This window comes from Euleptes europaea, chromosome 4 (genome assembly GCF_029931775.1).
Source record: "Euleptes europaea isolate rEulEur1 chromosome 4, rEulEur1.hap1, whole genome shotgun sequence".
In the NCBI taxonomy this organism is placed as follows: domain Eukaryota; kingdom Metazoa; phylum Chordata; class Lepidosauria; order Squamata; family Sphaerodactylidae; genus Euleptes; species Euleptes europaea.
The window spans coordinates 45096339-45218234 of record NC_079315.1 but is presented as its reverse complement, the minus strand read 5'-3'; the positions used below and the strand labels follow the sequence as shown (position 1 = coordinate 45218234).

General features: G+C 43.4%; 1 protein-coding gene across 1 annotated transcript; it reads right to left on the bottom strand.

Moving 5' to 3' along the window:
- Positions 1–4941: 4941 nt before the first annotated feature.
- LOC130476971 (glycine dehydrogenase (decarboxylating), mitochondrial-like) lies at positions 4942–64052 on the bottom strand. The gene is made up of 26 exons (XM_056848972.1): positions 64012–64052; positions 53357–54083; positions 52830–52908; positions 40984–41119; positions 33778–33942; positions 29489–29566; positions 28334–28481; positions 27544–27740; positions 26052–26148; positions 22294–22399; positions 21766–21905; positions 20261–20341; positions 18040–18137; positions 17379–17463; positions 17242–17283; positions 16311–16453; positions 15728–15803; positions 12273–12398; positions 11578–11727; positions 9521–9633; positions 8765–8906; positions 7619–7730; positions 6749–6844; positions 6209–6381; positions 5636–5716; positions 4942–5100 (listed from the first exon to the last, which is right to left on the bottom strand). The coding sequence occupies exons 1-26, from the start codon at positions 64050–64052 to the stop codon at positions 4957–4959; spliced, it is 3576 nt and encodes a 1191-aa protein (XP_056704950.1). The 3' UTR covers positions 4942–4956.
- Positions 64053–121896: the final 57844 nt, after the last annotated feature.

The window sequence follows — 121896 nt, the reverse complement described above, 5'->3', positions numbered from 1 at the left end:
ACACACCAAATGTTTTTAGATGCAGAGCTCGATCTTCCAGTAAAAAGGCCCAAGCTACGGAATTTAAGGTAAAAAGGTAAAGGTCCCCTGTGCAAGCACCGGGTCATTCCTGACCCATGGGGTGATGTCACATCCTGACGTTTCCAAGGCAGACTTTGTTTGCGGGGTGGTTTGCCAGTGCCTTCCCCAGTCATCCTCCCTTTACCTCCAGCAAGCTTGGTACTCATTTCACCCACCTCGAAAGGATGGAAGGTTGAGTCAACCTTGAGCCGGCTACCTGAAACCGACTTCCGTCGGGATCGAACTCAGGTCGCGAGCAGAGCTTTTGACTGCAGTACTGCAGCTTAACACTCTGCGCCATGGGGCTCCTGAATTTAAGGAGGTACCAATAAAGGAAACTTTCTGCACTGGCTCCAGTTTTGATTTTTTCCAGTTGATCACAAGGCCTAAGCCCTGACAGGTAGCCATTGCTAGAGATAGGTGTTCACATAAAGCTTCCTCTGAGCAGGTGGTAAAGAGCTAGTCAGTCATCCAGGTATGGATATACAGAACATCCCTGGGACCTTAGAAGAGTTACTAGTACAGCCCTACACTTCATGAACACCCAGGGTGCGGTGGCCAACCCAGAAAAGAACTGTATATGGTAACCCCTGATATTTGAACCTCAAGTACCTCATGTGCTCAACATGGATAGGACTCATGAAAATACACATCTTGCAGATCTATAATGGCAAACCAATCATTTAATTTAAGAAACTGTAATACTGATAATAAGGAAACCATTCGGAACTTCTTAACAATCAGTCCCCTCAAGTCCAGGATCAGTCTACATCCACTATCCTTTTTGTCAACTAGAAAGAAGTTTGAATAATAACCATAACAACTGTCAGAAGATGGGACTCTCTCAACTGTACTTTTGTCCAACAGAGATTTGGACTGAACCCAAGTCAGGGCAAACATTGTCTGTTGCAGAAGAAACTGCCTGCAACGGAGGCAAATAAAATAACTTTAGACAATAGGCTTATTCAACTATTGATAACACCCATGTATCTGAAGTGATTAAACGCCACTTCGATAGAAACCCCAATAACCTATTTAGAAAACTAGAAGAGGAGGGTCCCAATGGTTGCGCTAATCAGAAGAGTTTCTGGGTCTGTGGGGTGTCTTTAGAAGAGTGATGTTGTGTGCTGATCTTAGACTGGGTTCCCATCTATGTCTACCGTGTTGAGGCAGCTGTGAAAGGATACTACTGATAGTGCTGTTGGTAAGAGCGCTGATAACGCTGGTATGATTGCTGGTACTGATACTTGGAGCAGTAGTGTGGCTTAAATGGAGGTGCAGTGCCCTGGATGATGTCAAAAACCTGCACCGCCTGCAGGTTCTTTTTAATTTGTGACAAAAATGTGTCAGTTTTGACAGAAAACAATGATGCACCCTCAAAGGGTAAGTCCTCCCCTCTGGATCTGATCTCAGATGGGAGTGCCATGGAGCAAAGCTATGCATGCCTTCTCAAAACAACTGCAGATGCCATAGCCCTTGCGGAAGAGTCAGCTGAGTGTCTGCCAGCATTGATTTTCTGCTTTGATAATCTCAGGGTCCTCAGTCTGAATCAGCTTTGCCAAAGATTTCTTATTGCCAGGCAATTGGTTGAGGTATATAAAGAACTTTTTCCAGAGGAAGTGTTGGTAGGCTCCTATGATAGGATAGCACATTATCACACTAAGGCTCAACACAGAGGAATAGAGCTTTCAGCTGAGGGCATCTATCTTTCTGCCCTCCTTATCAGGTGTAAAAGTGGGGATTCTGTCTGCTTTTCTTGCATCTCCTCAGCTATGAGTGAAGAGGGGCAGGGGACATAAACAAGAATGGAACACCTTCTTGCTGGACCCTGTACATGTATCTATTCTATGGGACATGGCAGTAAATGGATGAAGGTTTGTTCCAGTACACCCTCTAAAATGGGAAAAGCCTCCCAAGAATCATGTCCTGTGGTCTCAGATACATGGAGGTGACTTGAATGGTCCAAAGATTGAGCCATTTGAATCATCTATTCCAAATAAAGACATTGGTCCTCACTTGGAGAGACAGGATTGTGGTAATCTACAGTATCAATGGGAGATTGATCAAGCGGAAAACTGGATCTACTTCCAGAGCAAGAGTCTTCCTCGGATCTGGAGATTGACCCTTGTTTACTTACCGTGAAAGGTCCTTCTCTCTGAGGTAAGAAGGGTGTCCCGCGCCCGGGCCAGCCCCAGTCGCGGGACTGCCCGGTGGCGGCCTTACTGGGCGGGAAGACCGGGGTGAAGGGTAGGGCCGACTGCTCCGCGGCCCGCGAAGGCACCGGGGAAATCGCCGTCCCGGCTGGGAGGGCTGGGGCCGAGCAGCGCAGCAACGTGGCCCAATGGTGTTGGGGTCCGTGGGGCGCCGCCTCCAGGGGCCGCGCTGGCGGCCCTGACTCTGCCGCGGTCTCACCCGACTCGGAGGGAGCCGAGCGGGGAGGTGGCAGAGGGCCGGGCGGATGCGAGTGGGGGCAGCGGAGAAGGAACCGCCAATCAGCTGGGTTGGGGCCGCGGCCCACCTGAGAGGGAGGGCGGGCTGACGGAGCCGGCAGGGGCCGATTGGTGGAGCCCCTGCCCGGCAGGAAGGGAGATGGGGAAGGGGCGGGTCCGGGGGGGGCTGGCCTATATGATGAGGAGGGAGGTGGAGGCTGAGGAGGAAGCAGCGGCGACGGTCTACTGTGGAGCAGGTGGCTCGGTGGAGCAGAGACCGCCCGAGGAGCTGAAGAGGAGGGAAAGGCCTTCTCTCAGGAAGCCCATTCTGAGGCCAAGGAAGCCCCCTCCGGGTCGAGTTGGCCAGGCCGCAGGGCAGATAGACGGGGGCCTCGGGACGGATCCTCACAAAGGGCATCTTCTCATCTTGGGTGATTCTGATTGCTTGCCTGGGGAGGCAGGAAAAAATTCTTAACTTCCTGTTCCCCACGCGCAGGAAACCACTCCCTCAGTTTATATTCTCACCGAGCTGGATCATAGCATGAAAAAACAAGTATGAACAGGGAACAGGAGAAGAACTAGTACAAGGGAATAAGGTAAAGAACATGTGTTAACGAACCCAGTGGCAACAGCCTATGATTAGATTGACATATAAGAACTAAACAGGAAACTGTCAGAATACATGAAGAAATTATATGAAGGAACTATATTATTTTTATTATTAATTTTCTTTTCTTTTAGGTGCTACGTCTTCATAATCCTCTTCCGGGTGGGGAAGATGCCCTTCTTACCTCAGAGAGAAGGACCCTTCACGGTAAGTAAACAAGGGTCATTCTCCACTGAGGGAAGGGCATCTTCTGATCTTGGGACCTCCAGGATCTGTCCGTTGTCTGGGTGGGGATTATTCCATCGCCACCTGTTGGAGCACTCTTCTTCCAAAAGGCACTGAGGAAAAGGAGTTTATTCTGTAGTGACGTATGAAAGTAGATATTGAGGCCCATGTGGCCGCTTTACAAATATCTTCCACTGATGACTGCCTCTCAAACGTGGCCGACGTGGATGCGCTCCTGACCGAATGTGCGGTAATGCCCTCCGGAACTGGGATGCTACTAGTCTTGTAGGCTTGCACTATGCATTGTTTATTGACTTTGCTGATGCCTGACCGAGATAGCTTGGCACCTCTGGATGAAGGAGATAAGGATATGAACAGGGCCTCTGTTTTCCTGACCGGCCGTCTGCGAAATATAGACTTTAAAGGCGCGGCGAACATCCAGTGTATTCCACTCCTTTTCTTTTTGAGAAGATGGATGTGGACAAAAAGTTGGTAAGTGTAATTCACTGTGAAGTTACAAACTGGAAAGGGAGCTAGCATTAAACAAATGTGCCAAAACAACCTCCACTAAGAAGTAAAGATGTTGTCACTTTCTAACAGGAAAGTATTTTCTAAACCTGCTGAAATTAATGTTAGCTAATTTAGATTCTGAAATGCTGTTCAAACTTTGATTACTGAAGTTTGTGGTCACATATTTGCCTGAAGTGACTACCATATGACCACATGCAACTGGCAAGAGTTCATAACCACATTTTTGTTTCCAGTCACCAGAAACTAGACTATTGTGAAATAGAAGTACTGGCATAGGACAGAATCTCAGTTCAGACTAAGAGAACATAGGCCATTTATTTGGTTTCAGCACAACCAAGCACCCTGTGAATAGTTTAGGAGAATGTGTCTTTTAGTTTTTTTAAATCAAACTCCAAAAGCTATTAGTTAAGGTCAACTAGATTTTATTGGAATACTAATATTGGAAATTTACAAAAAGAAAAAAATATCCCTTCATTACATTATCAAAGTTAGAATCAATATATTTTAACAAAGTCTATGGCCACAATCCAGCACAGAGAGAGCTATGCTTAAATTCATTAATCTTACAGGATTTCAACATGTCTAGATCTATGATGGATTATAAGCCCATATCTCCAGTTTATACAAATGAATAATAGCCACATTTTAGACACTATGCAGCCTGAGTCTCAAAAGGAATCCAACAATATACAGATTCCATTCAAATAAATGGCTGCTCTGTATCAGAGAGCACTTTGATGAGGAGGGTCATAGGCCCTGTGATGACACAGTTAAAGCAGAATGATTCTAATTGACAGAGTAGTCCTGGTTCTGAATAGACAACAGAATACTAAATCAAGGCTATTTCAGTTTGGACTACCATGGAAACTGAGGCACTGAAGCAAGTCAGTTTGTTTCCAACTAAAGTAAGTATTTACATGTAGCTGCACAGGAATTAATAGTATGGAGATTACAAAAATATACACTATATATATATATATTTGCTCACTGGGCTAAAAAAATCCATTTTTGTGGACAAAAAAATGCAGCAGTGAGATCAGAACCCAGTTGCTTTTGGAAAAGGAACCTTCATACTTGTAAGTGGGAGGAGGAAGTGGCTTGGTCCTAAGATGATGCTCTCTTCTGTTCAGCAAAAGGTGATTCATAGACTTCCATTGGTGGGCAGGTACAAACTAGATGCTGATCTCCATAAATGTCATCAATTCGAGCAATTGTGGGCCAAAATTTATTATCAGGTTTCACAAACGGCTGAAGAACAGAAAGGAAACACATACTTAGAAAGGCAAAAAAAGTTATCACTTCATTTTTAAATGAGACAGGATGGATACCAGAATAGATGTAAGAGTGAAAAACAAAAGCCAAAATTCAAAGAACCTGACCAAACTAGTTCCATGCTCAGGCATGCCAAGGACCTTGTGCCAGTGAACTTTGAATAGCTGTGTCAAAAGCAGTTGGCCAAGAGGCATGGGGAGGGGAGGAAGAGGGGGTTGCTGTTGGATAAATTAACTGAAGCCCTGCTGGACTCTCAGAGCTACTTCTAGGGTTCTTTGGGTCCTGGCCACTGATAACAAAGTATACAAGCAAGTGATGTGTTCAGAGCACCGGTGCCCTACCACAAAATATTTCTTTGTTACAAACAGGGCTATTGTAGAATATATGGAAAGCATCCTAAGACCCAAGTCAGTTGACTGCAGTGTTTTGGATGCCACATGGGTTCAAAGTTCCATCACAAATGAACCTCATCTAGCTCACTTTGTTGCCTTTACATTCTATTAATACTTACTAGTGGAAAAGCTCCTACTTCTCTAGAGTATGGACGATCCCAGTTAGGAGTAGCAATGCAGGTCAAGGTGTGTGGTGACATCTAAGCCAACAAAATCAAGATACAAACAGAGTAAGCTCAGAGAAACTGCTCTCCTAGCCAGTCCTTTTCAGATTCCTAGGAGACATAATGTGCTGAAATGTAGTAGTTCAACTGCTCACAGAGTAACTATCCCCAATCCATAGAAGGTTCTGACCAGCAGAAGTTACACTGATTTCAATGAGACCTGAGTGAAACTAACTTTTTTGGGCAGGAGCCAGTGAATTTGAGATACTCTCTTGTAGATGCTTTAGAAATCAATTATGCTGCCATATCTTTGGAACAGAAGATTGTAGGACATAACAGGTGAAAGTAGTATCAGTTGTACATTTCTTTTTCAGTGCTAAAATTCAGAATACTGATGTTCACCATGCTCAGAGCAATGAAAATGGCAGATTCTCCCACTTTCTACAATGCATTGTTATCCTCAGACATAATAAAAGTTTACTTAGAAATGCGGAAACTACATTGACAGGGACAGCCCTCTTAGCTCACCTTCAAAGGATTAATTTGAGAATCCATTCTTCCTTCCTCAATATCAGCAATTTCTTGTCGAATACTAATCATGGCATCACAAAATCGGTCTAGTTCTGCCTTGTCTTCTGACTCTGTTGGTTCAATCATAAGAGTTCCTGCCACCGGCCACGACATTGTTGGAGCATGAAATCCTAGCAAACAAGGACTCTGTTAGACTTAAGAGCAAATGGAAAGTACATCAAAAGGCACCCTTACCCAGCCAGAAGTCTACATGCCTAGAACAGGCTCAAAGAAGCATTAGGAGCACATTTTTGTAAGTTCAGTAAATGCTCTGTGGCCTTATCTCTTCTTCCATACAGAAGACTGAGTGCAAAGCCTTATCACTGACCTATTCATTATATCACATTGCAGAAAAAACAGTTCTTCTTTCTCCCCACAACTAATGTCATCTCTCCTAATTATCAGATTTGTGGCTACCAAAACAGCAAAGCTTGAGCTAGGAGCAGGAAGGGGAGAGGGAACCCCAAAACTAGCCCATAGTACTTTCTGACTTCTTACCATAATCCTGGAGCCGTTTAGCAACATCCACAGCTTCAACGTTTGCTGTTTTCTTGAAAGGTCTGGTGTCCAAAATGAATTCATGAGCTACATAACCTGGGTATGAAAAGAATTGTATATGCTGAGCACATCTAGAGAAGAATGAAACACAAAGATCAGGCAACTTTATTTTGAAGCATTCACAATGCTGGGGCCTTTGTGGAGCATTCAAATGTACAGAACAATGCTCAGTCAAAATTTATAGCTACTCATACCATATATACCCTCATAACTGCTTTTACAGTTCTTCACAAAAACATCCACAGATGCCTTTCTGCTTGAATTACGTAGATAGTAATTGGCCCAACACTGTCTCTGAGGATGTTTTTTCAAGGCAACAGTGATAGGAAGTGGGTAGAATTCAATGGCTCAGCAACTGATGACACACTTCAGTGCAAAGGACTAGAAAAAGAAAATGCGAAGTCTTATAGTGCAGTGCCTATTCAAGCTATTACTTGAATAAGTTCGATGCTGGGCAGATCCTCCTCAATATGAACATGAGAAAAGTTATATGCTGCTGCAGTGCTGTACTTTACTATGAACTAGGCTGCATACTCATCAGGGCAAAAACTGCACCAGAAAGCTGATTGACACAGCTTACTTGTATAGACAGGGGGAAGACTTGCATTCACAATTTTGCTACCAATGCCTTGATTGCTGGCTAGCCAAAGTCTGCTCAATAGTCTTGAAGAAGGTGAAGATATGCCTGAAATATTACCTTTAAAAACCAAGGACAGCTTCTCTGTGGGGCAGTTTTTGATGCTTATCAATGTATGACAAAGCATGGACCACTTTACCTTGGGCAGAAAACAATGTAAGAGAGACACTTGCCTCTGGCTCCTCTAAAGAGGACTTTGTAGTGCTTCTCTAACCTCTTTGCCATATAATTAGCATTTAATATTGCAATCTCTGATGCATGCTTAAGGCCTTTTCCTCCCATCATCTGAAAAGAGAGCAACAATAAATAATAATGAAGAGCAGCATACCCCCCCTACAATCCTGGATTCTCCACCTTGTTTATCTGATCAAAAAGTACTGTGCCCTCCAAGTGGTCATTTCAAACTGCTTTACCTTACAAAAGTATATTAGAAAGTTGCAATGGGTAGCTAGTTCTACTGTGTGTGCATCTAGGGGACTGTTTATGGGTAAAGTGCTGTCAAGTCACAGCCAATTTATGGTGCTCCCATAGAGAGACTAACAAATGAGGCAAGAGACTAACAAATGAGGTTTGCCATTGCCTGCTTCTGCGTTGCAACCCTGGACTTCCTTGGTGGTTTCCCATCCAAATACTAACCTGGGCTGACTATGCTTAGTTTCTGAAATCTGACAAGATCAGGCTAGTCTGGGCCATCCAGGTTGGGGGGGGGGGTAGTATTCTGAAAGTAAATCATCAACAGGCTCTCTAAAAATATATCCTTCCTCAAAGATTTCATTCAAGGGAAACTTGAGTCTAAGGAACCACCATGAGAAATTTCTATCAATGTTGTGAGGATGTGGAAAGTATAACATGCATAGCCAAATTCAATACAAGGCAGAGAGTGAATGTCACAGGCTTCCAGAATAAAGGCAGAGTCTGCATTTATTCATAGAACTTGGCTTTAAAGCAATATAGAAACAAAGAACCCTTGCAAAATCCTATTTGTGCATGTCAAAAATGTTTATTGACAGATGACAATGGTAAGTTTGTTCATAGTTAATCATAAGATAAATGATGATCGATTCTGTACACTATCATGATGATTTTGAAGTGTTGGCATTGTGGGGATACTTCAGATTGAACGTATATGGGCAACTTTACACTTTTATCTGACAGATTGGTCAGATTGTGTGTATAGAAATGACTAATGGCCCACTCAATTCCCCCATCATATGTTCAGAAATTAGTGTATTGGGGAATTATGTTGGAATCTCTTATAGATGGCAAACGGTCTCCATATTCAAACTTAAAATCAAGATGCGGCAAATGAGAAATCAAACCTTGATATAAGCCCAAGAAATGGGCAATATAGCACTGGATCCCCAGGGGGCAGCACTGATTGTTCCCAATGGGCTTGAATCCTTGTCATGCTGTAATGCAATGACTGGGTGGCTAGGCAGGAAGGGAGCCAAATGCTTCTTCCTAAAAAAAGGAAACAAACAAAAAAGCCTCTAAATAAAACTCCTCCCACATTGCCACATACCACTCCTCCCATGTCCTCCTCATGCTAAAACTGCCATCAGAATTTCAGGAAAGTGGCTTAACCTGGTCCAATATCCCAGAATGAAACTCTACCTACATAAACTTTAAAATATTTACAGCATTTTACCCCCATGATACCACTGTTAATGCCTAAAAGCTTATAATGCTTCAACATGGCATAAAACACACACACAAATAAATTCTTTTTTTATAAATTATAATCCCTTTACTAAATCTCTCTCCACAAATTTCATTTTAAAAGATTCAACCGTTAGTTTAGCTCCCAGAATAAAAGCGTACAGCCATCCATCCTAGAGAAAGGTACTGTATTCATAAACATGAGGCAGAAAGAGTGCATGCAGAAATTGTGACCATCCCCACATCTGACTCTCTTGCCTGGATCTACGCAGTTTGCCTTCCATTTCCAAGGAAAAACTGCAAGCTCAGATCGTACTGCTGACTGCACATTAACACACTGGCTGCACTCTTTTCCACTCTCAACAGCACCAACTTCCTTGAAATATGCATTTAAATTAAACAAGCCAGATACTCACACTCCAATTGGTCCCATTCCAGGTCCTCCTCCTCCATGAGGAATGCAAAAAGTTTTGTGAAGGTTTAAATGAGAGACATCTGATCCATAGTCTCCAGGACGACACAGGCCAACCTAGCAGGAAGGACATCAGAACATTGCAAATTTAAGAAAGGAGGGTTTACTGACCCAAGTGTATCTCCTGCAATTTAAGATTCCAAAATCTGGCAAGCTTACATTTCCCCCCAGAAGATTAATCAACACTGATCAATATAATTCCCACCTATCCCCTTAATACATTAAAAGCTAATCTGCAAGTGGGCAATTCAGCTCAAATATAGTCTCTTATCCAAAGGATGACTTGAAAATTTAATTTCTAAATCTGTATATTACATTGGCAATTGTGGGAAATACTCCAAAATCAACAACACACACTAGGGATTTCTCCCACTGGGATAAGGTACATTGGCTCACTTCAGACATCACATGAAACCATAGTTTATTTGATCGATGGTTAGTTTATGAGGCTAGAATTTGACACTCAGATGATCAGTTAAACCCTGGTTTGCCTCAACAAATGCTGAATATTGCTTGTACTTATTCTGTATTCTTTATTTAGAAAATATGCATTTTCACTCAGAAAGAACTCTCCAGGTGGCTCACAAAATGATTGTTAAAAAAATTAAAAATGCAGCAGAAATAAGTGACCAAAGGATTCATGAAAACAGAAAGAAGTCATGTGATACAGTAATTGTGTGTGTGTGTGTGTGTGTGTAAAGTGCCGTCAAGTCGCAGCTGACTTATGGCGACCCCTTTTGGGGGTTTTCATGGCAAGAGACTAACAGAGGTGGTTTGCCAGTGCCTTCCTCTGCACAGCAACCCTGGTATTCCTTGGTACTCCCCCATCCAAATACTAACCAGGGCTGACCCTGCTTAGCTTCTGAGATCTTATGAGATCAGGCTAGCCTGGGCCATCCAGGTCAGGGCGATACAGTAATTACTATAGGTTTAAGAATAGATGCAGAAAGCCCTGCTGAGGCATGGGCCTTCATGCATCCAAACCCAGCATAAGATTCCTGCATCACATCAACAGTTTCTAATGTACTCATAGAGTTGGAAGGGGCTATACAGGCCATCTAGTCCAACCCTCTGCTTAATGCAGCATCAGCCTTGAGTATCCTTGAAAAGTGCTTGTCCAGCCTCTGCTTAAAGACTGCCAGTGAGGGGGAGCTCACCACCTCCCGAGGCAGCTGATTCCACTGTTGAACAACTCTTACTGTAAACATTTTTTTCCTAATATCCAGCTGGTACCTTTCTGCCGCAATGTAAACCCATTATTGCAAGTGCCAACAGGAACAGTTTCCTACCCCCCTCTAAGTGACAGCCCTTCAAGTACCTAAAGAGAGCAATCATGTCCCCCCTCAACCTCCTCTTCTCCAGACTAAACATTCCCAACTCCCTCAACCTTTCCTCATAAGGCTTGGTCTCCAGGCCCCTAATCATCCTCTTCGCTCTTCTCTGCACCCACTCGATTCTGTCCACATCCTTTTTGAAGTGAGGCCTCCACAACTGCACACAATACTCCAGCTGCAGCCTGACCAATGCAGTGTACAGCAGGACTATGACATCTTGCGATTTGGATGTTATGCCTCTGTTGATGCACCCCAAGATCGCATTAATGTATCCCCCATCCAGTATGCATGTCCCTCTTTTTTGTTACCCAGACGGAGAATTCAGCACTTATTCCTTGTTGAATTGTATTTTGTTCACATCCACCCACTTTTTCAGTGTGTTCAGATCTCATTGAATTCTATCTCTGTCTTCTGGTGTGTTTGCTGCTCCTACCAATTTGGTGTAATCTGCAAATTTAGTGAGTAGTCCCCTCCACACCCTCATCCAGATCATTTATGAAAATATTTAAAAGTTCCGGGCCCAGAACTGAACCCTGTGGAACACCACTGGACACCTCTCTCCATTCAGATGAAATACCATTGGACACACTTGTAAAATTAATTAATAGTGATGAGGTGCATATGCCTGTGCATTTAATGGAAGCAATCCATGTAATCCATTTTCTACCTGGGCATTCATATTTGCTCCATCTAAGTAAACCTGGCCTCCATGTTGGTGAATCAAGTCACACACATCACTGATCTCCTCTTCAAAGACACCATTAGTGGAGGGGTATGTGATCATGATAGCAGCAAGGTTCTCTTTGTGCTTATCCACCTTCAGATTGGGGAAAAACAAAAAGCACATGAAAGGTCAACAAAGGGCAACATTTTCACAGACTTTCCCCAGATGTCAAAGCAAAGAGAACAATCTCCCTGGCTAAAAAGAAACATGCATTCTTTCCTTATTGCTTGGTATACTAAACACTTAGTTGCAGCTGCTTACTGTTCGCTCTTTCAAATTGTTATCTCCCATTACTATTCATATATTATGTCAGTAAATGGGAAACAACCATGAACAGGTAGAACAGGCCAAATTAATGAGTGCCTCTTCAAGCACTTTTCAGCTCTAACTTGTATAGGAGAAAGACAAAAAAAAAAGGAAGGAAATACATTTGTATCAGTTTATTGGACAGATTATTGGCCATGCGGGAGGGTGGATTTACAACTGCATTTCAACCTTTACAAAATGCACATGTGACTTAGCTGTTTCAGCCACAAAAATTATTTTCAAAAGACACACATAATTTTTGCTAACAAGCATTAATGAAAGCTTCCAACAGATGCAAGGAGGAAGGAAAGCAACACCACAGAAAATCTTACCATTGCCTTAAGATGACCAACATCAATGCTTCCATTTTTATCTACTTCCACAGGCTGAATCTTCATTCCTGCCATCTGAGCACTTGCTGGGTTAGTACCATGTGCAGATTTTGGAATAAGACAAACCTTAAAAAAACATTAATGCTAAAGTTAACAAAAATGCACATCTTGTGCAAGTTAATTAAAGCATATTGCAACCTAGTTAAACCCTGGTCATTATACTATGGCTTGATTTCAAGAAGACACTAGCAGGCAAGAAGAACATATCCGTGCAATCTTGCACAGGCCTAGCATCGCATATAAACTGGGCTTGCAGCTGCTTCCCATAAATTTTTAACACGACAGAGATCCACAGCCTAGGTGGATATTGCACTGGTGTGCTAATGTTGCATACATAGTAAGAGTGCATGCATAGCAGCATAGTTTAAAAGATAATCTAGGAAAGAGAAAGATCTCATGGGCAAGTTTGTCTTGCTCTCTACATCAGTTATAAAGCTAGAGATTATTGTGAAATGATTGAACAGATTAAATCCCATTCCAAGAGATTTCCAGTGAGCAGTCTAACCAAGTCCAAGACTTGATCCATTTACTTATAGAACCATCTCACAGTGGCTGGACTGGAATTTTCCTCTAGTTTCCACAGTCTCTGCGCATAGTAAGAAAACAATGGATAAGAGGAAGGAAGGGAGGAACTGTTAGCTCTCTGTTTCTGGGATTCTACTGAATCAAAAATAGCCAACTTCAATGGAAGATCTTTGGCTCAAACGCCTAATAACAGAGAGGGATTGAACCCTAACAGGGCAGAAACGTATGCATCCCTATTTAATATAGACCTGAACTCTATATATCAAAGCCTTTGAACTGAATTGTGCTAAGAATTTGCAACTCCAGAAAGGATAAAATCAAGTAATAGAGTTCCAACACTTCACCATGGAAGTGTCTCATAAATACAGTAATGCCCAAAACCTCTTAAGCACACAATCTGCTTATTTACATTTCTCAGATTTTCAAATTGTAAAGTCTTTTTCCTTGGAGTAATAGGCACTTTGTTTGAAAAGAAACATATGCTAGTGAGACCTTTTCTAAGAAGTAGTAAGACAGCACACTAAAGTTAACCAAAATTGCAACAAAATGTAATAAATAACTGTTGTAATGTTACAACAAAGGTGTTTATATATTACATTTTTATCCCACCTTTTATCTCCCTTCCTCCATTTTATCCTTACTACAACCTTCTGAGGCAGCTTAGGCTGAGAGAGAGTTCGACTGGCCCAAGGGCAACACCAACACAGGCTTTGCATGGGTAAGTCCTCTTAATTTTGGCAAGTCATGCTAACTAATTTGCAGTTTGAGAATTCAGGCCTTTTTTAGAACAGTCATCTGAGGTGACAATGCCTTGAGAACTCTGTGCTGGGAGACCATAAATCCAAATAAATAAATAGAGGTAATCACAAAAGTCTCAAGAAGGTCCTTGATGTCTAGTGTTTAGGGGTAGAGGGACTACTCGTTAAATTTACAGATGACACCAAATTGGAAGGAGTAGCAAACACCTCAGGAGATATAGAATCCAATGAGATCTGAACACACTGGAATAGTGAGCAGATGTGAACAAGATTCAATTCAACAAGGATAAGTGGCGAGTTCTCCATCTGGGTAACAAAAATGAGGGGCATGCATACTGGATGGGGCATACACTCCTGGGTAGCAGTGTGTATAAACAAGATCTTGGGGTACAGATGGACTGTAGGCTAAATATGAACAGTCAGATGCAGCTGCAAAAAACGCTAATGCAGTCTTTGGGTGTATCAACAGAGACATAACATCCAAATCTCAAGATGTCATAGTCCCACTGAATACCACGTTGGCCCAGCTGCACCTGAGTACTGTGTACAGTTCTGGAGGCCTCACTTCAAAAAGGATGTGGACAGAATGGAATGGGTGCAGAGGAGAGCAATGAGGATGGTCAGGGGCCTGGAGAACAAGCCCTATGAGGAAAGGCTGAAGGACTTGGGAATGTTCAGTCTGGAAAACAGGCCCCTGTCAGAGCAATCTGGTATCTAGTGACCTTCATGAACAGCACAAGGGGAGCAGTCTGACATGCCTCTTCTCTTGGAGGTACATCCATCAGCATGGAAGCAAGTTATTTTTGTGAGTCTGATGAAAATTACATTTAAGTGTCAAAACTTTATCCTTTTCACTGTGCAGGGAAATGGGTGGGAGAAAGAACAAAAAGGGACTGGGGTTAATTATCCACTAGGGTCAGAGGCATGTAGAAGACAAGACAGAGCTCCTCATGACAATCCCTTGACCAAAAGAAGGCGGTGAACAGAAATCTCTCTGGACCTCCACCAGACACACACTTCACATTATTCTGTACAGCAGTAGAAGGTAGGGTGGGTTTTGGAAGGGCATATTCTTCAAAGGGATATATGGAATTTACACAACTCTGTTGGAAAGTGACCACCCCTATAAGGTAAAAGCATCTCTCACCAGGGATTTCTGGTGGTGAGCACATCTTTTCTACTGGCAGGTGCATTTATAGCACCAGTTCCATCCCAAAGAGAGAGACGAAGTGAGAGGCCTCGTCTCTGATCTGTGCAGTTTGAGCGGCTCTCAGAAACAGCAAGTAGTGGTGGTGCTTTCAAGCATCAGCAAAGCCCACATGATTAGCCACTGCCATTGTGCATACATGCAGGAGCTCATCTTTGGAGTTGCTTTACATTTCAGAGGCACCCTTCAGTCAGCAAGACCCTCTTACTCTCAAGTATCTCTGAAGTTTGTAATGACTGCAAATTTTGGCTCCCATTCAAAGCCAGCCAAAATTTGTGAGCTCTGTTGCTAAGCTCTTTTGTTTAGTATAGCAACTCAAAGAATAAAACATAGTGTGTGTAACACAGACTGATGCAAAGTGGCAGCTTGTTACTGCTTTGTTCTTCAGTAAATCTTGCTGTTCTCTAAAAGGTTCTTACTGGGGCCCTTTCTTGTAAAGGGAGAACAGCTTAGAGCACATGATGAAGTTCGCTGCTAAATCCTGGAACAAACTAATCAGCTAAATTAAACAAAGTTGAAATTAGAAAGAAATGCCTGCTGGGGCTGGCACCAGCTACTACAATTTTTTGAAAACCTCACTGGGGCATTCATGGATTCCCATGGAATCATTCACAGGCTTAGAGTGCATATAAAGGAAAAGCATCCAGAATGCACCAGTTCATCTCTTTAAAAATCTGACTACAAGTATGACCAAGATATTCTCATACACCTCCTTAAAACAGCAGTTGTACTTTCTGCTCATGGTAAGGAGTCACAGGCCCTGTTTCCTGTAAGTACACTGAAGTAATGTAGCCTCACTTTAAAAAGGCTGCATGGTTTGAAAAACAAGCCCCACTTCTGCAGACAGCTAATAGCCTGCAGGACTGTCAAGTCAATTTTAGGTAAAGCCCATCTTTTTCACTTACGCTTCGATGCCATTCTCCTTTGGCATTTAAATAAGCCTTGATTGCAGCCAACCCAGCATATTCACCTTGGGCCCCACTGCAAAACCACAAAATGTATCATAAATGTCAAAGTATGCAATTCAGTACCCAATTTTTAGAAATTTTTAAGCACGATCCATAAAAGACCAGCTTTCCTACTATGCTGCTATGTGTGATGCATTCCTATGATTGTTCATTACACTACTCATGGATAAATAGGCATGTAGGCATTAGTCACACATGATAGAGTACAGCCTTCTGATTAAAGTTAATAACCTCTTGTCGATGTTCATACTTGTTAACTTATCTCATAATAAGTTCCTTGAAATTGATTCAAGTGTCCTCTTCAGGTCCAGGAAAACTGTATATAGCTTAGAGTTGGTTTTCTTGGAATACTTATTAACTAGATGTGTGAGTACAATGCAGTGTACATGCAGTGTGCTTGTTTCTTCTTTCACTGAAAGGATACTTGCATAGGAAAAAATTCCGCAGCCCTTAAAATAAACCAAAATGTGTTTTTTAAAGCCCACCCCAGAAACTGTGACGGAAGCAAGATTGTTCCTACCTGTTTGGTTGAAAGGAAATTTTGTCATAGCCTGTGATCTCACACAGATCCTTTTCAAGCTCCTTGAAGAGCTGCTGGTATCCTTGAGCCTGATCTAGAGGTACGAAGGGGTGGATATTGGCAAACTCCTTCCATGTAACAGGCTACAGAGAAGGGAAGAAAGTAAGAAAGTAAAGACATTCTCCTGCTTACAAAATGTGATTAAGGACTCCTCAAATAGGTTTATCCACTGGACAGGTGGAACATTTTCTTTTTATCACTGGTCTTTTGAATTTGGAGATCAATTAGGAAAACAATTTTATTTAACCAAACAGAGTGCTACCAAATGTTCTTTGTATATTGCTATTACATTCTAACCATACTTTGTTTTCTGAATAGTTCAGAAAACAAAAATTACTACAGACAGCCTCACTTGTAGGCATCAGTTGGAATTACTTTTTTCATATGCGGGATGCTGATTAGAAATAATTCCCTAAAAGTACAAAATTGTAGGAACACATAAGCTCCATGTTTATGAAGAGAGTACGTTCGACTGAATTACCAAATGTGTCAACTTCCTTGTGAATGTAAGTAGGATTCTGAGCTGAAGTGTTCATAGGAGAAAGTTCATACAACTGCTTTTTCTCCCAACAGTCTCATGGAGAGATCCAGATGCTGAGTGGTCTGATGAACAGGTCAAACACCACATGACCAAAATGACTAAGTCCACTCACAACCACCTGGATCTCACAAAGAAGGTGATTCAAAGCATACCTTCATGAGAAGGAGAAAGACTGTGTAAGAAAATCTTCATTGTCCTGTTCTTCTTAATGCATACACTGAGTACGGAATCATTCACCGGCCACTTACACTATAAAGTAGGCAGTGTCCACCTGTTATTACTTGTTCGTTCTGATATCAGAAAAGGTATAAAGTTTCTAGAAAAGCTTACTGTAAGTTCTGATGAGCTATTCAGCTTCATTGTACAGGATCCCTGAGGGCAAAAAACAAACAAATACAAATGTGATCAGCGGATTTCATTCAAGAAGACTAGCAAATACCAATGTTACCTTTTAAATTAATACCTACCAAAGGAATCATGCTATGAACAAGGGATATATCTTTGTTTTCCAATCTTTTCATATACCGGACAATATTTGTTTCAGAATGATAGCTGAAGACGCAAAATATTACATTAGCAAGACAGTTAACTACACAATCCAGACAATTCAGTTAGCACCCCCAAAGTACTGTGTCATAAGATCAACTCTTTTAAAAGACCGATCAGTAACTACTGCAAACCACTAAACCTTTCCTTTTTCTCTTGCTTCTATTTTGTACTTACAAATATTTGCCCACAAATTGATTGTAATATACACTATCCAATTAATATGAAAATACAACAGCTGCACTAACTTGTCAGATCCTATAATGGTATGTGGCCTCCATATTTAAACACACATACGTATTATCAAAATAAATACCGGTCCACCAAGGGACAACGTTGCATGGTCTGGTTTAGGCAGTTTCCTCCACAAGTTTCTAGGCAGCTTTCTAGATATAAATGTGGGGGGAAATGAGCTAGGAAGTTCAACCCTTAACTTGCCCTGTAGCTCATATTGCAGCTGTAACACTTTGAAGTAGTAAAATCAATCCCCTGTACCACTATTATAATCCGTAATGCAACTTCATCAAACGTAAGAGGAAAGCAGAGCCAAAGTGGGCAGACAGTCCAAGGAACATCACAAACCTGTTGAATACTTGATGTGTTAGGAATTCTGAAGTTCTCTTAAATTCAGTGCCAAAAATGCCCCTTGCTTCTTCACCCATGCTCTCAGCAACCAGTTCCTTTAAAAAAAGCAAAGGCATATATGCTCATGGGTATAATTTCTTTGGACACAGAATGTATTCTGTCAAGAAACTAAAGGCTATTTATTTCCCATCTCAGGTCTTTAACTTGCTAGTAGTAATTTGTCAGTTAACCACTGAAAAACTCTGGTATGCACAATTCCCAAGTTACTTGCAAGAAATGCTGGTTGTGAGACACTTATCTGCAAAGATATACTCCAGGACAGTCATCTTTTGTTCTGAAGCATCCATGCAGCACAACAGTTAGAAATATCTGAAAGTGAACTTATCTTTCAAATTACATTTTGTCATACAAAACTCAAGGTGCAAAGGTCAATGTAAACTATTTTTAAAAACTCAGAGGTAAAGGGAGATTGTTTCCATCAAATTTAAGTAGTTGAATAAACTAAGATTCCTTCCCAGATCTTGTTTTGGGGTCAGTGAAGGTTCTTGAGCCATTACAGAACACGCTTCTGTAGCGAGATGGGAAACTAGAGTATTAACAGTTAAGGCAGCTGCCCATTTTAGGGCTTTGAATCATAGGATTTCAGGGAACAGATTATAGCCTCATGACACTTCTTTAATGGAGCAAATCCAGAAACAAGTATTGTTCAGTGTTACAGAAAACAGACCACTTATTAAGCCACAGATCATTTACAGTCCCCATTACCTTGAATACATAGTGTTTAGCATTCCTTCCCATTAATTTCAATGGTGGGGGCTGAACTCTGATAAGTAATGAAATCTTCAGTGCAAAACAGGGAGAAGCAAGACATGGGCCTTTTTACCTCAGCCAATGAGAGGTGGTTACTTGCACCTTGATCTTTCTTTTCATGGGTCATATAGGCCCCTATCTATTTCAGAGGAAATGGGCTTTTGGCAAACACACACACATGCACACACAGAGGAAGGGAAAAACCCATGTAACTGACACCCTTTATTATGTAAGTGGCTATTGCTGTGTTTTTATTTACATACAGACTGAGTGAAAAGACTGAGAAATAGTAACTATCATCAAGAGGGAAGCTGACTGAAACTATAACAGATACAGCCAGCTTACCTTCTCATCTTACAAGTTTCTGAATGTGAATATTGCTTGGACTAGAAATTTTCAGCCACAGTACAAATTAAGCCAGCAATTTCACATCCAACTTACTAATAAAGAATGTTAACCTTCTGCACCTGACTTAACACTGTTAACAACTGGATTTTGCCAGCAGAAAAATTTGGAGAACCTTAAGTCTGATCTCCCTTACAAAGAAACAGAAAATATCCTCAAGTTATTGGAACAATTCAGTTCCCCACCCCTGTAAAGCCACACAGATAAGATCCCTATAATTTCAACAGGCTCCTGTTCCCCCCCCTTCCCCTACATGCAAGCAGCAATAAGGTAAGACTATCTAGGTGAAAATAGGAAGAAAATAGATTCCTTTGAAATGTGGTGTTGGAGGAGAGTGTTACGGATTCCATGGACTGCCAAAAAAACAAATCAGTGGGTTATAGATCAAATCAAGCCTAAACTGACCCTAGAAGCTAAAATGACTAAACTGAGGCTGTCGTATTTTGGTCACGTCATGAGACGACAAGAGTCACTGGAAAAGACAGTCATGCTAGGAAAAGTTGAGGGCAGCAGGAAAAGAGGAAGGCCCAAGAAGAGATGGATTGACTCAATAAAGGAAGCCACAGCCTTCAATTTGCAAGATCTGAGCAAGGCTGTCAAAGATAGGACATTTTGGAGGAGTTTCATTCATAGGGTCGCCATGAGTCAGAAGTGACTTGACGGCACTTAACACACACATCTAAGTGAATGACAGCTGAATTGGTGTCTCACAGATCCCCACCCAGATCTCCTCTCCCATCCTCTCAGTGCTAGCTATTTAAGCTCCAGAGTACAAGTATCTTGTACTGAGGAAAAGCAGGATGGAAATACTTGAGGCCAACAAACCTTTATCCAAGCAGTCTGACTGCTGCTTGCACCCCCCCACACACATGTATGTGTTATGTTATTGCGTCTATAGGAATCCACAATGCTATGTCTGCAATGGATATGTTTGTGCCCTATCTAATATTCGCACACTGCTTCCTGATTGCATATGAAGTGCTATAACCAGAGCTCTACTTACAGCTGAAGATTCACAACCAAAGATCCATAATAGGTCATCCAGGTCTTTTTCAGTGACAGTTTCATCAAGAGACAGGCCAAGCTGCAACAGGCACAAAACAAAAGATACCATAGAAAAATGTCAATTCTGTTTATGTTCACAATACATTAATACTTCACCCACAACTTCTGAATTGCTAGAAGAGCAAAATGTTTAAAACAATATTCCACTGTGCTTAAAAGAAAGCAGAAATGTCCAAATTCAAAACTTAGACTAATACCTTTAAAGATTCTGTGGGTTCGATTTGTCGTTCTTGAAGCCTTCTTAGTTCTTAGAGAACAGCTCTTTATGTGATAAAAGATCTCAGCAAGTTCCTACTAAAATGTATTTACTACTAAATTACTAGATATTTTCAGTCAATAAAGCATGAAACTTTATAAATGCTGTAACACAGAGAGTCAAAGGCACCAGAGATACAGGCTCCCTTCAGAACAAACTGGTTTGCTAATGCTGAAAATGAATCTGGTTTATCCTTGAGTATTGTATACACCTTCCTAGTACAGAATCCTGGTTTGTAGGCAAGACGTAAACCACATTAAAAAAATGCTCCAATTTGGACATCACAACAAACTCAAGTTTACTTAAACAGAGAAGTCGTCAACCTGGGTTATATGCATGAGGGGAGGGGGGAGCATGTGAGCCCAAGGATAAACCAGGCCTGTCCTCATCACAAACACTGGTTTGTTTGCGTCTGACTACAGTCAGAGAAGCCAAAAGGACTCTGCATCTCTTTTGCTGAAAAGTTCCAAGAATTCCAGCTATGAATAACGTAACTAACAGGCTGCAAAGATTTCATTTGCACAGCAGTGTCACCTTTTCCAGACTTGCTACCTGCACTAGCTTGTCACAAGTAGCACAAGCAAGTGGTCTGAAGGTACAGAATGGATTTCTGTGCTTAAGGCTAAGTAGCTGTGGGCCTGGATGGGAGATTCCCCCAAGAACTGAATATAGGGAGCTCATGGAGAAAGTGCAAGATTCAAATATAATAAATACTTTAAGAAGTATGGGAAAAGATCAATAGCAAATGCACCAGGAAGAAAATACACAGCTTTTTGTCAGCTTCACCCTTGATGCTCCTTTCAGTTTCCCACTCATTGTAATTGGGGTAAACACAACCCCAGGAAGGCCAGATACTTACAGTGCAATTTACAGAAAAATTACAGGGGCAGGGAGGAGATACCACCATACAGGGAGGAGGCAACTGGCCTCATTCAGGCTGAGGAATACATGGAGTTCTCAAAGATCAACACAACTTTATTTTCTATTTTTTTCAACTTCTCTGATTTAATCTGACCCCACTACATTGGCAACCATATTTTAAAAAGCAGACGGTATGGGGTAAGGTAATTTTTTTACTATGTACCCCTTATGCTCATAAAATTACTACAATAATTCAATGCTTCTGGTAGACAATGTAGAATTAACAAAAACCACTGGAAGAGTCCCACCAATAAACTGTCACTTACTGTGCCATCACTGTAAATCCTCAGGTTTACTTGTCTCTGGGCTGCCCTGCACAAGACCTCTTGAACATCACAGCCACACTGGATTTTCAAGGTATCAAAAAATAGGTCATGTTGCAGTTTGTGACCTGCTCTCTTCAGACCTATCAGAAACAATACATGAAAACTCTCTGCACCACCAGCTGTTCGTGTTTCCTTACAGTTTCATAGGTTGTCCAGGTACTTATCTTTGGGTTGTTAATAATGTTATCAACAACTGAGGTTGGGACCAGAGCCAGAATGATGTAGGCATTACTGTAATGGCCTTATGTTTATACAGACTTTGTCAAGGCAACATGAAGAAACATGCTGGCCAATGTTATCTAATAGGATAAGTTGCTTCACTGGCAATTGTCCTAGTCTCTAACAGCCACAGTTCTTCTGACCAATAGTTCCCCAATCTATTTTATCAAAGTACAGGATTCTGCTTTTGACCAGAGGATGCCAATCTTTAAAGACTTGTCACTATGCAGCTATTAAATATTCACTCACCTTCAGCTAAAATCAGAGTGGCATTATGCACTCTCCTGGCAATGTGCTTTAATCCATTAGCACCATGATAGACTCCAAACATGGCAGCCATATTAGCCAGAAGTGCCTAAAATGAAACAAATTGGCAAACAAATCAGTTTGCTAGCATATTAGTATACGTTTAACATCCTGCAGTATATTAAGAAACACATTAACATTCATACACTTGATCATTATATACATTCTGAGCAAAAACGCAAAGAAAATTACAAATATTACAAATATGCCTGACACTATAAATACTACAGTAACTCTTCACACATTCATGAGTGTAAGATGTGCAAAAAAGGAGTATATTAGCTGTACATTAGCTGTACATTTGAATAGTTCTCTTCTGGGGCATAATATTGTCATTGCCAATGGTAGACATGGAAGCCCTTGGTGCATTTAAGCACAGGCACCAGAGCTCACAGTAAAAAAAGATGTTGTTGTAAATAAGACACCTTGAAGCTTGAAATTGTAAAATTATTTTTTTAAATCAACCATAGTAACATTTGCATTACACACAGAAAATTAAGATAATGAAGGATATTAAAATAAAAATCACGAATAACATATTGAAATAATAGTACTCTTTGCTTTGTATGTGCTCCATAATCCGTAAAGATCGAAGGTATTGAAGATGAATTAAATTTTTTAAATACTTATTGCACTTGTACTATTGTTAACTGCTTGTCACACAATTCAGAAACAACCTAAGTTAAATTTCATACATGTTGCCTATTTATAGTATCGCATTGTAAACAAGTCATTACATGTACATATTCCTGCTGATGCATGCTGGACTTCCCAACAATGCGCAACACGCTCACCTGCCAACACTTGCTTGTTAAGACCTGTTGGTGGACTTGACCACTGATCAGTGGCAGACCTACATTTCTGGGGCCCTAAAGCTTGAACTGTTATGGGGCTCCTTTACAACCAGCAACAATATTACAACATCCAACAAGGTCCAAGGGGCCTTGCGGCCCTTGCAAGGACCTTGAGGCCCAAACGGTGGAGAACAGGGTGGTGGAGTGGAGTCCTTGAAAATGAGCCATACAATGAGCCCCTTCCCACCAGCAATGAGGTCTGGGTAACTGCTGTTATCTTCTTCAGTAGGGTTGTTCTATGGCAGATCACCACAACTTTTTAAAAAAATTAACTACTACATCTCAGATTTTGATTAAAATTGCTGTACTGGGTTATCTCACATGTCAGTCACTGGTGTGAATAAAAAATGTTGTAGAAGCAAAACAATAGTTATATAAAAACTCAATAGATGGCATTGGGGAAGACTGAAGATGCCATGAGGAAGAAAGACTCGGGTCAACCATTGTAAAGGTATTACCCTCGACATGACCCACATGAATACTTATGTTGAACTGTCTACAAAACCAGTAAAGGCAGGCAATCAAACAAAAACCCTAACGCGTCTATCTTTACTGTCCCTAGCTATCTCCTGGCACTAGGCCTCAAGCTAACTCACCCCTTCCTGGATGAGGGATCCCTCTGTCTGCAGCAGCCTCTCCCCAGCCCTGCTCCCTAGGTGTGAACCCCCTCCCTTTTCAGGCAAGGCATTTTATTCCTTCTCCCCAGGCACCACTCCCTTACCCGTGATTGGCCCTAGCCTTCCCTCCAAATCTTCTTCCACCAATCACAAGGCCCAGAGGGTACCTGGAAGATGTAGGCCTAGTAACTACTTTAATATAGGCCTCCCTAGGTCCTGTATTAGGAGCCCTGTGGCGCAGAGTGGTAAGCTGCTGTACTGCAGTCCAATCTCTGCTCACGATCTGCGTTTGATCCTGATGGAAGTCGGTTTCAGGTAGCTGGCTGAAAGTTGATTCAGCCTTCCATCCTTCCGAGGTCGGTAAAATGAGTACCTAGCTTGCTGGGGGTAAAGGGAAGATGACTGGGGAAGGCACTGGCAAACCACCCCGTAAACAAAGTCTGCCTAGTAAACGTCGGGATGTGATGTCACCCCATGGGTCAGGAATGACCTGGTGCTTGCACAGGGGACCTTTACCTTTACCTAGGGCCTGTAGGCTGCACTTGAGGCCTAGGACCATGAAACCTGCCCTGAGCCCGGCTTTGACTGGGAATGAGGGTGGGCTATAAATGTAACTAATAAATAATAATAATAACAGAGAAGTTGAAGGTCATCAGAGGGGTATTGTTAGGATAAAGAGGTGAAGATCTGATTTTTGGTGTTAAAATGTACAAGCAAGATGAGTGCATTAAGAATTCAGATGTCTTTTTATGGTTCCGATTGGCTCGAAGCCTAAGGGCTGAGGTATAGAACTATTAAGCCAAGCACCAACAAAGGATTTGAGGATCCAGCTGCCCAAATGTAGGCTATGAATAGATTCTGGCAAGCTCAAATCTTGGAATACTGTGTACAGTTCTGGTCTCCACACCTGAAAAAGGATATTACAGAGCTTGAGAAGGTGCAGAAAAGAGCAACCAAAATGATTAGGGGACTAGAGCAACTGTCCTATGAAGAGCGGTTAAGACGCTTAGGGCTGTTTAGCTTGGAAAGAAGGCGGCTGAGGGTCTATAAAATTATGCATGGTTTGGAGAGAGTGGACAGGGAGAAGTTTTTCTCCTTCTCCCATAATACTAGAACACGGGGTCATCTGCTAAAGCTGGAGGGTGAGAGATTCAAAACAGATAAAAAGAAGTATTTTTTCACACAACGCATAGTTAAATTGTGGAACTCCCTGCCCCAGGATGTGGTGATGGCTGCCAGCTTGGAGAACTTTAAGAGGGGAGTGGACATATTCATGGAGGAGAGGGGTATTCATGGCTGTTAGTTAGAATGGATACTAGGCATGCTGCATACCTATTCTCTCTAGTATCAGAGGAGCATGCCTATTATTTTGGGTGCGGTGGAACACAGGCAGGATGGTGCTGCTGCACTCGTCTTGTTAGTGGCTTCCTAGAGGCACCTGGTTGGCCACTGTGTGAACAGACTGCTGGATTTGATGGGCCTTGGTCTGATCCAGCAGGGCCTTTCTTATGTTCTCAGTGAGGGGGTTCTGGGGGTTCGAGTGCTACAAGCCCCCAAGAAAATTTTGAAATTTGACCAATTACAGAGACATTTTGAGGCCATATGAAATGGGTATTAGAGCATATTCTAAAGTCAATATTAACTACTTCAATCCATTGGTTTATTATTTTATCACTAAAAAATTCCATTGATTTTGTTGAGAAATTCACTCATTAAAAAAAAGTTGCTTCAGGGGGCCCCTCCAGGATTAGGGGCCCTGAAGCTTAAGCTTCATTAGTTTCACAGTAGATTTGCCTCTACCACTGATTGTGTGTTTATGTAGAAAATAAAGTAATCACTGTGACTTTAACTCTGTTACACAACAGATGAAACAGGTACAAACAGTTTTTCAAAATTTTCTTCTCTTCTTCCTTTATGCTTTCACTGCCCCCTTATTTTTATTCAACGCCCCCCAATTGCAACCAAGGCTACTACCGCTCCCCTGGATCATTTCAGTGCCCCCCAGGGGGCATTATTGCCCACTTTGGTAAACACTGGACTAAAGTATCTTAATAAGACTACATTTTAAGAAAAGACTATTGTTTTAATTTAAAAGTGTGGCAGAACACATGTGAACCATTAATAAAAGATATAAAGTATTCGGACTGTTTGCTAATTGTTATGACTAGCAGTGCAATTTACTGCTGCTTCCAAATGGCCCTTGCCAACTGAAGCCCAGGGAAAAGCTCACCTGTGCAGTGCAGATGTTGCTTGTAGCCTTATCCCTCCTGATATGCTGCTCTCTGGTTTGCAGAGCAAGGCGATATACTTCTTTCCCATTTGCATCCCTTGAGCCACAGAGGGGGGAAAAAGAGATTACTCTCATTGCTTTAAAGTCTCTACTTTTGTTAACTGAGTGGGAACAAATCCACAGGAAGCTAATAAGCTTGAATAACGGAAAAACGGTTGCAAAAGTTATAAAATTATTCCTAAACAAATATTTGCATCCAGACCTCCTCTCTCCCTCATCAACTGAGGTCAAATGGGATGAGCTCACTGTGATAGCAGTCATACAAACTGCAGTCCTGTGAAACAAAAAAAACATGAGGGAAATGGCTACAGCAGGGAATGCACCATAAAACCAGTCCCCTTTCCCTTCTGGCAATGTTTCCCCTAGACAGGTCACTAAACAGTAAGAAACTTGAGATTATCAGCCTCATGATTCCCTTGAAAAGCAAATGTTTGGGTGGGGGGGGGGAACGACGATGACAACGTAACCTTTCACAAGATTGCCTGTTCTCCCTTGCCAGTGTCCCCCAGCCAATTTTACTACCTCTGTCCTGCAACAGGGCTCCAACACTGGAGGAGGCCTGCCTGTAGGACAAAAATGATCCAGAGGCAAAGTATTTGCAGGAGATAAATTATAGGTGCAGGAAGAAAGGGCTGTGCACTCATCCTGCCTCTGATCTTCCTCTACTTGTATTTAGGAAATATGCATTTTCCAGTAGACTGTAAAGTTCTGCCCCAAGTCCAATTTATCCATCATTAAAATGCAGGTGAATTCTAACCAACATTACCTTCACAACTGGGGAAGGAAGTAGCTGGATTCAGTATTTATAAACCAAGTAGCTTCAGTATGAACATCTTAGAATCTTTGCAATCCACAGTATAAATACTCTGCTGAAATTGCAATATTGGTTCAGCTAATTTCAGTTTATCAAACTGTCTTAGAGCTTTCAGCTGCCCAGTCTACATGCTTGTGAAAAGCATCAACAGTTCTTTGAAGGTCACTAAAAATTCCTTTTGGGAAGTGTCATAGTTTTGACTGTAAATTTACCATTTAACAGTTCCGCCTTGTTATCTTACTTCATTATTATTTGGAATTGTAATGGATGGGAACAGATTTAACAGGAGGTAAGACACAATTAAGGTTTTATAGTATCAACACAGCTAAATATGGTTTGATATAAGCATATTCTCTATTAAAGTTCAGTGAGTAAATCTATTTAAAGAAAGAGCTGAATTTCATGTAGTAGAGAAAATACAGCAAAATCTAACTTCTAGCAGAAGAGCGTTTAGACTGATATTTCTCCTTATGAGAAAAGAGAAAGTAACAGCATAAAGGAAATACTACCTCAGAAGACTGTGATTTTGAACCAATTCAGCACAATCCACCAAGAACATGATCTGCAAACTCCCATGAGAGGTCTGGGATTCTGATTTTAAACTAAAACATAGTTTACCTTGTAACTCCCACCATCCTTCCAGGCATCATTCTCACCAAGTTCTCCTTGACAGCAAAGAACGCCGCATGCGGTCCACCATAACCAAGTGGTACCCCAAACCTCTGGGAGCTTCCCAAAGCAACATCAATGCCAAATTCTCCTGGAGGTCTCAAGATACATAGAGCTAACAGGTCAGTAGCACAGCAGACAAGAGTCTGAAACAAGAGAAGGTCAACCTTGTTGTCAGTATCTTTTACGGAGAAAAACCTACATAGACATTTTTATAAAATATGATGTTATAAAATGCACACAAGTTTTTCTCAAAGCAGCAAAGAACAGCGATCATATAACTCTCTTTTCCTGGTGATCAGTTTTCTCCTATGAAGTAAGACCCCTTCACATAGCAGCAGCACCCTAGTATCCAACCCACTTAAAATAAACATTAGTATCTTCAAACTGTCTGTTGAATGCAACACGTTAGGGACTAATTATTTATTCCCAATTATTCATTTATGATAAAAATATAATGGACATCTCTAATGCATATACAACACTGTGCCTGCAGAAGCTCCAACATTCATCTGGACACAGGCTCACTTACACCAAACAACACACATGAAAATCTGTTTGTTGCCTCTGCTGAAACCATTGTGGGGCAGTCCATGAGGACACAGGCGCTCTGTGAGCACATTGGAGTAAGCATGCCTGTACAAACTGGCTCTACTGGGAGAATGGTCTTCAACAGCTGCAGTGCAGCAGCTAATTTACCAGACAAATTACTGTAGATATATATTACAGCTGCTTTTACCCCATTCTGGTGAGCTCGATCAACAAGTCCAGTGAAATCTTCTATTTTTCCCTCAGTATCTGGATACTGGAACAGCACTCCACTGATATCTTTCTCACTGAAGTCCATCTTATGAGGCAGCTTCAACTCCACGAGGATGCCAGTGTAACTGAAAAGCAAATAATATCCAGCAATACAGGAAACTATTTTCTAAGCATGAGCTATTTTAACAAGAGAAAGCACACAAACAGAAATCTCTATGTAGCAAAATTAAAGACTAACCCACCTTATGTTCAGTCTCCCCTTGACCCAGACATAACCAAGACTTTGGGTTGGATCCCAAGAATCACAAGCACAGAAAAAGGATTTCCTGATTTTTCTTCCCTACTTCAGCCCCTTCTGAAAACTCTTTCTAAGGACCGGGAACCCAACAGAATGTACTGGGCATGGGGGGTTGGTAGGTAGGAATCTGTGGGGACCCCTCTTTGCTCAAGCAGATATGCCATCTGTTTGCACAGGGGGCTCTCTGGATCTATCCCTTTATTTCCAAGTAGACAACAACATATGGATTAATAATAGCTACATGTGATATTTATTCAGTCTCTGTAAAAATTATACCCTAAAGAACATCACTTTAGATGCATGCTGACTTAGTCCCAGTTGATAAGTAGAAAGATTTAGCTAATCAGTAAATCAAAATTATAATCAAATTAGATTAAACACATTGATATAACTGTGTGTATGATTGCTAGCTTATTGCTTAGCCTGCAGAGGCCAGAAAAAAGGGGTCCTGGTGTCTCAGAGGTCAGACAAAATGATCAAGACAGAGAAACAGTTCAGACTAAGAGCATCTTGTCATTTTTTAACTTGGGAAGGGCATCTGGCTTCCAGAACAAGATGGTCTTGACAAACAGGTCTTGAACGGAATGACAGGAAGCAAAGACACAACTGGTGTTTGTTCCCATGACAGGATGTGTTGACTAGGCTATTTTAGCTGTACTGAAACCCACGTTTTGGATGAGCTCTTTCTTTAACAATCTGTCCCTCAAGGAAGGCCTGGTCACCCACTGGTCCTGGAACACTTTCAGAATTGATTTGCTAGAATTAATAAGCATTTTAATGATCCCCCTTTCAATGCCTATGTTGCTTTTTAAGAGAATATGAAACAAATATTACTTTGCTCTAGTCTGCACCACAGCTATCGTCTGAGGATGGCATCGGATGTCAACATAAAACTTCCTCCTCTTATTGTGCCTGTAGGGGGAAAATGCACTTTATATAAGTATTTTAAATATGCTTCAAAGGAAAGAATACAGCTCTTTATTTCAATTTAAAATGATAGCATAAACAAATATACTGTCTTCAAGATTACTAAACTATGCTTCTCTCAGGAAAAAGTAGTTTCTGGCATACAAGGCTTACAGCCCATTCCTGAGAATCGGGCCGGAAGTACTTAGGAGGCTGGAGGGGCCTGGCGCTGGCGTAAACAGCACTTACGCAGGCGCAAATGGCGTGGGCGCCAGCATGCGGCCAGTTACAGCGGCGGCAGTAGTCAGCAGAAGGGAGCGGTGCACCTGCGCAAGGGCCGCACCAGCGGCTGAGTGGCGCTGTGGCGACCGGTGGCAGCTGTGGGGGCACAGTCGGCCTCCTAAGCCCCATTCGGCCCGGGAACGCCCTTTTTTGCCAGCAAAAAGTTATGCCAGGTCTTGACCTGGTGCAGCCCACTGACCGCCATGCAAATGCTCCAGACCCTCCTTTCACCGCTGCGCCCAAGCTCCGCCCCTCTCTGCCTGGAGCCAACTCCAGGCCGGCCAATGAGGCCAGGACAGGAAGTGGCGGCACCCCACCGGAGGAGGGGCCTCAGGGCCGCGAACTCCCCTCAAAAGCCACACTTTGCGGCTGGCGCTCACTTGACAGTGGAGGCGTAGAGCCAGCCCTTGAACTTGAATATCTGCTGTTGACTGACGTGGCACGATCAAGCTCAGCAGCCAGGCAGGGGGCGGCAGCCTTCCTCCCCAGCTGCCCCTACCCACCGCTCCACCACCATCCACGCCCACCACCACCAATGCTCCGATCAGCCCTCCTCACAGGGAGGGAGCCCCCTGTTTGGTTAACAATAGAGAATATGCTGCCCTCTTTGCAGGGGGGTGGGTACATGCGGCTGCACCCGCCACAGCCTCTCTCATGTCTCCAGGCGTGCTGCTCTCATGGAGACTCACCAACTGTGACTCGGGGAGACCCTCCAAGGCATGCTCAGGAAATCCTATCTCGGCCCATTGTGTGATAGTTGTCGGTGTCTGTTTGCCCTGTTAGTCATGGCCCCTCACTCTTCTTCCACATCTGCCCTTTGGAGACCGCCAGGGCCAGCCCTCATGGGGCCGACGGCATGGCGGGGAATGGAGGGAGAGAGGGGAGAGCTATGTCTTGGGACAAGGCGGCTGGCCAACGCACAGGCACCCGGCTGCATTGGAGTCCCGGCGAGAGATTGCGGCCGACATCTGCTCTCCCTCACCATCTGGCCCTGCTCCGTCCCTTCCCATCCTCCCAGAACCAGTGAGCGGCCTCTATTTCCCCCACCTGCAACCCAGCCCATGCCAGCAGTGAGGCGACGCACCACTGGTGGCCTCCCGAAGAGGACCTTACAGACAGCGCCCTTCTGGCCAGGGTGAGGTCCTCGGCATCCTGCGCAGGGAGCAGCCCCTGAGGACATGGAGGCTGGATGCTCCCCCACCTTGCCTGTCCCCTCCCTGTATGGGTTCTGATCCCCCAGGGAGACGCGCCCTCCACAGACCGCGGCATCCCTGACAACCAGTAGGTCGGGAGCCGTATCTCGCATCCAGTGGAGCGGCAGGGGGGTGTATTCCCCCAAGCCTCCCTGGCCACTAGCACCCGGCCCATGACTGTGGCCCTCGCTGTCTCATGCCCTCGATAGTCACCCTGCTGAGGCTGTACAGCAGCAAGGAGCACGACTCCTGGGAGAGAGGATTTCAGCACCCGGTCAGCTCCCATGGTAGCCGCTTAGCGTGAAGATAGGTGGAAAGGGCATGGCCTGGCGTCTCTGTGGTGGCAACTCCCTGGCAATTTGCATGGAGCCACCGGTGACCTCACAAGCAGGGGGCGCTGCCAGGGAAGGGCTCCCAGTGCAGGAGGCAGCCATGGACGGAGGCCCTGTGGCCCCAGCCCTGGCCCCCCACCCTCGCAATCTCCAGCAGCGAGCCCACCATGACATGTCGGTCTGGCATCTCCACATAGATGGAAGGAGCCGCACGCTTGTGGTGTCTGGCTGTCTTCCAAGCTTGGACGTCCCATGCCAAAGCAGACTGTGCTGCGTGGGGCCTCGCGCAGCAGCGGGAACAGCCATCTGTACAGATGTGTCATTCCCAAGGCTCGCCCCGTTGGCGGAATGCCTTTATATGCTGAGCAGCCCTTTCACCGGGGCCGATGGAGCTGCTGTCGGCCCCCGCCCCACCCACCGGAGGTGTGCTCGCTCTTGCATGGCACCTCCAAGCTTGGACGGCGACTGACCCTCCCCACCTCTCCATTGGTGCAAAGACAGACCTCGCTACCACCCTCACCCACACCATTCCTCGCTCCCTCTCCATCCTGCGGATGGCATGCCCCAGCCTCCCCCGCCACCTCCCTTCTGATGGCCCTGCCGTCTGAGGGGGCTGTGGCCGCCGGCCCTGGACTGCCCCATCCAGCACCATGGCCAGATCACCGAGTCGCCCCACTGTCTTCACCATCCTCCTCTTGTGTGTGTGCACCCTCCCCATGGCCAGCTGCCTCGCACCTCAGATGGGCTGGATGACGGGGGTGCTTGTGGACTCATGCCTTGGTGGCGGGTGACGGGGACCAGGTCGGGGCACCCAGCCCAGACATGGGACTCCCAAACTGCTGGGGGATTTGTGGCCACCCATGTGCGGACCCCTTCTTTTCCCGTCTCCAGGGCGGGCCACGCTAGGCGCCTGTTATCTTGGGAGGCTGCTATTCAGTGGCTGGCTAGCTCCCACAGCGACTGTGGAGGTCGCGGGAAGCCAGATAGGGCATGGTCTGGCATCACTGAAGTGGCAGCTCCCAGACCTCTCCGCGGACATTTGCATAGAGTCCCCGCTGTCCTTCTCAGCTCACTAGTGTCCAGCCTGTGTCTCCCAGCGCTACTGCCGCCAACTCTAATGTGTTCCCTCACTGCCCCCGTGCTGAGGCCCCTGGTTTTCCCCAGGACTCGGTCCACCATGATATGTCGATGTGCCGTTCCCACTTGGGTCGCACCGCCACTGCTCGTCCCAGCCTCATTGTCTCCGGCTGCCTTCTGAGCCAGGTTGTCCCATGCCCTCGGTACTGGGATCCCCGGGGCCTTCATGGCCACAAGAGTGGCCATCCGTGAAGATGAGCCGATCCTGTGACTTGCCCCGGTGGCAGGAAGGATTCAGCTAGTCCAGCGGAATTGCAGCTGCTCTTGCGGTTAGCCCCCTGGTAGGTCGCATGGCTGTGTTTTCCCCCCTTCCCACTCCCCTTTCCCCTCCTCCCCTCTTCAGGGGGACAACCTCTCCAATGGTGGGAAGACGGCACATGCTGCCACCCATCAGGCAAGGGTCAGCCCATTCCTGGCTGCCACAGCCGGGGCTGATGGGCAGCTTCTCTCGTCCGAGAGTTGCCTTCCCAGCCCTTCTTTTGGGTTGTGTGTGTGTGTGTGTGGGGGGCTCGCTGTCAGTCCCCCGGGCCACCCTGGAGCTTGTGTGCTGGGAAAGGGTGGTGCTTGGGTGCAACTGGGAGGGTTGTGGGGACCCATGAGGGTGGCGCTGTTGACTACTCACTCGTTGTCTCGATGGCCACTACTGAGTGCTGTTGCCATTATCCTGGCCCCTCCGGGAGGTCTCCCATCCACATGCTTCTGCCCTGCTCACCCCGCCTCCCTCGCAGCCCCCGCCCTTCATCTAGCACCCCTGCGCCTGAGGTGGCCCCTCCACTCTCGCGGGCTGCCCCTCCCATCACCATTCTGTGGCCCGCCTCCCCACTGCTAACTCCCTCCCCCGGAAGTTGGCCTGTGAACTTGACCGGCCTTGGCTGGCCTGAGACCACGCCGTGGCGTGCCTGCCCCACCACCCCACTCCTCAGCCTCTCGCTTCTTTTGCAAATTTTGCTGTTTTTCTTGCCGGTGCACGCCGGCGCAAAGCCCCTTAGGAGGCCTACTGGCGGCCTGCCTGTGGTCTCAGGAATGGGCTGTTAATAGTTTCCATGGCATACATATAGTATGCAAACAAGAACCACTACCCCTTCTTTTCTGATTGGCTTCAACATCTGTGGTTCAGTTTTCCATTTCTGGGCAGGTTGGCAGGAAGAATGTTATCATTTAGAAGTTCAAGCACAACTCAAGCCTCCAGCCTAACTATTTAATACAAGAAAACTGCAAGGTAAAGCATTTCATTATGAATTATTCAACTCACATATGCATTCAAGTTGCTTACCTATGACACAACTGCATCGCTTCTGCTGCAGCAGTTCCTTCATCCAATAAAGATGCATTGGACACATCCATTCCTGTGATGTCACACACCATCGTCTGATAATTCAGCAAACTCTCCAGTCTGCCTTGGGACACTTCTGGCTGGTAAGGAGTATACTGGGTAATCCTATTAAAATTAACAGGTTTCAGAAATCAAGCCTCTTCAAGCAATGAGAAAAGCATGTTTGCCTAATAAGAAGGTGAGTTGCACATCTATGAGCAATTTTATTACAAAAAAATTGTAGGCAAATCAATTAAAATAATCATTTGTATTATCATTTGAACTGGATAAATCAGCAATTTTAGAATTAAATTTGTGTAGCAAGGAAGAAAATTAACTTCTCTAACAATGTGGATATTTGTTCAGGCATAAGAAACATTTTAATTAATAATAAAAGCTAACATACTCTGAAATATACTTCCAAAATATATTACTTTTTAATAAAATGTTTGAGCTCAATCAGTGCATTAATGACTACTAAGTTTCTACATTAATCCAGGATCTCCTATTTTTCTTAATAACAGGAACATTTACAGTCTCTGAAGCTGTTCACAGGCAGGCCAATCCCTCCAACAGCTTCTGAATTTATATTTATAATATCACAAAAATAGAAAAGACACATCATAGTTAAGCTTCAGATTAAACAAACTTGTAGGTAACTACTTGCCTAGACAAGTAAAACTCCTCCAGATGGACTATTCAAACAGCTTATAAACTAGTAATGTGTTATTTGCAAGGCTGGATAAAACTAAGCGAGGGAGGGGAGAGAGCTCACCTTCATGATTTAAGAACTATACCTTCTGAGAAGCTTGGGCTCCTCCGAGCCCCCATTTGTTGGCCAGCACTCAGGAGGGGATAGAGCCAGCGCAGGAGTCTTCAAAGGTTGTTGTGAGCTGGGCGGAGGTATCTTGGGTCCTGGAGGGATTCCCACGCTGTTGCAGTGAGCCACATAAATGGTGGCATGCCAGAATCCAGGTGGGTGAGGCCGGGTGTTTTTGCAACAGCGAGAAGCTTGCCGCCCTGCCCCCCAATTCAAATGGGGGCTTCAGGGGGTAGGTCTTCCTGTTTGCTCGGACCTGGGTGCTTCCACTCAGGTCCAACCATACAGAATAAAGGCAGGCCTCGCCTGGTCCAGACACCATGCGGGTTTGCTTTTTCCCACCCACTTTTCCTTTAATCATGTGGTTAAAGTTTGTTTCTCTTTAATCATGTTTTTGTTAAGGTTTGTTTTTCTCATCACAACTTTGGCGGTTTGGCATGGGGGCCAGATCCAGTTTATGGGAAAGCCGGCCTGCCTGCCCCCTTTCCCCCACTTTGAGGATCCCAATAAGGGATTTTGTGGGGAGGCCTGATTGGGACAAGCCCAGCTCGGGGGCTGTCAGGGGACCTGCCCAGCTCGAGGACAGTCGGGTTGGCCTCCCACCATGTGGCAGGGGGACCACACAGCTGGCTTCCGTCCAAGTGGGTTCCATAAAACTACCATCTTATACAGCTCCCAGCATGTGGGCTGGGAGAAATGCATTGGCTGACAGGCGGGTTAGCTGATGACTGGGATCATGCCCCCAATGCCATGCCAATGCCTGTTTGCTGTAACCAATAAAAGTTGTGGCCATTTCCATCCAGCTACTGCCTCCTGTGTCTTCAGTCTTATGCCAGGGTCAGCGGTTAATTGGGTTTGGGGTGAACCTTGCTGTTTGGTAGCCAGTTCGAGAGACTCCCTAACTAGGCGGTTGGTCAGCAAAGCGATATATTATAATGATCCTGGATGGGATCCAAGCCTTCTTCAACATTAACAAGTTCACAGAGCAGATCTCTGCTACTTTCTCAAAGAAGCCCCAACCTAAGCTCTTTGAAAAACTGCTGGGAGTCGACAGCTTTTCCTTTTATCCTTTACAACCATGCAGGGTGAGTCATGAAGCTGCAGCAAAAGGGAAAACTGGCAAAAATCACTTCCTTCACACTCTTGCGCTAGTAGAGCCAGCTCTGCAATTGGGATGAAAACTGCTACAAGAGTGTATGGACAGCATTTCTGTAAGTTACTCCTACTTGCTGCCTCTCCCCCCACCCTCTGTCACATCATCATTCCTGAAGATTTTGTGGTCCTCAGAGGGACTTTTGGGAAAGACTCAGATGGCTGCACTGAAAGTGGCTGTTAGAAGACTGTTAGAAGATTTAGATCAATTCCAACTAAAGATGCCAGACTCCAGGTGGGACTTGCCCTCCCCCTCCCCCCACCAGAATTACAGCTCATCTCCAGACTATACAAATCAGTGCCTCTGGAGAAAATGCAAGTGTACCCCACGGACGTCCCTGTCCTCCCTAGGCTTCATCCCCAAATCTCCAGGAGTTTCCCAACCTGAATCTGGAAACCCTACCCCACATCCCCAGTGGCCAGGGGGGACCTGGCAACCATAATTCCAACAGCATAATTTAAAGTAGAATTAACTACAAAACCCAAAATCTTTGTAAAAGCAAAGAGCTTTTAGTATCAATACTAGCCAATGTTTAAATAAGCTTAGACGTTGTCCTCAAACTGAAACTTTTAAATCCCCATGTGACACCACAATTTACACAGAGGGTCATTCCTGCACATCACTCACACTATTACTGTCCCTGGAAACTACTTCTTTTCTACTCGCCCCCATATATGCCCTATTTTGATTACTTCCGTTGAGTTCATTTGAATACTATAACTGCTTTTTTATGGATACTGACATGCTCTGTTTCTTAAATTGGCTAGTATCATCCAGCATTTGCCAAACGTTTAATCAATATACATGAAACTTCACAAATTCAAGTAATCTCAAAATAATTAAAAATGATTACCAAAGCAGATTTCTAGGCTTAAGTCTAGACACATTGTCACCTCTCATATGAAGCCAAACATACTTTCTATTCTTTGCCCATTCATTTATGTTCTTGTCACATCACTGGAATTAATTCGCTGTGTTTCTAAGGCAACTCCACACCAGAGAGGTAGTGTGAAAACATTCAGGAAGTACAGACACCAAAACATGTGCAGCCGAATACAGTCCCCAGTGTTACATTGCTAACAGCTGATTGTAGGTTACTGAGCCAAAACGATGGTTATTTAAACCTACCCTATTCTTGGGTCAAATGAAAATGCTAAACAATCTAGAAGAAAGAGAAATGCAACAGGCTAGGACACCTCTCAAGTGTAATTAACACCTTTAAAGGAGTAAAGCAGGGTTGTATTCTGGCACCTAAGCTGTTCATCTTTTATATCAATAACATGGTCCACAGTTTAAAGGATCCTGACTTTCATCCTCCAAAACTTGCTCATAGTAACATTCATATCCTGCTTTATGCTGACAACGCGGTTTTGTTATCTAGAACCCCGTCTGGGCTTCAAAGAGCCTTGAGGAGGTTATCACAATACTGCTCTAAAGAACATCTAGAGATAAACTATTCAAAGACTAAAATTTTGGCCTTTGGTGGGCTTCCTAAAGTGCGTGTGTGGAGCATAAATGGCCACAAAATAGAACAAGTGACCAAATTTAAGTATCTTGGAGTGGTCCTGCATGCCTCTGGTTCAAGAAGAGCCAACAGCGACTATGCTGCAGAGCTAGGGCACAAATCCGCTTTTAATATAATTAAAATTTTAAGAACCAAGGGAGGGCATTTCTTTCCAGCTGCTCTCAAGCTATACTAAGCAAAAACGTTGGCCCAACTGTTGTATGGGACCATACTTGGACCACCATCATCCTGTTTTGCCCCACTGGAGCGGATCTAATCAAAAATTTTAAGAGCGGCCCTCCACTTACCCCATTGCGTATCCAATGCAAATGGATGACTGGAGACAGGAACGGTATGTCTTGCTTCCATTACCCTGTGGCTCAAATTAAATCTTAACCCTCAAGGCTTGTCGCCTTTGATCTTGCAGGACAACTTCCAGTCCTTATGGCTTAAGGCAGTTTACAACAAAACAGAAAGGCTGCTCTTCTCTCCACTTTCCTTGTTGACACAGGGTAAAGATCAGGCAATATGCCTTCTGAAGCAAAGGGTGAATGACATAGAACGTCAGGCAGATCTCGGGAGATCACAGCCTTTCCTATCACCTGAAAAATCTCCCCCACAGCATATCTTTCCCAATTAGAACTTATCAATCATAGGAAAACTTTCACCCTCGCTAGGTGCCAGGCCTTACCATCGGCGGTATTGGAGGGAAGATATAAGGTCCCTACAGCAGAAAGGCTTTACTCTTATGGGTCAGGGGATATAGAAACTTCAGAACATGTCTTGATCCGCTGTTCATTCTATCAAGAAGTCTGCACAAGGGTTCTTTCCCCTTTGCTTAACACTTTCCCTGACCAACCAGGTGAGTTTCTAGCTAAGAAGCTTCTAACTGATGAAAAATCAGTTTACACTTCTGACTGCTAAATTCTGCGCTGAAACTATTAAAATATGTCGTACCCTGACAGGATAAGAGTAACAGAAATACTTTATTATTCAAAGTGATTGCCACTCATATATCTTACATGTAGTTCTGGCTTTTTTATTTGAATATCCAAGTCTGTCAGTAACTCAACACCTGTTTCCAAGTTGATTCTAAGGCAAGTGACCCACTTGCGGCTTTGCTTTCCTCTTCATTTCTCTTTAAGTTTTTATTCGCCAAATATTGTATGAATTACACATCTCTTGTATTATCAACGAATTTGTCTACAAATCAAAACAAAAAACTTCCTATGCATTCACTGAAATTGTGTTATCTGAGCCTGATTAACAACTACCGCCAAAAAAAGAATTCAAAGAAAGTAAAAAAAGGCTCTTCTTCACTTGAGTAGAATTCTACAGAGTATTACCCCTTACTGATTTATTCCAAATGCAAAGGTGAATACTGGCCCATGTATACAGTGCAGACTGGCAAGTTTCAGGTGGATTGCAAAACATCACCTTGTGCTTAATGGCTAAGGCAATGGGTTGCAAGGACATCTGCTGGAAATAATCTGTCAATCTCCCCCTCTTGCTGGATCCCCTGCACCTCCCCAAAAGTTACTCCTGAGAGTTAGGGACCCCTGAGAATGGGGAGATACAGCACTGGAGTCTGTACTGGGGTGGGGTGGAAATCACATCTCCCTTGTGCAAGCAGAAATATAATTCCACTCATGGAGGGGAGAACATGAATCGGACTTCTGGCCTCGAGAACAACCAAGCTATTTCTGCTAAACATCACCTTAAAATAAAGAAGCTAGTCATGAATAAATGACTGTGTGCAATTGTCTTCCAAAAGTAGCAAGAGGTCTCATCTCTTCCCAAGACCCCTATTGAGTTGCATTCTTGCTAGAAGAATGTGAATGTTTTGCCAGATTAGTCTTTGAATGCTGTTGGCCTCACACTGCTTTCCTGTAACTCACTGCAAACTTAGAAAAAACTTTTTTTAAAAAAACCCACATACCCCATACATTTTTATATTCTTTTCTTCAGCCTTGTCAATTACTTCAAGGACCAAATTTTCATGCCCATTAAGTGTACATTGCTCATTTTTACCGAAACATGGAATGAACACGCTTTCAGAATGTTCCTCTAAACACTTCTTAAAGCTGTGACATTTTGGTACACAGGAGCTGCATTTTTTTACATGAACAGCACGGTTTTCTAGAAACAGAATTTCAGATATTTCTAAGGATTTAATAGCCTGCTGTGATTTGCAAAGCTGTGACACATAGCAAAATGACTACAGAGTTCTAAACATTTCCCTCTGTATATTCAAAAAAAATCTAATCATGCAAACCAAAAATTTCAGAAACTTGACAAATGCATATTTATTGCTAACATGCTGCTCAGCATCCTGATATACACTAGATTTAGAAAGATGACCAATAAAAGCTTATTTAAAAGTAATCTACTAGACATGTAGGAAATGTTTGGTTTTACCAGCTTAACAATATAAAATCTCTACATTTCCCCCCCTCTGTTGCATAAGCTAAGCTTGTAAGAGGCCAGCTGCCTGTGGTGAATAATAGTTGTGCCAAGGCAAGAAGGATTACCTCTGAAGCCACAAATAACAAAGGTATATAGTTTTAGGCTACTAACTTTTGTGAATTTATTTACAAGACTGATATAGCCCATATTCTTCACATGATGTTATTCTGTGACATCTGTCCTCTGGTAGTGATAACAGCAGAAATCCCATTGAATTGCAAGAACATACCACATAAGGGACTTTTTTAGGGCAGGATGGGATAGAAAGTACCCACTGGCCTCTGCAGGCCATTGTTATAGACTATTGCAGGAGCCTTGTATGACTTGTGACAACCAAGAGGTGCAAAGGCAAGGGATGCCTTTACATTTGAGTTCACCAGTGGCCCAACATGGACATCACTCTGAGTGTGTGTGTGTGCCTGCATGCGTAGTGCCATCAAGTTGCAGCCAACTTACAGCAACCTCAGCAAGGGTTTTCAAGGCAAGTGAAAAGCAGAGGCCATTGCCTTCCTCTGCAGTCTCCTTGGTGGTCTCCCTTCCAAGGATCTTGCTTAGCCTCCACGCTCTGATGAGATCAGGCTATACCATGCTGCTTTCCCTCCGAACACCACAGTAGCTGCTGCAAATAAGCCTCTGTCAATAGCCAAAGACAGGATCAGGCTATGCTGGCTAAAAGCTATTTATTTTATATTTGCAATTAGTTTGTTTCACATCTCTTTAACACTTCACGTTTCTACTTTTCTGAATTAAACTGTCTGAACAGTGGGTCCTGCAAAGACCATAAATAAGTCCTTAATAATTAAGGTTTCTTTAATATGATTTATATACCAGGACCCAATATCCTCAAACCTCAGTTTTCCTAAGTTTACACTCAGTGAAATTCTAAAACTGTAAATTTTCAAATAAAGTATACATTCAAAAGATGTGATAAAAGATAACTTTTGCAGACAGATCTATTCCCAACAACAATAGTAAGCTGGTGGTATGCAAAGAAATAAAGAAAACAATGTGTTTCTACAATCAGACTTACATATTTGAAAGGAAATATTTTTGCTCCTTAAAAAACTTTAATTCTACAGATGCTGTTTTCCTATAATTAACATCTTGAAGCATTACAAAGTAGATGCATACAGTGTGGGTACCTTTATATATCCCAAAATGTTAATAAGCTGAAAAATATTAATGGATCATAAACTTATTTAATGATAAAACAGTGTACATTACCATCCTGCATTCTCCAGCAAGTTCCTCACAATGGCCTGAGGGACTGAACAGTTGTAATAACCCATGCCAATATAGGATCTCCAGATCTTGTTCTTGCTGGCAATATTGTATAAAGTTTCAAGAATTTCATTCTCACCTAATTAAAAAGAAAGTTATAGTGTACATCTTGTAAAGGATTTAATAATGCTGAACATTTTTGCAGGCATTACAATACTAGCCAAGGGCTACCGCCCGCTAGAGTGGACCTGAACCTCCTATGCTATCAGCCTCCTTCCTTGCTTGATTTTATCAGTTAGGCTATACATCCTATCTCACATAGAACGTCTGAATCCTTTCTTATGAGTAATGTAACATACCACATGGTAATTCTGAAAATTTGTAACACAGAGGTCCCCTCTGAGCCTGTGGACACCTTTGGAATTCTAATACAGCATGGTGAAGAGAACCACAAAATGGTTGCCACAGGAGGTGAAGTCTGCCAAAAATGTCAGGCAGCGAAGCTGTGCATAACTCTGATAGGAATTCTGACATTTCAAGCAGAAGCTTTGTTAAACAGAATGCCTTTTAAATTCACATATTATTTTAAAATATTTTTTGTACGCACACAAAGTAAATATTGAGCTAGCTAAGAACCCTTATATGGCAGTATCTGTCTTAATTTTGTAGGTATCCAACCTGGTTATTCCCTTTACATGAGCTCAGCAAAAGCCTCCTCTGGCCCCTCCCACTTTCTTGCCCACCAACACTTTTCCTGGTGCCTGTCATGGCACCCACAGGTGCTATGTTGGTGGCCTCTGCTCTAAGACATTAACCAGTAACCCCATTTTACTACAAGCAGCAGATATGTGGTATCACATGGGTCTTTTGTATTCTTACAAGGAGTGAACTGCCCTAAGATCATGGCCTCCAGTCGCCAGTGACATAGAAGCTGTGATAACCGAGCAGCTACATTGCAGGACTTGACCCAATAAGGAAAAGATTTCACAGGATTTATGGCAGCTGTTTCTTTACCACTACCACTTTTCGAGAAGCTGCTGCTGAGGTCCAGGGGACCCTCTGAACAGTATGCCATGCAACATGGTTCACTGTGGGAAGCAAATGTATTTGACAAGAATAAAAACAGCTTTCTATTAACTTACTTCATTCTTGGAAGCAGTGTAACCATAATTCACTAGCAAGCCTTGAATGACACACACGACTACTTTGGCGACAGGGAAACCACTGAATTTATAGCTGGGGTGGGGATTTATCAGCCACCATCTGGTTGGTCCAGAATAAACAATTTCAGTAGCCTTAGCTGCTTATAAGGTATACTCTTACCCTTGAAAACACTATTTACTTTCCTCATGCTTATGTGTCCTCCGAGAGCAAACCTTCAGGTGGGCAAGACTGTTTGAAACCTACTTTCTAGCCAGACAAGCATCGCATTTGCCATCCCTTAGATAACGCAGCTCTGTTGTGTCCAGCATACGAGTAGAGCAAAATATTGCAGATCAACCATGAACGTGCTTAGAAAGCCCCTGGTTCACAGCCATAGGCAACAGAGGAATCAACACACACACATTTTTACAGTGCAATCCTAAAGAGAGTTACCCACTTCGAAATCCACCGAAGTCAATGGGATTAGAGCAGTGTCACTGTTTGGGACTGCACTGTTACAAGATCTCAAAGGCTGACTAAATCTATGTTATACAATTCCAGGTTGTAATACAGTAATACAATACTGTTGTACAGTAATACAATTCTGTTGTAATACAGTAATACAATTCCAGGTTGTGCTTCAAACCAAAGAAACATTTCCATAAAGAGGCAATAAATACAAGTATGTTACACAAACAAGAAACAGGCTTCTTAGGGTCCTCACAGAAAAACACACTACAAAGAAATCACACACAGTGAGAATGTTGCTAAAAAGGAAAAGTCATTGGATTCCAGGTTTGATTCACACAGCTAGTTTGGACAAAAATTCAGTATTTGGAGACTTTTTCCCTATGTGCACTGTGACATGGTAGGTTAAGTTAGCTGTGTGAACAGCCTATTAAGGCAAATTACTAGTAGTGAGGTACAGGAGGAAATCCATAGAAGTCATCAAGTAAGGGCTGCCAATTCATTTTTCAGGTGGCTGATCCATAGGACCACTTCTTTACATAAATCTTTAGTTTATATAAAGAAAGAGGTGCACACCTGCACAAATTAAAAAGTAGTTCAGAAATGTTCATGTGACCTTCAGTTTCTTTTAAAAACAGATTATACCAAGCGCAGCATAAACTGTCATAGACTCAGATGTCAGAGAAACTTATTGTCTACGTTTTCCTCTTAAGAAACATTTAAAGTGCGGCAGCTATCTTCACCTTTCTTCCCATTTCATACAGGCACATCCAATCCAATCCAATTACGGTTTCTTTGACAACTGTCATGAACAGGATTGATATGGACATATTATAAAATACTGCATACAAGTTCAGTTTAGAACCATTTTTTAATATTAAGATGTTTAAGCTCAAACAAATTTTGGAAGGCATGCCTTACATCAACTAGAAATAATTCTTCAAAGTACAATAGTGCATAAACAGGACAAAAAACAAGGATTGCTGGAATTAAACCCAAATGGAAGATTCAAGTATCAGCCAACGGCGAATGAGCCCTTCATAAAATGAAAAACCTTGGTATGAATTAGGAATTAATGTAAACACTCTTAGTGGCTTCAGTGGAATCACAAGTTCTGACCAAAGAATCTATTAGTTATCCAAACCTTCTAAGTCGCATGCAGTTGACAATGAAGTGTGATCAGAAATAGTTTCCATTCTTAGCAGAACAGTGAAGAATGCATTTTCTGTGGAGATGGGTAATAGAAGCCTGACTTACAAGAGAAACACCTGCTGAAAGATGCAGTTAGGGTTATCAGCTTCCCTCATTTAGGTCAAAAACCTAACACATTTATGATCTATTCTATGTAACCCAAAATGAGATTCAAATTGCCATTTGCACAAGGTAATTTCTCCAATTCCTCTTTCTGGTCTTGCCATCCCCACCCCAAATATTATGGGCCTTCCAGAACACACCAAACCTCTCCAATACACAAATGTGCTTATGCATCTGGCAATTAACAACACATGACACCACATACAGAAACACACTATATGTGGTATACTCATACAATAAACAGCATTCGGTCAATTTATGTTTTTTCTAGAACTTGAAATCTCCAGAATTAAATATCAAGAAGATTGCCATTGTTCACTAGGACTGGTTCAAAAATATGTTGGAGGTGGTGGTGTTTTTCTTTCTTTAAAGTGATGCTATTCCCCTCCCAGTTACTAAGCAGAATTAGTATTTGGTTCATAAAGTAAAACAGAAAAACTGATGGAAGTACAGGTAGATAACACAAAAATCCAGAATGAGGATACCGTAAATGCCAGATGCCAAAGGCACACACTCAAAGAAGGGGGGGTGTCAGCCCAAAAATCAATCAATATCACGAAATTGACCTTCTGAAGTGCTTTGGTGCATGTGTCTCCAGCACCCTAATCCTAAATACTGGACCTGACATGCTTGGGATTTCAGCATATTAGGCTGGGCTGCTGGAGTAGCTCTATGTTTTGAAATATTGCAATGGCATAACTTTGGGTTGCCGACCAGATTTCTTATGCATATTAAGATCAACCCCTAACAAGTTACTTCAGTATTTATCATTATGTTATGGACATTGGACTTTGATTATGAATCTAATTGGTTAATTTGAGGCTCTCCCCTCTATTGTGCAATGAGAAAGCTATAAAGCAATGTACTCAATGAACGGGGAGGAGGGAGCTGGAAATACAAGGACTGTAAACACCCATTAAGAAACACTTGGAACTTGGCCATCCTCCTCTGACTAGTGCTTCTAGTTTTCTAGGCCAGCAGCTAAGATCAAATGCATTACAACAAACCCACTACACTGAAATGGTAGCTAGCATGTTTGTTTTTTTGCTGACCCTGTTCATATCTCTGTATTGCGTAATGATCAGAAGTAAGGATCTTAATGTACCAAGAATAGAGTTCATTGATCTTTTGGCACTGTTATCTCAGAAGTGAACAGGAAAGAGAAAGGACACTGCACATTCAGTACAATATTAACATTTATGGGCAGGGCGCTACTTTCCTCTGGAGACAGCTCAATTTTACCTGGACCTCTGCTACTATGTGTCTGGAAAATTACATATTTCCACATATCACAAATAGCAGCTTATATCAGCTAAATGTAGAGGCTCCCAGAACTGATTTGTAACATAAGAAAACACCACCTGGGTATGTGACTAAGGCCAGTTTTGTTATAGGAAAAATATTGCTGGGTTGGATAACGTTCTCAATTTATAAACTGAAGTTTAGGAAAAGGTGGCATCCTTTTTGCTAATGATACAGTTGTTGCAGTTTGTATTGATGCAGTTTGTATTGAATCTCAACAAACCATCCAGGATTTATGAAACTAAACCAGGCTAAAATAGTAGTTAGACTAATGGAATATTTTCCAGTTCTACAAGTGCAAGTATTTTTCATGGTTTAAGGAACAGAATAAGGAATGATCAGGTTTAATATTATTTGACTGAAGGAAGGAGATCTCTACCTTCCCCTCTTTTCTGCAAAAAGAGAGATATTGTTGGTGGGGAGCAGAATGAATGAAAATGTTTTGTTATAAGTTGATGTGGGTTCCTTTTGGGAGAAAGGAATGGGTAATTACCTTAAACAAACTTCTTTCTACTGATTGATAGTAATTCACGAAGTCCTGGACCACCAAGGGCACTAAACTGCTTCTGCTATCATATAATCTGCTTTTAATCAGACAGCAGATACAAAAGTGAAAGCCAAGAAGCTGTCTATGGAGGAAAAGTAAAACTTCCTATGATTTTAAGAGAAGACCTGCATTTCCACTGGCTAAGATGCAAAAACCAATTTTGCCCAAGATACCATTCCCTCATCATTCAAACCCTCACTGGTGATAGGTCATTTTTACTGACATTAAATTGGCTCTAGATTCTATGGTTCTATCTATTCTATTGGCTTTATGTCTATTGTTGCATAGAAAATAAAATCAATTACAAACCTTAAAAAATACAAGAGGGAAAAGATGAACTGAAAAATGCCAAAAGACCATTTGGTTCTACCTACTATTACCTATCTACTCACCACCACCATTCAATCTATGCAATTCAGGACAATATAGAACACTGGTTCCCAACCGGGGGTCCACGGACCCCCAGGGGTCCACGAGAACTAAATTAAGGTCCGCGAAACAAAGTTATAAACCCATAATAAATTAACATTTTCAATTAAAAGTTCTCTATTATAAAAATATATTCAAATATTATTCTAAGTTTAATGTTTAACTAACAGTTATGATTAAAGTTTATTTTCAAATTCTCAGAATTTTTATTTTGAACCTTGGGGTCCCTGCACCAAACAAAAAAGTCCTAGTGGTCCCTGGTCAAAAAAAGGTTGGGAACCACTGAGAAGGACAATGTGTGTATAATGTGACAAAACCTTTAGCATAATATCTATGGAGCCCCCAATGGCAAAAGTGGAAGCTAATGGAAAACATGGAAACAGGTAGAGAGAAGGTAATGGAAGAACAGTATCACCTCTGTCCTTATGTACTATTAACAATGCCCTTATCTGAGAATAAAAGCAACAGAGTTCTCTTGGTGGATGAAAATGCAAAGGAACATGAATGCAGGGGAATAAATTGTGTATGAACCTTTTAGAAGACAGGACAGCAAGAACAGGGGCCAAACTGTAATAAAAAAAACAGGGGGGTGAAGAGCATTTTTTCATTGTCCGATGAGAACCATTAAACAATAGCTGACACATGAAGTTTAACATTTAATGGAGTAAAACACACTGAATTTTTCATCCCACCCTGTCTTCAGCTTCACTGAAACTATGAAGATTCAGTGAAGAATCCTGGATTTAACACACAATTATCAAGAGTTCTTAACATTAACCACATGTATTGGGCTCCAGCTCTGATGAAAATTCAAGTGTCTCAATCAAACAATCACTTGTGCACAGAAGCAAGCTTCTATACATACTGTATATCCTGAGCTAGATGAGACTAACCCAAAAGAGTTACTGCATGTACAATTCCCAATCATTCTTATAGTCTGGGCTATGCATTTGTAGCCACTTAATCTGGTCACATATCTCTTGCAAAAGAGTTGATAAGATTTAGTCAATTGATATATTTAGTATTCCTCAATTATTTGTACAACTCTAGTTTTGTTTAAAAAGCAATCCATACACAGTTCTACCTAATATCCTTACACCAGGGCATAATATGCATATATAGCCTTTTCCCCACCCCCACCCCAGTTCTCTTAAATATCAGTGAAGGCCACAAACATGCAATTATTTCTTTTCAGACCATGCAAAGAGAATGAGGAGTTTATGAATTTTGAACTCCAATTGTGGCTCTTTTGCCACACTTCTCCCCTTCAATCGCTCAATGTTATTATTAGCACTTATCTGCATATAGACTGATCCTATGCTACTTAGTAACAAGATCTTGCAGAGGGACTTTTGCTTTGTCAACCTAGTGACAGGGTAATTGAATCAAATTATTAATTGTCCATTAAAAGACATCAGATTAGGCAATCTGGTAATCTTGTGCACTCTCTCATCCTTTTGAAATACTGGAAAGTTCCAGTTTATGATTATGAGACATCCAGATGTCAATAACCCTAGGAGATATTTTATCAGAGAAGTGCAATGTTATGCAACAGTAAACTAGATTATTAGCTTAACCAAACAAGACTTGCTGTATCCATGAATTGAAATACCACCAGCTGTTCTTTTCATGTTATCACTGAGTAGGTAGCCATCTATAACACAATGTTACTAATTCATACTAGTGACCAGTGGGCCCAGATAAAATTGATTTATTTTAACAAACAACGATGATGACGATCCATAATTCATAGCCTGCTTGGGTAGTGATGGTGGTTATATAAGTGGAAAATATAAATGAATATAAATAAATAGCTTTAACTTGACCACTGTTATTTTTTGTCACTTTTATGATATTATACTGTGGAATTTTTTGTTAAGTTAAATCACTGCCACTAATGCTAGATTTTGTCTTAGGATTTGTTACAATCACATTTCAGAGACTAAAAAGCAGATCAGTCAAACTCCAATGCTGTTTTAACCTTTGTAAAATAGCTCTGCATTGTATAAATTCATATGTAATAGACTGAGGAAAGAAGTTGAGGGGACTGCAGGGACTTGATTTGGAATGGGCAACAATGGTCACCTTAAACACATGCACAAGTTGGTGCTTCAGTGCTGAATATGCAAAGAATGATCATAGAATCATAGAGTTGGAAGGGGCCATACAGGCCATCTAGACCAACCCCCTGCTTAATGCAGGATCAGCCTAGAGCATCCCTGACAAGTGTTTGTCCAGCCTCTGCTTAAAGACTGCTAGTGAGGGGGAGCTCACCACCTCCCGAGGTAGATGATTCCACTGCTGAACAACTCTTAAATATTTTTTTCTAATATCCAGCCAATACCTTTCTGCCCACAATTTAAACCCATTATTGCGAGTCCTCTCCTCTGCTGTCAACAGAAACAGCTCCCTGCCCTCCTCTAAGTTACAGCCCTTCAAGTACTGAAAGAAAGCAATCATGTTCCCCCTCAACCTCTTCTCCAGTCTAAACATTCCCAACTCCCTCAGCCTTTCCTCTGAGGGCTTGGTCTCCAGGCCCCTAATCATCCTCTTCGCTCTTCTCTGCACCCGCTCGATTCTGTCCACATTCTTTTTGAAGTGAGGCCTCCAGAACTGCACACAGTATTCCAGGTGAGGCCTGACCGATGCAGTGTACAGCAGAAATATGACATCTTGCGATTTGGATGTTATGCCTCTGTTAATACACCCCAAGACTGCATTAGCTTTTTTGTCACTGCATCATAGTGGCTCCTCATATTTAACTTATGGTCCACCCGTACCCCAAGATCTTGTTCACACACTCTGCTGCCCAGAAGTGTATCCCCCATCCAAGGTGTGTGTTTCTCATTTTTGTTACCCAGATGTAGAACTCGGCACTTATGCTTGTTGAATTGCATCTTGTTCATGTCCACCCACTTTTCCAATGTGTTCAGATCTCACTGAATTCTCTCTGTCTTCTGGTGTTTGCTGCTCCTCCCACTTTGGTGTCAACTGCAGATTTAATGAGTAGTCCCTCCACATCCTCATCCAGCTCATTTATAAAAATACTGGGCCAAGAACCAAACCCTGTGGCACCCCACTGGACACCTCTTTCCATTCAGATGAAATGCCATTGACAACTACTCTTTGAGTGTGATTCTCCAACCAGTTCCCTATCCACCTAACGATCCTAGGGTCCAGTCCACAGTCCTTTAAATTACACATCAGAACATCATGGGGAACCCTGTCAAAAGCTTTACTGAAATCCAGGTAAACAACATTGACTGCATTCCCTTGATTCATTAAGCTCGTCACTTGATCAAAGAAGGATCATCCCTCCTCCCTTTTAGGAGAAGAGGGATAACGTTCGTCCTCCTCCAGTCTTTTGGCACATCTCCTGTCTTCCAAGAGGTCTGGAAGATGATGGATAAAGGCTCTGCAAGCTCTCTAGAAAGTTCTTTGAGTACTCTTGGGTGCATACTATGTGGCCCGGGGGATCTGTACTCATCCAATGCAGCCAGGTGCTTCTCACTGATGGGACACTGCTATTTAGTACTTTGTCAAAAATGAATGTACAAGTGCACCAGTGTTCAGCGTTTACAGAACTAAAGTAAATAGCTCAAATACTTGCAAAATGGCATGGAGGGAGGGGAGAGTGGAAATTGGTTCAGCAGTTAACACTGATGACACAAGTACACTCCAACAGCTGCTTGGGGTGCCCGTCCAGTGGTAATCCATACAGCACTACTCAATAACACATAAATATTAGCCGAGAGTAAAAGCCATGTTTTCCTCAGTGTCAGTTTATATTTTGAGTCATGGGAAAATGTACTTCTTAATAGCATTGCTTCCTTGAGGCAGGACATCCAGACCTCCTATTACAGATGTGCATTTGTATTTATTTATTTATTTCCTGCTTTTCTCCCCAGCTGGGACTCAAAGCATCTTAGAATATTGTTCTCCCCTCCTTTATTTTCTCACAACAACCCTGTGAGATAGGCTAGGCTGAGAGTTTGTGATGGGCCTATGGTCACTCAGCAAGCTTCCGTGGGAGAAGTGTGGAATCAAACCCAGGTCTCCCTGGATCCAACACTTGATCATCTATGCCACACACTGAGTAACTTCACGAAAGATTATTTTTTTTATGATTCATGCATAGGGTTGCCAGTTCTGGGTTGGGAAACACAGGGAGATTTTGGGGTGGAGCCTGAGAAGGGTGTGGTTCAGGGAAGGGTGGGACTTCAATGGGGTATAATGCCATAGAGTCCACCTTCCAAAGCGACCATTTTCTCCAAGTGAACGGATCTGTTGCCTGGAGATCAGTTGTAATAGCAGGAAATCTCCAGCTACCACCTGGAGGCTAAGGAAATCAGTACAGGAGCGAAAACAACACGTAGGTGCAAAGAAAATTTATATGCTACTGTGTCTAAGATAATACGCACTCATAAATACATGGAAAGAACCAAACACAATAATCTCATGCACAACCATACAAAACCATATCAAGGATGGTGGTAACCAGGAACAGCTCAATTCAAAAGTGCAAATGTCTCTCAACGTTTGTACATCAATCTTCTGTATTCATCTCATGCAGGTAAGTAGGCAATGGTAATCATTATTAAATATTCAAGAAGGAATGCTTCATGGAGGATATGGCCGTTTCAAATTCTTTACAATTGAATTCTTCATCAGTCCTTCAAGCAAGTTCCTCTTATATTGCACATCTTTAGTAATAAATTTCAAAGTGCTGTAGTTCCCACGAAGGGTAACATTCACAAACGGCCGTATCCTCCATGAAGCATTCCTTCTTGAATATTTAATAATGATTACCATTGCCTACTTACCTGCATGAGATGAATACAGAAGATTGATGTACAAACGTTGAGAGACATTTGCACTTTTGAATTGAACTGTTCCTGGTTACCACCATCCTTGAGATGGTTTTGTATGGTTGTGCATGAGATTATTGTATGTTTGGTTCTTTCCATGTATTTATGAGTGTGTATTATCTTAGACACAGTAGCATATAAATTTTCTTTGCACCTACATGTTGTTTTCGCTCCTGTACTGATTTCCTTATCCCCAGATACTAGTACAGTGGTGTCTATTTTCTCCACCACCTGGAGGCTGGCAACCCTATTCATGCACTGCCCATAATTACTCATGCATTTCACTGTGGACCTCTTCAGAATACATCCAAAGAGTAATTGGGAAAGGATAAGGCTCGCATTCGAGTTTATTTTTATAAAGGGTAAAATATAGACATAAAACTTCACATTTCAGACAGTACCTGTATTTTGAACCGGGGTACTATATCCAAGTACCCCCCCCTCAAATCTCATTAAGTAGCAATAAGAAACTACATTATATTTGTCACTCAGATCTAAGTCTAGATATTTGTATGAATAACGTAGCTTGTTATATGAGATTTACTGATCTTTAATCATCCTTCCTCAGTACTGAATCTTCACATCTGTCTTATTTAGAAAAATACCACCTATAATTTGTTACATTAAAATTAACGTAAACTTTTTTGTTAATGAAAAGAGAAAGAAATTGGCTTATCTAGAAACTAAGAGATTAAAAAAATAAGGCCAAAGCCGACAGTACAAGATAAAGTAAAAATATATTACTCAGTTAAAATTCCCTACGTGTTTCTCCAACAGGCTTTTTCAGGGGACATTGTAATATATAATATTCAAATACATATTGGCAGTTCATTCCAGCTGCAGCTTCTGTTCTGTGATATCATCTCAAACTAAAACCAGACTGAAGTGGTCAGGAAGCTCACAGAGGCTGCAAGGCCTAAAGTTTATACTCAAAAAGCAATTTGCTGCTTAGCAACATCAAAAGAAAAATCAAATTACATGTGTGCTTACATATTAAAACATTATCATGGATTAGATTAGCCTTGGTCTTCAAGGAACTCACAGGTTGTAGAAGTACAATTGTTTAATCAAACCTGTTAAAACAGTCTAAGTCATTAGCATGTGTTCCACAAATAGTCATTTACGCACCATTTTTACATTAGGTGCTTAGGAGATATTTATAGGGCTACAAATAAAATCTAAAGTGTGCCTTGTCCCACAGAATACAGGAACTCCCTTTGTTGCTGAATGACTACTAAGAATGCACTAATATAGTTCTAAGGAAAATCCTTTTAACTAATTTTAAAAGGATCTCTACCTTCAGCTATCATGCTCATCTCCTGGTTGATTATAAAGACAATTTGATAATAAAGCACAAGGAGGAACATCTCTTCCAAAAGAGATATTTTTCTGTCATTGTAAATTCATAACACCAAAACAAATTACTTCCGATCAAGATACTAGCTAGATTTTGGACTCTTAAAACCCTCAGCCAGCATTTACTGTGATATATCTCCCAGACAGTAGCTTCTTAAAAATTTGCATTTAAAAGTGTTGATATTCTGCTTGACAAAGATTGTGTCTTTGTTTAAGTGTAACAATGTAATATTTTAGGCTGCCCATGTGTTTAGTAATGGCTCAAAAGATAGTTTTGTAGTTGTTTGGGGTATCACAAAACTTGTGCAAAATGTTTCTCCTATAGAGCTATATTAAAGCCTATTAATACATTGAGCAGCACTGAAGAGCAAACCTATTTCACACTATGGTTTAGACGGTATCTGGCTAAAAGGCACACTTACAGATATGGTCGTCCATCTTCAAAGGCCGCTGCAAGCGGATGTTCGCCGGAATGGTTTTATCAATCAGCTCATCAATACTCTAAAAATACACCAAAGCATCACATTAAGCGCACATTTAAAGTTCGACACTTACAAAGCTGCCCCCGAGGCAGACAAAGGGATGCAATTATAAGCCAACAGGAGCACCAAAGGAAAGTCTCATGAAACCTCTTTGTGGTTCTTTAAAGAAAAGAAAAGAAAAAGCTTTTGTTGCTGAAGTCTCTTAAGAAATTTGATTCCCCCCCCCCAAGCTATGTACTGCGAAATGAGCCAAATGGCTTCAAAGGGTGCATGCATGGGGGAGGATACTGATGTGGGTTAAACTACAAGACAGAGAGTGCTAGCCAGGGGGTCTGTAAAGAAGGAGTGTCGGGCTAATGTCTTCATGTGGGGGGGGGGAAAGAGGACTGGGGGGGAAGAGAACTTGGGGGGGAACCAGGCGTAAGCAAAACGGTCGGCAAAGAGGGAATCCCGCGGCGTTTCCTCACCGACAGCCCCACGGTCTGTAGCATCCCTCGCTTCTCTTTGTCCCCCGGCCCGATATGCCTCTCGGAGAAGTCATCGTGCCTGGGCAGGAGCCGCTCGATGTGCCTGGAGGAGGTCGAGGCGGCGGCCCCGGCGCCCCCGGCCCCCTCGCCCCCGGCGCTGCTCCTCGCCAGACCGGCCGAGCCTCGCTGCCCGCGACGTCCCCCCCGGCCTCGCGCCTCGCCGCCCCCCAAGGCCCCGCCGCGGGGCCCGGGCAGAGTGGCGCCCCGGCTCACCAGCCGCCCCCACTGCTGGAGACGAGCCTGCATCCTCCCGGCCGTCAAGTCAGCCAAGGGCGCTCCCGACGGACCGCGCGACGGCTGCCACTCGCTCCCTCGCGCCGAAGCCCCCGGGCAGCCCCGCGCCCCACTGGGAGCCGGAGAGGAGGGGCTCCCGTGGCCCCGCCCCGCCCTGCCCTGCCGCGGCCCGCCCCGTCGAAGCCACCTGCTTGGCCCCTTCGAGGCGGCCCCGGCCAGGCGAGGCGAGGCGAGGCTTCGCTTGGCCGCGGGGGCGACTCTTGTCCGGCCGGCAGGCGCGTTTCGCGGGCAGCCGGTCCCACGAAGCGGGTCCACTTCTCGGGGCTCGAAAGCAAATATTGATACGGAGGAGACGCCAGATATTGGGAGGGAGGGAGGAAGTCGGTGGGGAAGTCCGTTAGTCTTAATTACATTTAATACTGAAGACGTGCGCCTAATAGTTTTTTAATTTTTTATGGAGTCAAAGATTGGTATATAGGATTGTCAAATGAGATATATAGCAATTATTGAAAATTTATATATATGTGTGTGTGTGTGTATATATGTGTGTGTATATATATATATATATATATATATATATATATATATATATATATATATATATATATATATATATATATATAATTTTTCAATAATTGCTATCTATCTATCTATCTATCTATCTATCTATCTATCTATCTATCTATCTATCTAATTTTTCAATAATTGCTATACATCTCATTTGACAATACATATATTTGACAACATATATATATATATATATATATATATATATATATATATATATATATATATATATATATATATATATATATATATATATATATATATATATAAACTTCTCGGTGCTCATTTAGGCAGTAGTCCCGTTGTTCTTCTCAGGATGAAGGGTCAATTGCGTCGGTGGCCTGAGGTGTGCCACTGCCAGGGCATTTCCAGACACACACACCCCGCCTACGACCGTCGCCTCCCTCCCCCCGTTTTTGCTGCATCTCACTGGTCTCCTAAGTGATGTGCCCGTCTTCGGTCAAGACGCCGCTCCTTTCATTTCTAAGTTCTGGCTCCCTCTCTGTTTCCAAAGATCTCCTCTGTGACTCTAAAGTTTAAATTCCACGTCGGTATTTTGGATATAAGACTCCCAAGTGTTGCCAGGCTAATCTGTTCTACGATATTATCTCCTTTAATTCAGACCACAGTGCTTGAAAGCAGTTGGGACAGCATATTTTACAATATTGTCGAAGGCTTTCACGGTCAGAGTTCATTGGTTCTTGTAGGTTATCCGGGCTGTGTGACCGTGGTCTTGGTATTTTCTTTCCTGACGTTTCGCCAGCAGCTGTGGCAGGCATCTTCAGAGGAGTCACACTGAAGGACAGTGTCTCTCAGTGTCAAGTGTGTAGGAAGAGTAATATATAGTCAGAAGGGGGTTGGGTTTGAGCTGAATCATTGTCTTGCAAAAAGTATCAAAGGTTATTTTACATTTACAACTATATTATTTTCAGGACGGGAATGAAACAGATAATAGTTCCACAAAACAACAAGAGTGGCTTGTGTTGCAGATACTCCAGAACAATATTTTAGAAATAAAAACGTGGAGAGAGTGTGCACTTATTAACCCTTTCCAGGCCAAAATGCCTCCGGAAAGGCCCGGAACAGGCATGAAACAAATTCTAGTACCACAAAAAACAGTGGCATGCCTTACAGACACTCCAGAACAGTATTTTAGAAATCAAAACGTGAAGACAGCACATATTTATTAACCCTTTTCAGGCCAAAATGCCTCCGGAACACACCGGAACGGCCTGGAATGGCCCGGAACGGGCATTAAACAAATTATAGTTATAGAATCATAGAATCATAGAATTGGAAGGGACCACCAGGGTCATCTAGTCCAACCCCCTGCACAATGCAGGAAACCCACCCCCACCCCCAGTGACCCCACTCCATGTCCAGAAGATGGCCAAGATGCCCTCTCTCTCATCATCTGCCCAAGATCACAGAATCAGCATTGCAAAAAACATTGCAAAAAAGTTCTGCAAAAAAAAGTGACATTCCTTAAGGACACTTCAGAACAATATTTTTGAAATCAAAACGTGGAGAGATTGCACATTTATTAACCCTTTCCAGGCCAAAATGCCTCTGGAACACCCCGGAACGTCCCAGAATGGGCATTAAACAAATTCTAGTACCACAAAAAACAGTAGCATGCCTTACAGACACCCCAGAACAATATTTTAGAAATCAAAACATGAAGACAGCATGCATTTATTAACCCTTTCCAGGTCAAAATGCCTCTGGAAAGGTCTGGAATGGCCCGGAACGAGCATTAAACAAATTATTGTTATGCAAAAAATAGTTGCATGCCTAACAGACTCTCCAGAACAGTATTTTAGAAATCAAAACGCGGAGACAACACACATTTATTAACCCTTTCCAGGCCAAAATGCCTCTGGAACACCCTGGAATGGCCTGGAACGGCTATTAAACAAATTATTGTTCTGCAAAAAAATGTGGCATGCCTTACAGACATTCCAGAACAATATTTTAGAAATTGAAATGCGGAGACAGCACTCCAGAACTATATTTTGGAAATCAAAACATGAAGACAGCGCATATTTATTATTAACCCTTTTCAGGCCAAAATGCTTCCAGAACACCCCGGAATGGCCTGGAATGGACATTAAACAAATAACAGGACCACAAAAAACTGTGGGATGTGTTAAAAAGCCCTCCAGAACAATATTTGGAAACTAATATACAGAAGTAGTGTGCATTTATTAACCCTTTCTGGGCCAAAATGCCCTCAGAACGTTCACCTTTCATTTTTAAAATAGCAGTTGAATATAGTTATGACATAACAGTGTGTCTCTCTGGTTCTCCAAATTCCCAGCTTTCTTTTTTTAAAAAAACTGTCTAGCTACCTTTGTTGCAAATATGTTTCCCCTTATATCTCTGCAATGAAAAGGGCTAGAGACGTGTTAAAAATGAAAGCTGGAAATTCACAGATTCTGCAAGATACATTGTTAAACATATGATTGATATAACGGTTCATGTGCTGATAAAAAGAGTCATGGTGCCAGAGGGAGTGAACTACTGCTTCCAGGGACAGGGGAAGGTAAGATGGCTGTTGTGTGGGTTGGCCTGGCAAAATCCTACTCACATTACAGCCATCCAGGGTTGGCTGAGATCTTTCTCACAAATTTGCAGCCAAGCAGATTTGGGAAAAACTAGAGACAAGTAGGGGAAACCCCAGGAGACCCACAACAATGCATAAGAACATAATTGTTTGTGTTTAATTGTTTTATATAAATGTATTTTAAAGCTGATTTCAATGTTTCTTGTTTGCTGCCTTGGTGGACCTAAATTGGGTGGAACGATGGCATAAAATTGCTTTAAATAGCTAAAACATTTATATGCTGTTCAGTTTCTCCAGACTCAAGGAGGCTACCAATGTAACACCAGGTTTCATAGACACAACCCAAAACAGTCAATTAAGAGTGTACAGATTAATAATATAGTTAATTGAAAAGCTCAAATTACAGATTAAAAAGCACACAGAATTGAAATGCACATTAAGAAAACCACACAATTCAAGGAACAGCCAAATTTGCTGAAACAGATTTACCCTCCACCAAATGCTCTCTAGAATAAATGTGTATTGCACAAGCTCCTAACTGTAGCTGGTGAAAGTGCCTTCCATACCCACTGTGGTTCTAAAGAACTGGACTCCTCATGGAAAAAGTCTGTGACCTGCCTGTTGCCATATGGACGGTCCTAAGGGAGGGCACCATGAGAAAAAGACGGAGAGAACTGGTGTGTGTGTGTGTCTGAGCACATTGTCACTGCTGGCAAAAAACCAGGAAGTGCTGACATTACATAGGGGTTCTGCCCTAGGATTTGCCCAAAACTCCATAAAGTTTGGGGCAAGCCTTAAAGCATTGCACCTGATGTAATGATGTAATGATGACATTTCACACACACACACACACACACACACACACACACACACACACACACACACACACTTTGCTGGAAGTGATGTTGCATAATGCCAATGTGCTTATCCTTACTTTCCAGTTCCTCTTGGGAGTTTGCCAGATGACACGTCCCTGACGCCACCTAATTCTGCATTGGTACACGGGTTACACTGACATGTTACCAGCATGGTTTTCTGAGGGGCTTATAGTTGTGCAGAAAATCACTATATCATAGTTTTATATGGCTGAAAGCTTGAAATTGATGAATGTGTATTGGGAACGTTCATATTCTTGCAAGTACAGCATAGGGGCAGGGAACTTGTCTTGATTAGGGAGTTTGAACTTTGGATCTTTTTTTCCCTGCCCAGAATTAATGTTGCATCTCTTAATTCTCCACAATATCGGAGAAGTTCTTAATTTTCCCGATAGAGATGATAGAATGGGAAGGCAAGAAGAGAGTTATAATGTAAAATATAATGTTTCATCACAGAATGGCCCAAGAAGATAGTGTTTCATTACAGAATGACCCAACATATGCAGAGGTTTTGCTTAACACCAACTCCATGTTAAAAGACCCCTTAAAAAGTGTAGTTATGGTCCATTATTATCCTAATTCTGTAATGAAAACTGAATATAGGAAACGATTGGTTATATGGGATCAAAGAGATTATGGAAGATCAAAAGATAATGTATTGTTTTAATCTCCTTTAGAACAAGGTGAAATACAGGGCAGGCAATTTGGATCTATAGGATAGAATTCAAAATAGAGTAGGATAAATGATGACCCCTCCCCCAGTATTAAAGAACACACAGGAAAGGGAAGAGATTACTTCAGAGGGGGAACCCTCAACCAGTTTAAATAGGAGAATTTGGCCTGACCCAATAGAAGAAAGTTTGATAAATTCATTTGGGGAATTTCCTGGAAGTGAACAAGATGATATAATTAAAAGACTTTCAGAACTTCAGAACCATTTAGTTACCCTGAATCTTTCATCTACGTTTAAGAATAGAGAGGGTAATAATATTAAAAAGGGAGGAGAAACAATCTGGCCAGAATCTGAGGGACTTGATTTCCCTAAACGTGCTACCTGGTAGTATGTTGCAAAATGAAGATCAGACCAAGGAGGATAGCATGCCTACTTTGGAGAGATCATTTGGGGAAGTTTCTACAAAAAATGACCTTCTAAAGGGGCAATGACAACATTAGCAGAAGAAACATCAGGGCAAGGGTCGGCAAACGGTGGCTCCCAAACCACATGGGGCTCTTTGGCCCCTTGAGTGCGGCTCTGCCCACGTGCGGGCGCCCGGACGAGGAAGCCCCGCACGATGCCTTTCTCTCTTGAGGCCACCCGCAGCCCGGAGGGGAGGGAAAGGCAGAGAGCGAGCTGCCCCGGCGGCCGCCTCCTCCCCCCTCCCTGCCACGCAGGCCCTCATTCCTCTGGGGCTGGCAAGGGGAGCGCCAGAGCGCGGTGCTCCCTGCAGTGGAGAGGGGGGCTTGCCGACGATGGAGGGGCCTAAGCCCCAAGGCACCCTCCCTGGCCCCGCATAAGGCCCCGACAGGAGTGAGAGGCGGGAAGGGGCCCGCCCCGGCGCTCAGTGGCTTGGCCTTTGGGGAACTCTGAAGGAGAGCCGAGGCCTAAGAGTGCGCAGTGAGTGGCAGCGGTGGGAAGAAAAGAGCCACTTTTCCCTCAGAGCAGGAACCGGCAGGCGTTCGCGGGGTGGTGGTGGTAGTGGTGAACTGTGGCGCGCGCCTGGTCAGGTGACCCCGGGACTAGATGACCCTGGTGGTCCGTTCCAACACTGATTCTAAGTAGGGCTGTCGATTCGGTTCGTCCTGAACCGAAAAACAGCCGAATTTCCCCCGATTCGGTGGTTTTTAGTTCAGATGGAACCGAACTCAAAAAAGGCTGGGAAACGGGGAACCGAATTCGGCGAGTTCGGGGTGTTCATTGAATAAATTTGGCAAATTCGGGGTTCGGCACAGCAGCATAACCGTCAATTAGTAAGCAGCATTCTCCCGCGGCCAATCGGTGGCCAAGCAGGGTCTTCTTCTGGCCAATCAGTCGCAATTGAGCACGAGCCCAGCTGCTGCTTGGCACAGGGAGAGAAAGAGAGTATCTGTTTGTGTGAGAGAGAAATCCCCGTGTGTGTGTGGGGGGGTGCGTGTGCACATTCGTTCCTTTCCGTGGCTGCAGGGGGTGCATTTTTGGGGGTACAAATCCAAGGCAAAACCTCCCGTTCTTAAATGGAATTGTACTGGATTACCCAGTCCCTCCTGATGGAACAGAAGACATCCACAGTAAGACCCCTTTTTGGGCTTTAATCTGTAATTTTTTCCTGTGTGTATGTGTGTGGGGGAAGCAGAGTCTGTGTGTGTGGGGGCAGTTTCTATTGGGGGGGAAGCCAAAGGAGGCTTTCGCCCATTCTGCCGAGGGGTGTGTGACCGCTCACCTCTGTGGGAGTGTGTGTACTGCCTTTTTTAAAGTTTAAAATTGAGTCTGTGAGGCGGCTAGTGAGTCTCTCTCTGCTCGGCACCCAGGCCGCGGCTCCTCCTTGGTGTTTTTCACTGTTTTTGCCTCTAGCCTGGGGTTGAGTGCAACGGGGCGGCTTGTGTGAGTTCCCCTGCGTCTTGGATTTTTTCCCCGTTTGGGGGGTGCACCATGGCGCCATATTGGTTGGAGAGGTGGGGGGTGGTGCTGGTGAGACTTGCTTGAGTTTGGTGGGGTCGTTTGCATAAGGGGGGGAGCGTCCCTCCACCATGAGAAGAAGGAGCAGGGCAGAAAATACAAACTCTGGGGTGTTTTTTTGCACGGTCTGTTTTGCTGCTCACTCAAAAATGTTTTTGCAAAATCTGACTTTTACAATACATTTTCATGGTCCAAGTCACCTGCTCCTTTTTTCCTTTTTGCTACAGCTAGCCTAGTGCGCCTCTGTTCCTTTCCATGGTTGCTCGTGTGTTGCTTTGCATTGCAATGGTTAGCACGGGAGGTTTTGCCTTGGATTTGCCGTTCTCTAGATGCATAGGATCGGCTGATCCCATTCATCCCAATAGGGAAAAGGGGGGAACCCATATCTCTGGACCCCCTGATCCCATCTTTACAAAACTTGGGGGTTCTTGCAAGAAGCCTCATCTGAAGCTACGCTGAAAGTTTGGGGGCTGCACCCCCCAAAATGCGCCCCCTTCAGCCATGGAGTGGCTCAAATGTGTGCTGTAAATGGAATAAAAATGCACATTAAGGGGGGACCCCTTTTGGGCCCCGTATCTTGAGACCCCCTGACCCAATCTTTACAAAACATGGGGGTTCTTGCAAGAAGGCTCATCTGAAGCTACCCTGAAAGTTTGAGACCTCTACCCCCAAAAATGCCCCCCCCCAGAGCCACGGAAAAGTGCCAATGTGCTTTAAGTGGCTTTATTCCTGTCACTGTGGGCGATTTTTTTGGTGGGGGCAACCTCTTCCGGGCCCCATATCTCAGGACCCCCTGACCCAATCTTTACAAAATTCAGGGGTTCTTGCAAGAAGCGTCCCCTCAAGCTACCCTGAATGTTTGAGACCTCTACCCCCAAAAATGCCCCCCGGAGCCACGGAAAGGCGCAAATGCATTTTTAAAGACTTTATTCGGCTGAATTTCCCCTCAAACTCGAACTAGGCGCCGAATTCCACGGATCCGAATTGGGGGAGTTCAGACTTCAGCATATCCCGAGTTGAAATGGTCCGAATTCTGCCGAATCCGAACTATACTGAATTTTTTTTCAACAGCCCTAATTCTAAGGTGAGCGGCTACCGAAGTTTACGCTGGGATCAATGTTAAGGTGCCCCTGGACTCCTGCTTCATTTTTACTGCTTCTCAGAACCCACGTCTTTCACCAGCTGTCGGTTTCTCGCCACGACTGGGATTAGCTACGCCTAATCATGCAAGCCCGCTAAGCTCTGTGCGGTGGGCTGTCCACACTCGCTAATCACCGAGCCAATCGCTCCGCCGGGCGGGGTGCCCTGGGGTGCTTCGCTTTCCCGTGGTGCGGCCGCATGTCGCACGGGACCGCCCTGGCCATGAAGAAGCATGATGCCGCCGGCGCAGCAGCGGCCGCTAACGGGGAAAGGGAGGGGCGGGGCAAAAGAGATGAGGGAAGTGAGCTTGCAGCTGGCTTCTTGGGGTTCCTTGGCTGAAAAACCCGTGCAGAGAGGGGTGACCGCAGCCCTTGCTCGCTGCCCTCAGGCATCCGGCCCCTCCTGGGAAGAAAGGACGGTGGAAGGAGCCTTTGTTCACCTACCAGGGAGGCCGGAGGTGGGGGAGGTGAAATGGGGCTTGGGGGGAGGTGAAATGGGGCTTGGGGGAAGGACAGAGGGAGGGAGGGGAGAGGTGAAATGGGGCTGCTAGGGGAAGGAGGGGGAGGTGAAATGGGGCTGGCAGGGGGGAGAGTGGGCGGTCTATCTTGGGGGGTTGAAGGTTACACTGATCACGTGAAGCTTACCCCCAAAGTGTGTCTTTTCTTTATCATTTTTATTATCATTATTATTACTCTCTCTCTCTGTGTGTGTGTGGTTGGGTGGAGGGAGAACGTAGAAGTGCCCTTTGTTTGTGAAGTGTGTAGAAATGGGGTGGAGGGGGTTGCCCTGCTGTTGGTTCTCTAAGGCAAGTTTAAGAAATTTGGCTCTCAAAAGAAATCTCAATCGTTGTACTGTTGATATTTGGCTCTGTTGACTAATGAGTTTGCCGACCACTGGTGTGGGAAATGCAGGGTGGATAAAAATCAATTTTTAAAATTTTTTTAAAAACAATTTTTTTAATTTAAATTGGATTTTTAAAAAAATAAAATGCTTTTGGAGGAAAAATCTTTCTAAAGATAGTTTTCTATTTAAGATACATTATAGTCCAAAGGCTATTCATCAGGAAATAAGGATTAGTTTTTATTTATTTATTTTGTGATTTATAACCCACCCTCCCCGGCCGAAGCTGGCTCAGAGCGGGTAACATCATATAAAAACATCAGTACACCAACAATAAGAATCTAAATTTAAAACATTAAAATCCCAATTAAAACACAAAATTTCAAAGTTTCAAATGGCGCCTAACCATACTCACATTGCTGGGTGTTTGCAGCAGGTTACCCCTCCATTGACATCAACAATATAACAGGAAGGAGGAGCAATTACGTAGCATGAGGCTGTATATTTATGCAATGTTTAAAATTTTTGGTAAATGAATTCCATTAATCCATTCACAATGTCATGCTCTTCCAGAGGTTTCTGTAAGATTATTTTGGGCATTTTTTTCTAACGAGAAGATATTATCACAGATGCTTGTTTTTGCAGTTCTCAAAAGTGTGAATTAGTGTCTGCAGAGATAACATGTCTTTTCTTCACAGGAAAAATGTTATAAAATAAACATACACAGTTGAGGAAAAAAACCTTAATCCCATTGTTCCTTTGCAAATCTATTTACACAGAATCAATCTCTTACCTCAAATGCTAAGTTCCAAGAGGTTCAATGAATAGATTGTTTGGAGTGGAATAGATCTGCACAAGTAGCTAAGTGTGAAGAGGGAGGGGCAAGCAGTAAAAATGAAAGTAGCTCATAACTCACAAAGTGGACAAAACCATTACCTTGACCAGGTAAGAAAGTGCCTTCGGTGGTGGTCTGACCCATGAAATCTCACCGGAGGCTTACCTTACCTGCACAACGATCCTGTGCAAGTCTTTACCAATGTATCTACTGAAGGCTGGGGAGCTACGGTGGAGGATCTCTACATCCAGGGATTATGGAGCCCAGGAGAAAGAGAGGTACACATCAATCTCCTGGAACTTCTAGCAGTGCGCCTGACTCTTTTGCAGTTCTCAAATCGTCTAAAAGGCCATCATGTCCTCATCAGAATGGACAACATCACCACAAAAATTCATATCAACAAGCAAGGGGGATCAAAATCATCCTCCCTTCACTCAGAAACAGAGAAGATTCTAGTTTGGGCAGAGACCCACCTCCGGTCAGTCAAGGCAGAACACTTTCAGGACATTCTGAATGTGCAAGCCGACTAGCTCAGCCACCACTCAGAGTACGAGGGGGAATTGGCTCTCAATCCTCAAACCTTCCAGATGCTCATAAAGAGATTCAAAGTTCCCATAGTCGACCGGTTCGTTTCCAGTCAGAACAACCAACTTCCACGGTTCTTCTCCCGCTTTTACCACCTGCGAGCCGACAGGACAGACGCACTCCTATCTCCGTGGCCCCAAGGGATCCTATAGGCCTTTCCTCCACTTCCTATCCTCCCAAAGGTCATCAGGAAGATCAGGGAGGAGAAGGCATCCGTGATATTGATTGCTCAGGACTGGTCACATCGCCTGTGGTACCCGGCTCTTGTGGAGATGTCCCAACAGCCTCCGTGGTACCTACTGGTCACTAGGGATCTGCTTCTTCAGGGTCCCCTCAGCCATCCGGACCCAGGTTGGTTCAAACTGTCCGCATGGAGATTGAACGGAGCAGACTCTTGGCGCTAGGCCCCAGCACAGAAGTCACCAACACCATCTTGGCAGCTAGGCGTTCCTCCACTAAGAGGCTCTACAACTACACCTGAAAGACATTCGCCTTTTGGTGCAAAAGGAAGTCAGTAGATCCCATGTCTCCTTTGTTGCCTAGCTTCTTGGCCTTCCTTCACGATGTTATCAGTCAGAAACTGAGGGCTTTTACCTTACACAAGCAAGTGTCAGCTATTTCTACTGTTGTTCCAGCAATAGATAGTTCCCCTCTAGCCAGTCATCCTCAAGTCCAAGCCTTCCTCAAGGGAGTCGCTCAGTCCAATCCACCCATTGTTCATTGCTTTCCCACATGGCATCTCAACGTCGCGCTCTAGGCTTTCACAAAACCACCATTCAAGTCGTTGAGAAAGGTACCTCTTCACTTTCTAAGAATGAAAGCCCTATTTCTGCCAGCCATTACTTCCGCTTGAAAGGGTATCGGAATTGGGAGCTCTATCCACCAACAAGGAGTTATGCATTTTCCATCCTGACAAGGTTGTACTTTGTCCAGACCCTACCTTCACCCCTAAGGTAAACTCTCTCTTTCATAGAGCCCAAGAGATAAATCTTCCATCATTCTGCCCACATCCTAACCATCCAAAAGAAAAGGAGTGGCACATCTTAGTGCAGGGTCCTGTGAATCTACATACGGAGGATGGCCTCTATCAGGAAAATGGAATCCTTGATCATCACAAATTCTGCTCCTAATAAGGGTAGGAAAATGTCTCATCAGATGATCAGCGCCACCATTTGCCAGTGCATCAGAGAGGCCTACAAAACCAATGGATGTCCCATGCCAGCCGGCATAACAGCTCACTCGACCTGCAGCCCCGCTACCTCGGCAGCTTTCAGCAATCAAGTGTCTCCTGAAGAGATATGCAAAGCAGCCACCTGGGCGTCGGGGTCCACCTTTGTGAGGCATTACAGAGTTAACTCATACTTGTCGGCCAATGCCAAATTAGGTCATTGAGTTCTGGAGCAAGTAGTGATGGATGATGAGGATTAGTCCTCCCCTGAATTTTTGTGCTCTTGGTCATCCCGAGCTTTCAAGATGCCCTCTCCTCAGAGCAGGAATGAAACTTTGAACACTTACCAAGAAGGTCCTTTCAGCTCTGAGGTAGATGGGCATCTTCCCCTCCCAAAGTCTGGTCATCGTCTTCTTATTGCTTATAGTTAGCAAAATTTTAAAATATGTATATTTATATACATAGAATAAAAGTTACCAGGCAGGTCTTCCTCTGTCTTCATTCTGTGAATTCACCTTCCTGTCATGTTATAGTTTGTCTCTTTAGTACGATTTCAGGTTCATTTGTTAGAGTTTCTAGTTGTTCCTGAGTCCCGGTCTCTTGTTAGCTCGGCTAGAGTTAACTGAAAGTAACGGGATTCACGTCACAAGACAGGAAGTGCAAAGTTTTACATCCTGCCTGCCCAAGCAATGGATGAGAATCACCCGAGCTTTCAAGATGCCCATCTACCTCAGAGTGGAAAGGACCTTCTCGGTAAGTGTTCAAGGTTCCAGAATACTTACAAGAAGTAGCAGCAAAAGTTATAATAAAATGTGAACAAAAATTCAAATGTCTAGTATGCAGTTTGGTTACAGACAATGCTGCAAATGTATCCAAGATGAGAAGAAATTTAGAAGAGCATGAAGAGAATACAAAGCTAATAACATATGGTTGCAGTGCTCATTTACTACACCTCCTAGTCAAAGACTTCAATGTTCCAGAAATAAAAACTAATGTAATTGAAATTGCTAAATACTTCCGTAACAATCATTTTGCAGCAGCTCTGAAAAGAATGGATGGAACCAAGCTAACAAGATGTTAGAATGAACTCTGTAGTGGACTGTTTTGAGCAGTATATCAAGAACTGGCCTATTCTGATGACAGGTTGTGAAATCGAGAGAAAATAGATTGGCACTGTCACAGCCAAAATATTCAACATTGGGCTTAAGAGAAATGTTGAACATATGCTGAGCATCCTAAAACCCATTTCTGAAGCTTTAAACAAAATACAGAAAAATAGCTGTTTATTGCTGATGATGTTGAAATCTGGAAGGAATTGAGTGAGTACTTCAAAACAGAACTGAACAACGACAGAATTAAATTACAAGCATTAAAAAAAGAATGATAATTTCCTCGCAAATATTGTCGATATTCATTACCAGGGTCATATCTTAAGTGCTGAAGAAGAGGAGTTAGCTATGACATGGATCTCCAGCAATCATCCATCTGTAGTGCCAACTATAATAAACTTCAGAGCTAAGAAATAGATGTTTGCTGATGATGTTTTAAAGAAAGTCACACCAGTGTACTGGTGGAAGTCACTTATTAAGCACTTGGATTTCGAGACTGTTGAAGTAATTATTTCACTTTTAACACAGCAGTAGCTTCTTCTGCTGGCATAGAAAGAATATTCTTTTCCTTTGGACTCATTCATTCTAAATTGAGAAATCGCTTGGGACCCGATAAAGCAGGAAAGCTTGTTTTTTTCCCCAGATTATGAACAAACAAGAAAATGAAGTTGAAGAAGACTGAGCTACAGAGGTTTTGAGTTTTTCATGTGTGGACTTAGCTAAAACTCTGTCTAAGTTTTTTTTAAAAAATATTTTGTTTAACCACATCAGTTAACAAACATGGATGTTTATAGGAATACATATGCTATAATATTATTGTTTTGTTAAATAAAACTATTTAAATTGTTATTATTAAGGTAATGCTTATTTTTCTCCTTCCAATAAAGTACAGCAGAAACGTTGTCCAAATAGGAACAATTAATTTATTAAACTGGAGATAGTTCACCTCACAATAATTTCATATTTATCTGTCTATGTATTTCTAATAGTATAACCAAATCAGTAATTTTTGATATAACTGTAAAAACTACTTTGAAAATTTATTATTCCAAAAATGAAACATTCATCTGGTTGTAAATATTAAGATTATACCAGCAAGAATGAATCTTTCTGTAAAAAAATGATTTCAATAAAATCTTACTGACTAGTGATTTAAATTGTGATTTAAATCATGATTTAAATCAATTTGATTTAAATCAAATCCACTCTGGAATATAGCAGGATGGATGGGGAAGTCCAAGGAAAGGGAAGTCCTGGGCCATCAGACAAAATATCATCTAATTATGCTGTAAGAAACATGGGCAATAGAGAAATCAGAATTACCAGGTTATACTCATTTTCATTTTCCAGCAGCAAATGATTTAAGTGTAGGGCGGCCTAAAGCAGGCCTGGTATGTTTTTTGGCTACAAGTATGAAGATTGAGTGGGTGAGAGTTGCCGTGTCAGTTGCCGTTAGTTTTAGTTAGTTTTAGTTTTGTGAGTGCAGATGGAGTCTCTTGAATGTATGTTATTAATTTTTTATATGTCCCCAATGGCAAAAAAGGAAGACATTAGTAATAGCTGGGGGAAGTTAAAGTTCATATTGGATAGATTGGAAACCGAGTATCCAGAAATTCCACTTGTAAGTGTGAGAGATCTAAATGATAGGTTGGACCCATCGGATGAATATCTTTGGTTGAAATTCTTTGGGGGGGGGGTATTCCAACAGGTGAGAACTACCCTTTTTTTTATTTGGGAGAGAGTCTAGAGACAAAAGTTTGAATATGGCGGGAAGACAACTATTTTTACTCCTTATTGAAAAGAATTTGTTTTAAATGGAAATAGACAAATTGATAGGAATGACAGGATGGGAATGTGTACTTATGGTTTAAAAGTAATTGTCTAATCAACCCTTATTAAATATTGTCTTGGTTGTGTAATAAGATTGTTTATGGGTAGTGACCATCTCCCAATATATACTGTTTGGTCCCTTCCTGGTATGATAGTTTTATTAGATAAATATGATTGTATGTTAGCTTGAACTTTACAGTCTATCCATCCACTTAAATGGATAACTGAGAGAATGGTAGAAATAAAGGAGATCCTTGCTACATTACCTGCTCAGAATTTGAGGAACCAGCCTGAAAGATCCTCGGATGTAAATGAGATTTTTTCTTGTTTGGAGGAAATTTCTTATTGGTAAAGCATTTGTTTTTGATTACGGTTAAAAAAAAGAATTTTATTGGGTTCCGTTCCTGTTCATGGTTTGATAGAGAATGCAAAGAGAAAGAACGGTTAACTATTCAGGCAGTGCAACAATATAGAAAATTCAATTCTCCTGTCGAGTTAGAAAGCTTGCTTAGACATAAAAGGGAATAGAGATTGATGCTCAAACATAAGAGATGGCAGGCAGTAATTCAGGCTTGGGAAAGATTAATTACCATGACTGAAACAAATAACATGAAAGGTTTGTGGGAAATAGTGACAGCAGAGACACAAATCAGGGAACCTATGTGGGTTAGGGTGATGCCCAAGGAATGGAAGCAACATTATAAAGAAGTATTTAAAACATCATACATAGAGTTGGTGGTCCCACATCTTGAACTGAGCAGTCATTGGCATCCAGTAACTCCAGATGAAATTAAACAACTGATATCAGTAATGAAGGAGGGAAAAGCACCAGGACCTGACTGTGTCCTTGCAGAACTTCTTAAATCAGATCCAAAATATTGGGCAAGAGGTTTTGCTCATGTATTTATGAGAATAAATGAAACAGGTCAGTTCCCAGCAACATGGGCCAAGTCCATAATTGTACCAATCTTTAAGAAAGGTAATAGGAGAGATCCCTCTTCATACTGTCCACTTAGCCTGATCACAATTGTTGCAAAATTATATGCACTGTACTTACATGGGAAGCAGTTAGATTAGTCATAGAACACGACATCTTGGGCCCAGAGCAGGCTGGTTTTTGGAAGGGCTATTCAACAACTGACTGGTGTATAATAATCTCCCATTTAATGTATAGATATGCTTCAGGGAGTCATGGAAGTTTATTTGTTGCCTTTACTGATCTGCAAGGGGCTTTTGATATGATACCCCGCCCATGTCTTTGGGAAATATTGTCTCAAACATCTATTGACCAGTACCTATTGTGGCTGATAATTAAGCTGTATAAATGGCCTGCAGCTAGGGTTGGATGTGAGAATGAGGGGGAACTGTCTGGAGAGATTCCTTTAATAAAGGTGGTAAGACAAGGTTGTCCCCTACCCCTTTATTATTTATTTTATATATAAGAGATTTACCAGCTCGACTACAAATGATTAGTTCTCAACATCATCCCATATTGGCTGATAATAAGATTTAAATTCTGTTGTATGCAGATGACATGGCACTTTTGTCACGGACAGCAAATGGGTTATGCAAATTAATCTCTAGTTTAGAGGAATATTGCAAAAATGAGCACTTGATCTTAAATGCCCAGAAGACTGTTTAGTCAGAAGAAAATATACCAGAAGTTGTCTTGGAAGGTGAAGGGCCAAGAGAACAAACAATTGGACAACTTAGTCTATTTGGGCATTTTGTTTAATGCCAGATTGGACTGGAACTACCATATAAAAGTGGCTAAAAGTAAAGTAGATGGAGTAATTAATGCAATTGTGAAGTTTTATTTCGGATGAGGAGGGCAGTTCATACCAGCAGCTATAAAAATATTTGAGACTAAGGAAGTCCCTCAACTACTATACAGGGTCTCAGTTTGTATTAATGGAATAAATGGTTCTTTTGAAACTCCTGCATAACCTCTTAAGACAGGTCACGGATTTACCCAAATGTGTTGCCAATACAGCAATACAAGCTGAGTTGGCAATTAATTATCTCATAATGAGAGCCTGGTACTCTACTTTTAAGTGTTGGGTAAGGTTGGTGGTAAATGCAAGCCCCACCTTCTATGTGCAGTGTCTTGAGAATGTTAATTATAAGTCACCGTGGAAACAAATGGTAGATAAAAGGGATAATCAGCTAGGATTCTTGATAGATACTATAAAATAACTTGGGAAAAGGAGCTTGGTGTTTTAAAAGCCAGATTTTTTTAGGTCTCAATAGTGTGCACAATAGAGCACAGAGAGTTTGCTCCACCTTCTTTTGGGGTATTTCCCCCCAAAGTATGCTGGAGTACTCAAATCTGTTAACCTTTCCCAAGTATAGGAGAGTCTGTATGATGGCCCGATTGAATGTTCTGCCATTACCTGAGTTGAAGGGCAGAATTAGTAAAGTTCCATTTTCCAATGGGATCTGCCCTTGTGGATCTGGCAGTATAGGTGCAATAAGTCACTTCCCCTTACACTGACCATTATTTGAGGTTGATAGACAGAGACTGGTTGAGTCATTTGATAATGGAAAGAAGGCACTCAGCCTTCCTGAAATTTTTAAAATAACAAATAAATCGGACATGGTAAAGATTGCATAATTTATATATATATTGGCTGCCTATTTTAAAGGACAAGGGGAATATATTAAATATTTTGGCCATTGTGCTTTAGTGTGGACCTGCCTAAGACCTATTGGTCACTCCAGAATCATTAAAGAAAGAATTCTCCACATTCTTTGGGATGGAAGTTCTCCATTTGTTTTCATAGAGGACACATCCCAATAGTATATTGCTGTTATATAAATTATCAGGATTTCATTCCTCTTAACTCCACAGAGAGATATTGTGAAAATTAAAATACTGTGAGCCTTAAAAAATACCGTGAGCCTTAAAAAAATCCTCATTGACCTTGAATTAAAGAAAAGAATGCAAATTTCTTAAAATATTCTCACTGTGTAACCCAAATCACAAGTGCATGCTTAATAGTGATGAAAATGAGAATCACTATGCACATATTTGATTTTTGTGCATACATCTTAAATGCATGGCTTCTTTGCCTCCCAAAGCAGCATTTAGTTCCTTTTTGTGTGTGCATATATTTTATGAAAACTTTCTGGATTATATTAATAGAGTTGGAGAGAATCTTATTGAAGTGGGTAAAGCTAATATCATATGTATGTACCTGCTGTATATAAAACAGTAAACCTGTACTAATTTCAGAGTTGCACTTATCTAAATCTTTGGCATTGCTTTCACTTGGTAATATCTGAAACTAAATTGTCCTGAATATTTTTGGCCTGTGCAACTTCATGTAGTTTAATTATATATTTATTTAATATAGTCTAATTATTAATGTTTAACTAGGGAAAACAGATTAACTTCTGTGCCAAGGAAAGACTCATTCCGCAACCTTAAACCAACATGCATATATTTGCTTATTTTGCTTAACTCTGTAAACCATGGAAGAGGAGAAACAATGTGATATGTTGAGCAATGAAACATCACTCCTGACACCAGCATTTATGCTCTGTCTCCCAGTGCGTGGAAGCTTATTTCTGCAGCCATGTAATATTGCTGGTGTATAAGATGCAGATTGCAGATGTATAAGAGCCCCGTGGCGCAGAGTGGTAAGCTGCAGTACTACAGTCCAAACTCTGCTCATGACCTGAGTTCGATCGCGACAGAAGTCTGTTTCAGGTAGCCGGCTCAAGGTTGATTCAGCCTTCCATCCTTCCGAGGTCGGTAAAATGAGTACCTAGCTTGCTGGGGGTAAAGGGAAGATGACTGGGGAAGGCACTGGCAAACCACCCCATAAACAAAGTCTGCCTAGTAAACGTCGGGATGTGACCCGGTGCTTGCACAGGGGACCTTTACCTTTTTACTTGCAGATGTATAGCATATTTATTTATTATTTACTTTTTATTCTCAATTTCTGCCCCACCCTCCCCACCCGAAGCCAGGCTCAGGGTGGGTAACAACATTAATATTCATTAAAACACACCTATCACTAAAACAATCGTAAATCGTTTTAAAACAGCAGATAACAGAAGATGGTTACCACTGAACAACTGCAGCCAGGCAATCCCCCATTGGTCATAAACCTAACTAAAATAACATGGGGGGGGGAGATAGGGAAGATAAGGAGGCCAGCACAGGTGACAACGTGGTTGTCCTCAATTATGGGCCTGTTTTACAAGCCTTGCCGAAATCTTTGAGGTCTTGCAGGGCTCTGATGTTGCTCGGAAGGGAGTTTCACCAGGCTGGAGCCAGGACTGAAAAAGCCCTGGCTCTTGTCTATAAAACGTATCTATTGTTCTGTTTTATGTGGATCACAGATTGCAAATAGCATTACAATAAATTGGGGTTGCAGCATCCCCATTTTGATTTCTGTTACAATCTTCTGCAACTTTTAACAACAGCTGGCCTTTTATGTAACGACATCATGTGTTTTCCTGCTCATGTTCCATGTTTTTGGTTGATACTGCTGAGGCAGGGGAGATGCGCAATGTGGTGACATCATGTCACAGTGTTAGTACTACTTACAGTTGATAACTCCAATTTAGGGAATTTCTGGAGATTTGGAGGTGGTACCTGTGAAGAGTGGAATTTGGGAAGCAGAGGGAACTTAATGGGGATGTGATGCCACAGAGCCCACTCTCCAAAGATGCAATTTCGTTCATGTGAATTGGCCTGTATAGTCTGGAGATCAGTTGTAATTCTGGGAGAATTCCAGGCTGCACCTTGAGGTAGGTAACCATAGTGCTCCTACATTTTACAGGAAATCCATGTCTCTGATAAAATGTAGTTCAGCCCTTATACATTCATGCCAATATAAGCCATGCCATGCTTGTGGCATGGGAGCATATAATGGTTTGTGCCCTTGTACTGGTGCAGCAGTTGGTATAGCGTATCTTTTTTATGCTAGTTGTAATGTGTGAAAGTCATTAAAAGTGGTATCTTTCTGTTTACTATTCCTAAATTGTAGGGGAATTTAGGGGACAGCTACTGAACTACTTGAGAGAAATGATGAGTAAGGGCTAGAGTAAATATGATTCTTAGTCACATTAATGTTTTCCTTTTTTCACAGTCATTGCCTTTTTCTGAGTGATGCAGGAATTTGCATGATGGAGTGCCAATTTGTGTGTTTAATTCTTTCTCTATGGGACATTTTTTCTTACCACAATTACTTCCCCTAAACTGCCTTTTTTCCAAATCAGGGAAAAATATGGGTGTCTAGCTCATCCACTTAGTTAAACTCTTCAGTACCACAAGTAGAATGCAATATAAATAATCTGAATAATGTTATAAAATACAGTTACTACATAATTAGCATCCAGTGGAGAAAGCATCCATCTGCGTCTCCTCTTAATTCAAAATTCACATGAAAATCAGCATGTAGGTGTTGTATCCCCATTATTATCACCTCCTTGGCTGCTTATGCATAGTGGGACCTAATACTTATCCTAATATCACTTGTAATATGTTGCAATTAAGACTCGGAGTTAAATACTGGGTTTGTTAACATATTTGGCACTATGGCTATAAACCAAAGAAAGCACAACTGCTTTTGTGTATCCGTCAGGGTTTTAAAAAGAATAGCAATCTGCTTTGAAAGCTAGAGTTCATTTTCAGTCTTTGGTGCAGCCCCACATTTGGGACTGTGCCTGCACGCAGGCATGCCACCGGAAACCTCAGGCCTATACTGGGGATGCTCCTCCCACAGAGCAGTCAGGGCCGGCTTCCCACCAAAACCACCACGTGCTCCTGGGTGGGGCATCCCCTCCCTCCTCAGTTCCTTCTTTGCCACCACCGAGAGTGGAACTAATTCAATCACCTCACTGCCGATCAGCATTTTTTCTTGCCTTCGATCTTCCTTTGAGCATGTGAGTTATTTTCCGTTCTTTCCGGGCTGTCGTTCAGGACTTCCTGGCCAGCCCCATCGCTCCTGTGCCTCGTGGTTAGAGCCGGATAAAGAGACTAGCCACCACGGCCAAGTGCTGAGTACTACCATGGCTTCCAAGTCTCTTTTCAAGCTTCACCAAGTGCGCTACTAAAATCCCTCACTCAGATGAACATGAGCTGTGCCTCATATGCCTGGGTGATGGCCACAACGTATCCACCTGCAAATTATGCCAAAAGTTCTCAACTAGGGCATGCAATGCACGTGCGACCTGCTTGAAAGCCAAATTGTGGAGGAGAGTCTTATCTGCTCCGGCCCCGTCCATCGGATCCAAGACACTTCAAAGACCTCCCTCAGTCCGCTCGGTTCCAGTGGCACTGACACATGGATCTATCATGGATCCGAACTGGCCAGTTCCATCACAACCTGCCTCGGAACCTAGACACTCCTCTAAGAGGCGCAGTCAGGAACGAGCAAGTTCAGAGCCTTCCACCAAGAAACACAAGCACAAGGACAAGCATTGCCAAAAATCCAGTGATCCAGGACACCAGAAATCAACTCTGAAACCGCTCTCTCCTCCGGTTCCGGATCCGAAGCCGTCGGATCCGGGCACACTCATGGCACTGCCAAAGACTCTGTCGATGGAATCCAAGTCCCCACTGCACTCCTTCTCAGATCTAGAGCTCCATGTACCCATGGAGGACCAACATCCATCAGATCCTATCACCTCAGATCCGAGACCTTCTACTTCTACCTTTATGGAACCACCACAGCAGCCCATCCTCCCTCCAGGTCTCATCCAGGACTGGATAGACTTCTGCAGGCTTAGACAGCTGTCTCTCCAGGGAAAACCCCTTGCACAGGTTCCTGCTCATCAGGGAGTGTTCCCAGCACCCTCATATATCCAATCTGTCTCACTTGTAGACTCTGACCTTGACAAATTCAAAGCCTTGGCTTCAGTGGCGAAGGGAGTGTCAGAACCATCACCAGATGAACAGGTGGGTGACACTGAGGCCATCTCCCCGTCTGAGGACTTCAGAGTGAACAAATGCTTCACATGGCATAGGCCCTAGAGATTGACATAACAACATCTGACAATAGGCCCAAGGACAGAATATTGAACTGGCTCTACCCAGATGCCCCTGGGATTGTAGCATTCCCGGTACTTGAAGGCCTCACAGATATTGGAAAGATGGTGTGGAAAAACCAGCTTCCACCCTGGCCTCCACAAAAAAAAACTGAGAACCTCTACAGAGTCAAACATGACTCAGCCGAGTTCCTCACTATTCATCCTCCTCCCTCATCCATCATGACTGGAGAGATGCAAGCACTTCAGAGACAGGGGCAACACTCTACCCCTGTTGACAAAGAAAGTAGGAGGCTCGACTACTTGGGCAGGAAATCTTATATATCCGCCCTGAGCTTCAGGATTGCAAATTATCAAACCATCGGGGGGGGGGGGCTATCAGCTGTTCCATTAGGAGAAGGCTGGCCCCCCCACCTGGAACTCCTCCCTGAGGAGTCAAAATCTGCAATCAATTTGATCCAGGCTGAAGCACTCTGCCTATCAAAGCAAGAGATACGTAGGTAAACATGCAGCAGAGACAGCAGCCCGTTCCATGGCCACTGTCATCACCCTGTGCCATCACTCCTGGATGTTATCACTTCTACCACCACAGAGTTCCTAGCCAACATAAAAAAGGATTGCCAGACAGCCAGGTCCCTGGGTGTTTTATCCCACAACAACCCCCCTCAGGAGCGCTTCCAGCCATGCCAGCAAGGATTTGCCACGCCGTTCAACAGAGGGCAAAGGCAACAACGGTTCCACCAACAGTATCCTCAACAGAGGCAGTACCAACAGCCTTTCCATCAGAATCAGTCAGGGAAGCGTAGGCCAAACAACAGACAAAGGCCCACCATTAGCCCTCAACCTAAGGATCAGCAACAACCTTCCCAAAGATTCTGACTGAACCAGCAGGCCATCCAAGAGAATCTCCCCTTTCTCGACAGACTGGCCAAATTTGTTGATGGTTGGCGATCCATCTATGAAGACAGCTGGGTCTTAAAAGTTATTTCTGAAGGTTATCGTTTAGAATTTAAGTATCTCCCTAGATGTTCATATCCTAGTTCTGCAAGAGACAATCCCTTCCCTGAGTTTGGCCCACAATTGCAGGAGCTCCTGCTGAAGGGCACAGTTCAACGTGTTTCAACAGTTTGTCATGGTTTTTTCTCCAGAATTTTCATGGTTGAGAAAAAAGATGGAGGCTCTTGGCCAATCATTGACCTGACAGACCTAAATAAATGTTTGAGAGTTTCAAAGTTCCGTATGGTTTCCTTGCCATCCGTGATGGAGCTCCTTGCCCTGAATTCCTGGTTTGTCATCCTAGATTTAAAGGATGCTTACTTCCATGTGTCGATCCACCCCTCTCACAGGAAGTACCTTATGTTCCATTATGGTGAGGAGTTTTTTCACTACACAGTACTCCCCTTTGGCTTGGCCACAGCTCCTCGAGTGTTTACGAAATGCATGGCCGTAGCCATTTCTTACCTTAGAAGCAAGGGATGTAGCATTTCCCCTTATCTAGATGACTGGCTTATCATGGCGTACACACCAGGGGCTCTGTCTAGCCAGTTAGACCTTGTGCTGTCTACCTGCTCCAATCTGGGTCTCATGGTTAATTGGAAAAAATCCAAATTGATCCCGTCACAAAGAGCTCAGTTTGTAGGGGCGATTTTCGATTCTGCTCAGGGCAGAGCCTTCCTCCCACAGGAGAGTCAGCCATTAAACACATGGCTTAATCATTTTTGAGGAATAGATACCAGCCGGTGGTATCCATTCAGAGGCTCCTGGGCCTGATGGCTTCCACCACAGCAGTAACCCCTCTTGCCAGACTTCAGATGCAGTTGCTCCAAAACTGGTTTCTGCGAACCTTCAACCAACTCTACTACTCCCAGTTACACAGGTTGTCCATCCCGAGGGTAGTCCTGAGATCTTTGGGGTGGTGGTTGTCAGAGTGCAACCTCCTGGTGGGTGTATCTTTTGGTTACTGGAACCCAGGCTTCATACTAACCACTGATGCCTCTCTAGAGGGATGGGGTGCTCACTGCGAGGGGTACTCGGTACAGGGCCAATGGGAATTATCGCAGAGGACCCTGCACATCAATGTGCTTGAACTATGTGCAATCCGTTACTCACCTTCTTTGCAGTTATCCTCTGAGGGTCCAGAACATTGGTGCAGTCGGACAATACATCTGCAGTCGGGCAATACATCTGCAGTTGGTGCAGTCGGACAATACATGTTCCGTCCCAGTATGCAGAGAAGCACAGAGAGTATGGCAGGTGGCCCTGGAGAATGATACCTCCCTGAGAGCTATCCATATAGCAGGCACCCACAACACTTGGGCGGACAACCTCAGCTGAGAGTTTCTCACGAATCACGAGTGGGAACTCCAAGACAAGTTCTTAACCCCCATTTTCCAGTCATGGGGGTTCCCACAGATCATCCTGTTCACCTCTTGAGAGAACAGGAAGATGACGTTCTGCTCAATAGCAGGACACGACCTGGAGTCCCTAGGGGATGCATTCCAGCTGAAGTGGTTGGGCATACTTTTTTATGCCTTTCTCCTTTTCCTGCCCAGGGTTCTGGGAAAGATCAGGTGGACCAAACATCTTGCCTCCTGTGCCCCCTTCTGGCCTTGCCAAATTTGGTTCTCGGAGCTGCTTCTCCTAGTGGACTGGAACTTCAGGGAACTCCCAAGGGTCCCAGAGTTGCTGCAGTGGGGCGCCCTCATGCACCACGACATAGGCAGTCTACACTTGACAGCATGGAGGATAGAGCCCAAGTTATAGGCTTATCTGCCCCAGTGAGAGAGATCCTGCTAGAAGCCAGAAAGCCATCCACTCAATTCTCATATGACTTGATGTAGGAGAGATTTGAAAGATGGGCAAATTCTAAGGACCTGTCCGCATTATTTGCCCCCTACCCCGAGTTCTAGATTATCTCCTAGATTTAACCAGTGATGGACTAGTGGTCTCATTGATTAAGGTACACCTGGCTGCCATATTGGCCTTCTATGATAAAATAGAAGGGTACACAGTATTCGTGCACCCACTGTCGAAGTGCTTCATGAAGGGTCTTATCAACACATTCCCTCCTATCCCTAGGATCACCCCTGAGTGGTCTTTATCCTTGGTCCTGGCAAAGCTTATGCAATCTCCTTTTGAGCTGTTAGCTACTTCCCAACTTGCCTTATTGACGACCAAGGTAGACTTTTTAGTGGCAGTGACTTTCAACAGGAGGGTGGGAGAGCTAGCTGCTCTTAGAATTAACAAGCCCTTCTTGAAGATATTTAACGATAAGATGGTCCTACATCTGAGCCTGCAGTTCAGACCTAAGGTGATCTCTAAGTTCCATTTGGCCCAGGAATTGGTGCTACCAGTTTTCTTCCCCAAACCCTCATCAGAGGCAGAAAGGACCCTGCACACACTAGATGTGAGAAGGGCCATTTTATATTATATTGACAAAACACTTCAGGAGGTCCAAAAGTCTCCTTATTTGTTACCGTGGCCCAAAGAAGGGAAGGCCTGCCTCAGCCCAGTCCATTGCGAGATGGGTAGTGTCAGCTGTTAAAGCCACCTATAAACTACACATACGCATCACACAACACACAGAGTAGGAATCAAAGGTGTTAGAGTAGAGACACTTGCCAATGTGGCAGGCCCTTTGAAGATGGGAAATATTGAACCTGTCCTGAAGTGGAGTTGTCCTGGGTTTCTAGTTTATTAGACACTATGCCTTCCTTCATATACATAGCAACACCCTCTCTAATATGTATCCAGGGATGACCATATCCCACTGGCTCTCTGCCTTCCACCAGGTTTCTGTAATGCTCAGTATATCTATGTTTTCCCTTAAAACCATGAACTCTAACTCCTCCATTTTTGCTTGGAGGCGTTCATTAGCATAGAAACACCTCCACACTTTCTCCCTCTTGACTTGCCTGGCATGTGCCCTTGGACATCCTTAAGCGGGCATCCCGTTTTACTTTATCATCCCCTTTCAAGTCTACCCCATTCCCATATGGGCAATCAGAAGCAGTTTTCCCTTTGTCCATTTATAATGAGTTTTCCCAAATCAAATGCTTCTCAGCTCCTGTTAGCTTTCCCCCCAGGTTCAGTTGAAAAGCTGCTCTGCCACCTTTTTTATGTTATGTGCTAGCAGTCTGGTTCCATTCTGGTTCAAGTAGAGCCCATCTCTTTTGTAAAGGCCTGGGTTGTCCCAAAATGTTGCCCAGTTCCTAACAAATCTAAAGCCCTCCTCCCTACACCACCGTCTCATCCGTACATTGAGAATACCGAACTGTACCTGTCTAGCTGGTCCTGCACATGGAACATGTAGCATTTCAGAGAAAGCTAAGGAGGTCCTTGCTTTTAGTCTCCTCCCTAGCAACTTAAATTTGGATTCCAGGCTCTCAGAACTACACTTCCCCACATCGTCAGTGCCAGTGTGCACCACAACAACTTTCTCCACCCTAGCATTATCTACCAACCTTTGCACCAGGCAGGCAAGTCACCATGCAGTCCATGCGCCTGCAAGAAACCCAGCTGTCTACACTTCTAAGGATTTAATCTCCCACTACAAGAAGTCCCCCTACCCTCAAAGGCATATCCCAAATCATAATGAAAAAATTCTCATAAATGTTTGCTGAATTGGGAGAGATGACACCTGAGGTTGTAATGCCCATTGGCATGTTTCTTCACTTCTCTACAGTATAGATTCCATTCTATTTTTTTGTGTCAATAACCATCAGTAGAATATGTCACAAAGGGAATATGATACATCCCAAATGTAGAATAAGTGGTTGGCATTAGAGCAGCCAGGGGAGAAAATAATCTTAGCACAATGAGAGTAATAAATAGAAGAAAGTTAGGCAAAAAAAGAGTAGCTGATGGGAGTTTTGAAAAATGCAAGCACAGTGAGTAAGAGATACTGGAAAAGAGGGCATGCATGCTGCAGCCTGTAGTACAATGTGGGGGGAGGGGTGAAAATGACAGGACGAGTCATTTGAAGGAGGGGAATCCTGGAAAGCAATTGGTAGACTTTTGTCTCTCCATCTTTGTTTGCACCTGTCAACTTTTTCCTTCTGCCACCAGATGGTACCCTTGCACAAGGATTCATGTTCTTGTTTGTTGTGCTTTTAGAGAAATCTCTTCTAAATTTAGAATCAAGATCTTTCATATTTATTCACTGTAGGGGTTTTCATCATGGATGAAATGCTGCTTGTCTAGAAATGAGGCAGAGGGTGAGCAAAAAGTATATGGTGTAATTAATGCCGCATGAGAAACCATATGTGATAACTGAAATATGTGAATTGTATTATAGAATGTAATAGCCATGTAGAGAACATAATAGAGGCAATGTAGTTTCCACAATATGTTAAAGCTCTTTTTTTTGGTTAGGTTTGTATATTTTTTTAAAGTCTCAGCCAAAATACATACAGTAATTTCCCATGTTATAAAGCATTCTGTATTATGAAACCAGGAAGTTATCAAGATAAACGCAGACTCTATACCTAACAAGCGCATTGTTGTTTTAATGGCTGAGATCCAAAAGAAAAAAAACCCAGTGGGATTTTGGACATCTGCTTGGCTCAGTGCAAGTCATATCAAATGTGCTTTTTTGGTGGAATGATCTATGCTGCACCAAATGATTTTCAGTCAAAAAGAGACACATTTCCCCTGTAAGTAGATAGCAAGATAGGATAGTTAAATGAACAGCAGATTCCTACACACACAGCATAGAAGATCCTGTTTTTGTAAGTTCCCTCTGCAAGTAGTGGTTTCCTTTGTGACATGAGAAAGTGCTGTTTGAGCCACATGAGTTCAGTGTTTATGGAACTAGTTGAGCAGTTCTTTGAATCCTAGATCTTTTTTTATTTAGGTAAGACTTGAAGGTAAGAATATTAAGTAGAGAGTCAGACTGGATCAGACTAAAGATGCAGCTCATCCAACAATCTAAGTCCAAGAGTGGTGTGAGAACAAGGAGGGCATATGGTAGTCAGTTTCAGCACTGCATCATCAGAAAGCTACTACCCCTGAGTATAGCATTCTAGTTAGCTCTCATGATTCATAACCATTGATAAATCGTTCCTCCATGAAGCTACGTATTTTGTTAGGAAAGAAGAATGGGAAGAAGCACTGTTGTAAAACGTTTAAACTATATAAAATAACATGGAGTAACAGCAAGGCATAAACCCATGCTTTTATTTCTGCAGAGCTGCAAAATCAAAGCAAACTATCTCAAGATTTACTGTGGTACACAGCACTTCCTGAAAGCATTGATAGCATTGCACTTCATGGATGTAAATGTCTGTTTTGTTCAATGATGAAGGCTGTTCTTGTAAAAAAATTGTGGACTTTTCCCAAAGAAAGCCAATGGAGATTTTTGTTACCATTATATTTTCCTTCGGGATTGTGAAACCCAACAGGGTTTTTTTTATGCCTTCAGGTACAGAAAATCAAAGGAGTTAGCTTCATACTTCATTACATGATGTGCAGCTTTTATGCACTGTGCCTTTTTTGTTTAAAAGAACAGATTTAATTGAAGAGGCTGAGGATGTGTTTTTTCACGTCTGCTCTGTGCTATCTCCTTTGGGGCAATAAAAATGATGGAGGGGAAAGAATATATTTCTTTTCCTCTTCAAGACGAAGACCAGGTCTACCGACAAGAGTGCAGATGAGAATCTGCATCTCCTGGTAAGGTCAAAGGAGATCAGGCATGGGTCCCTTGTAAGCCTGACCCGTTCTCCACTTCTATTTTTTGTCTGTCTCTCTGTTTTAGTTTCTGTTTTCTTTATATATTCACATTCATTTTTGCATCAAACTATTTGACCGTTTGACTGCTAGGCTGGTAAGCTAAGAATTAGAACTGAGTCATTTGCCAGGCAGGGAGAAGAAACTTTAAAGAAGTCAAATACACAATCTAAAAAGACTAAATAAGCAGTAAGAAAGCAGTGAATGGCTTTTGTCATGGATCAGTCTCAGGCGGATTAGTCATCCTCAGACGAAGAACTCTACCAGGAGGATCTAGCTCCGCTGGATCTGCATCAGGCCTCGCAGCATGAAGTGTTACTTGACCCATCCCAGCCTTGTATTAGCCCAGCGGGCAGCTCTCAGGCTGCTGACCCCCCAGAGCCTCTGCAGGACTCGCAGCCTGAAGTCTTGTCGAGACCACTCTCACCCTGTAGGGAGCCTGGACCAGGTAGGACAGCTGTGAGCCCTCAAACTACTGACTTATCAGAGGCATTGTCAAGGGCTCACAGGTGGAGGCAGTGACTGAGAAAGGAACTAGAAACTCAAAGGCACAGTGCCAGGCTTGAAGTATATCAGGGTTTGCTGGAGCAACAGAACAGGGAGTCTTCACAGGATGAAACCTAGCCCAGGCAGGCATGCTAGAAAATAGAAGACTGGGCAGGGCAACAATGAGGAAGCAACGTGTTACATACCTTGCAACTCACTGACTCCAACTCTGAACGACTGCCTCTGACTTTGGACTCCTGGACTGGCTTCATTGACTCTGTGCATGGATTCTGATTTGGCATAAGACGGACTCTGACTTTTGGCCTTCTGTACATTCCTGACCCCCCTCTCTCTGCAACCTCCTAGCTCTAAACTTCATCATCTCCCTGGTGCTACAGAGACTGGGAGTTGCCAGCCAGATCAGCACAGCTTTGAGCATTTTTGGCAACTCACCTAGTGGAAGAGGGGGGTAGAGGACTGGAGGCTGGGGAGTCGGCTGGGGCTCCCATGAACTAAACAGCAGCCACCATCTTAAGCAGGATTGATCACCTTTTTGCGAGGGGCTCAATCTTTTTACAATTGTTTACCACCAAGAAAAGGCTGGATTCATGGACCGGTGTCCCTGTTTGGGTTGTAGATGCCTAGATGTGTGGATTTATAGGCTGTGGTATTTGCCCTTTAAGATCATTAAGTTGAATGAGCAGCTGAGAAGAAGAGAAGGAGCTCCCCCCCTTCTGTTTCCTCTTGAGGTTTGTTCTGTGGACTATCCCCCCCCCATTAGCATTTCCTCTTTACTGCGTAGGAGATCCTCTCTGGAACTGTGTTTTTGGTGCGGTTTCTTTTCAACTTCATCTTTTTTATTTTCTATTTTGTGTTTTTTCCAGTTCCATTTCTTAACTGAGTTTGCTCTAAGGAAATTGTTTATAAAGAGCTGAAGCACTGTGCATATGACAAACTGACCTGCTGAACTCAACCAAATACTGCCATCTGCTGGATAATTTTTTTCTTTGTATTTAAAAATCAGTACCAGACAGACTGGAGATTTACAGGGTTTGCTTAAGTCATCCTATTGATGCTGATAAACATACTCCAGATCCAAGGATCTGAAGTTGGAGTTGCAGCACTTATTCATTCAAGTGAAGATATTTACATATGAAATAAAATATTTTGATTTCCCCTTTTTCTTATACAATTTTTATATACAGTAAGCTTTCTAAAAAGCAATTAAGCAACCTAATATTTTTTTCAATTTTTACTTTTTTAAATAATAAAAACTTTATCACATAGATAAAATTCACAAAATTGGGGGAAAGAAAAAAAATCAATCGAAATTAGATACTGTAACAGATAAAAGTAATAATAGTAAAAGAGAACGAACTCAGCTACGAACATTGAAGTCAGCAAACACCTTACCTGTCTTCCTCTCCATGTTCTAGATTTTTTCCATTCTAGAGATGATTGGGATCCAGGCAGCATCTAGATCTTCCATGTCGTTATCATTTTTATAATAAGTCAGCTTAATCAATACATAAGTTTGTTTAACCTGATCTATCCAGTTATTTAGATCTTGAAGCAGGTCGTGCTGTTCAGATGACAGGCTCTTAGAAAGTATCACTTACTGAGAAGTGAAGTTATCTTATTCAGTCAGTCATCGAGTAAGCAGGACTCAACAACTTTACCTACTTTTAAATAGCAAGTCTTTTTATTGATATACTTCTAGTAAAATATGTGTAAATGCAGATTATCAAGTCTTTAACACTTCTATAAAAACTCTTGTCAAAGTACAATGTATGTCTTTACAATGTATGAAGTAAAAGCAAGCAAGTCTTACATACTATTCACTTTCAAAATCCAACTTTTAAAATATAACAGTCAAATTATTCTGATTCAGTTCAAAGTATCTAATTCATAAAGTCTAGAGTAATGTATTTAAGCCATACATACCAGTCAGCCTTTTCTTGAGAGTCTTTGGAAGGTTCTGATTCTCTGGGCTTACTGTGACTGTATTTATACTGTTTCAGACTCATTAAGAGTGTTGATTTTACCATCAGGAGGGATATCTTCCTCCCCATTCAAATAACATGAGCAGTGCAATAATGTACAGTTGCAACTGTTCAGGTTATTAGCTTCTCCCCATGACCAAATATGGGCTTTCTTTCCTTTCAGTCTATTTTGCTTAAAGCATAAACAATCATTTCTGAGCTCCATGATCACTCCATATACTCAATTTTCATACCATTCTCAACTTCAGTTCAATACGCATTAAATGAGACTATTTAGAAATCTACAATACAATATATAACTATATAAATCATAAAACACAATTATTGCTCACATTGTAACATGTAACCATCTGGTCAGTAGGAAACATAGCCTTCAGCAAGGTTATAGAAAGCAAGAAGCTTACTGCACTTATAGCCTTGAGGTCTTTGAGTAGACCTTCTCAAGGATAGCAGGACTTTTCTGCTCTTGAGATATGAGCAGCTGACAGCTGGCAGCTGAATCAGGAAGGGTAATTTCAGATACACCTTTCTGGCAGATAGTGAAGAATGACTCTGTTCTTCTCCCTTTAAGGACAAGACCAGGGTAAGTTAGTTAGCTCTTGAAAGAATTCAGACCTTGAGAGAATTCAGTCAGCCTGTTCTAAGGACATTTGCATTTTGCAAGCTGTTGCCAGGCTTTTCATTACACAAACCTCTGCAGTTTGTGGTTCAGTTTGTATGTTGTGTTCAAGCTCTACATGGAATTAATTCTGCACATGTACACAAAATACCATAATTATGTCAGAGACCGTGACAATCTGGGAATGTGTTTCCTTTCCAATATCTTGCAAAGTTAATTCTAGATGATGTTATCATATGAAGGAATATGTCTAAGCAACCTAATAATTAATCATTAAACTCAATTAACCTCCTAACATAACAATTAATTAAAAGTTATCTATTAGTCCAGTAATTTTTTCTTCTAATATAGTGACAGAATAAACTGACTAAATAGTAATCTTTTGCAGTCAAAGTTTCCATTAACCTCTCCTTTCACCTATTTCCATTTTAATGTGTATTTTTATTTTATAAGATATATATTTAAGAGTAATGAAACTGTCATTTCTAATTATTCCTGAATAGGGAATCATATATTTGATGTTGAGATTTTAAATGGTTTACAACAAAGTATATAGATATGGTTAAGAATTTAATGAAATGATGTATGAATAGAATATTCAACATTGTAAAGCAAAAAAGGAAGAACAAACCAAAGTCAATGGGTTCAAAAAAAGTAAAAAGCATAGTAGAGGAAGTATATGAACAACAAGAAGATTCAGCTAGCATGAAAAAAGTCTCTGCATCACTCTGCTCAATTTCAAGTGCTAACTAAACAAATGACTGGAATTGAAGAGAGACTACATACCAGTGTTCAACAATCAGAGACTCGAATGCAGGGTGCCTTTAAAAGGACATAACAAAAGATACAAGGAGTAAGACAGGAAATCTCAATGGGTTTAATGGAGATTAACAAACAACTTCAAGAGAACTCCCTAGAGATACAAAGATTAAAGATGAACATCACGATTTGGAAATTTGGCTGCAGAGGCAAGATATTTGGAAAGATTGAGCAGATCAAAGTTTTAAAATATTAGAAGTACACAGAAGCTAATTTGAGGTTTCGTGGAGTCTCTGAGAATTTTGAGAACGGAAACTTAGAAGAATTTTTTGTAAATTACTACAAGGCTATTTGAAAATCCAAGGTGATTTTCTTGACATTAATGAGATATTCAGAATAAATTCAAGATTTGCTGCTAATAATAAACTTCCATGAGATATACTAGTCAAGTTCTCACATTAGAAAATTAGAGATACAATATTGAAGCATCAAAGACACAACACTATGGAGATAGAGGGTAAACACAGATTTTTCAAGATCTACCAGTAAGTTTATTTAAGAAAAGAAGGGGTTTTGATTTCTTACAACAGATCCCACAAAGGCTAGAAATACAATACCACTGGCTAGTCCCATTTGCTCTGGAGGTTTTCCTACCAAAAGGGGAAAAATAATTTCTAAAACTGAACAAGCCAATTTGCTTGCAAAAGAATTTGTGTCCCAAGACAGAGCTGAGTCCAACAAAAGAAATAGGAGAGAAAATTCTCCAAAAAATACCAAACCAAGTTCCCAAAGGAGAATGCTCCAAACAATTGGAAAAGCTCCTGGAGAAAGAAGAAGACATACTTGACCTAGCTGCAGCTCTTTAATATAATTTAACTAAACAGACAAGCTAAAGGTTGTATAATTAAATATCAACAGATTAAATTTGATGTCCAAAAGAAGGAAGACATTCCATTCACTACAAAAACTAAAAGCAGACATAATGTCTTCAAGAAACACAAATAAAGTCAAAACACAAAGATATTTTAAACAACAGGAAATTGGGTGATGTATTTGTTTCATAAGCCAATGAAAAGAAAGGGAGTTGCAATTTATGTAAACAATTTGCATCTAAAAAAGTAATAGAGGAATTGAAAGACAAAGAAGGGAGATTTATAATTTTAATAATCCAAGGTCCAGAGGGAAAGATGTTTAATGTCACCATGATATATGCTCCAAATACTGCAAAGGAAAAAAAATGATAACCCTTTTCCAATCATTATTACACTTCCAAGAAGGAGAGGTTATAATTTTCGGATACATGAATGGGGTTTTGGACCCCAAGAAGGACAGATCTAAGAACCATAAAGGAGATAAACTTCCAAAAAAGGATGTAATTATATGAATCTATTGCAGTTACAAGACACTTGGAGGATAAAAAAATTAGTAACCAGAGACTATACCTTTTTCAGATAGACATCAATCTTATTTGAGAATTGATATGTGTTGGATTTCCAAAACATTGTCAGTTAACCTTGAAAATTCTACCAAGGATTTTTGCTGAACGTAATCCAGTAGACATTACTTGGCATTATGGAAAGAAAAGGCCTAGAAGATAGAGACTCAATGATAATCTCTTGAACCAAAAAGATATTATTATGAAATGTCACAAAGACCTGAAGGAATTTTTCAGCTTAAATAATACAACAGATGTCGCTAATTCAGTGATTTGGGTTGCCAGTAAGGCTTACAGGAGAGGGAATCTAATAGCTATTGCAACTAAAAAGTAGGAGAAATTGGATCAATCAAAAAAAAAACTTAGGGAGAAAATCAAGAGTCTGGAAGAATACCCCCACAAAACTTTAAACAAAAGGAAATTAAATTTTTAAAGATCAATTAGATTTGCTCAAAGCAGAAGATTTACAGAAACAGATAAGGTTTATAAAACAAAAACAGTTCGAGCATGCGAATAAACCAGGAAGATATCTCTCATATTATCTAAGGAAACAAGCAGCGAAAACAACAATCACAGGAGTGAGAAAAATGATCAAATTAGCCACTCAGAACAAGATATTAAATTTCTTTCGTTTTTCACCAATTTGTACAAAAAAACCTAATTAATCAAGATGGACTAAAGGATTATATTAAAGAATGTCAACCATAAATCTTCACTTCAGAAGATAGGGACATTTAGAATCAAACCATTACTATATAAGAAATAACCCAGGCAAGCCATAACTTAAAACAAGATAAAGCACTAGGACCAGAAGGACTATCACCAATATGCTATAAATGTTTTGAAGAGCAAATAGCATTATACCTACAGAAAGTAATGAATGAAATCACCAAAGAAGGAACAATGCCACAATCTAGGTAAGAAGCATATATAATGTTAATTCACAAAGACGATAATGACCCAACCCTACTGCAATCATATAGACCAATTTCACTTCTTAATGTGGACTACAAACTTTTTGCAGCTATAATGGCGGAAAGACTTAAAAAATGTATCAGCAAAGTTATTCACTCAGATCAAAAAGGATTCATCCCCATGAGACATATGAAAGACAATGTGCACTTTGAAATAAGCGCTATGGAATTTGGAAAGAAAAACCAGGGAAAAGCAGCTTTTATCTCTTGATAATATTTCATGGTTGTTTTTACTGGAAACATTAGAAGTTATGAAGTATGATCCAAGATTCCTACATTGGATACAGAGTATTTATTCAGAACAAAGCGCAAAGATTTTAATAAATGGCAATTTAACTGGTGGCTTTAGGATTGATAAAGACACGAGACAAGGTTGTCTGTTATCCCTGTTATTATTTAATTTAGCATTGGAAGTGATGGCAAACAAGATAAGACAAAACCAAAGAATTAAAGGATTATATGTAGAAGGAGAAGAATTCAAAATGAAAAGTTATGCAGATGATGTGGTGTTGACTACTTCTAACTCTCAGTGGTCCATTGGTCATTTAATGCAACAAATTGAAGAATTTGGGAGATATTCTGGATATAAGATTCATACAAAGTTTATACAAAAAACAGATTTTATCAAAGTTTTTATCAAAAACAAAACAAAACAGGAAGCCATTAGTGATATTACAGGATGTATGGTGACAGAAGAACTGGTGAAATATTTTGGGGGAAAGATAACAGGTCTGAATAATACTCTTTTTAAAGACAGCTATAAAGCAACCTGGGGGAAAACTGAAAATAACATGGTCGAAATTAAAAATCTCCTGGATAGGGAGAATATTTACAATAAAAATGAATGTGTTACCCAAGTTTAATTTTCTCTTCCAAATGCTTCCAATCCATCTTGATAAGAGAATAAGAAGTTGGCAAGAACAGTTAAACAAATCTGTTTGGAATGGCAAGAAACCAAGAATCAGATTTAAATTCTACAAGATGAGAAGAAGAAATATAAAGCTGTATTACCAAACTACTGGACTAGTTTGGATTATAGACTGGATTAAGGATCCTGAATCAAGATCGATGAAACTAGAAAAACTAGGTATGTAAGTAGGATTTCATTATTATTTATGGTCCAAAATACATCAGGGACAAAAATAAGATAAAATTCAGAACACATGATTAAAGGAAGTTTATTGAAAATATGGGAACTTAAAAAAAAAATGAGCCCAACACCCTCATTATTAATGTTTCCTATAGCAATATATTATGACAGATTTGTACAGAATCAGAATGATTATATAATATATCGAGATATGATTAATGCACAAGGAGACATTAAAACGTGGCAGATGATCATGGAGGAGAACAAAAATATGCAATGGCTAACATATTTCCAATTAGTCTCAAGACTTAAAGACTGTCAACCAATAAGAGAAGGAATAAGAGACAAGACTGAATTTGAAAATCTGATTGTGAAATGATAGGATATTTTGGAGGTCATTAATGCATAGAGTCGCTATGAGTTGGAAGCGACTTGATGGCACTTAACACGCACACATTTATTTAGTTATTAAAACATCCTGAATTTCTTTTTAAAAATAAATACTCAAGGTGATGGGCATACCATTCCGAAGGCTTCCCATCTGCAGCAGAGAAAATAAAATGATTTAAAATGTAAAATGGGGGAAATGCCTCTGTAGGAAACTAACAGCCCATTTCTGATAATCCGGTCGAAAGTGCTTAGGAGGCCGGAGGGGCCTCGCTCCAACGTAAATGGCACTTACACGGGTGCAAATGGCCTGGGCGCCAGCGTGCGGCCAGTTACGGTGGCAGCTGTAGTCAGCAGAGGGGAGCGGTGTGCCCGCGCCCATGCAAGGGCCGCGCCAGCGCCTGAGCAGCACAGAGGTGGCCTGTGGCGGCCGCGGGGTGTTTCTGGGGGCGTTCCCATGGCTATTTGGCCTCCAAAGGGCCATTCGGCCCGGGAACGCCCCCTTTTGCCACCGAAAAGTTAACCAGGTCTTGACCTGGTGCAGCCCATAGACCGCCATGCAAACGCTCTGGACCCTCGTCTCACGGCAGTGGCCAAGCACTGCCCCTCTCTGCCTGGTGCCTCTGGAAGCCGACTAGAGGCCAGCCAGTGGGGCCAGGGCAGGAAGTGGCGGCACCCTACCAGAGGAGGGGCCTCAGAGCGGCGAACACCCCTCAAAAGCCGCACTTCGCAGCTGGCGCTCACTTGACAGGTAAGCCTCACATGGGCCGGCATGCTGCCGGTCTGTGCCGGGGGTCGGGACTTTGCTGTTTTTGCACTCAAACTCCCCTCTCTGTGGGGCCTGTGCATGACTCTCGCTCAAACTCCGCTCTCTGTGGGGGCCTGTGCATGACTCTCGCTCAAATTCTGCTCTCTGCGGGGGCCTGTGCATGGCTCTCGCTCAAACTTGGCTCTCTGCGGGGGGGGGGGGGGGCTGTGCATGGCTCTTGCTCAAACTCCGCTCTCTGCAGGGGCCGTGCATGGCTCTTGCCCTCCCTGGAGAGGGTTCTGGTGGGGAGCACCTCTGAAGTCAACTGCCATATTTTCTCCCCCCCCCCCACTCAAGGCATTGCTATTGTCGAGGTGCACACCTGCCCTCACTCAAGAAACAGGCTTTTTTTTGTGGGGGGGCTGGCCCGAGGGAGGCTCTCACCCCTCTCTGTTTTTTTTTTTTTTTACATATGCCAACACTGTTAACGAGAGGCCGCCGCCTCCATGCCTCTCTGCCTCTCCCTCAGCACGGATGCTCACACCCTGGCTGGTCGCCTGCCACTTGCGCCTCCATCACCCTCAGCTGAGCTCTGTCCTCCACGCAACAAGCAGTGTCTCCAGAGGCCTTGCCAAGGCCACTGGATCAGAGAAGGAGATGGGTTCAACTGGCAATGCAGCAGAGATGGCAAAGTGTGAGATTGAAGGCCCAATGTAGAGGCCTCCTTGGCAGCAGTGACGAGGAAGAGCAGGGCTGAAGCACCACCTGTGAGATCAGTCTAATTGGCAACAGCTGGCTCTGCTGCAGCAGCAGGAGAAGAGATTTAAGCCATCAGTTAGGCTTGGCTCTTGTGCCAGCAACTTATCACTAACCTTCCTGTGTATCGGCCTTGTCTCTCTGCTATATTTTGGATTCCTGGTATCCTGACTTCTTGGACTGACCCTGACTCATGCTTTGGACTGGCCTTGTCTATATTGGTACCTTGGACTCTGCCTGAACCATGAATGACCTTGGACTGTTTCCCAGACTACACTTCAGGCCTCCGGCCCTCACTCTCTGCCTGCAGCACGACAGTTAGGATGCTGCCTAAAGGCAGCTCTGCCCCCTGGAATGCCCCCCGCCCACGCCAGTGCAGGCTCCCACTTCCTGGATTTTGCCCCTGGCGTGGCTGTGCTGGCAGCGGAGCCCTGCACAGTGATATGGCTTACTAGTGCTGGCGTGAATGCCCCTGTGCCAGCGTAAGTGCCCCCTATCCTGGGATAAATGGGCATTTATGTCAGCATGGACTCAACGCCGGCTCCTGTGCCAATTCAGCCCCCTCTTCAGGATTGCACTCTTACTATATTAAAATCTATTCAAAACAGTTAAAATAGGTAACAACTTTTAGAAACTTACAAGCACAAGATTTAACTCAAAAAAGCCCTCCAGCATAAAAATTGAGATTGGAAGCCCACTAAAGAAGAAACTACTTGCAGTGCAATGGAAAGCAAGTTCCAAAGAGTAGGGATGGTTCTTAAGAAAGCCCTCATGGAGATTCTTACTGATCAGATTTCTCTGACTGGTGTTCCTGTCCACATTTGACCTCAGAACACAAGCTGGTATGTACTGGTGGAGGTAGTCAGTCAAGTACCCTGGACTGAACCCATTTAGAGCTTCAAAGATGAAAACCATTAGTTTGCCTTGGGCCCAGAAGTTCACTGGCAGCCAACATAGTTGGCACAAGATGGAAGTAGTATGTTTGCTGTAGCCAGCATCTGTAAACATCCTGACTGCTGTGTTCTCAACTAACTGAAGTTTCCAAACTCTCTTCAAAGGCAGCCCTACATAGAGCATATTCCATAGTCCAGCCTGGATGTTACCAAGATGTGTGTGATTGTGGCCACCTCTGACTTTTCCAGAAAACGCTACAACTGGTGAATCAACCTAAGCTAGACACACACACTCCTTGGTCTTTTATGCATGGTTAGTATGTCCCTGGTTTGTCCCTCTCTTGTCTCACACTTATATATTCCGAGATCAGAAAACCTTATGCATGGTGTGGCTTGTTGTGAAAAAAGTCCTGGGAGTCTCAGTAGCACTTGCTAATCACAAGCAGAAATCAGGAAGTATCTGAGTGTCCCCCTTTGAAATGCTGCATTCTTATTGGCAGTAGTGCTTACTCTGACCAAAACATCATCCTGCCCCCCTCCCCTCCCCTCCCGGTGAGTGGCCATTTCGCAACCCATCTTGCAAAACGGACAACTGAATTGCATCCACTAAAGTAAAATGGTGGTGGTGTGTGTGTGTGGGGGGAGAGATTCTCCATTGTACACACAAACTGCTGAAACTATCTAGAATTGATGGTATTTGGAGGGGGAAAGTTCTCCATTTGTTCCTGAGTCTGTGAATTGCCCAAAAGAAAAGGGGGGATTCTCCAATGTACACACACACTTGCTGAAACTGACTAAAATGATGAGCCTATCTAACCATTATGGTAATATCTGCTTCACATGCCCCCGTCATCTGAGGTGAGACAAGTGGCAACGTGCAAAGGGCCTTCTCTGTCACGACACCAAAACTGTGCAACTCTCTCCTCATGGAGGTTTGGCTGTCCCCATCAGTCATTGTCTTCTGCCAGCAGGTGAAGACTTTTTTTGTTTTGTTTGGCACTCCCTTATTGATATTCCTTCTTGGTTTTTTCAAATTATTGTTTATATATCTATATGTGGTTTCTTAAAAGTTGGTTTTAATATCTTTTTAATTCTTGTTGCTTTGAGGGCCTTAGTTGGACAGAAAGGCAGGATACAAATGTTTTAAATCAAATCGAATTGATCACCTGTTCCTAGATCAGCTTTTACTCCTGACTCATTACACTACTGTACTATTTGCATGGTGTGGAGAAAGCTTTTGTTCCTTTCTTGAAAAATACTAAGAAGCGCCTAATTAAACTTATGAACAGACAAAAGAAAATATTTTACACAATATGTAACTCACTTGTGGAACCTGCTTCTCTGAGATATGGTGATGGCCATTAACTTAGAAGGGTTTAAGAGTGTTAAATGGTTTGGTGGAGGATGGTTCCATCAATAGCTGTGGGATCTCCAGGTTCACAGACAGTATACTTATGAAGGCAACTTTACAAGGCATTAATGGAGGGACGTTTTGGCCTTACGACTCCTACTGTGGGCCTTCTGGGTTTTCTGATCAGTCACAGTGGAAAAAACAGGATATTGGAAAAGATCGACCATTGGTCTTATCTAGCAGGGCTCTTATTTTTATGATAGTAACTGCTACGATCTAATTGTAATTGTTGCTACGTCACCCATGATATCGCAAATGTTTTTGTTTATTTAGTGAAAAGGTAATGTTATGGGTTGGCATTTATTTACGTGTATCTTACTTATCAGATATCATGTCTTTGTTCCAGAATGTTAATGAATGGAATATTGGTCATCTCAATACTATTTTGGAAGTTGTAGAAGAAGACTATGGAATCTCAGTTGAGGGAGTCAACACCCCATATCTGTACTTTGGTATGTGGAAAACAACGTTTGCATGGCACACTGAAGATATGGATCTCTACAGTATTAATTATCTTCACTTTGGAGAACCAAAATCATGGGAAGTTAACTTTATGAAAGCTAGTTTTGGTACATTTTTTCTTTCCTTTTAAAGATTAAAATATACAAACAAGTAATTAGTTATGCTTATTGCTATAGATGAATACAGAAAGATCTAGTTTAAACTTGCAACAGGGGACACTGAGATTTGTGAGAAAAGGCATATGCCTTAAATCTAGAAAAGGCTACCCATGGCACAAGGTAGGGGTTGCTGCTGAGCTGTGTGGGAAAAGTGACAATTGACAAGGACTTGTTGTGTGCAATGTCACTTCCCCATTAGTCTATGTGGTGCAAAGGGGAAGGAGAAGCCAACTGTGGGGAAGTGGCAGTGTTGCTGATACTGGGAGCTGTTCTCTGTGCGTGGCTGTGGGCCATGGGCAATCACCCCTCTTTTGCCCGTTGGATAAAATGGCTGTGATTATTCTGTGTACTTGGAGTTCCCTGACTATGCAGAAACTCTCACCTAGTCAATAGGTGGCTATGTTTCACTGCCTTGCTAATAGGCACTCAATCCTGTCATCTTTTTATTTTAGATTTACAGGTGGAGGAATTGCATGAGGGAGATAAGTGATTCGGACCCCTGCCAAGTCTCTCTCTGGGATTTTATAAGTTCTCAGGATATCGAACAGTCCAATTTCCTTTTCCCTCTGGGCTATTTTCCCTTTACTGTCTACCAACTCCTCTCAGAGCTTCCTAACATACCCAGTCATCACCAGGCTGGCTTGTTCATTCTGAACACATGAAGCTGCCTTATACTGAATCAGACCCTTGGTCCATCAAAGTCAGTATTGTCTACTCAGACCGGCAGCGGCTCTCCAGGGACTCAGGCGGAGGTCTTTCACATCACCTACTTGCCTGGTCCCTTTAACTGGAGATGCCAGGGATTGAACCTGGGACCTTCTGCGTGCCAAGCAGACGCCCTACCACTGAGCCACAGCCTCTCTCCAAAGTGCCACTAGACTCTTTTGAAGAGGTGGTCTTTTTTAAAATTTTGGCACCTCCCAACCACCACCACCACCACCACCACCACCATATCCCTGCCCCTCCACGCTCCTCCTAGTTTCCAGCCACTGGCTGGCAACTCTGTGTAGCTTTTTACTTGCTGCAGAGTTGAGAGCTAAGCCTAAATCACTGGTTTGGGGCAGTTGTGGGAAACCATTACTAAACATTTGGGATAGTCTGTCCCTCTCAACAGTAAGCAGTAGGTTTGCTGGTTTTCTTTGGAGTCATAATTCTGTTAAATTTGTCATAATGTTGAAGAGAACCTGGAGCTGAAGGGCAAGGAAGATTCTTCCCTCCCCCAACATAAACCATGATCCCAATTGCTTCTACTTAAGGAAGGGTAAGCAAGGGGCCTGCTATTTTGTTTCCCATATGGCCTGCCAGTATGTTAATGTGGTCCTGAGAATAATGTAGTTTTAAGAATTAAGAATGAATGAATGAATAAGTTTATTTACAGCAAAAGCCAGAATAACATGACCAGATACAACCTGTGGGAGATTAAGATCTCTCTTGTTTAAGGATATCAAAATATAAAAACAGTTAAAACCAATAATTTACTGGATAAAATTAGCCAATCTCAGTATTAGCCTTATCAGTCTTTCCCATATGGATCTTAATTACTGCATTGCAGAATTTGGCAACTTGAAAGCGATGAAAAGAGTCCCCATCCCAAAGAAGAAATTTCATTACATCTTGCTACAGTTCCATTAGTTTAATAAGCAGGGTGAATCAGCTTCTGCCGAATACCCTCGTAATAGCTGCATCTGAGGAGAACATGGTTTAGTTTTCAAATTTTCCCACACTGCACAGGCACTCCTACTGTGCTCTTCGCAACTTCCTAAATTTTCCCTCCAATAAAGCTGAGGGTAGGGCAGATCCTCTTGCGAGGGTTAAAGCTCTCTTATGCTTATTTAATTCTAGCGTAAATAAATACTGAGCAGGAACCAGATGGTGGCGTATACTAGAAGGAGCTAGATAAACCGGGGAGCTCCTAAGATTTGTTTGTCTCTCAATGTCATTTGCTTCACCAAGGACTTAGCTTGCTCTCAGCTGAGCTCTATGAGGGATTGGGGAGAGAAGCCTAATCTTTCTATTTTTTCAATGGAGTGCGTCCACCATTTAGATTTGAATTGATCCAGCCCAAGCAGGGGTAAAAAACCTTCTGAGGTCTCATGTGCCTTCAACCATAGTAAAATAGAGGCTAAAGTAATTCTTGCCTTGATTTTCATCATGCCTGTTTCCAGGCGAACCCAGGAGTTTGAGACTAGGCGAGGAACCTGTAACACCGCCCTTAGAAATTTTGATTGGACCTTCTCCAACGGGCTGTAACTTGATTTTGTGGAGCCTAGGATTGTACCATAGGCCATCTGGCTGACTGATTTTGCCTGGAATAGGTTGAGGGCTGCCGGAATATAAAAGGCTTTTTCAGTACATAGGCCGTTCATCTAGAAAGTCACTCCCAGGTATTTAAACGATCTAACTTGTTCAATATTATTCCCATCAATTAGCCATTTGCTTTCCCCCCATGATTTCCAAATGCTAGCACTTTGGTTTTATTATAATTTATAGTGAGCTCTTCAGCCTTACAAAAATTAGCCAGTCTTCCCAGCGCTCTTTTCATGCTGACCTGGGTTCTGGATAAGATCACCACATCATCCGCATAAAATAATAGCAGGATATTGTGCTGTACTATTTTCAGGGGGTGCAAGTTCTCTGAACTTAACTGCTCCGTAATATTATTGATATAAAAAGAAAACAAAGCAGGAGCGAGAAGACATCCTTGTCTAACACCTTTAGTTGAAGGAATAGGCTTAGTAAGGCTTCCATTTCTGTTAAATCTTATTCTAATAGCTGTGTGTCTATGCAGTGCCTGGATAAGGTTTAGAAGCCTCCTATCTAAGGAATTAAGAATGAAAAATCATTTTCCTTTCAAAAATGCAAGATGTGGCGAATGCAGAGGGCAGTTGGGGGGAGGCAAACAAAGGGAGATGGAGAAATGGACTTACTCAAGTGCAAAAGAGCTTATAGTATCCTGGAGGGGGAGATTTGGGTCAGGGAGAAATTTCCTCATGATTTATTTCTCCCACAATTCCTTGTGGGTCCCCAACTTGTCAATATATTGATAGCAAAGTCAAAACTTGTTTTTGGATGAACGGTTAATGCATTTCTTGCAGTTACAGGGGTATGAAATGTGTCAAAATAAAGCACAGAGCACACAGGTTTTCTGAACAATAATTTTGCCAAGAAAGTCCAGAGGAAATTAAAACCAATAAAAAAGATGACTGCAGGCTTTAATCTTGTAAACATTCCCTATCTGCCCACCCAGCCATTGGCTGAACATCTGACTGTAAAGGAGTTAGGCGATTCTGTTCCTAGTGCCTAAGGGCAGAAAGGCTGAGTTGTTGGTGGGAGGGGATGTATAGCAATGTATAGGCAGCACTATCACAGGGCAGAAAGCATATTCATGTCTGAACAAATGGAAATTATGAAGGCATTACAAAAGAAATGCTTGCAGGCTTCTGTTTGTTCAGTCATTTAACTTTAAGCACATATCTAGTTGGTGTGACAGTAGCCAATACTTGCTTTCCGAAAAGGTTCTTTTTAAATACAAGGAATTTATTTCCAAAGAAAACATATCAGCACTAACATTATACATGATTTCAGCACTTGCAGTATTGACCTTCAGTTGGTTTCAGATGAAGGAATAAATCTAAACCAGTTGACTTCCAGCGTGATACTGCAGGATGCCCAAGGACGTGCTCCGTTAACTGGTTTTATTTTTCCTTGTTTAGCATTTAATTGGCTTTTAACTAGGGCTCCTATTTGTCTCTTTTTATCTTCCACTGCCTGTTTTAAGTTTATTCAAGCTTTTATCTTTGTTTTGCTGTTTTATGGCTCCGTTTCTGAGTGTGAGACTATAGACGCTCAAGGCTCGTTTCACGTTCAGAGTTTTAACCTTGCTTTATTTTACTTCTACTTTCCACCCTTTCTCCCTTTCTTTGGATCCTTTCCCCATTTTAATATTTTAAACGTTTTAAATATTTTGAATTCTTTTAACCACCATTAGCATCTGTTAGCTCTTCAGTCTCAATTAATGAGCTGAGTGGTAAGTGGTGACCTTTGTTAGCAATTTTAGGCATTAGGAGTAGAAAGATATATATTCCTTCACACATTTATCTTTGTTAGGAGGAGGAGGAAAAAAGTTGGCGACTGGATAGGAGTTTCAGTTTCTCTACTCTCCAAGTTTGACTTCTTCTCACTTATCCCACATTTCTTCACCTTTTCCTGACCAAAGCCCCCATTTTTGTTTCATCTACCTTCAGCTGTTAGCATGGCAAACTGCAGAGAGCTTGGCTGTTATCATGGGAATAAAGAGATGTCGTTGGTCAATAACAGGACCTGGATTTTAACAAAGCAGGGAAACAGCTGAAAATAGATTGCTCCCTAGAAGCCACAGACTTGGTTACTAATATGATGCCATTATCTAACAGATTCTCAGTCCTAGAGCAAGAGCAGTTATCCCAGGAAGGAGGGGTGAGACTGTCAGCCTCCTCTGAAAAAGCTGTGAAAAGGGACTCCTCCCCATCCTGTAATACTCAAAGGCCGCCAGAAAAGACAAATGAAATGGAATTACTTTCTAAGCAAACTCTCCTCATTAGGGAAACAATAATGAACCTATACATGAAGCTAGATCAGGTAAACATTAAGCTGAGCGAGCTAAAGACAGCAGTGGACTCCTTATCAGGAAAACAACCAAATGCCTGGATAAGGGAGGTGGCTGGAGGAGTTGGTCCCACGAATAATATGGAAAAAATAATTGCAGCCACTAATGAAGGGAGAAGGGGCAAGAGGGACGGCTTTCTAATAAATAGTTTTCAGTCTATGGTCAATAAAAACTCCCGTTCCCTGCAAAAGAAAAAGGTGGCTCTGTTAATTGGTCATTCAAGAGTTAATTACTACAGATGGGACAATAAGAGAGCTGTTGTGAACTCACTGAGCCAAATCTTACAATGTAAGTCCTCTGAGGTGGATGTGGATAACTTGTTCTGGCTACCAAGCAAGAACTTTCACAAAAGACTAGTTTTAACTTTTAGGCAGAGCTTCCATCATTGCTCCTAAATAGGAGGGAATTTTTAAAGATACACTACATCTTTCCTACAAGATTTTTTTGAAGATAGTGCATGTCCCTCTTTATGCAATCTGAAGTACCAATATAAAAAGTCAAAAGAAAGGGTGTGTGTGTGTAAAGTGTCGTCAAGTCGCTTCCGACTCATGGTGACCCTATGAATGAAAGTCCTCCAAAATGTCCTATCTTTGACAGCCTTGCTCAGATCTTGCAAATTGAATGCTGTGGCTTCCTTTATTGAGTCAATCCATCTCTTGTTGGGTCTTCCTCTTTTCCTACTGCCCTCAACTTTTCCTAGCATGACTGTCATTTCCAGTGACTCTTGTCCTCTCATGACGTGACCAAATACGATAGCCGCAGTTTTGTCATGGGCCCTGCCTTGGGAACTGAGGACTCGGAGGACTCTGAAGCTGAAGTGGAGGAACAGGTTGCCGTGGGCCTTCAGTACCTCCATTGCAGTCAGTAACATAGGAGCCTGAAACAACTCTGCAGGAACCACAGCTAAGCAGAGAGATGGAACAAGTGCAGACATACGCTACTCTTCCCCCAACCCCTGCAGCGGAAGCTGAGAATGGCAGCCCTCCAAGCTCACCTGAACCTGATAGGCATATCAGGACTCAGCAGCGTGTGATTTTGCAGGGTAAAAGGAGAAGTGCTCGCTTGGAGAGGCTAAGCAGACAGAGAACTGGTGCTGAGTCGTTTCAGGATGAAGCCTAGCTTGGAAGTGCACTGACTGATAAAGGCTGATAATTCCATCTCTTGCTTGACTGATGCCACCTCTTGTTTAACTGATGTCACCTCCTGAAGTGTTTTGGTCAAGAGTTCTTGTAAAGAGTTCAGGGTAGCATCAGGTTTTTTAGCCATCTTTGTAGCTACATTTATCCCTGTTACTGGTGAGGTGGCTGGTGAGACAGCAGGGCTAGTAACAGAAGCTCTTCTGTGGGGTGGTAAAGGTTGCTGGATCTGAAGATGTTTGGGATCCTTAATAAATGTTTTGGGATGCTTTTCTGTATCTTTCTTTTCTTTATCTTCTTTGTCTCCCATCAAAAAGCTTGAAGTGGCTGCTCTTTATAGTCCAGTAAAAAGAAAAGGAGGGAGGTGAAACTTATTGTTTAGAACATCAGTTCAAAAGTCATTTGCCACTGGAACTTTAAATTGCTTCAAAAGTCAGACCTGGAGAGAAACATTAGCACAGCTGTATCTTCATTCAGTTATCCTTTGCCAGTTTTTTAAACACCTTCAAATGTCTACTTCGATTTATTTCAGAGTTAGCTTAGCTTAGCAGGCAAATTTAATTCCAAGTGCGCAACAGCTGGCAAAATGCCAAGTTTCGCTTTGATATTGTTAGCGGGTGTAAGAGAAATTCCAGGCTGCTTATCACTATTTCAATCACTGTCAGACACCTCCGTGAGTTAGATTTTCATATCCATAAAAACGTAGAGAAAAAAACACTTATTTTGCTGATCCAAGTCTCAGCGCCACCTTCCCGGGCTCCTGCGATTTTAATGACGCCGGCTCCTCTGCTCGGCCGTCCGGGCGCTCGCCGCCGCTTCTGAGGCAGCGAGCGCGCCTAGGACGGGAAACACACCGGCGCCCTGATCAGCATCCCCTCTTCTCCAAGGGGTGCCTCGTTTTAGATGTTTTGGGGGGGCAGATTCCTTACCCCCCCAGCCGCTTTAAGCCCAGAGCGCGGTACTCGTGTTGCCGCGGCGTTCGCCCCCGTATCCAGAAGTCCTCCAACACCACATTTCAAAAGGAATCTATTTTCTTCCTATCAGCTTTCTTCACTGTTCAGCTTTCAATTTACTAATAATGCAGGGGAGACTAATAGGCCTGTAGTTGGCTGGGTTGTCCCTCAGGAGAAGGGATTTAAGCCATCAGTTAGGCTTGGCTGTTGTGCAAGCAACTTGTCACCAATGTTACCTGAATTGCTCCTTTAAATGGGGTAATTAGCTTGAGCAATCGGAAACTACAATATTTATATAGCGAGATCCAACCAACTATACCAGAGCCCGTTATCTGTGACCTTTGGAATGATGACAGAGACAAAAGGATTCCAAATTAATAGTGTTTATGTAGTCAAGCATTCAGTGGTGCAACACAAACATGCAGAGAATCTAAGAATTCAAAAGGCAGTAGAGTAAGGACGGATGCCAATGTGGCAGGAGATCGTTGGTGGGGAAATACTTCACCTTTCCAGTAGAGGAGTTGTCCCAAGTTCCAGTAGACTAAGACAGCAGAAAATAAAGAGAAGGCGAGGGCAAGGGGTTCCCATAGACTCGGCCAGCGAGGCGGGAGGGAGCGTGGTCAGGCTGCGCAAACCCAAACCAACAGAGTAATGGCAAATATGCCAGGGAAAGACCTAAGGTAACATTATGGCAGTGGGTGACCCCAGATATACTGTTTCTCTGGGGGCGGGGTGATAGGATTACCCCTTCATGGTTCCCAGGTGACAAAAGGTGACAAAGGACTTAATGCCCGGCTACCGGGGTGTGGAGATTGGAATTTGGAAATCTATTCTAATTCCAATGGCTTGGGCAACCCGGGAGGAACTGGGAGATTCTCGCTGATGGGCTTAACGATCCTAAAACAAAAGGCGTGATCATAATAACGTCCAGAGATCACGATTTCACATAGCTGGAAGAACGAGTCATCGTTATCTTAATCTCTCTGAATGGCTCAGCTTAAGTAGTTCGATGTTGCAAGGGAGTGGAAATGCAGATGCAGGCTACATGCTTGCGCGCTTTCTCTGACATGGCTTCTGCTGGAATGGAGGTGACCAGGAACATAGCGTCTCTCAGGCTCTCTGGAGGTTGCTCTGGCCTTGGTCTCTCAGCTGCCGGCTGCTCGGAACACACAGGAGCTGTCGTGTCAGTTTTGCTGGTGCACACGCAAGCCTTCCCTGCAGCGTTTGGGGCAGGCGCGCGGCTGGAACAGGGCGCACACATAGAATGTTTGCGGATGCCATGACCAGTCCGGGAAATAGGCAATTCATTTGCTTACACCAACCTCCTTGTGTTCCGGCCTTGTTTCCCTGCTATACTTTGGATCCCTAGTATCCTGACTTCTTGGACTGACTTTGACTAACGCCTTCGACGTCCCTTGCCTGTACTGAGATCTTGGACTCTGCCTGAACTGTGCATGACCATGGACTGTTCCCCAGACTATGCTTCCAGCTTCCAGTCCTAGCTCCTTGCCTGCACCACGACAGCAGTTAAGGGGAGACATGGTAGAGGTCTATAAAATTATGCATGGTTTGGAGAGAGTGGATAGGGAGAAGCTTTTCTCCCTCTCTCATAACACGTGAACACGGGGTCATCTGCTGAAGCTGGAGGGTGAGAGATTCAAAACTGATAAAAGGAAGTATTTCTTCACACAACACATAGTTAAATTGTGGAACTCCCTTGTGGCTTTTCTTATGTTCTTATGTGAGCAGAAATCTACAGATCTTGCTCAGAGCACCATAGTGTTCCCTATGAGAACTGTAATGATCTTAACTGCTCATACATTGATACAATATAGACAACTATATTTGTTGTGTTTTGCTTATCTGTCTACATACATTCAAGTATCAAGATGCATTGCTTGAGTTCTTTTTTAAAACAATACATTTTGCTCTTTCAGTTGCTCACCATAATTTAAGTCGGGTTATTCATGGCAAGTGGAACGTAGGGAAGTATGGTAATGAATCAGTTTGTTATGTTTGTTTTCTTTCTTTGAAATTTTTCAATAAAAACATTTTTTTAAAAAAAAGGAAAGGAGGGAAGAAAACCTCCAACCATCTTTTAGGACAATAGGAGATGACCCCCCCCCCCATTCTAAGCTGGAAATTAGCAAGGATTTTCTTGAGGTGCATTTTTGTTAATGTAATGAGCACCTCTGTCTTTGTATTTAATCTCTCTTATACACACTGGTCAGTTTATTGAGATATTGTAATTACTACTTGTTGCATTCATACAGGAGTAAATGGCTTGCACATCACTTGGATTCGTTTTTTCCTGGAGAAAACAGGTAGCTGGCTCAAGGTTGACTCAGCCTTCCATCCTTCCAAGCTCGGTAAAACGAGTACCCAGTTTGCTGGGGGATAAAGTGTAGATGACTGGGGAAGGCAATGGCAAACCACTTCATAAACATAGTCTGCCTAGTAAACGTCGGGATGTGACTTCACCCCATGGGTCAGGAATGACCTGGTGCTTGCACAGGGGACTACCTTTACCTTTTAAAAGTATTTTTAAAGGAAGTTTAACAAGAGAACCATTTTACTGGCTTTGTTTTGCCTTGTTTCAAACTGAAATTTGAAAATGCTATTTCCCCCCCACAAAAATACTGGACTACATAGATTACTTGTAGCCCCTTGATAGTAGCTGAATGCTGTTGCCCTTTACAATGAGTGTCATGAGAACTCAAGTTCAAAAAAAATGCTGGAATGCTATTTTTCCTTGAATACTATAGTTTGAAGATGCTGAAATGAAATTAAATTAGTTTATTAAAATTTATTCACATATATGTCCGAGACTTTTTCAGTCTACTCTTTCTTCCATTACCTATAAACAGGTTTCATACTTTGCATTGAGAACCAAGAAAAATATTGATCTCCTTAGCACTTCCATTATAAAGAAGCAGAGACTCACCAACTTGTCATATTAGATTTCAGTTTGCCTTACCCTTCTTGCTAGTGATGCACTGGGATTGTACATGATAATGCTAACTCGCTTTTAGGATGTATGTTATAAAATTGTGTTGACTATCTTATAAACTTCACAGTGTAGTAGAGAAGAGTGACAGAGGAGTTGGTACAGTATTTGTTGCAATAGAATCATAGAACAGGAAGGAGCCATACTGGCCAACTACTCCAAACCCCTACTCAATGCAAGATCAGCCTAGAACATCCCTGACAAATGTTCATTCAGCTGCTGCTTGAAGACTGCCAGAGAGGAGGAGCTCACCACCTCCCTAGGCAGCTGATTCCACTGCTGAATTACTTACTGTAAAAAAATTCCCGTGGCACAGAGTGTTAAGCTGCAGTACTGCAATCAAAAGCTCTGCTCATGAACTGAGTTCAATCCCAACGGAAGTTGGTTTCAGGTAGCCTGCTCAAGGTTGACTCAACCTTCCATCCTTCCGAGGTCGATCAAATGAGTACCCAGCTTGCTGGGGCTAAAGGGAAGATGACTGGGGAAGGCACTGGCAAACCACCCCGCAAACAAAGTCTGCCTAGAAAATGTTGGGATGTGACGTCACCCCGTGGGTCAGGAATGACCCGGTGCTTGCATAGGGGACCTTTACCTTTTTAAATGTCCAGCAGGTACCTTTCCACCTGTAATTTATACCCAATATTGGTGGTCCTATCCAATGCTGCCAACAGGAACAGCTCCCTGCTGTCTTCTAAGTGACAGCCTTTCAAATACTTAAAGAGAGCAATCATGTCCCCCCTCAACCTCCTCTTTCCCAGACTAGACATTCCCAACTCCCTCAGCCTTTCCTTGTAGGGCTTGGTTTCCAATAGTGAATATGCATTGCAGTAGGATGCTCCAAAGAGCTATCTTGACTGGTCTTATTTGCATTTTAGGTGCCTTAGGAGACTTAAGGAACAATCGTAAACAAGTGTATTCTGAATTATGTCCCATTTTAGTAATAGGGCTTATTCTCAGCAAAGTAGTTTTAAAATTGAAGCCATAGATGCAGAAATGGTATTTGATGCTAAATATTTTTGCTGCACAGTTGTTAGGACACTATAACCAAAGTGAACAAAATGATGCTTCTTTTGGAGACTTTCGAAGCCCATTAGTCATTTCAACTTTTGAAGGGCAACACTTTCAATCTATACTTCTTCCCATACCCAGAATTGCTGTTTCAGCTCATGGTCAAATATGGTTACTATCAATCCCAAAGAAACTTTGATGACAATAGTTTTAACAGAATAATTGCTCTTCAGAAGCATTTGGATATTAGTGCTGCAAGTTACTGTTTGTTTAGGACCTACAACGTGTTAAGCAAAGTACATACATTGTCATAAATTTTCTCTTAGTTTTCAGTTGTTTGGAATAGTGGATACTTTATGCGATTAGCCATGCTATATACAAATGCATGTAGATGATTTTGACTCTCCCCTTTTTTCATCCAATTAAAGCCACTTTGTAATAGGCAATTTGAGGAGAAGAAATGGTAGAGAAGAGGTGGCACTTAACCTGCGCTCATACATAAGAACATAAGAAAGGCCATGCTGGATCAGACCAAGGTCCATCACTTCCAGCAGTCTGTTCACACAATGGCCAACCAGGTGCCTCTAGGAAGCTCACAAACAAGACAACTGCAGCAGCACCTAAGAGAGAGCGACCTTCAGACAGGACTGTCGGTCATCACCGGAGAGCGGCACTGAGCATCAGAAGTGATCACCCTGGCACTGTTCTCCGCGCTCGAAGACGAGGGGCTCGCTTTCGGAAAGGGAGCGGACACTCGCACTGGTCCAGCTCTTCCCAGAAATCCTCAAAGTTGAGGTCTTCCAAGAGGGTTGAGACTAAGACTGCTCTTACTTCTTGCAGTTCCTCTCCCTCAAGATCGTATAGGTGTTTGCCTAGAAGCCATTAGGGCTGTTGAAAAAAAAAATCGGTAAAATTCGGATTCGGCAAAATTCAGCCCGTTTTTATTCGGGAAATGCCGAAGTCCAAACTCCCCCGCTTCGGGTCCATGCAATTCAGCATGAGATCCGGAGTTCGGGGAAAAATTCGGCCGAATAAAGCCATTAAAAACACAATCGCGCCTTTCTGCGGCTCCGGGGGGGGCATTTTTGGGGGTAGAGGTCCCAAACTTTCAGCATAGCTTGAGGGGACCCTTCTTGCAAGAACCCCCAAGTTTTGTGAAGATTGGGTCGGGGGGGCTGAGATATGGGCCCCGAAAGGGGTCCCCCTCCTTAATGTGCATCTCTGACAATGGGGGTTTGCAGTTAGCAGAGCTTGCCACCCACTCCCGAAGCTCCCAGCCCCGACAAACAGATGAGCTGGGGGGGAGCAAGGGTGGGGCAGGTGCGAAGAAGTTTGCAAAGCAACACATTTGCAACCATGCAAACCATGCAAAGCAACATGTTTGCAACCATGCAAAGCAACACGTGACGCCTGGGAGTTTGCAAACCATGGAAAGGGACAGAGGCATGCTAGCTATGCATAAGGAGCAGGAGGGCGTGGAATTTCCCCTTTTGCGTCAGACTCGGACCAGACAAATGCATTCTTTAAGTCACAATTTGAAAACCAGTTTTGAGCAAGCATCAAAATAGACCTAACCGATCTTATGAATGAGGGAAAACCTGAGGACACACAACTGAAGCCCCCCCTCAAACCAGGGTGAGAGAGACTCGAGGGGGCATACCCCCCAGGCAGAATGGGTGAAAGCCCCCTTTGGCTTCCCCCCCACCCACAGAAACTGCTCCCTCCCCCCACACACACAGACTCTGCTTCCCCCCCCACACACACAGGAGAAAAATTATAGAGAAAAGCCCAAAATGGGTCTTACTGTGGATGTCTTCTGTTTCATCTTCTTCGCACCTGCCCCACCCTTGCTTCCCACAGCTCAGCTGTTTGTTGGGGCTGGGAGCTTTGGGCGTGGGAGGCAAGCTCTGATAATTGCAAACCCCCATTGTCAGAGATGCACATTAAGGGTGGCGCCCTTCCCAGCCCCATATTTTGCCCTCCCCGATCCAATCTTTACAAAACTTGGGGGTTCTTGCAAGAAGGGTTCTCTGAAGTTATGCTGAAAGTTTTGGGGCTCTACCCCCCAAAATGCGCCCCCTGCAGCCACGGAATGGCTCGAATGTGCACATGCACCCCCCCCCAGGGGGATCTCTTTCTCACACAAACAGATACTCTCTCTTTCTCTCCCCGGGCCGCGCAGCAGCTGGGCTCATGCACTCAATCGCGACTGATTGGCCAGAAGAAGACTCAGCTTGGCCACCGATTGGCCGCGGGAGAATGCTGCTTACTAACTGAATTTATTCGCCGAACACCCTGAACTCGCTGTATTCGGCTCCCCTTTTCCCCGCCTTTTTTTAGTTCGGTTCCATCCAAACTAAAAACTGCCGAATCAGGGGAAATTCGGCTGTTTTTCAGTTCGTGACAAAATGAATCGATAGCCCTAGAAGCCATGCCCCATAGAGGAGCAGATTCATCGCCGGAGATCTGTCTCCCGTCGACGACGATATGACTGCTCTCAAAGCAGGTCCCGCACACCAATGTCAGCTGCTGCGGTTGGTTTTTCGGACTCTGACCAGGATGTTGTGGTGGTTCTCAAAGTTTCATTGGGTACAGACTCCAGATTTTCTTGCCGGGACCATCATTATCACGCTCAGTACCAAGGGAATCTGCACTAAGAGTACTCTCGCTCCAGATCGCCATCTCCATGTTGGTACCATCACAACCACTTGGAACAGAGATTCTTCAGTGCCGAGGGATTGTTTGGCGCCAAAACAACGCTCTTCCTCATCTTCAAAAAGGCAGGTGCCCATTCTGGAAGTCAAGTCCAGCTCAGAGGATTGTCCCAAGGACTCAAACAGAGACTCTGACGTTGCCTCCCTAACGTCCCCTGATGAGGTTGTGGGAGACCCTTACCAAGTGTCCCCTACAGAGGACATCAGGGCTTTCAATGAACAACTGGCCAGAATGTCCACTGCTTTGGGTATCATGGTCACTCCCTCTGAGCCAGAGGAATCCGACCCTATAATGGATGTTCTCCATGATTTCACAACCACCCCAGTTTAAATCCCCATGGTTAAGGGGATCAAAAAGATTGCCCCCAAAATTGGGCCCTATGCCCCTATTCCTCGCAAAATGGAAAATTTGTTCAAGGTACAGGATGAGGGTAGCTCCTTCCTTTACCACCATCCTCCCAACAATTCTCTAATTGCAGAGACTTTACCCACTAAGGGTAAATCTGGGCCACACTTGCCCCTCTGGATAAAGAGGGGAGGAAACTGGCCATCCTAGGTAGGAGGTTTTATACTGCAGGTTCATTGGGCCTGTCTCTTCTCACTCGGCCCTGATGTCCAGGTACCAAAGGTATTATGGGAGAAGTTTGCCAGGTTAGTTGATTATCTCCCAGAAGACAAAAAGCTGGCAGGCAAAGCCATGCAAAGTGAAGGATACAAGTTGGGCTGCCACCAGTTATATGCTGTGTGCCATTCTGCAGACTCAGTCAGTAAGACCGTAGTGTCGAGTATCGCGTTATGACAGCATTCATGGTTGAGATCCTCCAATCTTCCCCTGATTCCAAGTCCAGATTGGAGGACATAAAGTTCGATGAGCTGGCCCTTTTTCGTTCATTTACAGATAAATTTCTTCACAAATTTAAAAAGGATCGGACAATGGCCAAATCACTAGGGGTGACTCAGGCTACATCTGCCTCATCAGCCAAGCCTAGATACCAACCAAGTGATAACCCTTATTATCAAAAGGGGTTCCGCTTTAGTTCTTCTCCTTATGGGTTCCAACAGAATAAGCCCTTCTACGCTTATCAGGAACAGAAAAAATTCCCTCCTTGTAACAGGGGTAAAAAAGAGGACAGTCAATCCCTAAATAGGGCCCCTAGCAAAAAAGGGTTGGCATGACTGACTGTCCCAGTTGCCTCTGAGCATCAGACCCCAAATTTTTTCGAATGGTTGTCTGCTTAATGTTTCTTGTTGGTTAGAAGTTACCCAAGATAAATGGGTTATTTTCTATAATAAAGTTTGGTTATGTTTTGGAATGTTGTCAATGGCCTGCAGGTGGTCTTCCTTTCAGTCCCCCATCTTGTTCACCTCTTGAGGTAGTGCAGGAGATTTCTCAGTTGTTAGAGAAAGGGGCCATCTCTGTAGTCCCCAAGGATCAATAGACCATGGTTTTTATTTACAAGTACTTCCTAGTGGACAAGAAGGGAGGAGGAAAGCGCCCTATTCTCTATCTACGAGCCTTGAATAGGTTCATTACCACCAGGTCCTTCAGGATGATTTCTATCATGGAAATTGGATTGTTCCTGTCTTGGGGTGTCTACTTTGCGGTCCTTGATCTTGCTATACATGAATTGTGTAGGACGTTTTTGAGGTTCTCTTGCCAGGGACAGCACTATCAATATAACGTGCTCCCCTTTGGTCTAGCTACAGCCCCGAGAGTTTTCTCTAAGTGTACAGGGGAAGTGGTAGGCTACCTCGCTTCCAAGGGTCATGCCATTTTCTCCTACTTGGACAATTGGCTGTTGGTCTCAGTTTCTCCACAGGCATTACTGGATACTGTTTCCACTTCAGTGGATCTCCTTTCTTTGTTGGGGTTGGTGATTATTTATAAAAAGGCACATTTACAATCTGTATAGAAGATACAATTTATTGGGGCAATTTTAGACTCAAGAAGGCAAGCTCTTCCCCCCACCTGAGAGAGTCAAAGCTATTCAGTGTCTGGTCATTGCTTGCATGCTTAATAGATTCCAAAGAGCAATAACAATTCAGAAATTGCTTGGCCTTATGGCCTCCATTACAGTAGTAATGCCATTTGCCAGGTTGCGGATGTGGGTCTTACAGAACAGGCTTCTCAGACATTTCAGAGTGGACCCTCAATGGAGGAGGCTTTCCACCCCCCATTTGGTTTTTCATTGATGGTTGAATGAATGCAACCTGTTAACTGGTGTTCCCTTTGGGGGTTCAATCTTTTGATTGACAGGTTTTCACCGATGCCTCCCCAGGAGGTTGGGGAGCCCACTGTGGGGAGTTCACAGCACAGGGCCGATGGCCTTGATCAGATTTTCTAGAAGTATGCACGATAAGGTACACGCTTATTTTACAGATATCATCAGAGGGAAAAGAGTACTAGTGGCCACAGACAACAGTTGCCATGTATTATCTGAACAGACAGAGTGGCATAGGATCCCTTACACTCTGCATGGATGCCATCAAGCTGTGGGACTGGGCGATCCTGCATGACATCAGTATCTCTGCTATTCATGTCGCAGGTGCTGCCAACATAACTGCGAATGCACTAAGCAGAGACTCTGCAGGACATCACGAATGGACATTGCACCCTCGGTATCTACAACCAATATTCGATGCTTGTTTGCCACTCATAGACTTGTTTGCCACTCAGATGAACGCAAAGTGCCCAAGGTTTTGCTCCCACCCCTTGCTAGACCCTTTGTCCATAAAGGACGCTTTTCAGATCTTGGTGAGGTGCACTGATGTATGCCTATCCCCCAATACCCCTGCTCAACAGGGTGGTAAGCAAAACCTCCCTAAGGTGGTGTCCACTTTTCACACTTCACAAGAGATTGTGTTGCCAAATATTTCCATCTAACCACACGGCAAGGTTGCTACACACCTTAGACATTAGGAGGGCTTTATTGTTTTATTTGGATCGCACACAGCAGTTCAGAGTAGACCCAAATTTGTTTGTTTGCTTCCAGGGGCCTAACAAGGGTAAGGCGGCCACTGCCCAATATATTTCTAGATGGGTCATGGCGGCTATCAAATGTTCTTATGATGTGGCTCGCAGGGTTTGCCGCTTACAGATGTGTGCCCGTTTTACAGGTACAGGTGTCATCTGCAGCATTCTCCTCTGCAGTGGATTTGTGAAACATCTGTAAGGCAGCCACATGGTCATCTGCAACAACATTCATAAAACATCATGTAATGGATGTGGATGTCTCTGCTGATGCAGCAGTTGGCAGGGCGATTCTTATGTCAGTTCTTAAATAAATATTAAGCTTTGCAGCCTCACACCTGCCTCCTGTGTTAATTAGCTTGCTATTCTCCCATGTGGCACAGAGGCCACGACAATGAAAAACAATGTTGCACTTACCTGTAACTGTTGTTCATTGAGTGGTCCTATGTGCAGGCACACATCCCTTCCGCCTTCCCCTCTGTGGTCTGCAGCAGCTCTGTAAGTTGTTGGCTCTACGGTGGCAAAGAGAGAGCTGAGGGATGGCCGCTCCCCTTCCTTCTGTCACATGGTCGGCAAGGCGGGAAGAGCTGTTGGTGGTAGGGAGGGAGAGCATCCCTATCACTAGGCAGAACCTTTTAAACATTAAATCTCCATAGCTGGCCTGCACATGCACAGTATCCATGTGTGCCTGTACAGAGGACCACTCAATGAACAACAGTTACAGGTAAGTGCAACGTTGTTTTTCCTTTTATCTGATTTGAATCTCTCACCCTCCAGCTTCAGCAGATGACCCTGCATTCTAGTATTATGAGAGAGGGAGAAAGGTTTCTCCCTGTCCAATCTCTCCATACCATGTATAATTTTATAGACCTCTATCATGTCTCCCCTTAACCAAGCTGAACAGCCCTAAGCGTTTTAACCGCTCCTCATAGGGCAGTTGCTCTAGTCCCCTGATCATTTTGGTCGCTCTTTTCTGTACCTTCTCAAGCTCTATAATATCCTTTTTTAGGTGTGGTGACCAGAACTGTACGCAGTATTCCAAGTGTGGTCTCACCACAGATTTGTACAAAGGCAGTATGATAGCAGCAGTTTTATTCTCTACTCCTTGTCTAATTATGGCCAGCATGGAATTTGCCTTTTTTACAGCAGCTGCACACTGGGTTGAAATCTTCATTGAGCGATCCACTACCACCCCAAGATCCCTTTCTTGGTCTGTCACTGCCAGCACAGATCCCATCAGTGTATATGAGAAGTTGGGGTTTTTTGTCCCAATATGCATCACTTTACACTTGCTCACATTGAATCTCATTTGCCATTTTAATGCCCATTCTTCCAGTTTGTAGAGATCCTTTTGGAGCTCTTCACAGTCCAATTTTGTTTTAACCACCCTAAATTATTTGGTGTCATCTGCAAACTTTGCCACTTCGCTGTTCACCCCTACTCCAGGTCATTGATGAACAGGTTGAAAAGCACCAGTCCCAACACAGATCCCTGAGGGACCCCACTGCTCACATCCCTCCATTGGGAGAACTGATCATTGATTCCTTCTCTCTGCTTACTCTTTTTCAGCCAGCTCTCAATCCATAAGAGGACTCGTCCTCTTATCCCATGACTATGAAGTTTGCTTAGCAGTCTTTGGTGGGGGACTTTGTCAAAAGCCTTTTGGAAATCCAAATACACAATGTCCACAGGCTCATTCCTGTCCACATGCTTATTGACACTTTCAAAAAACTCTAAAAGGTCAGTGAGACAGGATCTACTTTTACAGAAGCCATGTTGGGTTTTGCTCAGCAGGCCTTGCCCTTCTGTATGCTTGACAATTCTATCTTTGATAATGCTTTCCATCAATTTACCTGGAACAGACGTCAATAACCTACCTCACAGGGTTGTTGTGTGAATAAAAAGGAGGTGAGGAAAATAATGTAAGCTGCTTTGGTCCCCACTGTGAAGAAAGACTAGTTTTCCAAGGTAGAGGCTGCAGGTGGGAGGTGACAGAAAACTTAAGACAGAGGGGCGGAGAAAGATTGGTTGGTTGTTGGGTGGGAAGGAGGTAGGATTGCCAACTCCAGGCTGGAAAATTCCTGGATATTTGACGGGTGGCATCTAGGGAGGGTGGGGTTTGAAGAGGGGAGGGACCTCAGAAGGGTATAATGCCATTGACTCCACCTTCCAAAGCAGCCATTTCCTCCAGGGGAACTAGCGTTGCCAACCTCCAGGTGAGAGCTAGAATTCACCCGGAATTACAACTGATCTCCAGATGACAGAGATTCGTTTCCCTGGAGAAAATGGCTGCTTTGGAGAGTGGAGTCTATGGCATTAATAAACTGCTGAGGTCACTTCTCTCCCCAAATCTCACTCTCCCAAGGCTTCATTCGCAATTCTCCAGGAATTTCCCATCCTGGAGCTGGGAACCCTAAGGGGAACAGCTGAGATAGCTGTTTCTTTAAGTTTCTTGTGGGTCCCCATTTGTATGACTGAATTGTCATAGAAAAGTGAGAAGTACACCTTTAAGTGGTTTGAAATATCACCTAGTATGTGGCATTGCATATATTTTCAGTTTGGTAATAACCATGTGGTATCTAAACGTATGAGCTGACTAATGAACAAAATCAGACTTTGGTATCTCAACAATCATATCAGGGCAAATATTCATAAAGGGAAAAGAAAAAATACAGATCTAAATGGTATCCTCTGTGAACGTCATAGTTGCAAAATATCCCAAGTGTCAACATTATTATTCATGTGCTTTGCACTTGACAGGTACTTAACATTTGAAACTAAAAGTAATTCAAAGTAAAACAAGCAAGAAAAGACTGACATTTTCATTGGTGATATTTTGGTACTCATTATGTCTACAAACTGACACGTATCATCTAAGTTGTCACTGGATACATGTAGGCTTAAACAATTTAGAGACAAAGAAAGGTTAGCTTATGATGTATTCCCCAGCATCCAATGGAAATGAGACATTACAACACAGGATGATATGTAGGATGTTTAAAAATGATTTGTTGGTAGATGATTTATTTTTATTTTTGTATCTTAAGTTTATTTTTATTTTTGTATCCTAAGTACAGTTCTGGTCACCACACCTAAAAAAGGATGTTACAGAGCTTGAGAAGGTGCAGAAAAGAGCAACCAAAATGATTAGGGGACTAGAGCAACTGTCCTATGGGGAGCGGTTAAGACGCTTAGGCTGTTTAGCTTGGAAAGAAGGCGGCTGAGGGGAGACATGATAGAGGTCTATAAAATTATGCATGATTTGGAGAGAGTGGACAGGGAGACGTTTTTCTCCCTCTCCCATAATACTAGAGTGCGGGGTCATCCGCTGAAGCTGGATGTTGAGAGATTCAAAACAGATAAAAGTATTTTTTCACACAACTCGTAGTTAAATTGTGGAACTCCCTGCCCCAGGATGTGGTGATGGCTGCCAGCTTGGAGGGCTTTAAGAGGGGAGTGGACATATTCATGGAGGAGAGGGGTATTCATAGCTATTAGTTAGAATGGATACTAGTCATGCTGCATACCTATTGTCTCTAGTATCAGAGGAGCATGCCTATTATTTTGGGTGCGGTGGAACACAGGCAGGATGGTGCTGCTGCAGTTGTCTTGTTTGTGGCTTCCTAGAGGCACCTGGTTGGCCACTGTGTGAACAGACTGCTGGACTTGATGGGCCTTGGTCTGATCCAGCAGGGCCTTTCTTATGTTCTTAAGTTTCCAACTTAAACTTAGGATGGATATAAGCAGAAAAATATTAAGAATTTTAAAATATTAAGAATTTTAAACCAGGGATATCACTAGCATGCTGCCAGATATTTTTGAACTGCATGCAGGGTTGGTTATGTGCCCAGCTGAGGCCCACCCCCGAAACCCAGGTAGCACTGCTAGGGTTGTCAGGTCCCTCTTCGCCACCAGCAGGAGGTTTTTGGGGCAGAGCCTAGGAGGACGGGGTTTAGGGAGGGGAGGGACTTCAATGCCATAGAATCCAATTGCAAAAGCGGCCATTTTCTCCAGGTGAACTGATCTCTATCAGCTGGAGATCAGTTTAATAGCAGGAGATCTCCAACTACTACCTGGAGGTTGGCAACCCTAAGCACTGCTAGGACCAGGGGCGTAAAAGGTGGCATAGGGCTCAATCCTTTCCCCACTTATCACATCAGCTCCAGTTAGGTTCCCTCAGCCCCCTCCCCCAAGGCGTCAAGATATGTGTTTACTTCTGTAAAATATTTGGGTAAATCTTGAAACATAGAAGCAGGCAGGTTAAGGGCTCAAAATGTCCTCCCTTTACTATTTCTACATCTTAATTTTTTATTTCCAGAAGTAGTTTTGCACATTAAAAAAAAAAAGGCCAACCAGTTGGTATGCTGAGTTAGGCCCTCAGGTATGCCAATAGCTGTGGTGGGCAATGGGAGCTCAGGGAGGGACATCTCCTGTCCCCACTAGGGGCTTGGCAGCCCTACTGAATGGCTATACCTCATGCCTCCATGGAATTGCATATACCATCAATTAGGAGCCAGGAGGGCAAAGTGTGATCATCTGTTGGTGATGCCTTCATTCATCACATCTTCACTGCCTCTACCATGGCCATCCTACTATCACTCTCTTTCCTTTTCCTTCCCTCACCCAAAAAACAGCTCAAACTTTCCCATTGTGCCTTCCTGAGACAAACAACGGGTGACTAGGAAGAAAGCAGTGTGCATGGGCTGCTTCCCCCCTCAGGTTGCCTCATAGTATAGTGGTTAGGATTGCCAACCTCCAGGTACTAGCTGGAGATCTCCTTCTATTAGAACTGCCCTCCAGCTGATAGAGTTCAGTTCACCTGGAGAAAATGGCTGCTTTGGCAATGGGACTCTATGGTATTGAAGTCCCCTCCCAAACTCTTCCCTTCTCAGGCTCTGCCCCAAAAACCTCCTGCCGGGGCAAGCCAGAGGGTGCAGAGCGTACCTTACTTAACTGGGTGGCAGGGTACGCGGTGTTTAGGGGGGTAGTGGAGGCAGCTTTTCCGGAGCGCGCTTGGCACTTAAATAACCACATGTCCAATGTGCTGACTGCTGTGGACGTAGCCGGTGAGGCGGCTGCGTTTAAATATGATGAAGCATTTAGGAAGAGAGCTTCACATAGCCAGCATACTAGGTGGGATCTAGTGAACGACAAGTTGTGGATCCGTTTTGTGGGGCCAAAGAGGGGTAGAACAGAGGGCCGGAGGCCGGCCAGGTTTGGTTTCAGGGGCGACTCCAACAGGAAGGTATGTTGGGAGTTTAACCAGGGACGGTGCAATCGGACCCGTTGCAAGTACGGTCACGATTGTGAGGTTTGCTTCGGGCCTCACCCCAGGCTCTCCTGCCCCCGGGAACGCAACAACCCACAGCCCTTTCGCCGGGCCCGCCCCCTCCAAGGTACTGGCAGGAAGGAGGGCGGTACCGGCGCCGCCACAGCAGACAACTCTGGGGCCGGCAAATAGTGCTGCAAAATGTGGCGGTCTCTTGCCACCCTGCCCTTCCCCCGTTCGTCTCCTCCCTTTGCGAAAATGGCTCGCACTGTACCCTGCTCGGAAGTCGGCAAGGTTTTTATTAGAAGGGTTTTCCTCAGGCTTTAGGATCCCCTTTTGTGGCCCACGCACCCCTTTTGACGCGCCTAACTTGCGCTCGGCTCGGGATCTACCGGCCGTGGTCGCTGCGAAAGTAAAGAAAGAGTGCGATGCGGGCAGGGTGGCGGGCCCCTTTTCCGGCCCCCCCATTTAACAATCTCAGGGTGTCCCCCATAGGCGTCGTTCCCAAGAAAGCTCCCGGCGATTATAGGCTGATCCACCATCTATCATACCCTAGGGGCTCTTCCGTGAACGATGCCATCCCCCCCGAATACTGCACGGTACGATACGCGTCATTCGACCGTGCCGTGCGGATAGTTCAGATGTGTGGTCCGGGGGCCCTTATGGCAAAATGCGACATCAAGTCCGCATTCCGGCTGCTTCCAGTACATCCACAGGACCACTGTCTACTGGGTTTTAAGCTTGACGGGGCTTGGTACGTGGATAAAGCTATGCCTATGGGCTGCTCAGTTTCCTGCGCTGCTTTTGAGGCATTCAGCACGTTCCTTGAATGGGTCTTTAGGGTACGGGCGGGCTCCTCCCGGGTGACACATTACCTGGATGATTTCCTTTTTGCCGGGCCGCGCCGGGGTACGGCCTGTGCGGACAGCCTAAACCTTTTCAGGGACCTCACGGGGGAGCTGGGGGTCCCTTTGGCCCCCGAGAAGACGGAGGGTCCCACCACAAAATTGGTGTACTTGGGCATTCTGTTAGATTCGGTGGCGGGTACGTCCAGCCTGCCAGAGGAAAAACTGGCTGCCCTTCGGGCGCTCCTCTCCTTGGCGCTAGCAAGGAGAAAGTGCACCCTGCGGGAGATACAGGTTCTTTTGGGTCACCTTAACTTCGCCTGCAGGGTAGTTCGTCAGGGCCATGGCAGGGGTTAAGTCCCCACACCATCGGATACGGGTGACCAAGGGCATGAAGGCAGACCTCCAGGTCTGGCAGTCATTCCTTGCGAACTACAATGGTGTGTCCCTATGGCAGTCCCCCCAGGAAGTTAGTCCTTCTTTGCAGGTTCACTCGGATGCTGCAGGCAGCACAGGTTTTGGCGTTTACTTCAACGGGCGGTGGTGTGCGCAGCGATGGCCTCACCATTGGGGGGAATCAGGGATATTACGAGACCTCACTTTTTTGGAACTTTTCCCGGTGTTAGTGGCTGTTGCCATTTGGGGTCCTTCCCTAGCGGATTCCAGGGTCCTCTTCTGGTGCGATAATCAGGCCGTCGTTCGGGTGATTAATCGTCAGTCCTCACGCTCTGAGCGGGTGATGCGCCTGGTGCGCAGGTTTGTTTTAACCTGTCTTACTCACAATGTATCCTTTTCTGCTAAGCATATCCCGGGCGTTAATAACGAGGTCGCAGATGCCTTATCTCGCTTTCAGGAGGGGAGATTCCGGACGTTGGCCCCGGAGGCGAACCGCGACCCGGACCCGTTCCCGGCCGAGCTGTGGGCGCTTGGAGGGATATAATTTTGCAGGGAGTATTTAATTCCATCTCACCAGCTACTTTGAGGGCGTATTCGGGGGCGTTCGATAAGGTAACGGTTTTTGATCTGAGTATTGGGGGTGATGGCACCTTGCCCTTGGCTCAGGATACGATCCTTCAGTACCTGGCCAGCATGAGGCTACGGGGCCTGGCTCCCAAGACAATGTCTCTCCATATGGCTGCCGTGGCCTTCTTTAGTAAAGCATATGGCCACGAGGATCCCTGCCGGGGATTTGCCATACAGCGCGCCATTAGGGGCTGGAAGAGGATCTCCCCTCGTCCTCCGGACGCCAGGCGCCCCATAACGTTCCCTGTCCTCTGCCAACTGACCACTCTCCTCCCCTCGCTATGTCACTCTAACTTTGAGGCAAAATTGTTCGCCACGGCCTTTGTATTGTCCTTTTACGGGGCTTTCCGCTGCAGTGAGATTGTCCCGGGCTCAGCCCGGGATGGTTCCGGCCGGGCCATAGAGATGGGGGACGTCACGGTCCAGGAATCTTCCCTTACCATTACGCTGAGGTGGTCTAAGACCGACCAGTCTGGCCGCGGAGCCACAGTGGTGCTCCATGCGGTAAAAAATCGGCCGTGTTGCCCGGTGGGCACACTACGGTCTTACCTAAAGGTTCGCCCTTCAGTCGCCGGCCCCCTTTTGCTACATGCAGACGGCGCATTTCTGACCAGGTACCAGTTCATGGCAGTGCTACGGGCTTGTCTCAGGTCTGCGGGCCTGCCCCCTAAGGAATTTGGTACGCATTCCTTCCGGATTGGTGCAGCATCCTACGCCGCTGATTGCGGATTGGCACCTGAGGTCATTTGCTCGATCGGTCGATGGAAGTCTGGGGCTTTTCGCACATACATCCGTAAGTGACGTGCCCGCAATTTTGTCCTGGCAATGGTCTTTGTGTTTTCCTTCCTTTAGGGTGTCGGAAAGTGGTGTGGATCCTAGGCCACAGCATTGTGCACTGGGCTGGCTGCTATGCTAAGTCGTCTGGATGGGGCAGAGCGCTGGGACTGCAGGAATTCGTGACCATACATTGGATCGGTCGCCGGGGGATGCGCTGGGACTCCTTTTCGTCGGCTGTGAGATTGAACGTGGCTCGTCTTGGCGTACCGGATGCCATAGTGGTGCAGTTGGGGGAGAACGATCTGCCGGGAAGGAATGGACTGGATCTGCGTTCATCGATGATGAGGGACTTTGGGGACTTGCATGCCGAGTGGCCGGGGACAAAATTGTTTTGGTCTACGTTGTTGGAACGGCGGGCGTGGCGCGGCGCGACAGAGCCAGACAGAGTGGACTTTGCCAGGAAGAAGGTGTGTCGTGCAGTGGGCCGTTTCATTGAGTCGCTAGGCGGCATCGTGATTCGACACGAGGAGATATCATTCAGATTGCGGGAGCTGTATCGCCCTGATGGTGTGCACCTGTCCGAGTGGGGTCAGGATCTGTGGTTGCATGAGGTTCGGGGCTCGCTACTTTGTTGGTCACAGCAGTAGGAGTGTTGGCGGGAGCAGGGCGGTAGCCCCTGCTCTTTGGCGGTTTTTTCCATGGGGTCTGATCCAAGAAGGGAAGAAGTGCTTTCCTTCCCGTTTATGGGGACCCCCATAAGGGGTCTTGGGATGGAGTACAGCAACGATGCCCAGCTAAGGGGCCTGCAGTGGGTACTCCAATCCCAGGTGGCACTTGCTCCACACAGAGATGTCCGTCCTGGTGGGGCCTCATAAGTGCTACTCCGGTTTTTTGGTGCCCACTGGTGGTGGGCTGCTTATCGATGCTTTCGATACGTGTATCAGGTCACAGGGTGGTGACTTGATTCTTGGACCCGCCCCCATGTTTTTCCGCCAATGCTCCATTCTGTTGTGATCAATAAAAACTGTGGCCATTTACACCCAAAGAACATGTGTATGTGTGTTTACTCAGTATTCCTCCTTCCCCTGGAGCTGCTGGCCCGTGGGTCCACAAAAAGGGGGGACCTGAATAAGCAGGTCCCACCCTTGTGGACTTACCGGGCTGGAGACAGGGAAGGAGAGTTGGTCTCGCTGGGCTGCGCCGTCTCGCGAGGCCAGGCCTACCTCGCGGTTGCTCCCCCTCCCCTCCCAATGCGGGGGGTGGGGGGGTGGGGGGGGCCTGACGTCATCCCCCTGCGCCTACTTAAGGCAGTGCAGCCCAGCAGCCGTCCTCTTGGCAACAGGACGGCGAGGTCACCCGCCCACCCTCCCTGTGTTTGGTTATGTTGTTACTTTCTTCGTCACAGTTTGTTCTGGCGGTTTTTTCCATGGGGTCTGATCCAAGAAGGGAAGAAGTGCTTTCCTTCCCGTTTATGGGGACCCCCATAAGGGGTCTTGGGATGGAGTACAGCAACGATGCCCAGCTAAGGGGCCTGCAGTGGGTACTCCAATCCCAGGTGGCACTTGCTCCACACAGAGATGTCCGTCCTGGTGGGGCCTCATAAGTGCTACTCCGGTTTTTTGGTGCCCACTGGTGGTGGGCTGCTTATCGATGCTTTCGATACGTGTATCAGGTCACAGGGTGGTGACTTGATTCTTGGACCCGCCCCCATGTTTTTCCGCCAATGCTCCATTCTGTTGTGATCAATAAAAACTGTGGCCATTTACACCCAAAGAACATGTGTATGTGTGTTTACTCAGTATTCCTCCTTCCCCTGGAGCTGCTGGCCCGTGGGTCCACAATAGCATTCCCGGAAAATAATAGTTGGATTTGTAGGGTTTTAAAAAGCGCCTGATGATTATAAACAGATATAGATACAAAACTGCCATGCATAGTCTAATCCTATTTATATTTACTCAGGGATAAGACCTATACAGTCAATGAGATCTATTCTGGTTAAATGTTTATGGAATTGTTTACCTGGAATTTTTTTTATTTATAGCTGTGAAAAGTGTTTAGAAAATCTTAAATGAAGTGTGGCTCTACTTATTAGAATGGTTCCATCACTTTTTAAATTTAGAGGCATTATCCAGCTGAGTTACAGTGGAATTGTATAAATATTTAGGTAGAAGACAGTAAATTCATTGGGATTTATTCCATTATATAAATGGAATGAACTCTCAACTCTCATTAATCTCAGTGAGTAAATTTAAATGCTGAACTCGTGCACAGTGAAATAAATGAAACAGCTTAACTTTGGCTAATATATGTACAGTACTGTACATAATATATGTACAGTAGCTTTACTTATCATGTTCGTATATTTTATTAACTTCATCTGGACTTTTGAAGAAGAAGAAGAGTTGGTTTTTATATGCCGACTTTACCACTTAAGGCAGAATCAAACCGGCTTACAATCACCTTCCCTTCCCCTCCCCACAACATACACCCTGTGAGGTAGGTGAGGCTGAGAGAGAATGACTTGCCCAAGGTCACCCAGCTGGCTTCATATGCAGGAGTGGGGAAACAAATCAAGTTCACCAGATTAGCCTCCGCCGCTCATGTGGAGGAGTGGGGAATCAAACCCGGTTCTCCAGATCAGACTCTACCGCTCCAAACCACCGCTCTTAACACCACGCTGGCTCTCTTTTGGTTGGTTAATGGTGAATGTAAACACTTCTGTATTTTCTCTATGTAATTTTAGGTATGCTATTCCTCTAGAACATGGAAACATCTTGAACGGCTAGCTCAAGATAAGCCTTAAACACACACACACACACACACACACAAAACAACAACATACACACACTTTCATATATCAAAAATGTGCTTTTCAGTTCTTTATTTTATTAAAATTACCCCATAGTTAATGGTGTAGTTACCATTTTAAAATTGCTACCTTTCCTGTATGTATTTGATTGCTTACAATATTGTAGCTGAATACTTGGAAATATGTTATGATTTTGAGAAGTATTAGTTTAAATCTATCATATTGCAATACTGACATTTCTGTTTAAATTTGCATTTAGTACAAAGATTGGGAACTCTTCAAATAGCATAGTGATCATGTAAGCTGTTTCTGGATTCTTATCATACCCATGTTCTATTTGTGAGCAGACAAATATTTCATTCTAGGGGCCAACTACGTGTTATCCTGTAGCTAAGTATACTGAAGCCTCTAAGCGGCCTTTCCATGTTGCAATCATTCTCAAGGAGGGGCAATTTGCACCTGAATAGGGAAGGGAGAGTTTAATCCTTCCTTTGCCTGTGACTTTTCCTTGGAAACTTGCTTCCACTGGTGTTTCAGACATACAGGTCAGATGACTGACATGCTGAACATGAATGGAGATAGTAAAACGGGAAGCATTAGAGCAGAAATATGCTAGCTTCATCACAATACATGGTGTTTCCTGAAATTAAGCATGACTATTCCATTATAGTGCTATTCACACTACTTCCTGCAACTATGAACAGTAACAATTAAGAACTGAGAAAAATCTGTTCACAGCACCATTATGGAATTTTTGATTATTCTGGCTGTAGCTCAGAGTGCCTGTTCTTACATGTATGCTAGATTTTCCTTTATTTCAGAATAGCAGTCCCCTATGCCATTTCTGAGATCTCTTGATATTTAATACTGGCTTGCCAATTAGTGCACGACCCGCTTCTCCAAAACTTGCTGCATATAGTTTTCCATACCCCTTTAGCCTGTGTTTCTTAAAAATAAAGGCATCATATTAACAATACCACTATAATTGTTATCTTGGTTTTTGTCTGATTTT

Coding starts and splice junctions, on each gene's coding strand:
- LOC130476971 (XM_056848972.1), bottom strand. CDS start 64,052: ATGGCTGAGGGGACCCTGAAGAAGCAGATCCCTAGTGACCA. Junction 33,943..40,983: donor TTGCTGGAGAATGCAGGATG/GTAATGTACACT, acceptor TAATTTTAATAG/GATTACCCAGTATACTCCTT. Junction 6,845..7,618: donor CCTCTTTAGAGGAGCCAGAG/GCAAGTGTCTCT, acceptor TTTCATACCCAG/GTTATGTAGCTCATGAATTC.